This window comes from Triturus cristatus, chromosome 9, assembly GCF_964204655.1.
Source record: "Triturus cristatus chromosome 9, aTriCri1.1, whole genome shotgun sequence".
NCBI classification, from domain to species: domain Eukaryota; kingdom Metazoa; phylum Chordata; class Amphibia; order Caudata; family Salamandridae; genus Triturus; species Triturus cristatus.
This window is the reverse complement of record NC_140592.1, coordinates 809890724-810034902: the sequence shown is the minus strand read 5'-3', so window position 1 is coordinate 810034902 and position 144179 is coordinate 809890724. Positions and strand designations below refer to the sequence as shown.

The 144179-nt window shown below is 43.5% G+C and overlaps 1 protein-coding gene across 1 annotated transcript; it reads left to right on the top strand.

Moving 5' to 3' along the window:
* Positions 1 to 44929: 44929 nt before the first annotated feature.
* LOC146798885 (uncharacterized) lies at positions 44930 to 116668 on the top strand. Its single transcript, XM_085627791.1, has 5 exons — positions 44930 to 45039; positions 49422 to 54676; positions 70595 to 71922; positions 114543 to 114576; positions 116496 to 116668. The coding sequence occupies exons 2-5, from the start codon at positions 49465 to 49467 to the stop codon at positions 116666 to 116668; spliced, it is 6747 nt and encodes a 2248-aa protein (XP_085483917.1). The 5' UTR covers positions 44930 to 45039; positions 49422 to 49464.
* The last annotated feature ends 27511 nt before the right edge of the window (positions 116669 to 144179 follow it).

The window sequence follows — 144179 nt, the reverse complement described above, 5'->3', positions numbered from 1 at the left end:
ACGCTCATGGGCACTGGGTTTCGTTTTCAAGGCATATATTTGGTAATTTCTATAAAGTGTAGATTTCCAATAACTATACCTACTAAAAACAGGTTTCTGAATACCAAAAATGCCCTGAATGTACTGCAGAGTGGGCAAAATATTTTTTTATGAATTAAAGATATCCTGTGCTCCCAAGTGCTCAATTAGAGATTTTCGACAAGTCTGCATCTGGAACTGAAGCACAGGTGGGAACTTGCAGGGCAGGCACATGTGCAACATCAGAAACATTTGTGGAGCATTACAAACTGTTAGTGGAGGTCGGCAAACCCTTTTGATTCAAAAGAGGCACTGCAGACTGTTGTTTGAAGGCCTAATTCAGCACATTGTAAATTACATTTCATTGTTCTTTTTATTTGACACATATAGCAAGCAATCACCATTAGTATTCCACAGAAGCGCATTCAGTAATGGCGACCGCGGCTCCTATTGCATACCACAGCCTGAGAGGGCTTATGCAGACGGCTCATCAGCTGAATAAGGAATGTGCCTTTGTTAAGGGAATGCAGAGCTTAATTTGAGCCCCTGGTGTCAAGGGTGGCCCACAGCACTCATTTATGGAGACCAGCTCTTATTTTTAATCCTCACATTTTAATCAAGACGAGGAAAGGGAAAAACACCATGGGGGGAAGGAGGAAAACAAAGCTGGAAAGCAGTGACAAAGAGAGAAAGCAGGAACCTGCAAAAGGAAGATAAAGTGCCAGGGAGTGTGTGGTGGGGGATTACAGAGGCATGAGGTGGAATAAAGACTACGCAGCCTTGGAAATGGGCATGCTGACATTCAGCAGCACAAGCCATCATTTTCTTAGTAAACGTTTGGGCTCTGACACATATGCTTTTACAAATGGAGCACTGAGTGAATGTATCAAATGTACTGTGCTGTTTTGGAGGGTGATACCAAAGGGATGTACCAAAGTACTTTGTATATCTTCTAATTATTTGCATGTGAACATTGCCCAACAGATAAATGTTTGTCCCTCTTGCCAGATAGTTGCATATTCATGCTCTGTTGGTTGTGTGATCAGAGTTCTCACTAAATGTGTTCTGTTTAAGAAAGGTGTGTGGCATGTATTGGTGCATATTGTGATGTTGATGGTAGTGCTCGATTATGTGATGTGTTTCTGCTTTGCTGGGTGTATATTGTGTTTAAGGAGTACTAGTAGACTTTGGGTCCCTAATGGATGCTGTTGTGCGTGTGTTGATGCCTACCAAAGAGGCATCGCTGTGCTGTGTTGGATATAGATGTAATATTTTTTCTAGTGTGTGCATATTGTGCATGTGACAGCTGTATTGCTATTAGAGGTGTGTTGTATTATTATCTTATTGATCTTCAACTTCAAGGCATATCTATCTGGGGCCCTATTACAAATAGGGGCACACTTTTCCTCTTTGTACCATGATGTGCCTCAAAACAGGGCACTATCAGGGAAAGTGTGCCCTTTTACATTAAATGTGTTGCCTCCAGGCCAGCCGCAAAGTCGTGCTGCCCTGGGGGCAGCACATTCAAATGAAAAGCTTAGGGGCTCTGAAGCAGCTGCTCCATATTTCACAGTTCAGGCAACAACCTGCCTGCACTTTCCCTCCACCAGAGGGCTGCCATAAGGGGCCACACTGATAGTGCGCCTCCTGACAGCTTCTTTGCCTTTACCCTCGCGTCTATAATATGGCGCAGGGGCAAAGGGATTCCTTCATTTGCTTGAAGCCACGCCCACATGCAAATAATGGAACACCCTCTGCTGATAGCACTGGCGCTATATGCGAGCCAGCGTTATCTGTATTACAGAAAGGGCTGTACAAGCGTCTGCATTCCTTTCTGTAATACCAAAGTGCCCGGGGGCACACAAGGCGGGCACACGTCTGTTGCGCCCCAGAGGCATTTTCCGTAATATGACCCCTGGTGTTTGCTACTGCAGCCTTTTTGTTGTGGCTTCCTGCTATTTGTTGTTAGAATCTCTTACCGCTTTGATACAGTTCTTGAATACAAACTTAGACAAAAAAGAGGAGTGTGGGGGTAATGTTTGGACTACTTACTGTTAGTCTTCATTAATCCTAGCCCTGCTCTTCCCCATCACAATTATTGGGCCCTCCCTTTATGAGTGGTCTGGTATTTATGTTTGGAGCCTGAGTAATGGGAAGGTGAGACAGCTGGATAAAGGGGGATGCCACCTTCTGAGGGATGAGGGAGCTTGCCAGGGGTGGAAGCGGACAAGGGTGAAATTTAAATGGTATTGATGTATCTTGAGTGTTCCTGTGAGTGAGTATGAATAAGTAAGGAGAGTGATGAAAAGAGAAGGACTAGGAGTCATGAAGATTATTGGTAAGTAACCAAACGATTTCAAATCTACATACTTTCCAAAAGCATCTGAAGAACTGGCTCTTTCACTTAACAATACCATTCGATTCATTAATAAATATTGATTGTCTTTTCCTACACCTCCGCTTTCTAGAGCTCTCTTTTCCCTCACCCATCTTTACCCTGCATCTTGAGTCTTTTACAACGTATTTCTTCCCACAAATGTCTAAAATAAATAAGAGACAGACACACGGAAGTGCTAAGTTGTCTTGGGCGAAGCTGTGGACCACACTTAACAAGAAAAAAAAAGTTATAATAAGTGCAAGGGACCAAAGTTTCTCTTTGGCTGTGGTAGCGCCGCCAAATATTGGGATTACCGAATACCTGATTGGTCTTTATTACATGTAATGCCTCTTTCTTTCACCACCCTACTCTTCCTGCCACCTCATATCATTCTTGCAGATGAAGAGACTTTTTCATCCATGATTTCTTCTCTTGGCACTTTTTTGCTATCGTTCTCTTCTGCCTGCCTTCCTTCCCCCTGCCTTTCTCTGTCTTGGTGTAGGGCAAAATCTAATGATGAAACAAAAGCCCCAGGCCCTATTAAATGAGTACCTGTACGCACTGGAACAAAGTAAGCACTGCACTTGGGTCTTTTTCTGGCATTGTTGTGGAGCCAGGCAGATGGGATAGGATTGTGGGCAGGGCCAGACTGGCTGTAGCGGGCACCGGGCAATCCCCCAGTGGGCCGCACGGGTGGGGGCTGGTTTTGGGCCCCTGGGAGCCATTTTTGTTTCAGGGCGTTTTTTGCAGCATAGCTGCAAAATCGGCCCTGTAACAAAATCGGCCAAAAACCGACCCTGGCAAAGAGCTCGGCGGCACCCCCAAGCCCCGGGGGGGGGGGGGCCCGGCCGAGCACTTTGCCAGGGCCGGTTTTGGTTCAAAGTCCGGCCCTGACTGTGGGTTGGTGTCTGCTATCAAATTCTGTTTCCCTAAGTTACCAGATAAAACGGTAACGGTCGCTGCCAGTGGGGGACTGCCTGTCCCTGTAAACAACATGGCAAAGAGGAGCCTGGCTATGGACCTCGCCTGCTCCATATGGAGTGCTCTTGACATCACCAGCTCGGGGATCCCGCCAGGCCCAGGATCACCGCCTGTGAGTGTAACAACACTCTGAAGGCCTGGCTGAAAGCAAGAACCCAAACAATGGTGAGAAGATCATGCTGTGTAAATATGTATTTTATATTTGTCCAACCCTAACCGCTTCAACTTTCATTAAAATGTAATCTTGAGTGAATTTGCAACTTGTATATATGTAACTCTAACTACTTGTATCTGTAGTAGTCATTCTTATGTGAATTTAGAGTTTATCTGTTTGTATCTTTTCCTTGAGTTAATTTGCAATTTTGTATATGTACTTCTAACCACTAGTATCTGTAGTAGACTTTTCTGCTTACTATCATTCTTATGTGAATTTAGAGTTTTTCTGTTTGTATCTTTTATGCAACTCATGTACTCTGAAGTCCTTATGTAACGTAACTGGTACTTTTGTAAAGCGCTCTGACACCTTCGGGTAAAGTTCGCGCTATATAAAAACGCATTAAATACATAAAAAATAAATACATTTTTCGCTTGTACAAACAACACAGCGAGATATTTCCTATAAAGGACATTAACGCGGCTTTTAAAATGTCATTGACAAAGAATGTAATTACTATGACGCACAACTTCATTTAATGACCCATTTTGCAGAGGTCTTACTTTTCTATACTGTTGTAGCTGAAAATAAAAAAATAAAACAGTTGGGGGCCGGTCAGAGAGTAGGTGCGTTACCTCCATTTCAGCGCGCGGGTTAGTGGCTGACAGAGCTAATCCCCTCACATCAAACGCTGCACGCTGAGCGCCGCCGCCTCCCAGTCAATGCTATCGTGTTGTCTTTGAAGCTCCGTGAAGCGGGTTTGAGTTTCACAGAGGGACGTGGATTAATTACCACTGCGGATTCTCAGTACCACACGCTCCGGAGCTGGAGGCTCAAAACTGCTTGTTCAACCTCTTCAACCAAAAAAAAAAAAAAAAAATACCAGAAAGGAAAAACCCAGAGATTCTCTCAAATATAAATAATATTTTTGTCCTTTTAATTTCGAGTTCATGGAGCAATTAAGACGAATATTCTTTCCAGTGCATTTGAAGTATTTCATATTCTCGTATAACCTGCAGTGTGGTATTAATATCCCGCTCAAATCATCTTTGTGATAGATTAGGCATTATTGCAAACGTGTTAGTAATATCACGTTGACCTTTGAATGCATTTTGCAGATTGTATTACAGATAGGCCCTGACACCATGAGAATGAAGAGAGGTGAAAGAAGAGGGGGCGTGAAGAGGGGAGAGGATGGAGCTGCAGAAAGTGACAGGAAGATAGAAGGGGAGTAGGAAGAGAACGAGGGAGGGAGAATAATATAAAAGAGCAAAGAGATACATAGAGTCAGAAAAAGAGGGAGCGTAGCATGAAAGGGAGGCAGGCTGAGAGGAAGAAAGAAGGAGAGAAAATAAACGGAGGGATGCAGAGAGAGAGAAATGGGAAAGAAGGGGATAGAAATGGATGCAGAGAAAATATGACAGAACGAGTGAAAGATGGTGAAAGTCGGAGAGTCATTACTGAGATAGATAGACAGATGGACAGACAGACAGACAGACAGACAGACAGACAGACAGACAGACAGACAGACAGACAGACAGACAGACAGACAGACAGATAGATAGATAGATAGATAGATAGATAGATAGATAGATAGATAGATAGATAGATAGATAGATAGATAGATAGATAGATTAAAAGCATTGGCAAAGCCAATAGGCCTGGCTTGAATGTGTCAGCACCTACAAACAGAATTTAGTTGGGCACTGTAACTTATTGTGAATTGACTGGACGGCCCTTTTGAAAGGTGCTGGGTTGCTGTCTGAACCTTTAAAGTGGGTGTTAGTTGGGATCCTTTTGTTACACAATGCTGAAGTGTGGAGGAGGCAAAAGACACACAATTGATGGACGGAATGCAGAACAAATCATAACATTTACCCCCAGTCAAGAGATCTGGGTTAAATCCATCATTCTTTTGCTCACCATGCCAACCCAGTTTAGACCTGGCCATATGCAAATCAGTCTTGATCCTGTGCCTCATGGGAACAGTCCAGCCCGAATTGCTAAGCCAGGTCCTCCTTGGACCGGAAACAAGCATCCTAGGACTGGTTTCGGGGTTTCACCCCTCTTCAGCCAGGATAGCTTGAATCCAGTGGCATAGTGAGCCCGGGACCCACGTCTGGGCATACCCGGCGCACTTAGGGCAAGAAAGCAAAAGACACACAATTGATGAATGGAATGCAGAACAAATCAAAACATTCACCACATTGCCACTGGATTCAAGCTAGCCTGGCTGATGAGGGTTGTTAGCCCAAAACCAGTCCCAGGATGCTTGTTTCTGGTCCAGGGAAGACATGGCTTTGCAGTTCGGGCTGGACTGTTCCCATGAGGCACAGGGTCAAGACTGATTTGCATATAGCTGTGTCTGAACTGGGGTGGCGAAGTTAGCTAAAAAACGATGGTGGATTAAACCCAGAGCTGTGACTGGGTGTGAGTGTCTGAAAAGTTTTAGCGCTCCGTCAAACATCTCCTTTTGTTTGCTTTGTTTGCCCTGAGTTGGCAGGGCATGCCCAGACGTGGGTCCCTTGCTCACTTTGCCACTGGATTCAAGCTAGACTGGCTGATGAGGGCTGTTAGCCCAAAATCGGTCCCAGGATGTTTGATTCTGGTCCAGGGTAGACATGGCTTTGCAGTTCGGGCTGGACTGTTCCCATGAGGCACAGGGTCAAGACTGATTTGCATATAGCTGTGTATGAACTGGGGTGGCGAAGTGAGCTAAAAACAATTGTGGAATAAACCCAGATCTGTGACTGGGTGTGAGTGTCTGAAAAGTTTCAGCGCTCCGTCAATCATCTCCTTTTGTTTGAAGTGTGGAGAAGGGCAGTGGTTGGTGTATCACTGCTAGCAGCATGCTTTACAACAATGAAGAAAACAAATCCAGATTCTATTTAACACATTATTCACTCCTAGCATTGCGCCATATTTATGACCCCAGTTGCATCAAGCTTTCACCACGCAACGTGGTATGTAAGCAACACAACTGAAAAATGAGATTTATGAAGGCGCGCAAGGCCACTTTGCGTGGCCCTGAGTGGCTCCATAAATCTCGAGTAAAACAATGCTGTGCAAACTGCTGCGTTGCATTACTCTACCCCAGGGAGGCGTTCCATGGGTGTTGTGCGGGTGTTGCCACGTACTCCATTGGTTTTTGACACATTCCCAAATTTAACAGAAGTAGTAAACCTGGGAAAGCGCTAAAAACATATAGCTTCTCAGGAGAGTCTTAACGTTTTTATTTCTCCTTGTTACTTCCTTTTGTATGTCTGCTGCATTCTGCAGCACACATAGATAGAGGAATATGCCTTTCAGGATTGTTTTGGTGCAGGAAGATGCCCCTTCCTGCACAAAAGCAATCCTGCTTGAAAAGCAGGCACCCTTGCGCCATGCGTTGGCGCTATGCAGCCAAAACGGCACCAGCGCATGGGAAATGTCAAGAATGTGCTGTATTTTTTTCAAAATACAGTATATTCCTGTCCTTGCCCTGCCGCGTAGTGCACTGCAGCAAGGTGACTTGCTGAGCTCCATTGAGTGATAAATCTCATAAAAATGCCCTTTGTGCATTACTTTGGTGCTGGATGGGGTCTGTTTGGCAGTTTAACATGCTAGGGTCTGTAAGTGCACTCTCTTTTATATGGTTACACATCATTTCAGAAGGCCTGATTCACAAAAGCAAACAAACTTTTGTTTACGCTCCCCATTTTTTGGGTATTCACAAACTACAAGTTTAATTTTACTACTAATAGTTTTATGACTGCAGAGACTATGAGGAGTTTAAATTGGGCATGTTTGTGTATCGGAAGTCAGTGGAGCTCCCTGAGGTGTGGTGTGGTGTGATGTGAGGTCTGTGTGAGAAGTTAAGGATTTGTCGGGCTGCCAAGTTCTGGATGGTTTGTAGTGTTCTAGTGTGTTGCTTGGTGATCCCACTGTGGAGGGTGTGCAAATAGGCCAACTTGCTGATGACTAGGGCATGAGTGACAGTTTTTTTAGTGTCCCTTGGGAGCCATTTGAAGATCTTCCTCAGCATCTTCATGGGGTGGAAGTGGGATGCAGTGACAGCATTGACTTGTGTGGTCATGTCCAGTTTGCTGTTGATGATTATTCTCAGGTTCCTGGCATGGGTTCAAAGTATGTGTGTTTGTGTGGGTCTAAGTTCAGCCGGCCACCAGTGGAGAAGATCACTACATATGTTTTGTCGGTGTTGAGCTTGAGACAGTCGCTGTCTAACACAGAAAAAGAGCTCTGAATCGAATGACACTACACTTGGCATGATGGAGCAAGGTTTCGCATAAAAAGAAACTTGCTCGAATGCAATCCTCTCAAATAACCTGTAACTCTATAATCAACCTGTCCGTGAGTACTAACAGTGCACCATGGCTGCTAAAACGTGGGAATTCTACTGCGCATGCGTCTACTACACCTACGTAGTATGACGTTTCTGTCGCTTTGTGGGAAATCTTTGCAGCTGAGCAATAGCTTCTAATATGGCCGTTTTACAGTAACGCACTAATGCACATGCTGTGCTGAAACTAACCTATGCACGTACTACTAAGCTATTAATGCAAAAGATTTATTAAGTAAATGGGGTTAGAGTAGAAGTAAGTGGTATACAGTGAATTCATTTATTTCTGTATTCTAACATGTTCTTTTCTGACTTTATTAATAGTTCGTATTTGGGCCTTGGAGGGTGACCACGTCTCTGTTCCCTTGTGATTTCTTTACATGCGCAAACCGACTGCTTGCCCTGGAACAAGTGATGCAAATTTGACTGACTGCCAAACCCTAAGCCGGCAAGGACATGAGAACCCAAACTCCTGACCCTACTAAAGGAAAAAGGAGCAACAATGTATAAAGACTTTCCGATCCACATATGAAATGCTTGTGGGAATAAAGCTTGTGGGTATTAAAATTAAGGGGAGGAGAATTAGACAATAGCGTAAAGAAAATATTGCACTTAGGATGGTGTGATCTACTCACCTCACTGCTTGGCCCTATCAAATTGCGGGTGAACATTGAATTGAAACATTTGGGAGTGGATCATACACTCGAATTTGGTATAACAGAGGTAAGTTATAGTTAGTTAGTTAGACACACTTGATGCGGAGATGCTGATGCTATGCTGAGATGCTGCCCGATTTTGCTGCAATCTGACTGAAGAATCCAACACTAGGGAAATTTGCGGAACAACCGTGGAGGCACATCTAGGGAAGGGTCCAGACGCGCCCGAGCTGGAGAGAGTAGCACCAGAGAGGGGTGTAACGCTCGCGTTGCACTAGAAGAGGGCACCTTCCCTGTCCTGAGCTGATCTTGACTCTTTGACATTCTGATGTCAGGGTCCTCACACCATTTCTAGGTAAATATAATTGTAGGGTAAATGCTCCGTACTTGCTCTCTGTCCTTTTCTCTACTCGGGTGCTGTCATTTGCAAAAGAATGTATTAATGCAAATTGATTATGAGCTAACAGTACTATATATATTCATGTGTATCTTGATTTGACTCACAAAATTATTAATTCAGATACACTTTTAAAACATCTGAGTCTGTGTTTCTTTTAAATAAAAGTTAAATTAATTATTGTATTTTCCTCCCTATTCTAAACAACTACTAGATCTTTTTGACAGTGCATTTACTCAGGAGACAGGAATGGTAAGAATACTGGTGTAAAGGTTTCCTAGGGTAAAACAAAATTGATGTCCAGTGGATATTTACTAGCTCATTGATTGTATGAATGTATATGGGCCCAAATGAGTGTTGTGTGTATGTATGTATGTGTAGAGCTGGTAAACTCCGCTGCATCAGTTTTACTTGATAGCAGAGGATGGTTAGTATAGTTAGTTAGGTGAGGATTGTATTTGAAATTTGAATTATTGATTTATGTTTTAACCAAAACCCGTTATGTATTGTTTCATGTTGTCTGGAAATTCCCGGGAATATTGAATAGCGGGTGGCAAGTGGAAGCCACACTGCAGTGAGGTTATTGGTCTGGATCGAGAAAGTGCTGAAAGTTACGCAGGACTGGAAGCACTAAGTTAGGGAAAATTTTCTTGTGTGTTAGTGAGAATAATTGATAGCGAGGAGTTCGCTGGTGAAAGTTTGGTATTATATCACCTTGAAAGGGTAATACTGAAGGAGTAGCAGGTTCTCTGATGCTTGTGTGAAGAGTAAGCGGAAGAGTTTTACTCGCAGTGTGTGAAGAGTAAGTTTACTCGTAGTGAATGAAATCTTACTGTTGTTTGAATTAGTGGGTCAGACACAATAGCGAATGTTTATATGTTGTTAATTAATGAAATTTGTATGAAGAATTGTGAGAAAATAAGTTTTTGCATTACCTTGTAAAGGAGGGGTCAGTTGCGGGTGCTGGACTGACGTCACTGGGAGCCGCGCTGGGATTGGTTGAAACAGCGGGTGTGTAGTGATGCGAAATTTGTAAAGGAGGGGTCAGTAGTAAGGAGTGAACTGACGTCACAGAAAAGCAGCGCAAGCATTGGCTGAGCGAGCGAGCAGAGCAGAAGTTGATTGGTCCGCAGAATAGAAACCGCGCTGGCATTGGAGAATTTTTAGAGTTAAAGCAAAGGTCTGATTGGTCATCAAAACAGAAATCCCGATAATAATAATAGATAGAGGAGATTGCATGTATGATCCAACATTGACAGGGACTAGACCAGATAGAAGATTTGTAGGATCTGCTTACGAACAGTACCTTAATAAGCACAAGCACGCAATGTACGGAGAAAAGTGGAAAATGACATTTATACCGAAAGTTAAGAATTATTTCAAAAAGGACAAACCCATCAAGAGTAGAGAGGGGATTCTCATTCCTCCTCCAAATACGCCTGCATCATATATGATGGTGGAGAGAGGCTATCATACCTGTGTATTGTTAGAAAATTGGATAGAATACACAAAAGATGATGGAATATTAGCATTTCCTGAGTACGGAAGCTTTAATGGACGAATATTGTACAACTTGAGAACTCGAATGAATGAATCAAAACTAGGGGTGGGCGGAATTTGCGTAATCGTGTTACGCGAATCTCCGCGAAACGGTAAAAAATCTCCGCGAACACGCAGAAATTCCGCGAACACGCGGAATTGCTTGTTCGCGATGCTTTTTTCCTGTTCACAATCGCTGTTTGCGTGCTCGGGGAGAAATATCTCGCGAACACGCATTTTGAGAACGCGAACAAGCAAAACATTTCGCGAAGTCGCGCAATCAGAATTTTGGGCAATTTCGCGTTCTCCGCGGAACGCGAAATTACCCAAATTCCGCAAATTCCGCGAGCGGAACGAAATTTACCACCCATGCCTAATCAAAACCCAGACCCAGATTGACTCAATATGAAGCTTTAGAAGAATGGGAAATGGAAGCCTTTGAACGTGACAGACCCTGAAGTAACAGGACCTTAAGCAAATATTACCCAAAATTTCCCCGAGAGACTAGAGATAGTAAAATGAAACAATGCAGACAGGCCATGATGGCAAAAGGTTTATAACCTATGTTATCAGAAGAGCAGGTGGGAGGTAAATGTACAAGCACTTAACCATGTTAGGTAGCGGAGAAGCAGAAGAGGGATACCTAGAAGACGTATTGATGAAAAGTCCTCCACCTTATAATGATGGATTTAACAGAATGGCCCCTAGTGCTCCCATGATAGGAACACCTTTGATTCAACAGATAGTACATGACACCACAGATAGAGTACTGCAAGAAAAGGAAAAGGAGGAAATAAATAAGAATAGAGATGAGTTGATTCAGAAAATAGCCCAGATAAACACGCATCCCGAGGCCTTGACAATACCAGTGACAATAGGTCCGGTAGTTCCATTGTATGGAGAAAAATCTAACTGTCCTAAAGTTCCTGTAATGCCTACCCCAAGTATAGAACCTAGAAAAGAAAAGATAATAATAGATGATCAAGCAAGTGAATGTGAATCAGTAATATCATTAATGGATTTGCCCATAAGAGAGCCAATAATGGAAACCCAGAAAAGGAATTTTCCCAGTTGCTCAAAGTAAGTTAGACTAGAAACATCATCAGGAACTAGAAGTGACACAATAGTAACCGCAGAAGATATAGAGAGATGGTCTCAAGAGAGAGAAAAACCAAAGTCACTGCCAAATTTTTTTGACATTTATATATTGAGAGTAGAATTGGAAGAGATGGTTGCTGGAAATGTGGGTTTAGACAGGTTAAACACATACAGTGAAGAAGAATTATTGTTTATTTGTAGAAGCATTACACGAAATACAAAGGCATTTCTTGAAAAGCTGACAAATCTGGCATCGGAAATGGGAATTGACATAGGGAAATCAAAAGCATTACAGAAACCTTATAGAGCAGAATCTTCTGATAAGGATTTGGAAAACATGAATGTATCTGGAAGAAAGTTTCAGATCAGGGAATTGTTATTTCTGTTGCAAAAGTGGGGAGATCGTGAAAGATGGAAAGTTAGATGGGCAAAGAAAAAGAAAGAAGCACAGGTAAATCGAACGACATCAGAATATGTCATGAGGGAAACAGAAAAAGCTGAAAGGTTGTATCCGATGAGAGAAGTACCCGGAGGGGGTTACGTACATGTGCCATGGAATAGACAGGATATTTTGTCTTTTACGAATAATTTTCCAAAATTGAGAGAGAAACCTGTAGAGTGGTACAGACAAGTTGAGAGGTTTGTAAAAGTTTCAAAGGTTTTATTAAAGGATTTGGATGGTCTGTTTGACATAGTGGTACCTGCAGATTTGCAGACAGAGTGTAAAATTACTGTGGATTGGCCTAGTGAGGAATATCCAAGACACTCAAGAACAGGAGCCCAGTCAGAAGATGTAATGAAAAAGTATCATCAAGTAATCACCTTTCTAAAGAGTAAAATTCCCACGAAAGAAACTGATTGGGTAAAAATAGACTGGACAACCCAAGAGAAAAATGAGTCCGTACATGCCTACTATGAGCGTCTCTTACAGGTGTTCAAACAGTATAGTGGGTTTGAAAGTTTGGAAAACAAGGACATGACTCATTTTGTGTATCGATTCGTGGGTGGGCTGAGATTGGATATATCTCAAATGATTAAGCAGCACATGCTGTGCTGGCAATCGAAGCCCATTGACGAAATTTTAAAATATGCAAAATATTGTGGGGACGAAATTGATAATAAGCGAAAGGCTTTAGAAGAAAAAGTAATGTGGGCACAAGTAAAATTAGCTGAACAGCAAGAGCTCCAATTAAATAAACAGTCAGAAAACCAAGGAAGAGCACAAGGTCAAAGTGAAAATAATGGGGGGAAACCACGGGGAATGTTAAATCGGGAAGAGGCAAAGAAAAAAAAATCCCCTGTCAAGGGTGCGGGAAGTTGGGTCATTGGAAGAACGAATGTAAAGCTATGTAAATTAATAATGCCCCAAATCAAAATTTAAATCCACAGACGCAGAATGAGGTGTTAATGAGTCATCAGCAACAGGGTATAGATCTTCAGAGTCAATTGCCACCTGCCCCTACATCAAATTTTGTGAGTCAAGCCAAGTACAGTGTGGACGCCGGATTTCCAGAAGGAAGTGGTAAGAAAAATGTTGTAACATCTCAGTTTCTTTTGCAGGACCCACTGATTGATTCTGATCAAGTATGACGGTGTCCGAGGGGAGAGGAAGGGGAGTGCGTACTCTGCGCATCCCTACCGGTAGATCAGTCAGGTCCTTATATAGAGGGTAAAGTAAAGGGAAATGATATTACCTTCTTACTGGTGCTACCAGGTCTACTGTGAGAACAGCAGACATTCATAACCTGCCCCTCTGGGTGAGAATATTCAAGGTGTTTCAAATAAACGGATTAGCACTCCAATCACAGAACCCATGGAGGTGCGAATTGGTAATTTTAAAGAAATGCATAAGTTTGTGGTCTGCGACTCAAGCCCTGTAAACTTGCTTGGAAGAGACTTGTTGTGCAAAAAGAATTGCACTATATTTTGCACACCGGATGGTGTTGCAATACAAACCCCAGATGAAGATGGAGTTTACAAGTTCATGTTAGCTAAACAGGGAACAGAAGTAAATGAGTTATATTCAATGATGACACAAAATGAATTACCAGCATAAGTCAAACTGACTGTAAATGCAGAAGTATGTGATTTTACTGGAAAAGAAATAGGATTAATGGCAAACGTAGATCCTGTAAAAGTGACTGTGAAAGAAGGTGCTGTTTACCCGAATACCCGACAATACAAAATGAGTCCAGAAATAAAAGCAGGTGTTGCAGCAGAAATAGAGCGATTGGTTGAAGAAGGAATTCTAAAAGAAATAATGAGTAGCCCTTGTAATTCACCCATAATTGGTATCAAGAAACCTAATGGAAAATATAGGGTAGTCCAAGACCTCAAGAAAATTAACAAGATTGTTGTACCATGCTGCCCAGTTGTGCCTAATCCAGCTGTGATTCTCTATCAGATACCATGGAAAGCAGGATGGTTCACAGTTATTTATTTTATTTAAAATATTTATAGAGCGTGGCTGTCACCTGGCAGGTATCCTGGCGCTGGTAACTAACTCCTGGGTTTTTAGACGGGGGGGTTGAACTATGGCTGGCGGGCTTAGAGGGGTGGAGGAAAGAGCCATGTTTTGATTCGTTTCCTGAAAGGTAGGAGATGGGGGATTTGGCGAATATCGGCAGGCAGACTGTTCCACAGCTTGGCTGCAGCTACTCTGAACGATCTTCCCCCAGTCCTGGCCTTCTTACATCTAGGTACTTTCACAAGGCAGTAATCGATTTATGTCATGCATTCTTTTCTATTCCATTGCACCGAGACAGCAAAGTTTTATTTTCGTTCAAATTTGAAGAGCATGTTTATGTCTGGAATCGTGTGCCTCAAGGGTACACAGAAAGCCCTTCAATCTTTAATTAGATTCTCAAAAGAAGCCTTGAATCTCTTGTATTGCCCAGAGAGTAAGTCCTGGTGCAATATATTGACAACCTATTAGTGGCGTCAAACACACGAGATGACTGTGTCACTGATTCAATTACATTGTTAAATCATTTGGCAAAGGGTGGACATAAAGTGTCCCCTGAAAATCATCAGTTTTGTAAAAATTCAGTTAAATACCTGAGACATCAAATAGAAAGAGGAGTTAGAAGGGTGACCTCTGAAAGAATCAGAATAATAAGACAAATGCAGTTGCCACGAACCCAAAAGGAAATAAGAATGTTCCTTGGAGTTGTAGGGTATTGTAGACAGTGGATTGTAGGGCTTGCTTTACTGGCCAAACCTCTGATACAAATGACCAGAAAAAGAGAAAAAGATCCTATAGAATGGGACGATGAAAGTATAGGAGCTTTCAGAAAATTGCGGGAGTGTCTGTGTGAAGCACCTGCTTTAGGCATGCCCGACTATTCAAAAGACTTTGCTTTATTCTGCTATGAGCGGGGTAATTGTGCACTTTCATACTGTTATGGGGTTGTGCATGATTTTGGCCAGTTGTGGATGCAGAGGGATTTCCTGACTTCCTCAGAGACTCCTATTAAAAATGGAATGTTTGTGAAAGAATTACTAGAGGCAATTCAATTACCAAAAGAGGTGGCCGTGGTTAAGTGTGCTGCTCACCAATCAAGAAATGACTTTGTGACAGCTGGTAACCGATATGCTGACCAGGTTGCCCAACATTGTGCAAGGCATGAGTTTGCCTTAAACAAGAAAATTGGATGTCAAAGAAGGGTAGACGATGGTGTGTGGGTTTGTTATGATGGCAGACCAGTCATGTCAGACAGTATGCTTGCACCAATGGCTAGAATGTACCATGGAGACACACATGTGGAAAGGGATGCAATGATTCGACTTTTCAGACAAGATTGGTTTAACGCAAAGTTCAGGAATCTAGCAGATAGCCTTTGCCAGAGATGTTTAATATGCCAACAAATCAACCCTGGCAGGAAACCTGTGGTCTGCATGGGAAAGATTGGAAAGGCAGAGGGTCCTTTCGTAAGACTCCAATTAGATTTCATTCAACTACCTGCTTGTCGAGGGCTGAAATATGTGCTTGTCATAGTTTGTTAATTTTCAAAGTGGGTGGAGGCATACCCGACCCGAAGAAATGACAGCTTGACAGTGGCCAAACTTTTATTAAGAGAACTCATTCCCAGATTTGGTTTTCCAGTAACGTTAGAATCAGATAGAGGATCTCATTTTAATAATGAAATAATTCGACTAATCTGTGAAGCGTTCAAAGTCGAACAAAAATTGCACTGCGCTTACCGTCCAGAGGCTTCTGGAGTGGTAGAACAATTGAATGGCACAATCAAGTCAAGACTCGGGAAGGTGTGTGCATCCACCCCACTGGAATGGCCTGATGTTCTGATGGGACTCAGAAGTATTCTAGACAGAAACACTGGATTGAGTCCCCATGAAATACTCATGGGAAGAGCAATGAGACAAGCATGTGTACCAGGACACAGGCTGTTGAATATAACTGATGACTTGGTTTTGTAGTATTACAAAGAGTTGGCTGACAGAGTGCGTTCTATCTCTCATCAGGTTTGGGAAGACGCCTTCAACAGACAGCTGAGCCACTCACATGATCTGAATCCCGGTGACTGTGTAGTTGTGAAGAATCACACTCGAGAATCGTGGCTGGCACCAAGGTGGGATAGACCGCATCAAGTTATCTTGACTACCTCAACAGCTGTAAAGTGTGCAGGGTTGCCTAATTGGATTTATGCAAGTCATACCAAAAGGGTACCAGCTCCTGAAGAAGAAGAGTTTCAGTTGAAGTGAGAAGTTGATGTTGCTGAAGGCTGTGCAGCTGAAGAACTTCCTATAGAAGATCCTGAAGTAGCTGCCCAAGATCAACCGAGCACCTATCAGGATGGCTGGGTCCCAGTGGTGGACATACCTGAAGTACTTATAAGAACTAGAAGTCAAATACAGTTAAATAGACAGGCAAAGAGTGAGAACCAGTCAGGTATAGAAGAAATCACTCAGGAAAGTAGGGAAACGACTGTTAGGGAGCCTGAGCAGGAACAGCTAAGGAGAGAACAATGTACTCAGACAGAAGAAACTCAAAGTCACATTCCAGAGTCTGAGGAGGGACAGTTAGGACTTAGAGAAAACGTCCAGGCAGAAGAAGGTAAAAAGACCTGAACAGGACCAGATAGGCATAGAAACGCAAGTTCAGGATACAGAAGAAAAACCAGACATCACTAATCCTGAACAGGGTCAGATTGAGGTAGATGAACCCATCCTGGCAGAACAGGCCGAAATAATAAGCCCTGGACAAGGTAAGATAGAGAGGAAATCAGAAGACTAAGCTGATCAAGTTGTGCCAAAGTCTAAAGAAAATAAGAGGTGTCTTGAAGAACCTGGCAGTGCAGTGAAGTTTAAGAAAAGTTGAAAAGGTGATAATTGGCCAAGAATTATCAAGAGACTGAGATATCGACTTAAGACAATTAATGGAGAACCTGATCAAGTAAATGAAGTAACTAGTCCATCTGGACCTTCCAAGGTAACACCAAAATGAAGGAGTCAGAGGTTAAAGACATTGAATAACAAGTTCAAGGGTCCTGAATGGACATATGTTATTCTTGAAGACTTTGAGAACCTCGATTTAAATGAAGAAAGTGATGAAGAACTGAATGTTGAACAAATTGAGTTAGAAGTGAGACCGACTTGAAAGAGAGAAGATGCTTAAGGTGTTATCTCATACCAGGTTCTGAATTAAAGAAGAGACAAATCTTCTTGGCAAAATGTCTGATGGTAAAGTTACTGGAAACCCAAAACAAAGCTGTATAAACAAGTGTTGTAAAATCTGTATATGTAGTTTAATATTAGTCCTTGTGATGTGGATAGTATTAGCAATAGCTATTCCCTATCTAATGGTTACTGACAAACAAAATAGCACTAGCACACATACAGAAGTTGCATACATTAAAGGAGATAGAGTAGACTTAGAAACACCAGATAAGCTAGATTTACACCACACTGTGAATACAAATGAAACTGATTTAAATGTATTTGCAAATCTCTTAGTACATTATGTAGAAACTATGGAAGTTAGTGATTGTTATGTTTGTATGAAATTGCCAAGCTCAGTAGCTGAAGGGGTAACTTATCATCATTTACCCTTGACATATGGAATTTCATGTAGTGTACTAGCTAGTTTATTCTATAGAACTGGAAAACTGCAGTATTATTATTCAAATGTAGATGTAATATTTTCAGAAGTTCCTATGCGAAAGAGCATGAACCCTGTCCTTAGTACTAGAGACTCACAATTTATGGGTGAATATTTCCTAACCATGAAGACAATAGATATAGCTGATGCACATAAACGCAACGTAACCTGTAAATTGCACGAAGAAGAAAATATATTTTTGAATTTAGTAGAAAACAGGAGACAGGATTTCCAAAGAAGGGCTTCTGAACAGAAAACTTAGATACCTAAATGGGCTGAAAGGGAAGAACTTTTAGTAACTGGCAAGACTCATGCTGCTATGTCCCTGGACTTTGAAAAGAAAGGGAAAATCTGTCTCCATAAACTTAAAACAGAGTATAACAACGTATTTATTGGTTCCAATGAACGTGAACATAACTTCTTAGTAATTGGGGGTTGGGGACTAAAAGGAGGAACTGATCCAGTGTTCCCTGGAATTTATTATATTTGTGGAAACAAAGCCTATTTTAGGTTGCCTGATCACTGGTATGGGAGTTGCTATTTCGGAATAGTATTCGCTAAAGTCTATCATGTTAAAAGAATCACTGGAAGCAATAATGATGGTAGTGGACTAACCAGATATGAAAGAGCTATTTTTTCTGAAATAGTAGGTGATATATTTGGTGCATTGATACCTTCATTGAGGGTTCTGCTGAATTCTCGAAAAATCTGTCAATCGTCAACAGTAGTTAATTGGTTATCTACTGACACTGCTGGAGGATTTTTACTGATCAATAAAGAGTTAGTTGCTATCAGATCTATGGTTTTGCAAAATCGACTTGCCCTTGATATCTTATTGGCAAAAGAGGGTGGAGTCTGTAAAATGCTGAAAGCGCAACATTGTTGCACGCATATACCTGACAAAAGTGTAGAGATTGGAAGATATATTAAAAATATTACTCATTTGGAAGAGGAACTGAAACCACTGGAGGTTGACAGTGTATGGAAGAAAATAACAAATAGTTTTTCCACTATCAATAGTTGGTTTTCTAATATAGGTAAAGGTATTTTAGGTCAAATATTATTGCCAATCATGGGCATAACTTTGCTAGTTTTGATGATAATGTGTTGTCGCAAATGCAGTGGGAAAAGAAAAAGGTACGAAGTGAATGAGAAGTGTAAGAAATGAAAATTAGAAGAAATACGACTTGAAAAATTGAAGGGAAATATTTACAAAAGAATAAAAGGATCCCAATTTCAGAAAGATAAAGGAAGGAATAAAAGATTTGAAGACATTGAAATGGTAGAATGCTCAAGTTGGCATCTGACTTAATAGAATTTAGTGATGGCATAAAATGCCATTAGAGAGGGGATTGATGGAGCAAGGTTTCGCATAAAGAGAAACTTGCTCATATGCAATCCTCTCAAATAACCTGTAACTCTATAATCAACCTGCCATGAGTACTAACAGTGCACCACATTCAACATATTGTATCTAGGGGACGCTTACCTATGTGCTATTTCTAATGACTAACCCGAATGTTCTAAGATGGCCGCTAAAACGCGGGAATTCTACTGCGCATGCGTCTACTACATGTACATAATATGACGTTTCTGTCGCTTGGTGGGAAATCTTTGCAGCGGCGCAATAGCTTCTAATATGGCCGCTTTACAGTAACGCACTAATGCACATGCTGTGCTGAAACTAACCTATGCAAGTACTACTAAGCTATTAATGCAAAAGATTTACTAAGCAAATGGGGTTAGAGTAGAAGTAAGTGGTATACAGTGAATTCATTTATTTTTGTATTCTAACATGTTCTTTTCTGACTTTATTAATAGTTCGTATCGTGGACTTGGAGGGTGACCACGTCTCTGTTCCCTTGTGATTTCTACACATGCACAAACCGACTGCTTGCCCTGGAATAAGTGATGCAAATTTGACTGACTGCCAAACCCTAAGCCGGCAAGGACATGAGAACCCAAACTCCTGACCCTACTAAAGGAAAAAGGAGCAACAATGTATAAAGACTTACCGATCCACATATGAAATGTGGGAATAAAGCTTGTGGGTACTAAAAAAAAGGGGAGAAGAATTAGACAATAGCCTAAATAAAATATTGCACTTAGGACGGTGTGATGTCCTCACCCCACTGCTTGGCCCAATCAAACTGAGGGTGAACATGGAATTGAAACGTTTGGGGTGGATCATACACTCAAATTTGGTATAACAGAGGTAAGTTATAGCTAGTTAGACACACTTGATGCGGAGATGCTGATGCTATGCTGAGATGCTGCCCGATTTTGCTGCAATGTGACTGAAGAATCCAACACTAGGGAAATTCGTGGAACAACCAAGGAGGCACATCTAGGGAAGGGTCCGGACGCGCCCGAGCCGGAGAGAGTAGCACCAGAGAGGGGTGTAATGCTGGCGTTGCACTAGAAGAGGGCACCTTCCCTGTCCTGAGCTGATCTTGCCTCTTTGACATTCTGATGTCAGGGTCCTCACACCATTTCTAGTTAAATATAATTGTAGGGTAAATGCTCCGTACTTGCTCTCTGTCCTTTTCTCCCCTCAGGTGCTGTCATTTGCAAAAGAATGTATTAATGCAAATTGATTATGAGCTAACTGTACTATATTCCTGATGGAGACTTCTGGTATATTCATGTGTATCTTGATTTGACTCACAAAATTATTAATTCAGATGAACTTTTAAAACTTCTGAGTCTGTGGTTCTTTTAAATAAAAGTTAAATGAATTATTGTATTTTCCTCTCTATTCTAAACTACAACTAGATCTTTTCGACAGTGCATTTACTCAGGAGACAGGAATGGTAAGAATAAAGGTTTCCTAGGGTAAAACAAAATTGATGTCCAGTGGATATTTACTAGCTCATTGATTGTATGAATGTATATGGGCCCAAATGAGTGTTGTGTGTATGTATGTGTAGAGCTGGTAAACTCCGCTGCATCAGGCATGAAAGTAAGACTTTACATAGAGCAGTGCCTTTGCTTTGTGCCATGTAAATCATTTCAGTAGTTTTAGAAAAATTACCATTTAACATGTGTGTCAAGATGGGCTTCAAAGGAATACCCACAGTACAGTATGCCAAGCATTTTAAAGTTCCAATGACTAACATAGCTAGATTTGTTAACAACTCTAGGGGCTTCTTGTGAGGTACTTTAAAAGAGTCATTTCAAGTGAAGGCTATCAACGTTATTGGGCAGTGTCTGTGTGTCTGCGCTCCCTTTTACTCTTATTTGCTTTGGTGAAAAGAGAGGGAAATACAATGAAAACAATATTGGACTTGACCCAGAGCAGTCTTTTTTTTCTGAGGCTAAAGGTATGATCAAAGTTGCTACCCAAAGAACATAAAACACTTCAAGCTTATCGCCTATCAATATAAAAGATTATACACTATTCACGTCTTCTTAGCATGTACGGAGTAAAGTCAGCAACCCCCATTATAGCTGTTCAAGATGGGCCTTTTTTGCTTTGTGTCTGTAGATTCTGATGCCTGTTTTATAGGTTGCAGCCTGGTTTGCTAAAGACATCTTAGGGATGTATTCTGCCTGTTGCATGGCATTGGCTTTGTGGTTTGTAACTCACATTTTCTTACTTTCCATTTGCTGGCTTTATTTGATTGAGGCTGTCCAGCTTCAGTTTGTACCTTCTTTTGCCCAAACCTTATTTACAGTATCCTTCTGAGAGCTCCCTTTTGGTACACAGGCCTGTAAATTTTGTTCTTATCTCCTCACATTTGCTGTGAATTCAAAGACTGAGGTCAAATGTCAGCCGTTGTCTCCTGTAGGCGCTAGTTTACTTTTCTTTCTCTGACTTCAAAGTGAGAGGATTTATCTGACAATCTTGCTAGATACTGGGGGTAGGAAAGAGGTTTTTCTAGCACACAACACCATTTAAATGAACTGTGTAAGTGTTTTAAAATATATCAGAATTAGGAATACAAATGAAGCACATTTTTTGTTATTTCCGAAGTGTGTTGGACACAAATACTTGAACCCCATGAGCGATGTGTGAATTTTCCCACTGTGTGGGTGAAATAAAGAGTGGGCGAGGTTCGGACGGCCCCCAGCCTTCCTCCGCACATGCCCACCGTGACGTCGGACGGCCGGGGGCCATCCGCAGCATGGAAGGGGTTAATATGATCAAAACAAATCAATACACTTGGTGATGCAATTTCCACACATTTTTGTCAGTGTACTGTTTAGTTTTATTAGTAAAACCATATGTCTGTGCAAATGTAATGGTCATTTCAATAAAAAAGGTGTTGTCTTTAATGGCAGTGTGCTGCCACACCATGAATACTCCACTCTATGCCACTCCGCTCTACTCTGCACAACTCCACATCACTGCACTCTACTCTAAACCACTTTACTTTACACCACTCCATGCCATTGCACTCTGCACCACTCTACTCTATGCCTCTGTACTCTATGCCTCTCTACTCTACCCTGTACCACTCCACTCTATGTCAATGCACTCTTCACCATTCTACCCTACACCTCTGCACTATTTATCACTGCACTCTACAACACTCCAGTCTATCCCACACAAATCTACTCTGCACAATTTCACTCTACGCCACTATACTCTACGCCACTCTGCAACACTGCACTCTACACCACTGCACTCTACGCCACTCTGCAACACTACACTCTACACCACTGCACTCTATACAAATACAATCTACCCAATGCACTTTACTCTGCACCACTGCACTCTATTCCACTTGCTCCACTCCACTTCACTCTACGCCACTTCACTTTACTCTAAAACAATCTTCTGAACGTCACTGCACTCTAAGCCACTCTACTCTACTCTGCACCACTCCACGTGAAATGTTAATTTCTTGAAAGCATTTGGAACACTTTTGACTCTGAATCCTTCCCACATCCACATCTGTTAGCAGTCTACTTCAGTGACAGTCATATCTCCATAGGTGCAGGAGAAATTGGTGTTAACTCCTTCCTTTTAAATTTCTAGACTTGTAGGAGGCTTTCCCGTCACCTCAAGCCATGGTTCATGGTTGTTCCGCCTCTATGCTTAATAGCAGTCTCCCAAGCAGTGTGTCCTCCTTGTTTTGAGAATGGAATCCTTGGTGTGTTCAGCATTCCGCGATCTCTATGAATACATATGGTTGCATGTATACAGTTTATACAGTTAGTGATGAGCAACCTGGTGCTCATGTAACCTGTGAAGTCATATGCGCTAATATTTCCTTCAGGGTTACGACTATGGCATGTTGTCTATATTCTAAAACCATGGTTGGTATAAATAGTGCTGGTGCAGTAATACCCTTCTCTGACTGCCCCAACATTATCAGGCCACCAGAGGAAGCTTTTTATTGAAGGAGCAAATGAGATCACTGCAAACAGAAATCTAATTCCCAAGGCAAATTAGAAAAATAGAAAACATTTTAATGAGCAAAAATACAACAAAATCCTGTAGACAGGATAAGGGTAACTAGAGATATTAACATTTTAAGGCAAAAAACACATGTTCTAGGGAAAAACAGCAGTTCGAACGTTGGGTCAGGAGCTAAGACTAATACCAGACCGACTGCGATGGAACCAGATGCACCAAGCGAGTTGTACCTGTCATAGGTTTACTTTCAGACTTATGGCCTAATTTCAAGTTTGTCTAATGGGTACTCCACCATAAACATTATGTATACCCCTTCCTCCTTATTACAAGTGCCTTATATCCCAATGCACTTCCAAAAGGGGACAGGATAGCTGTCACAGCTGTAATGGAGCACAGCCAGATCTGCATAAGGGTCTAGTCCTAGTTTGTCAGCTGGGTCCTTGTAGCGTCAAGAGTTCTTCTGCTTTTTGTGTCCCTGAAGCAGAAAAAGTGAAGGCCTACCACTTGAACAGGATGAGGAGTTCCAACCCATGTGTGCTAGCCAAATTCAGGAATCCTTGCATGAGTCCTCTTCTTCCAGCAGGAGTCATAAATAAGATTCATATTCTAACATGGCCTTCTTCCCCAGATGAGGTCTTTCAAGGTCCAGAAATGTTCTGAGGAGGTGGTAGTTGATGTGCGAGATTTATCCTGTGCACTAGCAAGTGGTTGGAAATGCTACCACTCTATCCTAACTATTTTCTCACAGTCTCCCCAACTCTTTTTGCAGAACTTCCTTGTTTCCTTACTGTAAGATTACCTATGATCTACTGTTCAACATAGCTGGTACCAGCTGCTACTAGGGAGGCCTGTCTTCAGATTCAGGACCACTCCCCTACCTGAAAAAATCAAAACCAGTTTTCCCTCTTACTGTGTCTGGGTCCTGATTAACCAGAAGGGTCCTGGGGATGAACAGAAGCCCTCACATGCCCTTTGGCTTTTACTGGGCTCAAAAGCAGGCCATTGTTCTCTGAGCCAGGGTTGTTAACTCTCTCATTCAAGCATGTTACTTCCAGCTCTGGAGGTGTGATCAGTGTGAGGATTCATTTTAAGCCAGATCTGGCTCCGGCAGTGTAAAGAAAAGTTTTACAAAGTTACTTTTCTGCTCAAGTGCCCAAAAAGCTGACAACATTATTTATGCAGGTTTTAAACAATAGGCAAAAAATAATTTTCATTATTCTTGCCCTTTTCTAAGCGAAGGTGCAAAATATAGATTTTAATCCCAACTGGGCCTATAAAGGAAAGTCTAGACAGACCTATCAGCGAAGACATTTTAGGTTTTATTTCACTGTGAGCGTACGCAGTATGTGGTGTGCCCTATTTTTATGTATTAGCATTTTGTCCTGTGGACTTGGAAGGCATACTGTAAGGTTGTCTTACGAATATATAAATGTAGGCTCTTCCTACATGGCATTTACCTTCCATGTGTCACTGCAGTGCATCTAAACTTCAGCTTAGCCAGCGCACAGTGATGGTCCTCGCCGACATAACATTTTGTAACTATGTGGGTGGAATAAATATACACTGCAGACCACATATGACATTAAACTCTCCATGTCATAGGTGAACTTTACTCACCAATTACAATGGGCTTATAGGAACACTAAATAGGCCAAATAGGAAGTTCTAATGTACAGAACCTGCGTTAGTGGGGAAGCACAGACACATTGCTACTGTTTAGCACGGAGTCCTAAAGTCAGCAAAAATAAGGTACAGAAAAAGATGAAAAACCTGTGGTGATGATGCAAATAAACAGGATTTGCTTCACAGATGAAGATCAAAGTTGCTTTCGAAAGAAATACTCCCTGTTTCCTCCTCTGGTTCACCGTATGGAGGACAGTCAATTCCGAATTGCCCTTTTGTCTAGAATACACTGTATCAAGGGATCAGTTATGATCTAGTGCATAATTTTCTTTTTCTCGTTTGAATATGTTTCTTTCTTTCTTGGGTAGTTGTTGCCTGTCTTCTTTGTTTTGTAGTTTCTGAATGCTGAGTAGAATATTTTCCTTCCCCTGCAGTACACAATTGTGCTGGAATCATTTGGTAAAATACTGAGCAACTGTGACATTTATTATGTCCTTTACTGTTGGGAAATTCCACATTTGTTTGATAGATGGAGCTTGGTCAAGTTCCTAGTGTTGCAGGTCAAGGAGTCCAGGACAGTCCAAATTTTGCAAGTCATTTCTTGCTTTTATTAGTGTCTTGACTAGACAAGTCCCTTCTTATGTCTTCATGGTAGTAATGACTTCTCCATGGATGCTTGTTTCCATGAATATTATACCAATTTTGTAGGGTTACATCAGCTTCAAATTTCTTGTAACGATGAATCATAGATCTTCTAGAGCCTTCCTCAATCATACATTTCCTTCTTAGAAAAAGGAGGAATTGGTGTTGTCTTTTTCTTTGCACTCTGAGACTTGTAGTGCTGGCTTTATATTTAGGTAAATAGGACTACAAGTTCCAAAATTCAAATTACTGAGACTGGCCAAACTAGTCATGCATGGACCTTGGAAACGTGGCAGCTGTGCTGCAGGTTTACTCTTGCAATATGGGTAAGAATTGGTAAAGAGCAGAAGGTTCTTTTTACTTTTGCTGTAGAGAATTGCAATCAGCTGACCATCTATTTTGATCAGGAGGTCAAGGAAATTAATTTATTTTGTGCTTGTGTTCATTAGCCATAAACAAAACTTGTTCAGTGTTTTGAGAGTCCCTTCCTAGATGCCTAGCACAGCACAGCATGTATACGTCAGTACTGTCATGACACGTTTTAAAGAATGGCTGTTTATAAATTCTATTTTTATATATATAAACCATTCTGGAGCAACTTGTGTCTGTTCCTTTAACCCCTTGAGTGCCCCGCCCTTTCCACGCCCTGTGCCGGGCGTTCCATTAGCAGGCGGGGCTCATGACGAGATAGTCTCGTCATGGGCACAGCGCAACCACGGCCCATGACGAGACCATCTCGTCATGGGCACTCAAGGGGTTAATTTGTAGACAATGTGTTTTCGAAACCAGTGATGATAACTCCATGATCAATTCTGTTGGGAGTGTATTGAGTCTATTTATCCTGTTAACACACAATTCCATTTCCTCCAGGGCTTCGTCTTTGGCTTTTATTAGTCTTCATATTTGTCAAGACAAGAGCAGCAATATTTACTGTGCTGCCCTTACCATTTTCTGGCCAATTATAAAGCAGAAGGTATCAGCACTTAAGGGGCCTTCAATTATCAACAAAAATCATGATCAGCATAATCGGTGGGCCATACCAATAAGACCTGTTGATGCCATGGCATAAACCAGGGCCAAAAGCACAGTATCTCCATTGGGGCTATAGGGGGGTGGCCCACCGCCAGGGAGGCTTGCCCACCCCGGGGTTTTTTGGACCATGGTGCAGCCCAGAGCCCAATTGGACTCGTTGGGATAGCATTTTGGGCTGGGGGAGCGGGGGTATATAGCCGGACATTTTGAATGCCATATCACCATTTTAGTAAGGTGACACAGCAGCCGGCTGGGGGTTTTGTTGAAAACTTAAATAATTTTCCCACCCACCCTCCCTTTGCCGGGGGGAGAGGGGCTCATTTTGGTTGAGCTTGTTGATTTAAATAGTAATTAGTTACCGGGCTGTTTTGTTGTACACAGGTGCGCTAAGGGGGAAGTGGTAGTTTTGTTGTCGTGTGAAGCAGGTGCGTGGCATTTAGTAACTCGTTTTTACATGTTTACAGTTTAAGTTTATGGTTTGGAACAAGTTACTACAGGAACAGGCAATAAGGGTAAGTTAACACAGGAAATACTTTGGTAGGTAGATGTTTTGAGAAGTAGGTAAGAGGTTTCAGGGTTAAAGTTCAGCAGTTAATGACTGAGTGGGGTTTATAAATAGTTGCAAGGAAAGGGAAAGGGAGAAACCTTAGGGGTGAGGGCTGGAGACAATGTAGGTCAACAAATGTATAGCTAGGTTATGTTTTGTACAGCAAAGACCAAGGAAAATCTTGTAAGGTGCACCTGTCTTCAATAAAGCAGCCTTTTTCACACATTTTGTGGTCTGTGCTGCGCCCCCCTTTGGCCCACACGTTTTGTTTTATAGGAATCATCCAATTAATTATGCCACAATGCGTCTCAAACCCCCAGATGACATTATCAAAAAAGTAGCAGTCTATGATGGGTTTTCTTGGAGGTATTTAGCGATGCACCACTGGTCAAAGTGAACAGTTTTTTCCTCTACACTGAATGGCCTCTTTAATATCAAAGCAGTCACACTGTTCACTGCATGATTCCATTGCTGCAAAGAAGGTATGTGCCACTGGAGCATCAAAATAAGTGATGCTCCAGTGGCCGAGAGGGCTTGTAAATATGCCCGAGTGTGTTAAGATTATAAGGCTTGAGTTTGGGACTGAAGATCTCTGATGGGCCTTTATTCTAAGCTATAGAATGAAGTACAAATTCTGTGTAGTATGTTTTCTAATTAAGACACTATGAGGCATATTTACAAGCCCTCACTGCCATCAGAGCGTTACTTTTTTTGACACTCCGGTCGGGATACACCATTTTCCATATTTACAAGGTGGCGCTAAGCCACTTTGCATGGCTTAACGCCACCTTGTATTAATATGCTCCTTTCTATTGGAATCCTTTAAGACAAAGGGGCATGTAATGGGTGTTGGTGTGGGTGTTACACCGCAACACCCATTGCTTTTTGACGTTGCACCAGATTTACAAGGCTGTGGCAGCGTCATAAACTAACGCCATGGAATACCAGGCATTAGAATGGCACAGAGAGGGGAAATTATTAATTTCTCCTCGTTTTTTGCTCTTTCCATGTGTGCTGCATTCTGTAGGTGCAAATCACCATTATTGATTGTTTATGTGCAGGAAGGTGCACCTTCCTGCACATAAACAATCATCCCTGCAGCGCAGGCACCCTTGCTACATGGTGGCAGGGTGCCTGCGCTGCCGTAAGGCAGCTTTTTTTGCGCCAGCACTAGGGAAAACACAGAGGGGCACCTTATTCTTGTGAATACAGTGCATCCCTGCATTTTGAAAATGTCAGTGTGGAGCTGCCAAATTTGGTGCAGCTTTGACATTTCCTTGTAACTATGCCCCTCCAATTGATATAACGAATAACCAATTTTACGAGGGACTAGCTGGTGTGCAGTTTTATATATATTTATAATTGAGTTAGTACTGTTTTCTGTTTAGTGTAGATCTTGGGTGGCTGAGGTTATTATGAAAAAAATATAAAACCAAAATATTCACCTACAACCGTATTCACTCACTGGCTCAACCATCAACCCACCTACCTATCAACTCACTCACCCATTCAGCATTACAGACACCGAACCATCCACTCATCAGTTAAGTCACTCATGCTTCTCCTCGAGCAGCCTAGGCACTCCTACACCCTCTAACACTCATCCACCCACTCACCTATCACTCACTCACTCACTCACCTATCCATCCCGCTGCTCATCCACACAACCACACAGACTCAGCTACCAATAAACATACAAATACAACACTAATGTAAAAAGCCTATCCTTCTAGCCTTCTCTATGTTTCTTTTACTTCGACTCTGTATCATATATTACAATTAAAACGTTCTTGCTTAAATATTAATGCCACAGAAAAAAAGCCCTAAGCTATTTTAGCAAGCTTGCAGTGCAGACAAGTTAGACAACTAGCATCTTACAAGCTCTGGTAACGCAGACTAGAAACAATAACACGTAATAGAGACGTAAACTGATTCTCAGGCATACACAGCCTAATCGTCCCAAGAAATGAAGGCTGATTAAAGAGAGATTTAATTATCTGATTAACAAATTGGCCACTGATTAAGATTAAACCCAGAAACTTTTCATAGCTCTTGGACCATTTAATTATTTTTGTTCGCAACTACCAGCAAATGTCACACATTCCTTAGAAGAGGAACTTTCAGATTCATTAATGGCATTTCTGATCTCACTGGAAAAAGATGTAATCACTGCTGGTGTACCCAGAATAAAGAAACCGTTAACAAAAAGCAAAGACAACATCTAAAAAAATTAAATCCGAACTGGCGCCTGCATTTTAATAAAAAAGGCAGCCTGTGTGGATGCCAAATGGGGTTTCATCAGGGCGGTCACCGCAACTCTGTTAAATATTATTTGTAACCGGATTCACCTTTTCACACTATATTCCAACGTCATCCATCTTTCTCGTTAAGACGAGGGCGAGTTTCCAGGCTAGAGACAGGCAATTCCTTTTAAACATAAATAAAACGGAATTGTTTTCTAAGAAATCTGACAACACGTGCTTTGCTCGTTTTTTCAAAAACACAGCGTGGTCCCTCTGCCCAGCTTATCTCAGTTGAAGACATTTGTCCATTAATGTCCCAGTTATGCTGGTCATCCCCTCCTTCTTGGTTCTGCTGTGTCGCGCATGCGTGCAGCGGAGGCGAAGTGTTTAACCCCTTCCCTGCTCATGACGGAACCACTCCGTCATGAGCCACGGGTGCCGTGTGCTCATGACGGAGTGGTTCCGTCATGCTGCGGCCGTTAGCGGCCGCTCCGCCCACGCGGCGCTAATTCCCCGCCTGTGCGGGCGATTAGCGCAGTGGGCGGAGACGTGACGGAACCACTCCGTCATGAGCACAGCTCACCCGTGGCTCGTGACGGAGTGGTTCCGTCACGAGCACAGCGCCACCGCACCTGCCCCCAAACCCCCCCAGCGCCGCGGCGGAATTCCTGCCGCGGCGAAGGGGTTAATCAGTATAAAAAACACAAGTTGATCTGAATGCTGCAGTATGCGGTACCTTTTTTTTTAACGATGATAAACATTTCTGGTTTATGCCAAACAGATTCAAACTTTTTTCACTGGCGCGTTTATGTCTGCCGTTTCTCAACTGGGTGTGGGTTTTTCTTGAGGGATTTAGAGAGGAAGTTTGGAAAACCAATACACTTCTCACTGTCCCCAACAGTTGCTTCAAGTAGATCGTTGCCACATCAGTCCGGGCCTTGTCTGCTGGTTGTTTTGCAATTGACTGTGCAGCCATATTTGACACCAGTTTCTTTATTGTAATCTTGGTTTTTATCTTGAAGAACCAAGTGGCGGACTGTTTCATCTATTTCCTCGTTAAAGTTATCATTACCAGCTAATTAATGATGTCAGGTATCCCATTTCATATTGTGCTATTAAGAGATGACTACATTAACATAACCAACGTTGTATCTTAGTTGAAGGTGTAGGGAGACTTGATTATCATAGTAGTCAGAGTATGTTCTTTTGTTTGAATCAGTTTATTGAAGTTTTTCCAATTACACAATACAATAGCATAGCAATAGACGGGTATAGAGTGGAAGACATGATGGCACATAATCCTAACACAATAGTGTGACAATCATGTTGTGTCGATAATACGGTTGAATCACATTGGTGAGTGTAGACCAGTAAGCCCATACAGTATGAGAAACACTAGAGCTTAGTATTAGCAGAAGAGACAGGTTTATGTGGCTTTTCTGAATCTCTTATGGTCCATATTTTACCTCAGATCCAGAGGCAATACCTTACACCATATTAGCCCTCAAGGATGCCCGCTCCCAGTAACCTTTCCGCTCCTGGGACACAGATCGTGTGGGCCATTTATGATCTCAAGCTTGGCAAGGAAGAAGTGGGGGTAATCATGTATCTGTGACTGTCCATCTAGACCACTCTGTGGATTATTGCTAAAAGATTACACTGGGCCCTGTCTGCCACAGTCAGCCAGTGAGACCGGACGTGTAACATGGTCCCTGCCATTCAGTTTACACATGGCTGCTATGCTATGGCATACTCTGGCTAGTCAACGTCCAAAGAATTGCAGATGTCCATCATTGGCAGCAAAGTTGATATAGTCTCTTGTGTTGGCATGCACAGGAAAGCTAGAACGTTTTTTGTCAACTGCAACTAAAAATTACAAGCCCGGACGGTCTCTGTATCCTGCTTACTCATTTGAAGGTAGTTGTCAAACCTCACACCAACGTTTTGCTTGCCAGGGCAGGTCACGGGGTTGACATGAAACAAGAGAGATCACATAAACTGCAAATGTGCAAACTCCATGTTCTCATCCTCCACGTCTTCCATTTTGGCCTTGGCCTTGTTGAAGACCACCATGTTCCTTCTCATGTACCCTTGGATTTTCACAAAGCACAACTCCCCCCCCCCCCCGCAAAGCTAACTATCCATCATCCACATACACTTAAAAGCCCAGGAATATTTTCTAAGTGATTCCAGCCAGGGGTTGCATGTAAATATTAAACAGTGGTGAGGAGAGTGCAGAACCTTCAAGCAAACTATGCTGACCCCTCTAGCGGATAAGCAGAATGGACCAGGGAGGATCATCTGGTTACTGTTCCAACATAGTATAAATAACTATCGAAAACTGGAATATCAATAACCAAAATATTGTTATTCTAACATAAAAAATTAGCATATATATATATATATATATATTACCTACTGGCGGTCGCCAGTAGGTAGTTATAGTTAGGACCACGTTTCCATAGGAAATCCGCAACATTCTATTTTGAATAACTTTTGCGCCGGTCGACGAATCCTCGCAAATTTTTCAAAATAGGTGGGGCGCTACGCTCCGCTCCTACCCTGAAAGTCTCGGGGGGATTTGTCAAGCGGGGGCTGAGATAAAAGGGGGGTCCCAAAACGCGTTTTTCCCATGCATTTTTCCATAGGACATTTAGACACAGCTACAGCCCGAACGGCTGAACAGAATTACTTGAAATTTGGCAGAGAGGTAGTCCTCAGGTCAAGGAAGTGCCTTTTGTAGGTTTGGTGTAAATCTGTTCAGTAGATTCTGAGAAAATAGCCTTTAAATCAATATATATATCTGAGCCAGCTTACGGTGCGCTTACGGTGCGCTTACCGTACGCGTACGGTGACGTGCGCGAGCGCGATTCTGATTGGCTCTTAGATCTTAGTAAACATTCGAATCGGCCGAAACCAGGAAGCGGCGGCCGCCATTTTCTCTCTCGCACTCTGAGTGGGGCAGCATAAATGAAGCCCAAAAATGTGTAAAGGGGCAGTATATTGAGATAATAATCACCCAGCAATGATATACGGGCCCCCAAACAACCCACAAGGCCAAAAAAAAATGTGTTTTTTTTTCGAAAAATCGCCGATTACGCTTACCGTACGCGTACGGTAAAAAAAAATTTTTTTTTAAAAAAGTATCCACACTCTCCCCACCCCATGTGCAAATGGTGCCCGAAGGGCACCATTTGTGCATGGCTTATCAATCAAATGAAAACAATAAACAAAACATTTCACAACGATGCGCATAATATGTCCCCCATGTGCGCACGGTGCGCGAAGCGCATCGTGCGTACATGGCCCATCTCGCATAATGTGGGCACGCGGTGCACGGAACGAACTGCGTTAACTGGGCGCGCACGCCACGAATGGCGTAAAGTAAGTTAGCATTTAAAAAACCGTACAAATTCACTGAAAAAACCATAGGTTTCACACACGTTATAGTTAGGAATTAGCGTTTAAAAAACCTTGCAAATTCACTGAAAAAACCATAGGTTTCACACACGTTATAGTTAGGAATTAGCGTTTAAAAAACCTTGCAAATTCACTGAAAAAACCATAGGTTTCACACATGTTATAGTTAGCTGTAGATTTTACTGATAAAAAACCAATGAAATTCCCCCGTTATAGTTACTGTAGGCAACTATAACTCACGCGACCGTAATCCTCTGCTGATGACATATGTGTCTTTATGAAAAAAAAATATTTGTAATATATGTATAGCTAAAATTTAATGGAAGAAGACATGGGCAAATAAGTGTCTAAATACAGTATTAGCATCAGCAGAGGATTACGGTCGCGTGAGTTATAGTTGCCTACAGTAACTATAACGGGGGAATTTCATTGGTTTTTTATCAGTAAAATCTACAGCTAACTATAACATGTGTGAAACCTATGGTTTTTTCAGTGAATATATATATATATATATATATTACCTACTGGCAGTCGCCAGTAGGTAGTTATAGTTAGGACCCTGTTTCCATAGGAAATCCGCAACATTCTATTTGGAATAACTTTGGCGCCGGTCGACGAATCCTCGCGAAATTTTCAAAACTAATGGGGCGCTACGCTCCGCTCCTACCCTGAAAGTCTCGGGGGGATTCGTCAAGCGGGGGCTGAGAAAAAAGGGGGGTCCCAAAACGCGTTTTCCCCATGCATTTTTCCATAGGACCTTTAGACACAGCTACAGCCCGAACGGCTGAACAGAATTACTTGTAATTTGGAAGAGAGGGAGCCATAAGGTCAAGGAAGTGCCTTTTGCAGGTCTGGTGTAAATCTGTTCAGTATCTCCTGAGAAAATAGCATTTAAAAGCATATATATATGTGGGCGGAGCCTAACCACACATCTCATCCTGAGATCTGATTGGCTGTCAGCACTTCATCCAAGAAGTGTTGGCAGCCATCTTGGGACCAATATACATGATAGCACCTCATTAAAAAGCATTGCAGTTAATAGAAGGTTTTAAGACTTTAGTTACATTATAAATCATTTGTTGATGGTACCATACTCATTTTAGGAATTGTGGTATGTTCTAAGGTGATTTCACCATGTGAAAAAGCCTTCTGCTGGGATATCATGATTGAGAGAAAAATATTTTCTCATGCTTTTACCACAGAGGTTTGGAAGGTGATCTATAAGCTAAACTGAGAGCTTATTTTCTGTAAATTCACATTATCTTTCTCAGTCATGTGAGAATGGAGTCTGACATTTTCAGTAAAACATGTACATCCAACAAGGGCAGAGACTGTCAGTTGATTCCTTTGTGTTCTACTGCAGCTTCCCAGAGTGTTCCAAAGAACTACTAGAGCGCTAACAGTTCTACTTATGATAAACGTATGGCACACCTGAAGCCATCTTGCTTGGATTAAAGTGGTAACTCTTAAAACATTTAATTTAAAAAGGAACAAAATGAGGGGGTTCATTTTTCCATAAAAAGTATGATTAGTGCTGCAGAAAGAAAAATTAGGGCACATTTTGAGTGACTTCTCAAATCCTCTTCTATTTCATTAAAAAATTCTGACATGCAGACTGAAACATGCACTTTCAATACCAGCAGCAGTTTTCCCTGGTGAGCAGTAGCTTTACTACAGTGATCTAATGAGCAAAAAGAGTGCTAACATTCTGAATTTATGGCAAATGTGTGACACATCTGAATGCCTTCTTGATGGAATCAAAGTAAAAAACTGAAAGTATTTTCCTACTGAGGAGACTGCAGTAAATGAGGAAATTAGGAAACTTCATAACAAATAAGTCTCCCAAGATGGCCACCAGAGACAAAAGAGCCCAAATGTAGCCCAAATATCACCCAGATGTAGCCCAAGTATAGCCCAATGAGAGAATGTCCCAGAATGTTCTTAAAAACAACTAGAGCGCTTACTGTCTTCATTATGACAAAAGTATGGCACACCTGAAGCCATCTTGATTGGAATAAACTGGTTACACTTAAAACATTTAATTTAAAAAGGAACACAATGAGGGGGTTCATTTTGCCCTAGAAATTATGATTAATGCTGAAGAAAGAAAATGAGGGCACATTTTGAGTGACTTCTCAAATCCTCTTCTATTTCATTAAAAAATTCTGACATGCAGACTGAAACATGCACTTTTAATACCAGGAGCAGACTTCCATGGTGAACAGTAGTTTTACTACAGTGATCTAATGAGCAACAGAGTGCTAACATTCAGAATTTATGGCAAATGTGTGACATATCTGAATACCTTCATGATGGAATCAAAGTAAAAAACTGAAAGCATTTCCTACTGAGGAGACTGCAGTACATGAGGAAATTAGGAAACTTCATAACAAATAAATCTCCCAAGATGGCCACCGGAGACAAAAGAGCCCAAATGTAGCCCAAAATCACCCAGATGTAGCCCAAATATAGCCCAATGACAGAAGTGTGCAAAACACTTATTATTTTGTGTTTTTGCAGTGTTATATAGTGCAGACTTGTCAGGTATTGGAGTGCTTTACATGAGCATTGGTTACATCACACAAGAACAAATTCATTTTGGTTGTCGACATGGGGAGACTAAGTGATTTGACCAGAATCACAGAATGTCGAGCTGAAGCAGAAACTTCAACCTTGTTCCCCAGTTGCAAAGTCTGCAGTTCTGGAAGTAACACCACATCCTCTCCCCTAAGTGCAACATTTAATCAAGTGGTCAACTGGATAAAAAAACATAAAGATAACAAATAATTTAAAAGTGCTTTGTCGCTATTTGAAAACTCAGAAAATATGTCCTTATTTTAGTCTTTTAGAGCACTAACCATCATTTTGATGCCAATAAGACCCTCTCATATATGTAATTTCTAAAGGAAATGCTCTAGGTATTACAGTTTTGATTACATCAAGATGATGTCAGGCGTTCCACACTTTTGTAATAAATATAGAATGTTAGCAATCTAGTTGTTCATTAGGATACTGTTGAGAGGCAGAGGCCAGGGGCACGGACTCTGAAAATTGAAGGCAGGTAGGAGGGTGCAAAGGCAACAATTTAACCACACTGAGCAGGCAGGAAGGGCCGTGGAAGCACAACAGACTATGGAGGGCAGTGGAAAGGGGGGCAGGGGCATCAAACCAACAATACAGGACTTGCAAGAGAGGCTGTTGGAGGGAAGATCTATTACGGGTCAAGGAAGCTAGGGGCGGTCCCCAGAGCCCTGGGAGCCACCACAGAACTGAGCAGGAGAGTGAGTCAGGGACAAAAGGGGCACCTTAATTTGAGCCGGGGTGCCTAGGAACGCTTGCTCCATAAATGAAGAAAACAGACATATGAGACATGGAATTGGAGGCAGAATACAATGGCAGTTTAATGAGAAGATGCAACTTCAAAGAAACCGCAGAATAGAGACATAAAGTACAAAATACAGAATCCAGATAATCATACAGCTGTCATGATATTCTCTGTATCTCAATTAATGTACTGACAGAGAGAGAGAGAAAACACATCTATAAATGCATCATGAGAAACAAGTTACACCAAGGAAAATGTTACCTAGGAACTCTCACGTTTACTCTTAGAGCAAGCATTCCTGCAATTACAATACAAAATCTTTTAAATGCAAAAGTAAAGAGAACAATGGTTAAACAAAACATGACATTTCATATAGGTAAAATAGAATAAGATACTTCAAGCAGAGCAGAGCAAGACATTTTAAGCAAAGGAAGACAAGAGCTCCCAGCTCTTGGGGAAAACCTGCACAGCCCGTTAACCTACATACAGACGGCGAGGTAGTCCGTCGATATCTGTGGGTGCTCCCTTTTTATATCATTTTGTGGGCTCCTTTGCACGCTACATCTACCTACGTATGCTACCCAAAAGCTTCGTCTGCAGATTTTACCAGACGTTTCGTCATTTACCCACTTAATGCTGACAATGGACTGGGTGAAAAGGTCAGTCTCTCAGGCCAATCGCTTATCGTAAGTTCCATAGAGCAAGCAGAAAATAATGGGTATTGTACGGGAATTCAATATATTCATGTATAAAATCTCCTCAGTTCTCCTAACTTGACGCTCTGCGGTTGCCACTTCCTTAAAAGCGGGAAACCTGCCCAGGAAGCAAGTACCAGTCCAGGATGCAGCCTACTGAATGTCGACAGCTTCAGGGGGATGTTGAACTTTGATACCGAGCACGGAGCACTCGGGTAGGGTGGGGGCTACTAGTTTGGAGCAGAAGGCCTCGCAGACCTGCCTTCAGACTGCTATACACTAAAACTGCAGAGCTATGGTCAATTTAACAAAGAGGCCTACATATTGAACAGAAGGGCCTACACAGGGGTTTTATGCTGGCTGAGTGGTAAGGATGTCTCAGGATAATTATATAGCAACACAGGACCCGCTGGTCAATTTAATACGGCCTACAAATGCGGCTGGCAGGGCAAGGACAAGGGTCTCATACTTCAGGTGTGGACAGAACGGGCCAGGGGCCCCCTGTGATACAAATTCTACCCTCCTTCAAGGCTGTGGCAATGTAATAGACCATTGTGAGCAGAAGGAAGAGGCAATGGTAGTACAACCATACATGCCAACAGACCCGATTCAGCCAGGAAACGTCCAATGTTTTTAAGCTCAAATGGGCTTTATTTGACTGTCTCCTGTCTACAATATCCTCTTTTTCAATGTAACTCAAAGGGGAAAATCAATACCCCAGTTTTTTTTCAAAATCTCCCTCTTACCAAGTTCAAAATGTTCGCAAGTATGGTACATTGGATCATGGAAGGAAATGGGATAGGGACATGGACTTGGATAACAGAGGACAGGAGGGACATGGAGAGGTGCACCAAACTGACCCTGCAGGGCAGGCATCAGGGTTTGCAGCAGCATAATACACCACACAGGGCATGCAGGACGGGAGTGCAGCACAACAATCCATAGAAAGCAAGAGGGAGGGGACAGGACCATGCACATGGACAACAGAAAACAGAGGGGCAAGAGGCAATGGTAGCTAGCTGACCATAATGGACAGACAGGAGAGAAAGCTGCAGCATAACAGACCATAAAGGGCAGGAGGGACGGATCAGGGGCATTACAATGGAACAGACAAGCCAGGAGGGAGGGAGTAGGGGTCTGCACATGTAAACAGAGGGCTGTGGGCAAGGGGGCAGGGCAGGAGCAGCAAGATAGCCATGGAGGTCAGGCAGGATGGGCACTAGAAGCAAGACACACCATGAAGAGCAACAGTGAGACTGTGATGGCATACACACAGACCATGTTGGGAAGGTGGGAGGGGGTCAGGGGCAGCTAACTGACCACACAGGGAAGGTGGGAGGGGCCATGGCAGCACAGAAGACCATGCATGGCAAGTGGGAGGGTTAGTGGCAGCACAATGGCTATGATGGGCAAGAAGGAGGGTGCAGGGGCATGCACAAAGGACGATGGAGGATAGAACGGAGGGTCAGGACCTGTGCACAGACAAGAAAGTTCAGGGGAAGGGACCTCACAACAGACCACACGGGGCAGGCAGGAGGAGCAGTTGCAGCACAACAGACCAGGGAGGGCAGAAGGGTGTGGCAGTACAATGGACCATGTAGGACAGGAGGAAGAGGATAGGGGCATGGCATGTGGACAGGCAGGGTGGAGGTGGCAGGGACAGGTTACAGTCATCTGACAATGCTAGGCAGGTGGGAGGGGAGTGGCAGCTCAACAGAACACTCAGAGTAGGTAGGAGTGGCAGGTCCATGGGACATGGTGGGCAAAAAGGATGGAGCAGGGGCATGCACAAAGACATCGGAGGGCAGGGGGAAGGAGAATAGGGGCAGCAAGCTAAGCACAGAGTTTAAGCAGGAGGTCAATGATGGGGCATAGAATTGGGCAATGGAGGGCAGGAGGAGTGGACTGGTACATCATACTAAATTGAGGGCAGTGGCAGCACATCAGACCATGCATGGCAGGAGGGAGGAGGCTAGTCCATGGATTCACACAACAGAGGATAGGAAGGAGGGGGATGGGGCAGCAAGCTAACTGTTCAGAGAAGGCGGGTATTAGGAACTTTATTGTTTTTAAAACGTGTGTCTGTGCGAACTACTTAAAATATGAACAAGTATGCAGCATAATCTCACTTTTATTCAAGAAGAAGAGGACGTTTGTGACTGTGACTCCGGGCTCACTTGGCAGAAACACCCCCTGACCCTCCACCCCCTATCGCAAAATGTAACGCCCGTGAAAAGGGTAGGTGAACACAGTGTTATATAGAACATAGTCCTGAGAGCACAATTGAAAATGAAAACTAGATATAGTGTATGGTATAAACTATGCACCAAATAGTGTGATATAAGATGAACCGGGCGTGAAATATAATATGCAATACATTGTGTGCAATGACAGATTCATTGGAGAGCGCGAGATAGCACAGGCACTAGCGCGTGCTATGCGATATGCGCCTTGGAGTGTAATAAGCACAGAGCAGTGTTGTGTAACCTAACCAGTCTCTAAAGTTGTAATATAAAATATGTGCTGGGGAGTGTAACGTTGCATATGCACTGTGACAAAGATATGAATCCCAGATTGTAATATATATGGCATAGCACTCTGCGTTATAACATAGGCATCGAGGAAGGCACGTTAGATGGGGCAATATAACCCGTGCGAAGACAAGTGTGGCATGACATTCACGGGGTGGTGTTACAGTGCACATGGGCTAGAGAGTGTCATAGCATATACACTAGCTAGTGGAATACAACACAGAGGTGTGTGGCACTCGGCAGGCAATGGTGGGTGTAACACAGCATTGGGCTCTGTCAGGAGCGCGCTGTGACTCTCAAGTGATGTTCGTCCCCTTTCCAGAGAGTAAAATAAAAAGTATTACACATCCGGCAGCGGATGTGTGTTTTATTAACCGTGAGGGGGGTTTCTTGCATAGTTTTGGTCGAATTTTTGTCGAATCCCCTTTGAATGGCTTGGTGTGCATGTGTATTAAATGTGCCCGTCAATAGCTACCCATGTTTGTATAAATAAACGACAAGGGTGTCTACTTGGAGAGTACCTACCGGCGAGGGCGCCGGGATTAGGCACGGTTGGGCATCAGACACGTCAGAGCTTCACTAGCGGTGTAAATACATTCCACGTGGATTCATTGTATGCATAGTCGCCTTTTAATAAATATCACGCAAATCGTCATGGTGATAGGTACATACAGTTTGTCCAGCATGTCCTAGGTGTTTCTATAAATATATTTTTTTTAAAAACAACAAAAAAACAAAGGCCTACCCCGGGGGATGGGGTCCCCGGGGCCATAAGTGCCTGAGGAGGGGGGCAACGCAGCCCCCCTCCTAAGGAATAAAAAAACAAAAAAAGGCCATGACCCGGGGGTTGGGGTCCCCGGGGCCGATTAAGGCCTTGGGAGGGGGGACACGCGGCCCCCTTCCAAATTAATTTTTTTCAACAAAAAAAATTAGGGTGCCGGCCCTGGGGGATGGGGTCCCCAGGGCCAATAAATTAGAAAAAGAAGGGGGGCCACACAGCCCTCCTTCTTAAAAAAATAAAATAAATAAAAGGCCGGCATCGTGCCCGAGGCCACGCCCCTCCTTGCAGCACTCTGCAAACGCACCCCCTGGCCAGTTGTAAGTTGGGGAATTAATTCCCCTTCAATACTGAGGGTCCCTGAGGGCCAACTAGCCCAACAGGTATCTCCAGTATGCGCCAGGGAGCTGCGTTGCAGACAGGTGTTCTGAGGCCACGCCCCTTTTTCCACCTCTATGCAACGCAGCTCTGTGGCATTTACTGGAGGTACCTAGTGGGCTAGTTTGACCCTAGGGACCCTTAGGATTCAAGGGGACTTAATCTCTCAACTTAGAACGGCCACAGGGCGCGTTTACACAGTGGTGAAGGGAGGGGACGGGGCCTGAGGTGACGTGTGCAAACACGCCCTGTGGCGCGTTTTAAGTTGGGGAAATAATTCCATTTCAATCCTGAGGGACCCTGGGGGCCAACTAGCCCACCAGGTGCTTCCAGTAAGCGCCACTGCTCTGCGTTGCAGAGAGGTGGTGCAGGCCGTGTCCTTTTTTACACCTCTCTGCAATGGCGCTTACTGGACGTACCTAGTGGGCTATTTTGCCCCTAGGGACCCTCAGGATTCAAGGGGACTGAATCTCCCAACTTAAAACGGCCACAGGGCGTGTTTACACAGTGGGGAAGGGAGGGGACGGGGCCTGAGGTGACGTGTGCAAACACGCCCTATGGCGCGTTTTAAGTTGGGAAAATAATTCCCCTTCAATCCTGAGGGCCCCTGGGGGCTAACTAGCCGACCAGGTGTTTCCAGTAAGCGCCACTGAGCTGCGTTGCAGAGAGGTGGTCCAGGCCGTGCCACTTTTTACACCTCTCTGCAATGCAGCTCTGTGGCGCTTACTGGAGGTACCTAGTGGGCTAGTTGGACCCTGGGGACCCTCAGGATTCAAATGAACTTAATCTCCCAACTAAAAACGGCCACAGGGCGTGTTTACACAGTGGTGAAGGGAGGGGACGGGGCATGAGGTGACGTTTTAAGAGGTAGTTTTAATACTCTGCCCTATTATATACTAGGGGCTTACAGAGGAGGTCATGCTAATCACAGAGGGACCCCAACGCATAGTGTTCCCTAGTGTATGTAGGTGTTTTCACTGTATTCTGAGTGTCTTTTAACATAGAACTGGCTCTAGGACTGGTTAGTCATTCTCAGTTACCACCAGTATCCGTCTGAAAAAGTTGAGGGTACAGGATGATTTTGCAACAAGGCTTCTTTCTGCTCTTCTGTTTGTTCTTTCTGCACGTTATCCTTCTTCCTGCACTTTTCTTCGTCTTTGAGGACCTCTGTTGCTTCTTTCTGCATTTCTTTTTTTTCTTTCTGTGCGTTTTTTCTTTACATGTCCTATCTCTGTAGGCATAGTTAGAAATTAGCATATAAAAAACATTTGAAATTCACTGAAAAAACCATAGGTTTCAGGCACATTATAGTTAGGAATTAGCATTTAAAAAACCTTAAAAATTCACTGAAAAAAACCATAGGTTTCAGGGGAGTTATAGTTAGCTGGACTTTTCACTCGTACAAAACCATTGAAATTCCCCTGTTATAGTTAGTTTAGCTAACTATAACTCGCGCGCCCGCAATGCACTGCTGATGACATCACATATTACATCACTCATGACATGGTCAGTGACATCACTCATGACATCACTGATGACATCATCCTTGTGATAGAGTGGCAGACCTCCTCTCCCCCTAATATAACCTTTGATACACACATTCAAAAATAGAAACTAAAATTTTCAAAACAATGGACATACCAATACCAGTTACAACAACCTATTCAGTAATTCTAAGATCCACATACACATCCACTCATTCACCAACAGTTCTATACAGTCACTCATACATGTACTCACTCATCATATGTACTCATACACCTATACATCCTGTTACACAACGCCACTCATCCATAGAGTTACTCACACACATAGTCACTCATGCTAATAAAGAATCAAACATCCATTTACTTGCATATACAGTTATACACACACCACCACACTTACTTCTACAGAAACGTACACATACTTAGTCTTTTAAACAATCACTTATAGAAACACATATGTATTCATACAGGGACTCTTCCAATCTCTCACTCTCACATATACTCACTTATATACACCAATAGTCACATATACTAGTTTAAAACATATGTAGTTACGTATAAAGACACTATTGAGACAGTCATTCACTCACTAACACACCCATGCACACACTCATCCACCCATACAGTCCTGCACACATGCTGTCTTCAACACATACAAACAGTGAGTCACTCATTCATGCACCTATGCACTACGTAATACCCCCCACCGAACCATACAGACACTCATACTGATACTCAAAAACCAACTAATAACCTATATAGACACTCATGTAGCTACTCACCAACCCATGCAGCCACTTATACACAAAGTGAGAGACTGATTCAGACATTTATATATTTAAACATTACTCACTAAGCCATGTATTCACTAAGATACACTTAATCAGTCAGTTATACAATCAATTTTTCAAAAACAAATCATCCATTTAGATACTTATATACCCATTTATTCTTCCATCGACCTTGAGATATACATATATAAAACATATGTAATTTTCAGAAAAACACACATTCACTGGGTGATGTCATCAGTGATGTCATCAGTGATGTCATTTGAGATGTCATCAGGGATGTCATGAGTGATGTCACTGACCATGTCATGAGTGATGTAATATGTGACGTCATCAGCAGCGCATTGCGGGCGCGCAAGTTATAGTTAGCTGAACTAACTATAACGGGGGAATTTCAATGGTTTTGTACGAGTGAAAAGTCCAGCTAACTATAACTCCCCTGAAACCTATGGTTTTTTTCAGTGAATATATATATATATATATATATATATATATATATATATATTACCTACTGGCGGTCGCCAGTAGGTAGTTATAGTTAGGACCACGTTTCCATAGGAAAACCTCAACATTCTATTTTGAATAACTTTGGCGCCGGTCGACGAATCCTCGCGAATTTCTCAAAATAGGTGGGGCGCTACGCTCCGCTCCTACCCTGAAAGTCTCGGGGGGATCCGTCAAGCGGGGGCTGAGATAAAAGGGGGGTCCCAAAACGCGTTTTTCCCATGCATTTTTCCATAGGACCTTTAGAACGACCTACAGCCCGAACGGCTGAACAGAATTACTAGAAATTTGGCAGAGAGGTAGTCCGTAGGTCAAGGAAGTGCCTTTTGTAGGTTTGGTGTAAATCAGTTCAGTAGATTTTGAGAAAATAGCCTTTAAATCAATATATATATCTGAGCCAGCTTACGGTACGCTTACCGTACGCTTACGGTAAGCGTACGGTGGCGTGCGCGAGCGCGATTCTGATTGGCTCTTAGATCTTAGTAAACATTCGAATCGGCCGAAACCAGGAAGCGGCGGCCGCCATTTTGTGTATTTCACTCTGAAAAAAAAGAGTGAAAACAAGGAAAGGGGGCAATGAGGAGAGTTACAGACCCCCTAACAATTGTAAGGGGGTCAAAGAAGGACAGAAAAGTACAAAAAAAACATTTATTGATTTTAAAAAAAATCACGGGGTACGCGTACGGTAAGCTCACGGTAAGCGTACGGTAAAAAAAAAAAAAATAAATAAATGAAAATCAGATTTAAGAGTTTAGAAATTAGGGAGCTCTAAAAAGAGCTGTTGTGTTTATGGAGTCATTTTTTTAGTGGTACCTACAAGTAAGTACCGATGCAGAGTCTAAGGTTCAAGAGGAAGACTCTGTTCCCTTCATCATTGAAGTGCACACCATCTCCTCTATAAATGTCTTGCATGTCGTAACGCAAGTTGTTGTGGTAAATGGCACCCATACCATAGTCACGGAGGAAAGCAGAAACAGATTTGTTGACGTGCTTTCTTGCTTTGTCAATCTGTGGACAGAAATGATTGGACCAGTTCCATTTTTGCCTTTGGCATATGTTGGAAAACACAAAGGCAGTTTTAGGGAAAAGTGTAAACAGTTGTGCAAAGGTGTCCTTCATAAGCATTTCCAGACCTACCCCAGTCAAAGTGCCTAGGTCATTGCCACCACAGTGCACTATTATGAGGTCAGGGTGTTGGATTTGCATGAAGGATTTCACCAATGGCATCAATTGGTGCCACTTTAACCCTCTCTGACCAATCCATTTAATGTCTACATTTGGCAAAGCAAGGTCTCTCACCATATCTGTTTTCTCTGCAAACTTTTCACTCCAGAAGACATAGCTGTGCCCTACAATCCACACTGTGAACATCTTCAAAGGAGAACTGGATGCACTCAGGAGGTGTCTTTCAGTAGAATGGCAATATGAAAAGAAAGACAGTTTGGAAATGGAGGCATACATATTTTTTACAAAACAAAAAGAACTGATTGGCTGTTTCATACCATTCTAGAAAAAAAACTAGGCTGTATGTGAAAATTAATAGAAGCATGTTTTGTATTGGTACAAAAAAATGTGTAACCAAAGAACAGTACTATGGATTTGCAGTTAGGTTTGAAAAGTCAAGCACTCTTGCTCTGTGGAATTGAAACATTGTGTGTCGAACTTCTGACCTAACTGCACACAGCAGTGTTCCATGAGCTGTTGCTATGGTAGCAGGCAGAAGTCAAGTTGGGGGAAGGGTACTAGGCAGAAGTCAAGTTGGGGGCAGGGTACTTTTGGAAAAGGGTTGGTTTTCAACCAATAGAAATGTGTCATTACATTTGAAAAAAAGGGGGAAGCACTGAGATTTGAAACTTACATGTATATGTGTGGAAAAATAGAGGGAAAGTTTGCCATTATCTGGTTCTGCTGAGAGGAGAGAGGTGTACAGAACAGAGATCCTGGCTCTGATAATCTGCTGTTTGAGTGACACATTTCTTTCACAACTAACTAATTCTAAAGGTGAGTTTACAGTTTGAGAGGGGATGTATGTGGTAACTTAAGAAATGAATAATAGAAATGGGAATTGTTTTTGTTGTAGTTACACATGGTGGATTCATAATGTGTCAGTCTGTAAAAGAGATTTTCACTTGGCCCGAAAAAAAAAGAGCAGTAAGTGTGCTTTCAAATTGGCAAAGAAATTTCGTTTTGGCACTAATGTGAAAACATGACTGTGTGTGCATAGAAGAATTATAGGCAGAAATGTATTGCGTCTTGCTCTGGTGATTTCACAGTTGCAGTAGATGGAAAAGAGGAGCGAATTTTTGGGGGAAGAAGCAGAGGTTTAGCACACACCCATGTGCTTGCCATGTATAGTCATGCACAGTAATTAGAAGCGAGTGGGGTTTTCAGGTTTAAGTCTGTAATGCAAATACATTCAGCATCACTAAGGCTGGTTGCCCCTGCTGGAGTGTAGGCAGTCACAGAGAATACACACGGTGGTGGTCTGAAAAAAAAACTGCTTGGACATGTGCATTTAAATAAATTTAAAAAAAAGGTTTCAGAATGTGTCAGTCTGTAAAAGTGATTTCAAATTGAAAAAAGAGATATACACTTGCCCCCGAAAAAAAAAGAGCAGTAAGTGTGCTTTCAAATTGGCAAAGAAATTTCGTTTTGGCACTAATGTGAAAACATGACTCTGTGTGCATAGAAGAATTATAGGCAGAAATGTATTGCGTCTTGCTCTGGGGATTTCACAGTTGCAGTAGATGGAAAAGAGGAGCGAATTTTTGGGGGATGAAGCAGAGGTTTAGCACACACCCATGTGCTTGCCATGTATAGTCATGCACAGTAATTAGAAGCGAGTGGGGTTTTCAGGTTTAAGTCTGTAATGCAAAAACATTCAGCATCACTAAGGCTGGTTGCCCCTGCTGGAGTGTAGGCAGTCACAGAGAATACACACGGTGGTGGTCTGAAAAAAAAACAGCTTGGACATGTGCATTTAAATAAATTTAAAAAAAAAGGTTTCAGAATGTGTCAGTCTGTAAAAGTGATTTCAAAGTGTAAAAAGAGATTTTCACTTGGCCCGAAAAAAAAAGAGCAGTAAGTGTGCTTTCAAATTGGCAAAGAAATTTCGTTTTGGCACTAATGTGAAAACATGACTGTGTGTGCATAGAAGAATTATAGGCAGAAATGTATTGCGTCTTGCTCTGGTGATTTCACAGTTGCAGTAGATGGAAAAGAGGAGCGAATTTTTGGGGGAAGAAGCAGAGGTTTAGCACACACCCATGTGCTTGCCATGTATAGTCATGCACAGTAATTAGAAGCGAGTGGGGTTTTCAGGTTTAAGTCTGTAATGCAAAAACATTCAGCATCACTAAGGCTGGTTGCCCCTGCTGGAGTGTAGGCAGTCACAGAGAATACACACGGTGGTGGTCTGAAAAAAAAACAGCTTGGACATGTGCATTTAAATAAATTTAAAAAAAAAGGTTTCAGAATGTGTCAGTCTGTAAAAGTGATTTCAAAGTGTAAAAAGAGATTTTCACTTGGCCCGAAAAAAAAAGAGCAGTAAGTGTGCTTTCAAATTGGCAAAGAAATTTCGTTTTGGCACTAATGTGAAAACATGACTCTGTGTGCATAGAAGAATTATAGGCAGAAATGTATTGCGTCTTGCTCTGGTGATTTCACAGTTGCAGTAGATGGAAAAGAGGAGCGAATTTTTGGGGGAAGAAGCAGAGGTTTAGCACACACCCATGTGCTTGCCATGTATAGTCATGCACAGTAATTAGAAGCGAGTGGGGTTTTCAGGTTTAAGTCTGTAATGCAAAAACATTCAGCATCACTAAGGCTGGTTGCCCCTGCTGGAGTGTAGGCAGTCACAGAGAATACACACGGTGGTGGTCTGAAAAAAAAACAGCTTGGACATGTGCATTTAAATAAATTTAAAAAAAAAGGTTTCAGAATGTGTCAGTCTGTAAAAGTGATTTCAAAGTGTAAAAAGAGATTTTCACTTGGCCCCGAAAAAAAAAGAGCAGTAAGTGTGCTTTCAAATTGGCAAAGAAATTTCGTTTTGGCACTAATGTGAAAACATGACTCTGTGTGCATAGAAGAATTATAGGCAGAAATGTATTGCGTCTTGCTCTGGTGATTTCACAGTTGCAGTAGATGGAAAAGAGGAGCGAATTTTTGGGGGAAGAAGCAGAGGTTTAGCACACACCCATGTGCTTGCCATGTATAGTCATGCAGAGTAATTAGAAGCGAGTGGGGTTTTCAGGTTTAAGTCTGTAATGCAAATACATTCAGCATCACTAAGGCTGGTTGCCCCTGCTGGAGTGTAGGCAGTCACAGAGAATACACACGGTGGTGGTCTGAAAAAAAAACAGCTTGGACATGTGCATTTAAATAAATTTAAAAAAAAAGGTTTCAGAATGTGTCAGTCTGTAAAAGTGATTTCAAAGTGTAAAAAGAGATTTTCACTTGGCCCGAAAAAAAAAGAGCAGTAAGTGTGCTTTCAAATTGGCAAAGAAATTTCGTTTTGGCACTAATGTGAAAACATGACTCTGTGTGCATAGAAGAATTATAGGCAGAAATGTATTGCGTCTTGCTCTGGTGATTTCACAGTTGCAGTAGATGGAAAAGAGGAGCGAATTTTTGGGGGAAGAAGCAGAGGTTTAGCACACACCCATGTGCTTGCCATGTATAGTCATGCACAGTAATTAGAAGCGAGTGGGGTTTTCAGGTTTAAGTCTGTAATGCAAATACATTCAGCATCACTAAGGCTGGTTGCCCCTGCTGGAGTGTAGGCAGTCACAGAGAATACACACGGTGGTGGTCTGAAAAAAAAACAGCTTGGACATGTGCATTTAAATAAATTTTAAAAAAAAGGTTTCAGAATGTGTCAGTCTGTAAAAGTGATTTCAAAGTGTAAAAAGAGATTTTCACTTGGCCCGAAAAAAAAAGAGCAGTAAGTGTGCTTTCAAATTGGCAAAGAAATTTCGTTTTGGCACTAATGTGAAAACATGACTCTGTGTGCATAGAAGAATTATAGGCAGAAATGTATTGCGTCTTGCTCTGGTGATTTCACAGTTGCAGTAGATGGAAAAGAGGAGCGAATTTTTGGGGGAAGAAGCAGAGGTTTAGCACACACCCATGTGCTTGCCATGTATAGTCATGCACAGTAATTAGAAGCGAGTGGGGTTTTCAGGTTTAAGTCTGTAATGCAAAAACATTCAGCATCACTAAGGCTGGTTGCCCCTGCTGGAGTGTAGGCAGTCACAGAGAATACACACGGTGGTGGTCTGAAAAAAAAACAGCTTGGACATGTGCATTTAAATAAATTTTAAAAAAAAGGTTTCAGAATGTGTCAGTCTGTAAAAGTGATTTCAAAGTGTAAAAAGAGATTTTCACTTGGCCCGAAAAAAAAAGAGCAGTAAGTGTGCTTTCAAATTGGCAAAGAAATTTCGTTTTGGCACTAATGTGAAAACATGACTCTGTGTGCATAGAAGAATTATAGGCAGAAATGTATTGCGTCTTGCTCTGGTGATTTCACAGTTGCAGTAGATGGAAAAGAGGAGCGAATTTTTGGGGGAAGAAGCAGAGGTTTAGCACACACCCATGTGCTTGCCATGTATAGTCATGCACAGTAATTAGAAGCGAGTGGGGTTTTCAGGTTTAAGTCTGTAATGCAAAAACATTCAGCATCACTAAGGCTGGTTGCCCCTGCTGGAGTGTAGGCAGTCACAGAGAATACACACGGTGGTGGTCTGAAAAAAAAACAGCTTGGACATGTGCATTTAAATAAATTTAAAAAAAAAGGTTTCAGAATGTGTCAGTCTGTAAAAGTGATTTCAAATTGAAAAAAGAGATATACACTTGCCCCCGAAAAAAAAAGAGCAGTAAGTGTGCTTTCAAATTGGCAAAGAAATTTCGTTTTGGCACTAATGTGAAAACATGACTCTGTGTGCATAGAAGAATTATAGGCAGAAATGTATTGCGTCTTGCTCTGGTGATTTCACAGTTGCAGTAGATGGAAAAGAGGAGCGAATTTTTGGGGGAAGAAGCAGAGGTTTAGCACACACCCATGTGCTTGCCATGTATAGTCATGCACAGTAATTAGAAGCGAGTGGGGTTTTCAGGTTTAAGTCTGTAATGCAAATACATTCAGCATCACTAAGGCTGGTTGCCCCTGCTGGAGTGTAGGCAGTCACAGAGAATACACACGGTGGTGGTCTGAAAAAAAAACAGCTTGGTTTCATAATGTGACAGTTTGTTATACAGATTTTCACTTGCCCAAAAAAAAAGAGGAGTTTGTGTGCATTCAAATTGGCAAAGAAATTTCGTTTTGTGACTATTGTGAAAAGAAATGTAGTAATATATTTAAATACAATAAAGAATTTTTTTTTTAGTTTTTTTGCAGGTATTGCTGAAGAACAGTGAACAAAATTTAAGATGCCTACAACATCTCGAGTTCAAAAAACGCTAAAAAAAAAACTATATTTGAGGACAACTGGAGGACCAAAGTTAGTAGAAGATGCTGATGTTGGGAAAAAGAAAAAATCTTCTGGTAAGCAAAAAAGACAATTCCTAAACAAAATATTGAAAACAAACAAAAATGTACAAAATGTCTGTTCTCGGAAAAATGTAACAAAACCTACAGAACAGCAAAAAATTGAGGATTTAGTTAATGCAAATATACCTTCTGCAATTGAAAAGTTTAACATAAACAGAAAAACAGCATTTAAAGAGATACGTAGAAAAATGTTTCAGAGAAGAGTTATGTCCAATTTGATAAAGGATATAAAGAAATATAAGCAAAAGGCTAAATATTATAAGAGAAAAAAAGAAATTGAAGCCATTGCAGCAAAGGCATTAGAATTAAAAAGGAAACTATTCATATTAATTTTGAATAGGATGCGTACATTAGATAAAATGGTTAATGTACTGAAATCACAAAGCAAAAGCAAAAGAGTAGTGAACAGAACAAATTTTTGTAAAGTGTTTTTAGGAAAGTGGATGCATAGCTCAAGTAGTGAACCTTTTTTTAATGAAGAGAGCTATTTTCAAAGTAATAGTTTGCTGCATGCAGTTGACACCAGAGGTCGTTCATACGAAGTAAAAAATGGTTGCATAATGGAGAAGGAGATAATGGTTCCAAGAGATGAGGTACAAGTGATGGCAGATGAGGCAATGGGGAGACGTCCTAAAGCCCCAGTGTACACTTGGAATTGTAGTAGTATTTGCACTGTGCGTCAGGAATCTATTGACAGATTTCGAGAGTTTCTAAGAGAATATAGTAAAAAAAGTGTAAAACAAAAGATTAAGGTGCTTCAAAGTCTGGATCCATGCAGAGTGAGAGAGAATACTGGTTTGCAGGGTCATTCTCTTGCTTGTCTATCTAGAAAAGTGTGCAATAGTGTTTTCCATCATTTTAGGATGCTGGCTGTTCATCATACTGAAATGAGAAAGTTTGTGAGACGGTTGTATTTTGCCAAAAGTCCAGCAATAAAGTTAAATGAATTGAATAGGGCTCTGTTCCGAGGAACGGTATCAGATGTAGAGAAGGTTGTTGATGAAATTCAGTTTTGTTACTTTGGTCCTGAACAAAACAGTGCAGAGAAGGACACAGTAAATGAGGCAGAAGTGGAAGAGAATGTAGAACCTTGTGTAAGTAAGACATTTAATGATCACATAACAAAATTTGCAATAGTCTCTAATGAAAGACCAAATGTTACTTGTATTTGTTGCCGCAGAACTCATTATAGAAAACAAACTAGGAATGTTGATCTCTACAGAAAGAGTGAAAATGAAGATAATTATAAGTGGATGGATTTTGCAACATATATATTTCTTGAAAATTGTTTTGAATTGGGTGAAGATCAGCGTATTTGTAAATACTGCTACAACAAGTTAGAGGAAAATAGAATGCCGACCAGAGCTGTACATAATAATTTAGAATTGGATGCTATTCCTGCTGAACTTTCTGAATTAAATACATATGAGTCTATACTCATTCAATGTGTTCATCCGTTCCAGACCATAGTACGTATGGAGCCCAAAACTGGTAAATTACCTCCTTCAGATTTACTGAGAGGTTTAAAAGGTAGAGTGGTGTATTTGCCCTTGGATTTGAAAAAAAATATGGAAACTATTGATGCGGATACTTTGGAAACTGAACCATTAATTATTCTGGTTAATGGTGTACCTACAAAGAATAAGAAGATTTGGCAGGAGCTGGTAGATGTGCGGAAAGTACAAAGAGCAAATTTGTATTTGAAAAAAAATAACAAATGGTATGAATCAATTTATATAGTAGAAGAAGAAGAAGAAGAAGATTTACAAGGAGATACAGAAACACCAAGTGGACAAATTGAAAAAGTGGACAAGTCAAAGGAAGAAGAAATTTATGAACATTTTAGCATACATCCTCTCCATTCGAAAGAAGTTATGGGAGACAATATTGATCTCTTTCAGATGAAGAAAGCAAAAGGAAATCCCGTGAGTGTATGGGAGGAGAGCTTGGAAGCTCGATGTTTTCCTCAGCTGTTTCCTAAAGGAAAAGGAGGACGATACGATGAACGTCCGGAACAGATTCCAGCTTCTGAGTATCGGACTACAAGACTATATGCTGAAGATCCCAGATTTCGACAAAGTATCCCTTATTTGTTCCATCTTTTATTTGAAAGCGACTTGTCTGCACTGTCTTATGCAGTAAATCACATTTTAAAAAGTGGAGTACATTTACAAAATGTGTCTGCTAAGGATTTTATGGAGAAAGTGCAGCACCGAGATGATCATTTGGAAACACAACTGATCAATCTGATGGCTTGTCAGCGTGGGACAAATGAATATTGGTACCGACGCCATGGTGAACTAAAATGCATGTTACGCAATTTAGGAACACCAACATGGTTCCTTACCCTAAGCTGCGCCGAGTACGCTTGGGATGATTTACTGGATTTTCTACGAGAGGCCAATTCAAACATTGAAAACATCGAATACAAGACAGCAGGAGAACTGTGCTCATTGGATCCGGTTAATGTTTGCAGATATTTCAATCATAGATTTGAGGCTATGATGTCCTTCATCTGCAATAAAAAAAATCCACCCCTTGGAGAAGTAGTGGATTTCTTTTGGAGAAAAGAGTACCAGGCAAGAGGTGCTCCTCATATTCATATGCTGCTGTGGATCAAGGATGCCCCAAAGTTTGGAACAGATACTGATGAAGCAGTGTTATCTTACATTGAAGAATATGCAACATGTGCTATACCTAAAAGCACAGAAGAGTACAAGTTAAAGGAGCAAGTTCTACGTTTCCAAAGTCATCGGTGTGGAAAATACTGTCGACGGAAATACAAGAGCAAAGAAAAATACTACACTAAATGTCGATTTGGATTTCCTAGACCTGTTCTTACAAATGGAAGAGTCAACAGTTTTATGTCAGCTGTGAGACATACTATCACAAGAAAATCACCTAAGAATACCTACAACCTTAAAAGAAAAGAAGAATCAAAAAATATAAATGACTACAACCCAGTCATTTTATCCATGTGGAACGCTAACATGGATATACAGTATGTTGCTGACAATTCCATTGCTGTTGCTCGATATGTAACGTCTTACATTACGAAATCAGAAAAAACAGAATTGAAGGAAATGTGGGAAGAGATTTCTCACGAGAAGACTGTCAGTAAGAAGCTGTACAGTTTCAGTTTGAAGATGTTATCGCATCGAGAAATTGGATCCTACGAATGTTCAGATAGATTATCTTCTGCAAGTCTCTACTCGAAGTCAAGAAGAATAATTTGGGCAAGTTTAGGCCTTGCAGCAATGAGAAATCGGGTACTGAAATCTGTTGGAGAAATTGAATATTTGGCACAGTTCGAACCTGAAAGTACAGATATATTGAAAACAAACATGTTGGACACATATTATCCCAAGAGAAGTCATCATCTGGAGAACATGTGTCTCTATGAAGTGCTGCAGAACTACATTTATTCACGGAAAGCTGCAGAAGACATCAATAATGGAAAATATAAAGTCGTTGGTGAAGAAGGATGTTTGGTGAAGCAAACCAAAGGAAGTTTGATAAATCACCGGAAGCTGAGTTGCGACACTACCGACAAGAAAGAATTTTACTACTTGGCTCTTTTACAGTTGTTTAAACCATGGCGTTCAGAGGATGAACTACTGGGAGAATTCCAGAGCTATGAAGATTCTTTTAATGCTTGCAAAGACAGCATACAATGCAGTACATTCTCAACTTATCTGCAAATGTTAAATGAAGAAATTGAACAGGAAACTACAATTGCAGCAGAAATTGCTAGAGACAGTTCTCAGGACAGCCAAAGTTCAGGAACATACAGTCAAGATCCCCTAGGACAACCAATCGTTGAAAATGAAGCATCAATAGCCATGAATGAAGTGGAAACGGCTATGAATCAAGCTCAAGAAGAATTTATAGACTTAGAAAATTTGGAAAGACAACTGAATCAAGAGCAGCAACAAATTTATGAAGAGATCAAAAACAAAATTGATCACGGATTTCTACATGAAAAAAAAGAGTGCTCATGCACATCATTTCATCCAATCAGGATGTATGTAAGCGGACAAGCTGGCACTGGAAAAAGTTTCCTAATTAAAGTCATCAGAAGCTACCTAAAGCAAAAAACAGATTCTACTTTGTCTTGTGTGGTTACTGCTCCAACTGGGTTAGCAGCATATAACATAAAAGGAATCACCTTACATCGTTTGCTAATGTTACCAGTGGAGCATGAGAACAAAATACAATTCAACAAGCTAACTGGAGAAGCATGCTTGGAAGTTTCAAGAGTATTGAAGAAGATGCAAGTTCTCATTATTGATGAGGTGAGCATGGTATCAAACTTAATGCTTGCCTTTGTGCATTTAAGAATGCAGCAAATTTTGAAGACAGACTATGACGTGTTATTTGGTGGAAAACACGTCATAGTTTTTGGGGATCTTTTGCAACTTACTCCGGTTAAAGGACAACCAGTGTTTAATACTGTGACACATGAAGACACGAAGAAGTCATTGGGAAGCATCGGTAATACAAATATTTGGTCCTTCTTTGAGTACAAGGAACTTACAACTAATATGAGGCAAGCAAACGATGAAGAATATGGAAGTATTCTGAAAGATATCAGGATTGGACTACTCACAGAAGCTGGCAAAAAAGCATTACAGACTCGGCTGCTACATAATTTATTTCCAAAGGAAGAAATAGTTGCAGAGAAGATATACAAGAACATTGCAGAAAACAAAAGTGTCATCTGCTTAATGCCAACTCTACGTGAATGCTCAATATTCAATGAGGAGCTTTTGAAATTGGAAAAGGAAGAGATCAGGAAATTGGAAGCAGTGGACAAAATTGAGGATGGAAGAATTACTGTCACAGTAACAGGCAAACTGAAAAATAAATTGGACTCACTAGAGAAGAACATCTCCAAAACAGCAGGATTAGAAAAAAATCTATATGTTTGCATGAACTGTAGAGTGTTTTTAAGGAGAAATTTGGATGTTGAAAAAGGCTTAGTAAATGGAGCGATGGGAAGAGTTGTGGGTTTTATTAATTATCAGAAAAAAGATGGAATTGAATGGTTAAAAATAAAATTTGATCAGATAGAGGAAGTTAAAGACATTTGTCGTTGTTCAGTTCGTTTCATGCTTGTGAAAGACTTATATGTACGTAGGAAGCAGTTTCCGTTTTCTCTAGCATATGCTGTAACTATTCACAAGTCTCAAGGATTGACTGTAGATTGTGCATTTGTGAACATTGGATCTAGTGTGTTCAAAGAAGGTATGGCATATGTTGCTTTGTCACGAGTCAAAACATTATCAGGTTTATTCATGATAGACTTCGATGACTCAAAAGTTAGTGCTGATACAAACTGTGTAAAGGAGTATAATAGATTAAGAAGAAGCTATGCTCCTCATTTAGGTCAGTATCCTGTGTTGGAGAAACGTGTAGTTTCTCGTAAAAGGAGAAATGAGAATATCTGTAATGAAGATGTAGAGAAGAGGAAAAAAAAGAGGAGTGATGTAATTGCAAGCAAAAAGAATAAGGAAAATGAAGAACAGGTTGTAGGATGTCATTTTGAAAATAGCTCTGGTGTCAACTGCTACGCAAATGTAGTGCTGAATGTTGCTTTTTATCTGGAAAGTTTGCAAGAGCAGATAATAATAAATCAGGGAAAAAGATTCTGTTCAGAGCTCAGTCTCCTTTTTCAAAAGCTGAGTAAAGATAAAACTCAAATAGAAAGTGCTACTGATATTAGAAAACTTTTAGATGTATGTTCAGGACGAACACAGTTTTCTCAAAATGAACAGCAAGATGCTCACGAATTTTTGATGTATTTTCTTCAGGTAGTGGAAGAAGAAGGAGTTCCCATTGACATTTTTTTTGGTCTCTCTTATAAATGGGAACATAGTTGTGATAATTGTTATAATATAAGTGGTTCTATTGTTGATAATGAAAGGTTTATTTATTTGACATTGCCAGAGAGTAAAACAGTCACTTTTGCAAACTTAGTTAAAGATGCTAATCATAGCATGAAATGTGGTGAGTGTAATTCTGACATGTTATCAACATTAATTTTAAGGGAATACGGACAGTATGTAATTTTAATGATGCAACAATGTAGAGCTGATGGATCAAAATTGGATACTTTAATAAAGAAGTTTACAGGACAGCAATTATCAATTTCAGGAAAAACTTTTGTAACTGTTGCAATAATTTTCCATGATGGACCTACTGTTACTTCTGGACATTACACAGTTTATCTAAAATGTGAAAAAGGATGGACACTGTGTAATGATTCCCAATTGATTTTCAAACAACGTTTGCCTTTTGATTTAGCAAATTCCTATCTAATCTTCCTGAAACCTAAATTTTAGAGAGACTTGGCAAGATCTGGACAAAATAATTTTACCATTTTACAGGATTACCATTGCAATTTTGTAGAAAAAAGATTTTTAAAATTATCATTTGGCCTAAAGGAAAGATAACCAATTGTAATGTGGACTTTTTAAATTTTTAATGCAATTTTGAAAAACCAATAATTTAGAGATTATCGGTAACTTCTGCACATTTTAAATTTTGGAATGTTATTGGACTGCCACTGGAAATTTTTTCAAAAATGATTTCAAAAATTACTATTTGGCCATGTGGAAAAGTAAGCAATTCTATTGTGGACTAAATAAATTATTCGAAAAATTTTCGTGAACCAAAATGTTACAGAGAATCGGTGAGATCTGGACAGATTAAACTTTAGAATTTTAATGGTTTTCCCTTGGAAATTTATTCCAGGGAAAGAATAAAAAATACTATTTGGCCTAAAGGAAATAAAATCAGATGTATTTTGGAGTTATTTGAGATATATTATTGTGAATGTACTTCTGAAACAAAAATATCAGACGGTATTTTAAAGAAAAAAGTATTGTTTTTAGATGACATTTTTTAAGAATAATATGCATTTCTGTAATGATAAGTTTAAGTGAGAAGAGATTCTGGGCTTTTTTAATACAATCTTTGAGATTGTTATTTTTTTTTGCCCGCTGTAAAATGATGAATGCAATTGCTTTCACAATTTATAGTGAAATGCAATATATTCTGAAAACAGCAAAAATAAGGCAAAAATATTTTTTGGAAAAAAATGTAAATATGTGTACTGTATTATAAAATGTTTTAAAAATATTAATACTTTTTTCTTTTTTTTCAGATCGATATAGAAAATTTTCGTAAACTACAACCATTTTAAAAACTATTTTTTAAAAAAACAAATGAATAAATATTTTTTTCAGTGAGTATGGTAAGTCAATAGTAATAATTGTAGTCTTTCAAGGACCTTGTAATGTGAAAAATGATTTTTAGTGTTTTTTTTAAAAAATAAAAAAAAAGGTACGCTTACCGTACGCGTACGGTAAAAAAAAAAAAAAAAAGTTTTTAAAAAAAAAGAAAAAAAAAGATGAAAGATAAGGTTGGCTCTTAAAAGAACCGTTGTGTTCATGCAGGGACAGAGGAAAGAAAGATTGGGAATATTAGACGGTACGACAAGTGTGCTGATCTATTTTACTGTTCACCAGGGAAACACTGGTCTCCCTATAAGTAATTAGATCGTGACAAGTGGCGCACCGTACTTCAACCCTCGCAAACCGAGGGTTAATTTCCAGAGGGCCAGCAAAAGGAGATTCTCCCCCCACAGATGAAGGGCTCACCTGACCTGCAGAAGAAGGAGTCTGCCCTGCAGATGATGGTCCAGGCTGAGCTGCTGTGGATGTACTGGCTCGTCTTTCTGAAGAGTTACCTCCAAAAAGATGACCATGTGTCCTTCTGTGTACTTCTTTGAGGTGCCTCATCATGGTGTGATTCCCAAAGGAATACTTCCTGTCAGGATTACCTCTAGAAAGTACACGCTTACACAGAATGCAAGTAACTAAGGGTGCATTCACCTTTTGCTGGCCTTCTGGAAAAGTAAAAAAATCCCAAACATAAGAAGGCTTTACTTTCCTCGCTCTCTGCCTCAAGACAGTGCTGCTGGTGCTAGCCTCACTCTCAGAAGGGCTCTGCTGTTCTGCCATCGTATCCCAAAGACAAACCAGCTCCTTCTCCTAAGGGATCACAAGCAGAAATGAGGGGAATGGGTGTGGTGTAGGAGAGTTCTAGAACTGAAAGTAGTTTCAACCAATCAAAAGTTGTGTTTCAAGATCACATGACCTACCGTACGCTTACGGTACGCTTACGGTGCGCTTACGGCAAAAAGTACGCGTGCGCGTAAAAAAGACACGCGCTTGCGCACATGCGCATAACAGTCATTTCCCGGCACTTCCGCGTAACGTGCGCGTGTTGCGTAAGCGCGCACGCGTCCCACGCGCAGTACGCGCGGCTACGCAAAGTGCGTAACTATACGCAAGCAGCGTAGATAGATTACGGACGTTGCGTAAACCGTACGCTTACCGTGAGCTTACGGTACGCGTACTATAAAAAAAAAAAAAAAAAAAAAAAAAATCTGGAAATAAATTTTACATGTTTATTTTAAAAAATATATATAAAAAAAATATTTAAGGATTTTAAAAATTAAAGCATAGTCTTTATAAAAGATAAGAAAATTAAAATAAAAATATGTTTGAAAAAAATGAAGAATATAAAAAAAAAAAAGCATTTAAAAAACCTTGCAAATTCACTGAAAAAACCATGGGTTTCACACACGTTATAGTTAGGAATTAGCATTTAAAAAACCTTGCAAATTCACTGAAAAAACCATGGGTTTCACACACGTTATAGTTAGGAATTAGCATTTAAAAAACCTTAGAAATTCACTGAAAAAACCATAGGTTTCACACACGTTATAGTTAGGAATTAGCATTTAAAAAACCTTAGAAATTTAGTGAAAAAACCATAGGTTTCACACATGTTATAGTTAGCTGGACATTTTACTCGTAAAAAACCAATGAAATTGCCCCGTTATAGTTAGTTCAGCTAACTATAACTCGCGCGCCCGCAATGCACTGCTGATGACGTCACATATTACATCACTCATGACATGGTCAGTGACATCACTCATGACATCACTGATGACATCTCAAATGACATCACTGATGACCTCACTGATGACATCATCCTTGTGATAGAGTGGCAGACCTCCTCTCACCTTAATATAAGCTTTGATACACACATTCAAAAATAGAGACTAAAAATTTCAAAACAATGGACATACCAATACCAGTTACAACAACCTCTTCAGTAATTCTAAGATCCACATACACATCCACTCATTCACCAACAGTCCTATACAGTCACTCATACATGTACTCACTCATCATATGTACTCATACATCTATACATCCTGTTACACAATGCCACTCATCCATAGAGTTACTCACACACATAGTCACTCATGCTAATAAAGAATCAAACATACATTTACTTGCATATACAGTTATACACACACCACCACACTTACTTCTACGGAAACTTACACATACTTAGTCTTTTAAACAATCACTTATAGAAACACATACTTATTCATACAGGAACTCTTTCAATCTCTCACTCTCACATATACTCACATATATACACCAATAGTCACATATACTAGTTTAAAACATATGTAGTCACTCATAAAGACACTATTGAGACAGTCATTCACTCACTAACACACCCATACACACACTCATCCACCCATGCAGTCCTGCACACATGCTCTGTTCAACACATACAAACAGTGAGTCACTCATTCATGCACCGATGCACTACGTAATACCCCCCACCGAACCATGCAGACACTCAGACTGATACTCAAAAAAACAACTAATAACCTATATAGACACCCATGTAGCTACTCACCAACCCATGCAGCCACTTATACACAAAGTGAGAGACTGATACAGATATTTACATATTTAAACATTACTCACTAAGCCATGTATTCACTATGATACACTTAATCAGTCAGTTACACAATCAATTTTTCAAAAACAAATCATCCATTTAGACAGTAATATACCCATTTATTCTTCCATCAACCTTGAGATATACATATATAAAACATATTTAATTTTCAGAAAAACACACATTCACTGGATGATGTCATCAGTGAGGTCATCAGTGATGTCATTTGAGATGTCATCAGTGATGTCATGAGTGATGTCACTGACCATGTCATGAGTGATGTAATATGTGACGTCATCAGCAGTGCATTGCGGGCGCGCGAGTTATAGTTAGCTGAACTAACTATAACGGGGCAATTTCATTGGTTTTTTACGAGTAAAATGTCCAGCTAACTATAACATGTGTGAAACCTATGGTTTTTTCACTAAATTTCTAAGGTTTTTTAAATGCTAATTCCTAACTATAACGTGTGTGAAACCTATGGTTTTTTCAGTGAATATATATATATATATATATATATATATATATATGTATACAGTAAACGTTTTTTAATAAATCCGTGTATAACTTTAAGATAAAACAATAATAGTCTAATAAAGACCACTCCTCACAAAAAAACACATATTTTCAAGTATGTTAAATAATTATACTTAAACTAACTTAAATAAACACAACTACATGTGCTTTTTTAGCTAAATAATTAATATGTATTTCTTTTTTCATGTTTCCTAAACACAGATAAATAAAACACATCCAAACCAAAAATAAACATCAGAAAAAATACAATTGGATACATAATTGAAAAGGCAAGAAAACAATGCCAACTAATTAAAGGATAAAAAATATAATAACCTAAGTAAATAACAACTTCTCTTTAAACAGCAACATCCATAATAGTTAAACAATAAATCTAAATGAATTATTTACCATATAAAAGTAATCATGTATTCCTACAGACTAAAAGAATCACCTATGCCAAACATAACAAAATCAATCAATAAATAAAGTGAGCACAGCAATAAAAATCACCAACCTATGAGCAGCTAAACATTTCATTTAATAATATCAAATGGGGAGGGTGAAAGGTCTCACAAGCCCAATTCCGACCCCAAATGGCCTTAGACAAGGATACCTTCTTGCTCCTTTATAGTTTTCCCTATATATCAGCGACCTTCCTGAATGTTTTAAACAGATCAGCAACTTTCCACCTAAAATTGCTCTCCACAAAATTCACACCATGATGTATGCAGATGATGTAATCATTATAGACCTAACACCATTTGGCCTGCAAAGAAATCTGCAAGCACTCCATAACTACACGGAGGAAAATTATCTAATACCGAGCATTACAAAAACAAAAATAGTTCCATTCTCGGGAAGGGAATGGAGTGCCAAATTCAACTGTACTCTAGGGGAAAAATTGTTGGAAGTGACAAACGAGTACACGTACCTAGGTCGAATCTTTACAAAGTCTCTACAAAATGCACTCCATATACAGAACCTAAATCGTAAACCCGACGTTCATGTGGCGGCACTTTCACATCTATATGCCTCAACTGGTCAAAGACACTTTTCTTCGCTACTCCAGGTATATAGCGCCAAGATTCCGCCTGTGCTTTCGTATGCTCTTGAATACATCCCACTAAGTCAATGGAAACACCTAGATCTCAAAGAAGGGAAGATCCTACGGAAACTCACAAACTTGTCTCAAGTAGTCCCGGTACAAGCTCTCCGCCTCGAATTTTCACTAGTCAGTTCCTATGCCAAAGGAATCAGCAATGTCATCAGATAGGCATATAACCTCCTCCACGCGGAAGAAGGAACGCTCCGATCCCTACTCCAGAGACATTTCACCAAGGAACTCCGATATATATATTCTGTAGGAATGTCTGAACTGCTTTTAAATTATCTAACGTTAATATTAATTTGTTACAATCATGGACTCCTGCCCAGTTGAAGCTTTTCTTAAAAAACTTCACTCCAAGACTAATCTTTGACTTTGACTTTCAGCATTTTGCCAAACTGTCACTATATTTCTCTGATTTGAGATACTTCCACTAAAATCTTTTACTCACAAGTGGCTACCAAAAGAAAAATCTCGTAGTCTGTGTAACTTATTTAACGGTGGGGAGCAAGATCTGGAACATCTGTTGTTTACTTGCCCAAATGCGGTAGTTGTAGAAGCAAGAAAAAGGTTTCTACAACCTATTTATATAAAATGTAGAATTAACTCTGTTCAGGAATCGATTTTGCTTTGCAAGGTTCCGCCAAATGAATTTGTATGTTACAATTTATTTACATTTTTAAAATCTTTTTTAACTTTGTATTAGGATGAAAACTTTTATTATCTAACTGCCTACATTTTTATATCATGTATCAAATATTTGTGGTTCTCAGTCGAGAACTACATCAAATAAACTAACTTGACTTGACTTGAACTTGAATATCATTTAAATATTTTTAATATTCCGTCATAAATGGAAAATAGATTTGTTAAACTATCCAATACAATTGAATAGTAAAAAATACTGTAATAAAAATGAATAAACACATTCACAATAAATAAATCACTAACTAATCTCAAACCCAAAATTAAGTTTAAAATGCCCAGAGCATAAAAACATTATTAACAATATATAACAAATTATAAGACATCACAATACGATATTCCACCCTTTAAATAATAAAATAATACCTTACTTACAGTTTCGTAGATGAAGAGCTGAAATTTCCTGATAATCTACAAGGCAGAAATAATCCATAATTAAAAATCCCCAAAAAAGCCCAAAAAATTAAAGTGAAAAATAAAATTGTAATCTATCAATGACAATCTATTGAAACTATTCAAAATCTGACAAATAAAAAGTTTTAAAATAACACTCCAGGAAAACCACAAAAAATAAGGAAACTAAACATGATATTGGCTACACAAGTAACCCAATTTAATTCCTCAAAAAAAATCCAAAACTACATCTCCAATGACCTAAATGAAAACCTGTAAAAGAAACACAAAATACCCATCCACACAACACATAAACCCTATAAATTTTAAAATACAATAAAAATGTTTAAAAACATAGAATTAATACATAACTTAGAAAAAAACGACAAACCTGTACCCAAACTACAATGGGGCCTACGACACTTGACTACCACAACTACAACACAATTATCACAGTAAGCAAACAAAATAGTAGCAAAAGCATTGGTAAAGCCAATGGTCTTGCCTATGCATGAGCTATTGGCTTTGCCAATGTGTTTCAGTAATGTTGTCTACCAGTGTGGCTGCTGTTCAGCATGGCTAAAAGTTAGTGGCATAGAGGAGAGTAGCATGGAGTGTCCTAGAGTGGAATGCTGTAGAGTGAAATGCTGTAGAGTGGAGTGGCATATAGTGTTGTGTATTGGAGTGGCAGAGAGTGGAGTCACATAGAGTGAAGTACACTGGAAAGGCATAGAGTAGGGTGGCCTGGTGTAGAGTCCATTGGCGTACAGTGTTGCAGAGTAGACAGGCATAGAGTGCAGTGTCGTAAAGTATAGTTGCAAAGCCTACAGCGGGGTACAATGCAGCATCATAGAATACAGTGCCATAGATTAGAGTGTTGCATACTAGTGTGCAGTGGTGTAGAGTGGAGTAGAGTGGCATAGAGTACAGTGGCATAGAGTGCAGAGGTGTAGAGTAGAGTGGCTTAGAGTGCAATGTGTAGAGTGGTGCAGAGTAGAATGGCAGAGTGGTTCAGAGTAGAGTGGCATAGAGTGGGGCAGAGTAGAATATAGTTCTGTAGAGTGCAGTGGCATAGAGTGGAGTGGTGTAGAGTGGAGTAATGCAGAGTAGAGTGGTGTAGAGTGCACTGGCATAGAACGCAGTAGTGCAGAGTAGAGTGGTGTACAGTTCAGTGGTGTGCAGAGTAGTGTTGTAGACTGCAGTGGTGTGGAGTGGCATAGAGTGCATTGGCATTGAGTACAGTGGTACAGTGACATAGAATGCAGTGGCATACAGTGGAGTGGCGTAAGGTAGATTGGGCTGGTGTAGACAGCATTGGCATAGAGTGTTGCAGAGTATAGTGGCATGTAGTGCAGTGGCATAGAATTCAGTAGCCTACAATGCAGTGGCGTAGAATAGAGTGGTGCATAGTAGGATGCAATGCAGTGTGGAGTGGTGCAGGGTAGAGTGGCACAGAGTGCAGTGGTGTAGAATACAGTGGCGTAGAGTACAGCGGCATAGCGTGCAGTGGCATAGAGTGGTGCAGAGTACAGTGGCGTAGAGTGAAGTATCGTAGAGAGGTGCAGAGGAGTAGAGTATAGTGGCGTAGAGTGCAGTGGCATAGAGTGGAGTGCTGCAGAGTGCACTGGCATAGTATGCAGTTGTGCAGAGTGGAGTGTCGTCGAGCTCAGTGGCTGAGAATGCAGTGTTGCAAGGTAGAGTGTGGTACAGTGCAGTGGTGTAGAGTAGCATGGAGCGCATTCGCAAAAAAGTGCAGTGACACAGAGTAGAGTGTCACAGAGAGCAGTGGAATAGACTACAGTGGTGCAGAGTATATTGCAGTGGTGTAGAGTGCAGTGGCATTCGGAGTAGAGGCATAGAGTAGAGTAGAGTGGCCTAGGGTGCAGTGGCATAGAGTGGAGAGGTGCAGAGTGGTGTGCTGCTGAGTGGAGTAGAGTGCAGTGGTGTAGAGTAGATTGTTTTAGAATAGAGTGAAGTGGCATAGAGTGGGGCGGTGCATAGTAGAATGCAGTGGTGTAGAGAAGAGTGGCGTAGAGTAGTGGTGTAAAGTGGTGTTATGAGTGAAGTGGCATAGCACTCAGAAGTGCCAAATGAATTAGAGTGGAGTACAGTGGATTGGCATAGAGTGCAGGGGCGAAGAGTGGAGTGGTAGAGAGTAGAGTGGAGAGTGGAGAGGCCTAGACTGGAGTGGTGGTAGAGTGGTGGTATAGAGTAGAGTGGTATAGTGTGCATTGTAATAGATTAGAGTGGTGCACAGTAGAGTAGAGAGGTGTAGAGTGAAGTGGCATAGAGTGAAGTAGCGTAGAGTAAAGTGGCTTGGTGTAAAGTGGGGAGGTGCAGAGTAGAGTGCAGTGGCGTGAGTATTGCAAAAAAGAGTGGAGTGGCATAGAGAGGAGTATGCATAGTGTGGTAGTAGACTGCCAATACAGACAACACATTTTCAATTGAAATTCCCATTTCATGTGCACAGACATACAGTTTTACTAATAGAACTATACAGTGCACAATCAATGTGTGGAAATGGCATCACCTAGTGTGTTGATTTGTTTTATCCATATTTAAGTATTTGGTTCCAACACAGAATTAACAAAACATGTGCTTCATTTGTGCTTTGCTAATTCTGATATAATCTGAAATACTTGCAGTTCATTTAAATGTTGCTGTATGCTAGAAATAAAATCCTTTCTTCTACCACCAGTATCCAGCCAAACTGTGATATAAATCATCTCACTTTTAAATCAGAGGGAAAAAAGAAAGCACCAATCTCCCTCGGAAGACAAAGCCTGGCATTTGACCTATGTCTTTGAAAGCACCATAAATGTGACAAGATAAGCTCAAGATTTACAGGTCTGTTTACAGAAAGGAGCACTCATGGAAGAATAAAAGAAGAAGTAGTGTGAAGAGGCCTGCTCCTTGGGAAGGACATACTGTACCTGGACAGCCTAAATAGAATGGAGCCAGCAAATAGAAAGCCAGAAAAGGTAAGTTACCAACCACAAAAGCAATGGTAAGCAACAGGCCGGAAGCTTTGTGAATGTCCCCAAGATGCCTTTGGCAAACCAGACAGCTGCACTGCCTGGTAGGGTTCGACCAAAACATCACTAAATTAAACAAACTAAACTAATACTATAACCACTCCCCACAACACTAAAGTCACAATAAATATTAAAAAAGCAACCTTACTCTAACTGGAGACCAGGAATGCGGAACTACAACCAAAGATATCCAGAAACAGCCTAAAATAATGAAGATAGACTACAAAATGAATAATGTGGTAACAATATGAACTCTAAATAAACATTAAAAAACAATTCACACCCCAGTGAAAAAGAAACAATAGAAAACAAAAACATAATTTCTTTTATTTATTTTAACAATACAAAAATATTGTAACAAAGAAATCTAAAAAAGTTAAGAAAATGTAGCTGCATCAATATAAATTAAAAATAACAATGTACTTTTTTAATATAGTTAATACATATCTGAATATACAATACATACAATAAATTGTATGTATGCAAATAAGTTATATATGCCAAAAAGGTGAATAAATATGCACAAAAGCAAAAAATGTATACATTTAATATGTATGTTAAAATATATTAAAGTGCAAAACTAATATATATTTAAAACTATTCATGTTAATAAAAATGTATGTACATAAAATTATCAACACAGATTGGAGTCCCAAACGCGCTCTCGGAGTCAAGAAATCACCAGGGAACGGGAGGTCACTTAGACACAGGTAGGTTTATTAACGTCATAAACAAGCCCGTTCGCGGGTGAAACGCGTTGCAGCAGGTTTATGACGTTAATAAACCTACCTGTGTCTAAGTGACCTCCCGTTCCCTGGTGATTTCTTGACTCCGAGAGTGCGTTTGGGACTCCAATCTGTGTTGATAAAATTGCCGGTTGTCTCCGCCGGTCCGCGCCACCCCTCCCATAGGGGCTTGAACTTCAGAAGGAGTAACTTTGTGGACTACATAAAATTATATAAAGATGTATAGCAATGTATGCTGACATCTAAATAAATACAAAAAATACAGAATAGTATATGTTAATAAAATAAATGAATGTAAGAAATAAAACTTACCTGACAAAGACAGTGTGTAAGCGTCGGTTTTTCCTTCATAAAATAAAATTTAAATCAAACTGTGTTATTAACAATTTACTATTCACGTTTAAAAACGTATATCACTACAAACAAAAAAGTAAAAAATCATAAAAGAATTGTTTCTACCTAACTAAAAATTAAACACACTACCAATTACTCAACTCACAAAGCAGTAAATAAAGCTTTGCAACTCCAACCTAAAGTACATTGTACAAAAATGAATAGATAAGAAGATGTGCATTTACTACTCCCACTCCAGTTTAAGCCACACTGGGAAAGCATTGAACATTGAGAGACGAACATTTCCTATCCCAACTCCAGCCTAAGCCATATCATGAAAAACGTTGGACTATGAGAGGGTTAGATTTATTATTCACAATCCAATGCAAGCCCTATTTGGGGAAGTGTTGAACTTTAAGGTGGGGAAAATTTACTATTCCCATTCCCATCTCAGCCACATTGAGAAAATATTGGACTTTCAGAGATCAAAATGTACTGCTCCCACTCCAATCTAAGCCACACTGCAGAAAGAATTGCAGTTTGAGAGGGGAAAATGTACTATTCTCATTAGGATCCAAGCCACATTGGGGAAGGTTTTGGACTTGAGGGGGATAGATTTACTATTCCCACTCCAATCTGTGTTACACTGGGGAAAGTGTTGGACTTTGAAGGCAAAAACAACAGTTGATGGCCAGAATGCAGAACAATGTCATACATTCACCCCAGTACAGAGATCTGGGCCTAAATCCATTGTTTTTTTGCTCACCATGCCATTCCCGTTTGAACCCAGCCATATGCAAATCAGTCTTGACCCTGTGCCTCATGGGAACAGTCCAGGCCGAACTGCCAAGCCAGGTCCTCCCTGGACTAGAAACAAGCATCCTAGGACTGGTTTCGGGGTTTCACCCCTCTTCAGCCAGGATAGCATGATTCCAGTGGCATGGAGAGCACGGGACCCACGTCTGGGCATACCCGCCCACTCGGGGTAACAAATGCAAAAACAACAGTTGATGAACAGAATGCAGAACAATGTCATACATTCACCCCAGTACAGAGATCTGGGCCTAAGTCCATCGTTTTTTGCTCACCATGCCATTCCAGTTTGAACCACGCCATATGCAAATCAGTCTTGACCCTGTGCCTCATGGGAACAGTCCAGCACGAACTGCCAAGCCAGGTCCTCCTTGGACTGGAAACAAGCATCCTAGGACCGGTTTCGGGGTTTCACCCCTCTTCAGCCAGGATTGCTTGATTCCAGTGGCATGGAGAGCACGGGACCCACGTCTGGGCATACCCGTCCCACTCGGGGTGACAAATGCAAAAAACACAGTTGATGGACAGAATGCAGAACAATGTCATACATTCACCCCAGTACAGAGATCTGGGCCTAAATTCATCGTTGTTTAGCTCACCATGCCATTCCAGTTTGAACCCAGCCATATGCAAATCAGTCTTGACCCTGTGCCTTATGGGAACAGTCCAGCCCGAACTGCCAAGCCAGGTCCTCCCTGGACTGGAAACAAGCATCCTTGGACCGGTTTCACCCCTCTTCAGCCAAGATAGCTTGATTCTAGTGGCATGGAGAGCACGGGACCCACGTCTGGGCATACCCGTCCCACTCGGGTGACAAATGCAAAACCAGTTGATGGCCAGAAACCCACAACCCTCCTGAGGCACAGCCGGGAGCGAGAATTTAGCGAGCATTGTAGAAATTGACTTTTAAAATTTGTGTATACTTGTGTTTTTAAAGCGATTGCACTTTACCTGAATAGACTGCTAGAAGCCTCCCCAACAGCGAGTCTTGCGCTGGGAAGGAGAGTACACAGGAGCTCTGTCAGGCGCCATCGACCACGCCGAGCAGAGGGACACGCCCCCCTCGAGGCCACGCCCCCTTCCTGATAGTACATCTGCAGCGCTGAAACTCGAGCGCGCCAGAAACCCACAACCCTCCTGAGGCACAGCCGGGAGCGAGAATTTAGCGAGCATTGTAGAAATTGACTTTTAAAATTTGTGTATACTTGTGTTTTTAAAGCGATTGCACTTTACCTGAATAGACTGCTAGAAGCCTCCCCAACAGCGAGTCTTGCGCTGGGAAGGAGAGTACACAGGAGCTCTGTCAGGCGCCATCGACCACGCCGAGCAGAGGGACACGCCCCCCTCGAGGCCACGCCCCCTTCCTGATAGTACATCTGCAGCGCTGAAACTCGAGCGCGCCAGAAACCCACAACCCTCCTGAGGCACAGCCGGGAGCGAGAATTTAGCGAGCATTGTAGAAATTGACTTTTAAAATTTGTGTATACTTGTGTTTTAAAGCGATTGCACTTTACCTGAATAGACTGCTAGAAGCCTCCCCAACAGCGAGTCTTGCGCTGGGAAGGAGAGTACACAGGAGCTCTGTCAGGCGCCATCGACCACGCCGAGCAGAGGGACACGCCCCCCTCGAGGCCACGCCTCCTTCCTGATAGTACATCTGCAGCGCTGAAACTCGAGCGCGCCAGAAACCCACAACCCTCCTGAGGCACAGCCGGGAGCGAGAATTTAGCGAGCATTGTAGAAATTGACTTTTAAAATTTGTGTATACTTGTGTTTTTAAAGCGATTGCACTTTACCTGAATAGACTGCTAGAAGCCTCCCCAACAGCGAGTCTTGCGCTGGGAAGGAGAGTACACAGGAGCTCTGTCAGGCGCCATCGACCACGCCGAGCAGAGGGACACGCTACCTTGGAGGCCACGCCCCCTTCCTGATAGTACATCTGCAGCGCTGAAACTCGAGCGCGTCAGAAACCCACAACCCTCCTGAGGCACAGCCGGGAGCGAGAATTTAGCGAGCATTGTAGAAATTGACTTTTAAAATTTGTGTATACTTGTGTTTTTAAAGCGATTGCACTTTACCTGAATAGACTGCTAGAAGCCTCACCAACAGCGAGTCTTGCGCTGGGAAGAAGAGTACACAGGAGCTCTGTCAGGCGCCATCGACCACGCCGAGCAGAGGGACACGCCCCCCTCGAGGCCACGCCCCCTTCCTGATAGTACATCTGCAGCGCTGAAACTCGAGCGCGCCAGAAACCCACAACCCTCCTGAGGCACAGCCGGGAGCGAGAATTTAGCGAGCATTGTAGAAATTGACTTTTAAAATTTGTGTATACTTGTGTTTTAAAGCGATTGCACTTTACCTGAATAGACTGCTAGAAGCCTCCCCAACAGCGAGTCTTGCGCTGGGAAGGAGAGTACACAGGAGCTCTGTCAGGCGCCATCGACCACGCCGAGCAGAGGGACACGCCCCCTCGAGGCCACGCCCCCTTCCTGATAGTACATCTGCAGCGCTGAAACTCGAGCGCGCCAGAAACCCACAACCCTCCTGAGGCACAGCCGGGAGCAAGAATTTAGCGAGCATTGTAGAAATTGACTTTTAAAATTTGTGTATACTTGTGTTTTTAAAGCGATTGCACTTTACCTGAATAGACTGCTAGAAGCCTCCCCAACAGCGAGTCTTGCGCTGGGAAGGAGAGTACACAGGAGCTCTGTCAGGCGCCATCGACCACGCCGAGCAGAGGGACACGCCCCCCTCGAGGCCACGTCCCCTTCTCGCCCTACAATAATGTGTATGCACAGGAAGCGCAGCGGACGAGCGCAGCGGGCGCGACGATTGCGCGCCGAAGGCGCGCATAAGGCAAGCTCGTCTGCGCTCGTCCGCGCCGAGTCCGGGCCAAGGGCCACATCCCCTGGACAAATAAACCACCACATAGGGCCACGGAAATACTCAAGTGAGGAACTAAAATGTTGGAGACCTACCACCTTATGCCCCAAGATAGAACCACATACAGAGGGCAAGAAATGTTCGTCATGTCCACTCACTTTCGATTTTCTTCCCGCCAAAAATATGGCTAACACCGGGATACCAAAGCACAGAAATTATAATCTGAAAGTCGGTCTGATCAATACAAGGTCACTGGTTAAGCACAATATACAAACGTCCGAATTAATAAACGGACAGAAAATAGATATATTATTCGTCACTGAAACATGGGCAGACGAGGCATCAGATGCTGACCTAGCCTTAGCCATTTCAGACGGATACTCCCTCTCCAGAGTTGACAGAAAAATTAAACGAGGAGGAGGGATAGCGATTATAGCTAAGGATTCATTGAAGGTAAAAACCTCAGACAAAGGTAATACCGCAGACTGTGAAACATTGTCATTCCAAATAAAGATCACAGATAATTACACTTTTAATGGAATACTAATATATAGACCACCCAGTGCGAAAACCCCCTTAATCGACTTACTAAGCCCCTTTCTGGAATCAAGTGTGACATGTCCCGACTATACCATCCTAGGTGACTTTAATCTACACTTAGAGAAAAAATCAGACCCTAAGATAGCAGCATTTATTGATGCTATGGCTAACTTTGACCTGGAAAACAAAGTCAACGTCGAAACTCATAATGCTGGACATACACTAGACGGAATTTTCTCGTCGTGTCAGAACCTACACAATGTAGAGACTCTCCCTATCCCATGGACTGATCATAAACTAGTAACCTTTACGCTAGAAATTAAAAAGGAGACGGGAAGACCAGTGGACATTATTAGGCAGATAACATATCAGGATTGGTCTAAAATTGACAACCAGGCGTTCAAGGAGAAACTCCAAATATCCGACCCCACATTGGACGATAACTGTAATACAGCCTGTAAACAATTTAATGAGTGGATAGATAAGGCAGTCAATTCGGCTGTCCCTCAAAAAAAGGTAACTGTGAAAAGAAAAACCCCATCACAACCCTGGTTCTCAGATGCGCTAAGAACACAAAAACAAATTTGCAGTAAAGCAGAGAAAAAATGGAGAACCAAATACGACGCCCACCTCAGACAAGAATATAATGTCACATTAAATAATTATAAAAAATTAATAATTGAAGAAAAAGGTAGATACTTCACTAATAAAATTAATGAGTCAAAAAACTGCAGTAAAACTCTTTTTGACACTGTCAAAAAACTTTCAAAGTTTGAAAACAATAATCAGGAAGCACTGTCATCGGAATTCTGCAATACACTTGGTGACCTCTTTGTTAACAAAGTCTCATCAGTATACAACTCCTTTAAAAATCAGAACAGTGAAACTCTGGAAAAAGATATATCCCACTCAATTAATTCAGAAACTCAACAAGACCTAATACCAGCCTTTAGTTTCACACCCCCTACAGCTGAGCAGATACAGAAAGAAATCCTTACCTGCAACTCAGGTAGCCCAACAGACCCCTGCCCACCCCGAATATTGCAGGCTTGCTCCATTGAACTAAGCCTGGTGTTGGAAAAACTATTCTCCAAAATTATCATTACCAACACCTTCCCTGACGAATGGAAAATGATATCCATTAGGCCACTGCTAAAAAAAAACAATCTGGATGGCGAAAATCCTAACAACTACAGACCAATAGCCAGGATCCCTTTTGCCGCTAAAATTCTGGAGAAACTGCTAAATAAACAATTATCCCAACATCTGATGGACGGAGAATGGCTAGACCATTCACAATTTGGTTTTAGGGCGGAGCATGGAACAGAGACAGCCTTGATCACAGCAGTGGAAGAACTCAGGACAATAATGGATAACGTATCGAAGGCCGCATTGATATTACTTGACCTATCGGCGGCCTTCGATACGGTTAGCCACGAAATCCTCATAACACGGCTAAAAACAGCAAATATTCATGAGTCAACCTGTGCTCTTATAGCCTCATATCTGGAAAATAGAACATTCTCAGTTGAATCAGGAGAAGCAAAGTCTAATCTGTTCAGCTTGCCATGCGGAGTTCCGCAGGGATCATCGATGAGCCCCACGCTTTTTAATTTATATGTAGCCCCACTCGCGCAAATAATAAGAAGTGAGGGATTCACCCCTATATCCTACGCCGACGACACCCAAATTGTGGTGTCTATAAATAAAGAGGTACAAGACACAGCAGCAAAATTCCAATGCTGCATGACAAAAATCAGCCAATGGATGCAAATGAATTGCTTGAAATTAAACGCGATAAGAGTGAAGTATTGATACTAGGTGGTGACACAAACATATGGTCACCTTTATGGTGGCCCACAGATATGGGAAGATGCCCAGATTCGTCGGAAAAGGTAAAAAACCTAGGAATAATGCTAGATACTAACCTCTCATTTGACGCTCAAGCAAGCAAACTAGCATCATCACTCTGGTACATCCTGAAAATGATAAGAAAAATACTACCTTATATACCGCATGACTCTCGGAAAACAGTGGTGACGGCATTGGCCTTGTCCAGATTGGATTATGGAAATGGTCTATATGTCGGAGCAAGGAGGAAAATTCTTCTTAAATTACAACGCCTGCAGAATGCAGCAGCGAGGCTGATATTGGAAATTCCAAAGTTCGAAAGAGTAAGCCACAAACTTAAGAGCTTGCATTGGCTCCCAATTGCAAGTAGGATAGAATTTAAGTCATTATGCTTGGCATACAAAGCAATAAATGGAACGGGATAAACATTTCTAAAAACACACCTACAACTGTATGAGCCAAATAGACTTCTGAGATCCGGACAAAGAAAACTCATAAAAGTACCCAGATACAGAAGAACAAACTGGGGAGGCAGAAGCTTCCTAGTGCAGACGGCAAAAATGTGGAACCAATTACCGCTGGAATTGAAAAACAGTCCATCTCTGAAAACCTTCAGAAAGGGAGTCAAAACATGGCTTTTTGCTAAACAGCCCTAACTACATACTTAGGAGTCAGTGGGAATCTCAGCGCCAAGACGCCTTTTGGCATTCGCGCGCTATACAAATTGAAAAATCAAATCAAATCAAATGCAGAACAATGTCATACATTCACCCCAGTACAGAGATCTGGGCCTAAATCCAAGTTTTTTTTGCTCACCATGCCATTCCAGTTTGAACTCAGCCATATGCAAATCAGTCTTGACCCTGTACCTCATGGGAACAGTCCAGCCCGAACTGCCAAGCCATGACCTCCCTGGACTGGAAACAAGCATCTTAGGACCGGTTTCGGGGTTTCACCCCACTTCAGCCAGGATAGCTTGATTCCAGTGGCATGGAGACCATGGGACCCACGTCTGGGCATACCCGTCCCACTCGGGTGACAAATGCAAAAACAGTTGATGGCCAGAATGCAGAACAATGTCATACATTCACCCCAGTACAGAGATCTGGGCCTAAATCCAAGTTTTTTTTGCTCACCATGCCATTCCAGTTTGAACTCAGCCATATGAAAATCAGTCTTGACCCTGTGCCTCATGGGAACAGTCCAGCCCGAATTGCCAAGCCAGGTCCTCCCTGGACTGGAAACAAGCATACTAGGACCGGTTTCAGGGTTTCACCCCTCTTCAGCCAGGATAGCTTGATTCTAGTGGCATGGAGAGCAGGGGACCCATATCTGGGCTTGGCAGTTCGGGCTGGACTGTTCCAATGAGGCACAGGGTCAGACTAATTTGCATATGGCCATGTCTGAACTGGGGTGGCGGAGTGAGCTAAACAATGATGATGGATTAAACCCAGATCAGTTGACTGGGGGTGAGTGCTTGCAATGTTCAACACGCCGTCCATCATCCCCTTTGGATTTTATAATATACATTAATATGTGTAAACATTTTGGTAGGTTCATGATGTGCTTAGTCATGTTTCAGGCTAAAGCTGCCCAGTAGGAAGAAGAAAAATTGAGAAGGTTCCATCCGCCCTGGGATGACGGAGTGAGCTAAAGAATTATGATGGATTAAACCCAGATCAGTTGACTGGGGGTGAGTGCTTGCAATGTTCAACACTCTATCCATCATCCCCTTTTGTTTGGCTTTGTTTGCCATAAGTTGGCAGGGTATGCCCAGACGTGGGTCCCTTGCTCACCTTGCCACTGGATTCAAGCTAGCCTGGCTGATTAGCCAGAAACCGGTCCCTGGATCCTTGTTTCTGGTCCAGGGAAGACATGACTTGGCAGTTCGGGCTGGACTGTTCCCATGAGGCACAGGGTCAGACTGATTTGCATATGGCCATGTCTGAACTGGGGTAGCGGAGTGACCTAAAGAATTATGATGGATTAAACCCAGATAAGTTGACTGGGGGTGAGTGCTTGCAATGTTCAACACTCCGTCCATCATCCCCTTTGGTTTTGCTTTGTTCGCCCTAAGTTGGCAGGGTATGCCCAGACGTGGGTCCCTTGCTCACTTTGCCACTGGATTCAAGCTAGCCTGGCTGATGACGGCTGATTAGCCAGAAACAGGTCCCAGGATGGTTGTTTCCGGTCCAGGGAAGACATGGCTTGGCAGTTCGGGCTGGACTGTTCCCATGAGGCACAGGGTCAGACTGATTTGCATATGGCCATGTCTGAACTGGGGTGGCGGAGTGAGCTAAACAATGATGATGGATTAAACCCAGATCAGTTGACTGGGGGTGAGTGCTTGCAATGTTCAACACACCGTCCATCATCCCCTTTGGATTTTATAATATACATTAATATGTGTAAACATTTTGGTAGGTTCATGATGTGCTTAGTCATGTTTCAGGCTAAAGCTGCCCAGTAGGAAGAATAGAAATTGAGAAGGTTCCATCCGCCCTGTGTTATTGGGAGTTGCAGTAACCGATATACCTGTCTAGGTCTTTTATGTCCCCAAGTAACACTTATTTGTGCTTCTTCTGGGAAGATAAATAAGTAAGGCCTGAAATAAGTATAATATTTTTTGTAGTATAATCATCTTAATAAGATTTGCCCTTTGCATTAATTATAAAGGAAGGTGTTTATTTATAACAGTCAGGTAATTTCTTTAGTCAAAAATATATAATTTGTGGGCTTTATTTTGTCAAACAGCAATGTAAGCCAGACTACTAGATATTTCATATTATTCACTGTAAATATTGTATCAATCTAAAGTAGAGGGACTAAATGGTTAAATCTTTGTTTTTTCAGTGTTTAAATGGTAACCTAAAACTTTCCCAGACTCTGATGCTACGTATACAATTCTTTCACTAGCTAGATTTGGATCTGATGTGACAAACAATACATTATCTGCAAGAGCTAGTATTTTAATAGTATTTGTGACTACATGGCCGGGAATAATTTAGTCGGCTTAAAGTTGTCATTGCAGGTAGGGCTCAAAATATAATGTATACATTGCTTGGGAAAGCGGGCCCCGTTTTCTTGGCCCACATCTAATAATAGATGAGGTTGACGTTGTCCCATTTATTGATATTATGGCTTGGGTTTCTCTATATACCTGTTGTATCCAGCACAAGAAGGTTGGCAGAAATTTACATTTCTGTTGCACTGCCCACAGAAAAGGCCACTCAAAACAGTTGAAGGCCTTCACTGCATCCAGTGCCTTAAAAAAAGGCTGTTAATGCATTGATTCTTCCAATCCTGTTAATGATAGAGCTGTTTTAGTATGTTCCGTCGTATCTCTGCCAGGAATAAACACATGCTGCCATGGTGTGGCCAGGTGGTTGATAGCTGCTTTAATACCATGGGTAATTAGTTCTGTACAAAGCTAATACCAGTGATATTGGTCAACAAGAAATCAGCTACACTTGGGGCTTCTTCCTCTTCAAGAATATAACAATCCGTGCATTCTTCCATGTTTCGGGTGGAGAGGGTTCAGTTCATATCCCATTAATTAGCTGAAGGAGAAAAAGCAATATTTCATGAAATAATATTTTAGAAATGTTTCTTGGTAGGGCATCAACTCTAGCGGCTTGACTTCTTGGAGCTGAGAATGCCTAGAACGTGGACTACTTCTTCCTGGCTCCCTGCAATGAAAGATTCTAGCTGCCTGAGGAATAAAAGGAGTTGGGATCAACTACAATTTACCAACTACAGGGTAACCCATTAGGTCCCACATTAAAGCTCAGAGTTGATTGATGGGATTAAGTATGGATTTGTCATAAATTCAAAGCCAATCTAATATAAATCGCTAATGGATATCTGAAGCGACGGATAAAATTGATCCTCAAAAACAGAAAGCAAATGTGGAATTCGGTAGCTACTACTCAAAGAATCAGAAAGTCTGGTTAGTAGATTGAAAATTTCAATCCTCTTGCCTACACATGAGTTAGTCGAAGGAGACCTACTATACCTTATTATTCTAGCTGGTATTCAGGGAAACCCTATTAAATCAGGGAAGCAGAAAAATGTATCAGCATAGTAGAACTTCTGTAGATGTTCTCAAAGGGAAAGTATATTCTATAGCATAAAGACACACAACAGAGATGTCTGCATCTCTTAGAGCCTAAAGGGGATCTGAACAAAACTAGTGCAATACCCAATTATACCCACCAAAGAACCTTTGAGAATTCCAGGTCGCATGCCTAATTATTTCTCATCTTCAAACAACAAACTTGGCAACTACACTCAAGATTTCTTCCCTTTGGTCTACACATTTAAACATCCTTGAACTCCTCCCATCTCCATATTCCACTCGGACAGAAGTCCTCCCTTCCTTCATTAAATCTTCTTATCCTTGCCAAGAGATACTCCTTTTGAGCCTCATTATCTCTTTCACACAATGTGCCTTTCTTTAACCATGAGATCATGCAACAGAACCTGCAGAGGAAAAAAACACTTAATCCAAAGTACACATTCACGTTAAAATGAAACATTGAGAAATCCAAAAGCTTAATGCCTTAGGGCAACTTTAGTATCTCAAGCATTTCATTACATGTTTGAAATGCAATACAAACACATATACAGTTACAATATAGGTGCAGAGCACTATTTGAATGAGTACATTTTCAGTTATAAAATAAATGGAGAGCAATACGTGAACATATAAGAAATACAATGTTATACAAACCACACAGATATAAATATATATGGAAACTGCAACTCATTGTTACTGTAAAGAAACCGTTAATATACACTCATAAATGGCAAGATTACACAGTAGATGCACTTACTGTAACTGATCAAGTGCACTACATTACGTTTGTGATCTATACGCCTAGACAAATGCTGATACCTTTTTGGTTGTAAATGTTATGAAAACACATAAATAAAAAAGTGCGCTACATTACGTTAATAAGGTTACATCACAGAGTACACAAGGACATATGGACACATATATACGTGGCAACATGAAAGGGAGGGGCCAAAGTTACGCTGCGCCGAAGCTCTTCTAGACAAAACGGAAGCACTAGAGTTTGAGACTTTATGGACGATAGAGTTGGTAGTTGTACCTGGTCTAAGTATTGAGTGCATTCAGCTACAGCAGTGTCTTCCAGTATCTGCACAGTATAAAGTTTCAAGTAGTAATTTCGAAAGGCATCACATATCTCTGAAGCATTGTGTATACATAGCCTCCCTCATCGTTGGCCTTAATGTCTTTTGACTTGCTGATCTGTCTTGAGCCTGCAGGCTCACTAACTGGCCAGACTCCTCACTCTTTTCATACTGAAAATATCTAGATTATGTAAGGAGTTAACTGGCCTTATTCTCATAAAATGCTGTTATTTGTGAGCTGGCATATGGTCATTTAGCCCATTGTGCACTTTGTATCATAGATTGTTGTTGATCAGAAACTGTTTTTTTATGCTGCAACTTCAAAGTGGCCACTTGCTTACTTATATCAGCTATGTGTTTATTTTTTATTCTCTGCAGCCTTGTTTTATACTCAATGGCAAATCTCAAGATAACTGCCTTAAGTGTATACGATCTGATGCTGTTTGGTTGTTTTCTGTCAAAAAGAAATTGGCACAAGGCTGCGTCTTGAAGTAATGAGGAGTAAAAGGTCCACTGTGATGCGATATGATTTGCCAACATTAACCAGCTATTGTAGTGTGATTAGTGCATGATTAGACTCCAAGATGTTGTCATATTTAACATTTGAGCTATTAATAAGAGTCTGACTGATTAGAAAATAATCAATTCTTAAGTATTACTTATGTGTATTTGACTAAAATTATAATGCTTTGCTTGATGGGAGAAGGCAGCATCAGGGATCAAAAGAATCTGGTCCATGTATGCCATTTGGAGGTTGTAGGATCCAGATGGCTATGGAATACAGTGAATGGCCCCCTGCTAGTCAGAAATATCCTTTTTTGTACCGTAAGGTCTGTGTGAATCTGTATGAAAGGTAGAGGTATGCCTGCATTGGGTCCATATATAGAACATATGTGTATCAGTTGACTGTCTAATCTAATAGTAATAGCAATCAGTCTACCATGGGGATCTGAAATGCCTCTAATCCCATTAATAAATGACTTATGTACTAGAGTGACACCACCCTTCAGTAATACATTCTGGCTAGTTGCATAAAACGTCTTGGCGCCTGCTTAAATATGTTGCGATTTTGTAATGCCGCTATGGCCTCTTGAAAACGAACTATATTTAGCTTATAGTCACCCATTTGTTCTCTAATATTTAACTATTTAGCTCGTGAATTAAGGTATTTTTCATTAAAAGATTAAACCTTTAGCATTTTTATGATTCATCGATCAGTGCACTGACACGCTACCTCATATTGCGAAAGAAAGTAAGCTGGTTCTAACCCACGCATATCCTACATCTTATTTCCTCATTTCCTGTGTCTGCCTCTTCCTTTCCCTTTTTGGCCTACCCCTTGCCCCCCCTATACATTCCACAGTTCCCCTCCTTCCCATACCCCAGCTCCCCACAGCTGTACCTCTTCTTAATCCTCTCCACTTAGCAGGATTGTGCCCGTCTAATGCAAATACTGGACCTGGTCTCCTGCAATTACCCTTCATATGAGGTTAGGATGCTAAATCGCACTTTGAAGATGGTGTGAATGCATTCAGCAACATTCCTGCGCAACTCAAAGCCACACTAGGGGAAGTATTGGACAGTAGGGTAAATGTATTACTCCTGCTCCAGTTTAAGGGCATGATTACGATCTTGGCGGTGGGATACTCCGTCACAAACATGATGGATATCCGGTCCGTTGTATTACAAATCCATTATATCCTATGGAACTTGTGATACAGCAAACTGGATCTACGGCACGATTGTGACGGAGTATCCCATCTGCCATGATCATAATCAGGCCCTAAACCAGATTGGAAAAATAGTTGGACTTTAAACAGGTAAATATCTTTTTCCAACTACAATCCAAGCCACATTGGCAAAATGTTGGACTTCGAGGGGTCTAGATTTACAATTCCCACTCCAATCTAAGCCACATTAGAGAAAGCATTACAATTTGCGGTATCTTTACTATTTTTAATCCTATCTAAGCAACATTGTGGAAAGTGTTGGACTTTGAAGGTGGTAGATATTCTATTCCCACTCTACTCTAGGCCACATTGAGGGAAGTGTTGTACTAAGCAGCGGTAAATTTACTATTTACTATTCCCACTCAAGTCTAAGCAACATTATGAAAATGGTTGGGCTCTGAGGAGAGTAAAATATGCTATTCCCACTCAAATCTATGCCACATTGGGGAAAGTATTGCTCTTAGAGAGTGTTTGATTCACACTTCCTACTATAATGTAAACCAAATCTTTAAAATAATACAGTCTTACAAAAGTGAAATAATAGATGTATGCAAAACATATTGAAAAAAAATTAAAAAATACAATATAAAATACATAAATAAAACGCTAATAAACAAATAATAGTACACTTTTAACACTATTAATGTGTCTGTCGGGCATTGGACAACACTGGGGAGGTAAATAAAGGCCCCTCGAGTGAGCACCATAGGGATTCATTTATTATTCTTTAAACTCGGGCAGCTCAGGAAGAGCTTTCCGAGCAACCTCAGTCTTTATTTTTCTTTAGTGTAATTATGACCTGCGCACATGGCACGCTGACGACATTACACTAAAGTGAAAGTAAAACGAGAAGATGGACTTGTTTTACTATCAGGGCTCGGGGGAATATCCCAGCCCTGAGGTCTGATTTGGGTGGGAGAGGTTTTGTTGGAAAGGGGAGAATCTCCTGTTTCCAATGATATATCCGCCTTGTGGATCCGTGCTTGGGAATCGCCATAGGTGAGCGAACCCCAAGCAGGGATCCACCCACTAGACACCAGGGATGTTGGGGGACTGCCCTTTGGGCAAGGGCTTGCACTTCCTCTGACCCCAGAATAGAACAGCCTATCTGCCCCAGGGGGGAACGGATGGGGGTAATTACCCCTGATCTCCCCCGGACAGAAAGCCCACTAGACACCAGGGTCTATTTTTAAAGTGCAAATTGGGTCTGGGGCTGGGGCTGCCTACTATGGGCAGGGCCATGCCCCACCCCCTCAAGGTCTAAGGTGTCAGTCTTTTTGATCGCCGAAAGGCAGATGGGGTAATTATCTCAATCAGCCCACCTGGGAGGGGCGTAAAATCCACGTTTGTTTTTACAAATATGGGGGTCGGAGTTGCCACCATTGGCATATCCATGCACCCACCGCAACAAGAATAGAGATAGTATTTCTGCTCACTCGGGAGACGGATGGGGTAAGATCTGCCCCCTCGGGGAAAGATTCCCACTAGACACCAGGGTCTGTTTTTAAAAGAAATATAGGGGAGGGGCTACCCACTATGTGCATAACCATGCTCCCACCCCCCAGAAAAACCTCCAAATTGCCCCCTCCCCCCCTGCAGGAGCGATACAAAGCCCCCTAGACATAAGGGATTTTATTTTTAAAATATATGAGAGAGGGCTGCCCACCATGAGTATGGTCATGCCCCTACCCCAACAAGAAGAGAGATAGTATTTCTGCTCCCTTGGGAGATGGATTAGGTAATTATCCCTGATCTGCCCCTCGAGGGCAGGAAGCCCATTGGACACCAGGGTCTATTTTTAAAATAAATATAGGGGTGTGGCTGCCCACCATTGGCATGACCGAGCTCCCTTCCCCCCAAAAAAATAAATGACGGTGACAGTCTTTCAGCCCCAGAGGGCAGAAGGGGCGACTACCCCCAGTCTGCCACCCCATGTGAGGGGTAGAAAACCTACTAGACACCAGGGATTTTTCTTTTTAAATATAGGGGTGGGGGCTGCCCATCATGGGCATGGCCATTCCCCCACCCCAACAAGAAGAGCGACTGTCTTTCTTCCCTTGAGAGGCACAGGCACCTTTCACTATGGGCATGGCCATGCCCCATCCCAAAAAACAACAGTAACCCTCTTTCTGCCCCCCTGGAGGGCAGATGGGGGTGATTACCCCCAATCTGCCCCCAGGGGGCAGAAAGCCCACTAGACACAAGGGAATGTTTGTTTGAAAAAGAGTTTAGGGGTGGGGACTATCCTCCATGCAGATGGCCATGACAGGCACGTCGAGATAATATAAGGGTAGTAGGGGTCCCGTAAGGGGCGGAAGGTCCCAGTGTTGACTTATTTGTGGAAGACCTTATCCTTAATCATCTGCAACCCAAAAGTTTGTCAAACTTCTTCACAATCGCGTGAGCCTACAGGGTGCCCATCCCTAAGCCAAGGCCTGGTGCCGCACCCTATACACTTATCACCAGGATCTTGAACTTTGGAGACAGAGAAGCAGTTCTCCAAGCGGCCCGCTCTCATGGAGACCTAAAATATGAAAATACTACGGTAAGATTCTTCCCTGACTTTACGTTGCAGGTGCAGCATCAACATAGGAGCTTCAAGGCAGTGAAGCAAGAACTGCGAAAAAAAGAACTTAAGTACATGATGCTGTACCCGGCAAGACTTTGAGTAGTAGCAGAAGGGAAAACACGGCACTTCATTAAACCGGAAGAGGCATGGGAGTGGTTAGAGGCCTGGGGGGGTGGGACGACAATCCCCACAAGATACTCGGAAAGGTCAAGCCCAAGATCAGCAGAGAAACAATACTATAGGAGACATTGACAATACGGCTGAAGAGGGGACCCAACAGAAGGAATGATCACAGGTCAAGAACTGACGAGTTGGGCTGTTGAGGGTCAGGAACGCACAAAACGGGGCTAGCACCCTATTGGACACTGGTAATATCCTTGTATTTGTGAAATGTTGCATAGGCTGTGGCTGGAATGGAAAGTGGCGAGGACATTCAGACATGTTGGAAATGAAGAGGCCAATAAACGACCAGGAAGAATTGGGTCTTGGTAGTGTCCAAGGGTGCCTTGTTGGCAGTGCTAGCTCACCCTACAATGTTATGTTAGTTACGGGAAGACAGGTACTCTTCAAGTTGGGGTGGTGGGTGAAATTTAACCCATTGAGCAGGGTAGTAGGGAGGGGGAGTTCTTTTGTTTAGGAAATTGCAATCATGTTTGAGTTGGTTGTGCTGTTTTTCTTTGTTTTAAAATCTAGTTCAATGGACGTAAAGATATAGGAACTGGCTCTGGTAGTGTACCGTGGAAATTGGAAACTCATCTCTCAAATGAGATTGTGTTCCTTGGGGCCCAAGGATGTTGGTTATTTTCTCATCCTCACCTAATACTCTGGGACAAGGCACACCATGCACAATCAAACCCTAAAAAAGCGCTAACTTGAAGGTCATGACACGGAATGTCAATGGCCTTGGAAACAAAATTAAGTGTACAATAGTCCTACAATACCTCAGAAGACACCCCCCGATATAGTTCTCTTACAAGTGAAACATTTAAATGGTAACAGCTATAAAGCATTAGACAGATACGGGTATACTTTTCTAGCACACACAGGCTACACAGCAGGCTCGGGGGGGGATATAATGGTTAAATCTTCCATTCCATTCCTGGTCAGATATGGAATGACCACCTTGGTAGATATGTATCGCTAACTGCCACTTGGGAAGGCCAGACATTAAGCCTGTGCTCAGTTTATATGACACTGAGGCTGCATGCTGATACAATGCCAGCACTTAATGCTCTGTCACTGGAAATGCCAATGGGTACGTTGGTGATGGGGGATGACATGAATGCTGCCATGGACCCTGAGATAGACCTGGAGTCGGGTACTCAAACTAGCAATGGTAAGAAGCCCCTAAGGGCATTTGTAGAATCAATGGGGTTATTGGACTTGTGGAGCACAACCCAAATTCATGACAATACACATATTATTCTGCTGCGCATGGTAGCTACTCCCAATTAGATCACATTCTTACACATTGCTCATTCGCAGTGTTGTTCTGAGTGCTACACATAGAGAGCAAGGTATCGCAGACCGCTCCCCGGTCGAGTTGCTGTTACAGGGCCCACATTGCCTCCCAAAATAGAATCATGGTATTTCAAGGGCAAATCGTTTAGGCATAAGATCAAGCAACTGACAAATCAATATTTCCTTGAGAAACAAGTGACGGTCGATTCAGCACGTTCCTTATGGGAGGCTTATAAGACGGTCATACGAGGACACACCCAGGCTCTGATTAGAGGAAGAAAGAAAGAAAAAATATTAAACCAGTACTAGAAAGGGAGATATGCCAGGTGGAGGCCAGGGTGATATGAGGCGGGACACGTGACCCTTCTTTAGGACATCAACTCCGTTTCAAACAGCAGGACAGCAGAGACTTGACTGAAGATGTGGCCCGAACGCATGCACGGGCGATACGAAGAAAGCTATATGATGTAGGGGATAAGGTGAATAAAATGGTAGCCTGGCTGGAAAGAAGAGAAAGGGAGAGAAACTGGGTACTGGAAATACGCACACCTGATGGGAAAGTACACAATACCAGGTGGGCTACAGCCGAGGCGTTAGCTGATTTTTATAAAACACTCCACACCTCCACCTCAGTTAGGCCTGGAACCGGCTGTACTGCGCTTCTACTGGTTATTACTCCCCAGACGCTATCGGTTGATGAGAGGAATGAACTAGAACAGGAAATAACAGTGGAGGAAATAGAAGGAGGCATCCGAGATTTACAACCAGGGAAAGCTGCAGAACCCAATGGCCTCCCTGTAGAACTGTAGAAAGGAGTGGCTGACTAGGCCGCACAACATGTGCTAAATATGTTTTGAATGGCTAGGAAGGAGGGGATTCTGCCTTACAAACAAAGACTGGCCACTATAGTGGTTATTCCTAAAAGCAGTAAACTCCCAGAGGACTGCAGCTCCTATAGACCTATATCATTGCTAAATCTAGAAGTCAAGGTACTGGCAAAGGTCCTTGCGAATAGGCTCTGTACTGTCATTTCCTCAGTGATCCATCCGGACAAATCTGGCTTTTGCCTCATAGAAGTACTAGATTAAATCTTAGGCGCCTATATGGAGGGCTCCATGTGGATAAGAACAGGCGGGAGGAAGAGGAGGTGATACTTTCACTAGATGAGCAAATGTCCTTTGATAGTATTGAATGGTCGTAAATGTTCTCTGCCCTAAAGAGACTCGGATTTGGCCCGAGTTGTTGTGAATGGGTCAATACCCTATTTAGGGATCCGTTGGCAACGGTACGGGTCAATGGGGTGGTATTGGGATCTTTTGTACTACACAAGGGCATGAATCAGGGCTGTCCATTGTCCTTGATTATGTTTGTACGGTGCTTGAGCCACTAGCTACCTGGGTCCTTCAAGACCCGCTAATATCAGATATCAAGAATGAAGTGGCTGGGAGGAACATATATCTCTTTATGCTGATGAAATTCTTCTATATGCCACAAAGCCATATTCCATGATGGGTAGACTGCTCCATATATTCCATCTGTTTGGTACCTACTCTGGGTACAGGATTAACTGGGGTAAGTATCTCCTCTTCCCTATTTCGGGGGTCGGCCCTCCTGCCCTGGTCGGAAGAACACCCTTGATCGTGAATAACAAATTTAAATAGCTGGGCATCCGGATCTCGGGGAACATTGATGGTTTCATGACTGATAACTTGCTCCCACAGATTGAGAGACTCTGGAGCGAAGTGGTCCATTGGAGGAAGCTACTGGTGTCCTTGATGGGCAGATCGGTCTTATTTAAAATGATGGCCCTGCCCCGTTTGCTATATGTGTTACAAAATACTCCATATAAAATACCACCAGTCTTCTTTTGAAAGATTGATAGTGAAATATGAAAACTACTTTGAAATGGGGGCAGCTCTAAGATTGTGCTATGCAAACTTCAGAGAAGGAGTATTTGAGGGGGGCCTTGCAGTCCCAGATGTAAATAAATACTACTGGGCAGCTCAATTGATTACTATAAACAACTGGATGTTCACAGATAGAGATGACCCAGGCAATCGCGTGGATCACTGCGCGATGGGGGACTGCGGATACCCAGCAGTGTTTTATGGTAGGAGACTGGGAGTGATTGCCGGCTCACATGCATACAGTCATTCAGGTGTGGAGAGAGGCCACCAGATTCCTGGGATGTGAAGGCAAATTAACTGAGCAAACCCCACTATGGGATAGAGATATATTGGCGGAGGTTGGGGACCTGAGGGATTTCGTAAATGGGGACTTCTGGGCATTGAACACCTCGGAGACATCTGGAAGGCTGGGGCAATGATCCCCTTTGATGTTCTGAAAGTGGAGTACCACATGGTAGACATGGAAAGATTTCACTATTAGGGCTAGTTTGCACAGCCACTTGATCGAGGGAGAGCACCTGTTGGAACACACACCCCTGGAGGATCGGCTATTGCTAGATTTTATGTCAGCCAAGGTCACCTCTCTCTCATATATAAGTTATGAATAATTCACCAGACCTTTGGGAGCCTTGAGGGAGGCATGGTAAACTGACATGGGTCTGTGAGTGGAAGATGACTGGATGTAGGTGCTTCAAAGCCCTAGAGAAGTTGCTATCCAGGCATGCTTCAGACTCATACAGCTGAGAATTTTCCACAAATCTTATTCTTCCCGAACACTTATGCACCGTTTGGTAAGATGTGCGCTGGATCAACATGCCAGGGGGTGTGGGAGACAGGGATGTTCTTTCATATTCTATGGTTCTGTCCCGTTATTCAACAGTACTGGATTATGGCTGAGGTTACAAGTTTAGAAGTCCCGCTCGAGGCCAGGTGGCCAGTCCTGTGTGTGACAGGATGGGTGGTATGGGCCAAATATACCCAGATATGGCTTATGGTGGCAGACTTGGTGGCCAAAAGGAACATATCCAGGGCTTGGGGCGCAGATTGCCCGCTGAGACTGAGTGATTGGAAAACCGATCTAGATTGGTATAGCAAGGCAGAAAACGTAATATACCAGAGTCGGGGTTGCTCAAAGAAGTGTGAGAAGATTTGGGAATCATGGGAGGCTTATAGGGGTTACTGAACATGTATCTGGGAGGAGAGCGGGTGTATATACAGTACGTTTAATTAGAATACCCAACAACATATGTAGACAGTAAAGTCTACAATATTCTTGACACAACTATATTATGTCAATGATATTCTTCTCCCACAACATTATTAATGGTAATGTAAAGAGATTGAAAGAGCGCACAGCTACTCAACAGAGTCTCCCAGCACTATACGGTATAGTCAGAGATAAGAGAGGTATAGATCTGCTACTGCATAAAGAGCCAATCTAGAAAAAGAGAAAGATTGAAGACCACTACTCTGTAAAAAGCCAGGTTTTGGGATTTTTCTTGAACAATGCTTCATCATTAATCTGTTGCAAATACAACTGGAGACCCAAAATGAACGTCCGTCAGATTTGGCCAGATGAACTCTAGGGATCCTGGCCAGATGGTTAAGGGAGAATCGTAGCACTCTTACAGGGTTGTAGTAGGAAATTATGGAAGATAGGTAGTCAGGCTCTGATAGATGGAGCTCTCTGTGCATTAACAGAGAGGACTTGAAATAATCAGTTTTTCTATACGGGAAGCCAATGCAAACTATGCAGATGCAACATAATGTGCTCTTGTCTGGGAAGGCCAAGAGCGAGCCTCGCCGCCTCATTTTGAACCGTCTGGAATTTTCTCAATGGAAGCTTGGCAGGCCAGCAAATAATGCATTCGGCACAGTCCGACCATGAAATAACCAAAGTCAATACCACTGTGATTCTAGACGGAACAGAGAGGAAATGTAGACATTTCTTTACCATACCTAAAATGCCAAAGCACAAACCTACCACCGAGATAATTTGGTTGTGAAAAGACATTTTTCAATATTTTGGTGGAACAGCTTGATAGAAGATGGACTTATAAAGGATGACATAATTGATAATTCTCTACTATTGCCAATGTTCCAGAAGACTTTGATCTTTCATCACGCATTTTAAAACGTGCTTGTCACTCCGGGTTCGTAGCCTGTGCGGAATCAGATCTCAGAATCTTTTTTACCTAGCAGAGTTATTCTTGGATTCGTAGCCTGTGCAGAATCAGATCCCAGAATTATTTTTACCTAGCAGACTTATTCTTCCTATTTGTGATGCTTACACTCTACATAGGTTTGACACAAATCTAGATTTGATCAATGAGGTGAATAAATTGATCCAACTACAATATTCAAGTCATGTAATTTAATCCAGGCTTATATTAACCCCCCTTGGCTATCGGCCTGTATTGAGGTGACTTTCACAACAGAATGTGTGAATAATTATTTAGTGGACCTTCACCTAAGTTTGCTCCCACGGATTGGACACCATCCCAGTTTCTCTTTAAATGTTCATCTTCAGATGTGTTTCCCGCAGCGGTGTCTTACAAAAACAAAGAAAACAGCAATTCCATTTTCATTTCAGCTGTCCCTATCTCCTGGCTTCCACTCCACACCACACACCAACATTCTATTACATCATTCACTTTCAACATTGAAAACACAAACTCAGACATATCGGAAACAGAGACATATAGGATACTACACAATGCTATGTGGTATCTCTTAGAACACAAATTCTAGATTTGTTTTTTTCTCCACAGGGTCATTAACTCTTTTAATATTAAGAGGCATTTTCTTCACACACTCATTATTGATTTAGTATTAAACAATATTTTTTCGGATTTACCATCCTACAATATATACATAGCGCTCTTAGAGAGAAACTTACTATGCTTTGCCAAGCAAGAGAAATAAGTGGATCTTTGTTCCTTTCCTGGAGTGAGGTCAGTAACTCTACTCTGGGTGTAAGCCAGTGGCGGTGCATCCATTAAGGGCGCTGGGGCGTTGCCCCACAAGCCGCCCGCACCGGCAGCTCCCTCGGCGTCTCTGAACTTAAGTAAACTGACTCAGTTTACTACTTAAGTTTAGAGACGCTGAGGGAGAACTGTCTGACAATCATGTCAGTCAGCATGACCTCGGACTGCCCACCCCCTTCAGAGTCTGAAGGGGGAGGGCGGTCCGGCATCATGCTGCTGAGTGACTGACATGCAGCAGACCAGGGGTGGCGCAGAGCGCACAGCAGGCAGCAGTGCGCATGCTGGGTGAAGGTTGGTGAATTTTCGCTCCGTGCCCAGTCATGCGCACTACTGTCTGCTGTGGCAGGCGCATACCCATTAGGAGAGCGAGGGTTGAGCAAAGGCTCAAACCTTGGTCTCCTAATGGGCAGGCGGGCGGTGAGTCACCCTGCTCTAAGCCAATGCTGGCGCTGCTGGAGCAGTGTCAGTATTGGCTTAGAGGGGTTGCCAACCAGTGCTGTTCCTTAGAAGAGGCGCCAACGGGACCCGGCCGAGAAGCAGAGGCGCCGCGCGGACCTGGTCTGGTAAGCTTTCTTTTTAAAATTGTAATCCCCACTCCCCCACCCCCGGCGACCTCCTCCCCTCTCCCGCTAGTATTGCGAGTAGTGACTGACTGACACAACTACTGATAGCACCCTGGGGCAATAAAACGTAAGCAGGGGGCAGGCGATATGTAGAGTTCATAAACTCACAGGTACATAACCCAGCAAAAAGACCAGCGCCCGAGGTTAGAGAGGAGAGACTGTCCGTTTGCTACCATACTTTCCTGTAGCCACCACTGTAGGCAGAGTGGGGAAGGGAGGAACCGCTGTCCTATATTATTGTGTATCAGATGTTGCTGGTAATGTATTAAGAAGCGAGATAGACATATATGTAGTAGGTTGTTTTACTGTGTCCGACTTATTGAGGCTGCTTGGTGTCTTAGTTTTGGCCAATCTGATTGTCTTGGTTGGGATAACGGGCATGGGAACTTCTGATGGTACACTGCCTTTTTCAAATTAGGAATACCATTCGATTGTTACATCATGTTATCTAATCTAGTTCAAAGTATAAACACAAAAACAATAGATTCAAATAGTCCCAAATGTTGTATCACATATTTTACTCTGAAATCTTGCTCTCGGATCCAGGGCACTCGATTTTTTATTTTCTTCTCTTAGTGTACCCATCAATTTCACTCTGCACGTTTTACACAGTGAGGAATCAGAGGTTGTTTAAAACGCAGTCGTGCGAGGGGTGACCCCGCACTCGTCGCAGGCCCTCACTGCGAAGATCCAGCAACATGTGCGTCACCCCCTCTCCAACCTCCCCCTCCACTTCCCACACACACACACACCCCACCACAACTGCGGGGCCTCCAACACAAGTGAATAGGGCGCCATGTATTCTTTTTCACTGAAATGTAAGTGGGGGCACGGGGTGCTGTCTCTGTAAATCTTTCGCTAATTTAAACATAAAAAGGTTGTCTAACCCTTAAAAAAAATCTTGAAACTTCGTATTCACATGAGCATTTTTCAAATGTGCTCCGAAGAAAATTACTGCATTCTTAACCGGCAAACCTGAATAGACCGTTAAATACCAGTTTTCTCCAAAGTCACAACCTGCGAGTACGGTCACAAGAAGCGCATTATCTTAAAAGTAGCTCGGCTCGGCTGCTGAATAACTCAGGTGCGACAAAATTATGTCAGTGGCAGTTGGTAATATGGACAGGGAGTTAAAATAAAAGCGTAAGAGGAGAGAGAGGGAAAGGAAGAGTGGGAAGAAGTAGCCATGGATCAAGAAATGGAAAGGGCAGGAGCAAAGGGGAGTGCAAAGAGTGACAATGAAAGGATGGGGACAGGGAGTGCCGAAGAGAGAGAGGTTCACAGAGAGGAGGGATGGACAGAGGGGAGTGCAACGAGTGACAATAAGAGGAGAGTGACAGGGATGGAGATGAGAGAGAAGTTCACAGAGAGGAGAAAGGGACAGAGGGGAGGGGAACGAGTGTCAATGAGAGGGGGTGACAGAGATGCAGATGAGGGAGATTTGCAGGGAGGGACAGGACAAAGGGAAGTGGAAAGAGGTACAGCAAGGAGAGTCACACAGATGGAGATAAAGAGCGTGTGATAAGGTTCATAAGGGCCAAATGAGAGTGGAAACAATGGCAATGAGAGGAGAGTGATAGAGATGGAGGTCAGAGAGAGAGGTTCACAAAAAGGAGGGAAGGGCAAAAGGGAGTGGAAAGAGTGACAGCAAGGTGAGAGTGACACGGATGGAGAGGAAGAGCGTGAGATGAGATTCATAAGGGCCAAATGAGAGTGGAAAGAGTGGCAATGAGAGGAGAGTGACAGAGAGAGAGTTTCACAGAGAGGAGGGGGAGGGCAAAGGGGAGTGGTAAGAGTGACAGCTAGGAGAGAGTGAACGGATGAACATTAAAGAGGGTGCAATTCAGGCAGAGCTGTATGGGGGAAAACAGGAGGTAGAAAGAGTGATGGGGAGACCTAAAGCTGAGGGTGAAGTGCAGAGGGCAGCTGAGGAGAGGGTGGCAGAGATGGTGAAAGGTGTGAGACACAAAGACACCGAAACACAGAAATGAGTGGGAGGCAGAAAAAGGAAGGTGGTAATTTTTTAACACAGAAAGGAACTCGACTTGCTGGGACAAGCACTCAGTATTTCCTCATCCTGCCCAGTACGTCTCCTGGAAGCTCCCAGAAAGGGGAAGGTGTGACCAGGGGTGCTTATGAGGTGGCACCGGGCCCAGTATGTCTGGCTGCGGGTTTTGTGTTTGTCACTTTGTGAGTAAATCGAGTATTTCATGTCTGCTTGCAGCTGCAGCGGTCTCTGTATACTTTTTTGTTTATAGGTCTTTAAGCCTAAACAAATGTTTGTGACTCGTGCTTTATGTGTGTACTTGAAAGAGTTTGAGTGTGTGTTTGTACTTGTGTTGGGGTAAAGTTGATGGATATAAGAATGTTATTACAGATCCTGTCATAATACTTTCGCAAGTGCTTTATCAACCTTCCTGCTTCCTCAAATTTGCTTGAAAATGCTCCATTTATCCACTCTTTTTTCAAAATTTTCTCGGAGGAGTTGTTAGGGCTCGCTCGCTCGCTCGCCTCAGTGCAGTACCATGATAACTTTACGCGCCCCACCACTTTCAAATGTCACCAGCCAACACTGGTGTAAGCACACTTCACTTCAAGATGTCAACTTTTCTTCTATTTCTGTGTTCATGTATTGACTATTTTGCCTCATTGTTGGCATGTTTGTTTTGTTTATTCTTCTTTCCCCCTATTGTGAGACGCTACCAGACAGTCTTGCTGTTCTTCTCCTCCTCTCCTCATGTGGGTCAGCCCTCTCACAGCAACCACTCACTATTTCACATCCTGCACCCTACCACAATCATGCAACTCCGTTGATACGTCTCACAGATTTTCTCTGCTCTGAAAAGTATTTTTTGTCTGGAAGCTTATCCATCAACCTACTGTGAGTGTCGGGACGCCATATTGTCATCACCTCCCTGATGCCTGAGGTATTACAAATTGTATGTACTTACTCTTGTTTCCACAACATGCTCAGTAGCTGATGTGTCAGCGGATCTTCAGGCCTCAGGGAGGTTATAGGAGATGTAACAGCATATCAGGAATGTAGGGCCAGTTTGGTGTTCAAGAATTGGGCAGCCATTGTTCCCTAATATCTCAAAATTGCTGTTATTTGCTTAGTTCAGATTTCCCCTATTACCATAAAGAGGGCTACAGTCACAGCCAGCAACAACCCCCAAATACATTGGCATATATTTACTAAGAATTCATGGAATGCAGTTGCTGCACTGTGTTGCAAGAGAAAGAGAGGCCAGGCAGCACCATATTCACTAAGATATAGCTCTATCCTCCTCTCCCCCTAGCGTTGGCCCACAATCATGAAGCCTAGCACCACTGACACACATCTTTGCACCATAGTGCAAAGATGTCTGCATCATGTCTAGCACAGGGTTTGTACTCAAAGGATACTATGCATAGACAAACCTTAAAAACTTTTCCCAATTTGGATGTGTGCTGTACATCGCAGCACACATGCAAAGTTGGAAACGTCTGGAGAAATAAAAGCATTTATTCTTTTTAACACCTTCCTCAAAGAGGCATTGGTTTTTGGCAGAAAACCATGTCTACTACTGTTAGTATGAATGAATGAATGAATGAATTTTCATTTGTATTGCACAGTTACTTAAAACCATTTGCAATATGAGTTACAAACATTTAAAAGAGAGTTAAAAGAACCATTCATAAAATGCGTTTACATACAACATTATCAAAGTATGATTAAAAAAAATGGATTATATACATTCGTAAAACGACAAGAGATTGCCAGTGCAATCTTTTGGCAAATTTGATACAAATTCTATAGATTAATTGTTAAAAATGACATCTTCACGTTAGTAGATAGGGCTTTGGGTCACAACCTATGGGTGGCTGCATGGGAACGGTCATGTGCCACCCAAGGAACGCCCTCTCGATGCAAAATATCGCACAGCATTGCAATGCGCTGCTTTGCATTACTTTCAGGCAACTTTCCAGCGCAAAATAAGTTTTTCAGCCGAAAGTAACTTTCAAATAAACATTTTGCATCAGTTTGCATCGCTTTTGTGATGAAAACCCAGACAAAGTTAGCAAATCTGCCCCAGCATTTTTAGAGTTTAAACAAACAAAACAGAAACTGAATTTCTAGAGGTGCATAGATTCCCGTGAATCTCCCCACCTCCTATTTGAATTTATAATTTTCAGTGACCACCATGAATGATATTTTTCAGCTGAAGCCTAGCATGAGGGCGTCTGGAGGAACTTTTCTTAATAGCCTCCTTAAATATGATTGCCCTGTCCAGGCCATCGTCATAGAGTAATTATGATGCTTTCAACTATTACTTTCAAATAAAAAACTCAATTGATTTCGTGTACATAAATCGAATATTTAATGTGAAGGTTTTTGCATAATTTACATTTCGTTCTTAAGTGTTGCAAACTTGATTGGTAAGTTTCACTCGTTGTGAAGATTGTGCAGTTTGTCAGCTTTAAAAAACATCACATGAGAGTGAAGAAAAAATGTGCACAAGATTTTTCATTCAAAAAGATTTTTGCTGAGAATTCCCCAGCTAAAAAACAAGCTTTTGCAGGGATTGTGATCCTACAAAATCTACTTGTGTTGGATTTTTTATGTCAAATAAAACTTCACATTCTTCACAAAACTTTACAAAGGTTACTGCGTTTACAAGTTGCATAGGTCGAATGTTTTGAAAACAAATGTGCTTACGGTTGATTGCACTTTTCAGCTGTAGCTGAAACTGTTAATCTCTCAAACCTGCACAACAGAATATGGGCTAATAGGTTTAAATTGAAACTTGCAACAAATACATTTATTTAAAAAAAATATATATATATCACAAAGTTTGCACATGCCTTTCAGCAATATACAACCTTCGTCATGCAGTCAAATTATTCTGATCACACTGAGGGCCTAATTATGACTCTGACAGGCGGAGGACCATCAGACTAATGGTGGCGTGGCTTTAGCGGTCCAGCCACCACTGCACCGGCGGTCCTACCACCCCATTAAGACATTAGCGGTCAGACCGCCATGGGACCACTGCCGCCGCTAGGGAACCGCTGTTTACTGGCGGTGGTGCGGCAGTCCCAAGGCCGCAATATGCTTCGCGGGACCACTGAGGACCCACTTAGCAGATTATGAGGATCCTCTCCAACATGGTTTTCATGGTGGTACTTCCGCCACGAAAACCATGGCGAAGAGGAAGCAAAGGGGTCCCTGGTGCCTTGTGCCATGCGGATGCATACATGAACACAAGTTCCTGCACGGCATGGACTTTACAGTCAATGCCGTGTAGGATCTGTTTTGGCATTCCCATTGCGGTGCCCATTTTTAGAGACACCACCATGGGAACGCCAAAAACCAGCCCGCCAAACAGGAGGAAACTTCTACTCTGGCGGGCGGCCTGACCACGGCTTTGGTACAGCGGGAGCGTGGTGGTGGTGTACAGTCCACTGAGCCAAAAGTCGTAATTGGGTCCTAAGTACATCTGCATATACGCATTGCAGAGCAAAAAATGCCAGCAGAACAGCGTCTTTTGATGGAACAACAGCATGCAGCCAAGGATAGTGTGTTCCAGTCATTCATATTTTAATTCCCATTGAAAGCATACCAAAACTGGCATGTGTACGCTTTATTGATTTTGTTTTAACTACAAATAGTATTCTCATGGCGGGCCGGTCTGCCGTCTTAGGGCCAAATTATGAGTTTAGCAGTCCATCAGACCACCTAACCAGTGGTGGAGGTCCACGGACTCCCAGACTGGCAGTCCACCCCATATTAAAAATTCGGCAGTGGGACAGCCGCAGGACTGCAGCACCCGCCGGGGATCATTGATCCCATGGTGATGGAGCGGCGGTCAGAGGCCTCAAAATGCTGGCGGTGCCGCTGCAGCACCACCGAGCATATTAGGAGTTTCCTCACTACCACAATTTTAACGGTGGTGAGGCCACCATGAAAACTGTGGCGGTGAGGAAACAAAGGTGGCCCTACAGGGCTTCCTCTTGCCTCAAAGCCATGGGGTGCCTACAGGAGGGCACATGTTGTGCCCCCTTGTGTGCAGTCATCCTCTTTTCTGCATGGAATGGACTACACAGTCCATGCCATGCAGGAACAGGCTTTGGCACTCCCATTACCGTGCCTTTTTAATAGGCACTGACGGAAACGCCAAAGTACCACCCGCCAGACCATGAGATTAATTGTAATTAGGCGGGTGGCCAGGTTTGGCAGTCATTTGGCGGTCTGGGAGTGGGGCGCTGTTGTGGCAGCCTGCTCCAAGATCTCCAAACTTCTAATCAGGCACTTAAGTAGAACAGAAGTATATTAACTGATACTCCCGTATTCAGTCAATCAATCAATCATACGTTTATTGAACGTGGCAAATAGCCCATGAGGTTCTTGAGGTGCTGGATTCAGCGCAACCACTCATTCATAATTATAGGAGGGGATTGTGAGGAGCTCGGAGCGCAGGTAGAATGGGGCATATTTACAATGAGCCTGTCATCGTTGCGTCACTTTGTTTGACACAGTAGCAGAATAGAGTGCAAACCTATCTACGAGTCCCTGCAAAGCCAATTTACATGGCTTTTTCATGACCTTGTAGATATGGAGTAAGGCAAAGCAGCGCAAGGTGTTGTGGTGTGTGGTCCCACACAACACCCATGGATTTTTACGCATTTCAAAATTTACAAGGACTTGTAAACCTGGGGATGTGTCAAAAGCCTATGCCTCCCCAGGGGAGGCGTAACAAGGAGAAATATCTTTATTTCTTCTTGTTTTTTCCTCGTTTTTCTGTGTTCTGCAGTCTCCAGCACACATAGGAGGAAAACGCCACAACTGATTCTTTTTGTGCAGGAAGGTGTTCCTTTCTGCACACAAAAAATAATTCCTACAACGCAGACACCCTTGCACAATTGGCTGCCTAGTGCCAATGCAAAGGAAAAGACGGGGATGCGTTTATTGCCGTAAATGCAACCCTTCCCTGCACTTTCCTTACGGCGAAGTGTAGCCCAGCAGCTGGCTTGCAGTGCAGCGTTGCTTCTGTTGCAAATATGCCCCCAGTTGTGAGAGTATAAAATAAAATCTGCCTGTACCGTAAAGACACCCCATTCATCTCTCTGCTGGTGGGCAAGGAACACCGATCACAATGATGGGCAGGTGGGAGTTGACAGGACAAGAAGAAGGAGAAAGATACAGAAAAGGATGAACAAATGTTGGGGAAATTAAAGATTCTCAAGCCACAAATGGAAGGGAAGACCTCCCTAACGCGTGTATTTAGGGAGGAACAGATTCCAAGTTTTACTAGGTTCAGTAATGCTCCGGATAAAATCAAGTGTGTTTCTGTGCATCATTGAGGAAAATATCTGTGGAAAAAGTCCAGGAATTGGGGAAAACATGGAGAACTGTGTACCCGGTAATTTGGAGTCCTTAAAGCTTTCTCTAATCCTAAGGCTGAACAATCGTGATACCCAGTTATGATGAAAGAGGAAATACAAGGACAGAATCATTAACTCCAGCCCCAGTATCGCCCCTTCTACTCATCATGAATTTTGTAAATGTGGAAAAATAGCCATACCCATCCAGTGGTGACAGTGGATAAGAGATGTTAAGTCAGTGGAACCAGAAAAGAGGTCTGATGTCAGGTAACTGCCAGACCTTGTAACTGTGTGGGAGATGGAGAAGCAGGATGAGGGCAAAAAGCCAAAGTTTGATATTGGGCTAATAATTGGGATCAAACTGCAAATGCTGGCACTACATTGGGGAGGTGCGCAATTGAGATATGAAACTCAATGTCATAAAGCGGTTATTTTTTGGCTGATGTGTCCATCCAGCATTGATATCCCATATACACAAATACCAAGCAGGCTCTTGTGATCGTGCCTCTATGCATGTGCACAGCTGCCTCTTATAAAAGTTGGAGAAAGGACTTCAGGTGGATGTGGTGCTGAACTGTATGGGGGAAGTCGTAGATGCAGTAATGTTAGACACTTCTTCCGAAGGTCACCAGGGAACATATGTGGCCAAGTAATAAGGCTATGCTATAACTAGTTTGTGAAGATCATGCATGTATCTTTGTAACCATCTGTCAGGATTAAGAGATTTCTGTCTGGCAAAGGACCCTTGAGATTGATTAGAGCGGTCTTCACCGTCTTGGTCTGCCGGAGGTATGAACGTCCTCTTCGGGTAGCCACAATGGTGGTAGAAGACGCCTAAGCGGATAGTGCCTTACAGAAAAGGCCCATATATGGTGAAAAAACTAACTTGCAAAAAACCTCTAGAAGGTGGTATTGCTGGAGAGAGCAACTGGCGTACGGGTGGTAGCGGAAACAAGAGCAAGACGGATAGCACGACAGCAATCATGACTCAGGAAAACAGTAGGGAGCCTAGAAACCCAAGACAGGACTAACAAAGCTTTGCGATGCAAAGTCAGGGCTGTTTGATTTCATTATATACAGAAATTCCAGCAGCTCACTCCATCACCGCAGCCAGGGAGCCCAGCCAGCCTCAGGCTACATCAGAAGCAGTGTCAGGCACACCCGCGGCACCTCACCATCGGCATCTGAGTCACTATCTAACCTTCATTGTGCATGATGGTCTCTGAGGTGCGGTTGTTGTGAGGGGTAAATCTGACACCTGTGAGATTACAGCATTGTGAAAGGATTATATAGCATGTCTCAATACCAGTGAAGGAAGTGAGCAAAAGGGTTAAGATATTTTGTGTTCAGACTGTATACTGCAACCCCAGTATAAAAGGCAACCCGTGAATGTTGGTTTGATAGCCATGTTTGCACATGGACATTAAATCAAGAGCAGGATTAGGAGGTAGTTAACTCCTCCATAAAACAAATTGGACACACTCTTGTTCTGCAATGTGTAGCAAAACCCATATTTCCATCTTGAAATTTTTATGAACTGAAGCTCATGACCTTGCATATTAATACACAGTGAAGCGGCCATTAATAAGACCTCGGTTTGGATATTTTCAACAACAAAAATGGTCTGCTTATAGAAGATATGTACTTAATTTGTGCCGGTGGCTGCAGGTGATAGGCCCTAGCACTCTCTTGTCCCAGAACAAGACAGAAAAGGGCAGAAGTAACGGTCAATATTGATGACGTTTTGTGTAGTGCTTATGTTTCCATTAGAACATTTTGACATTTTTAAATGTTATCATACTTTTATAGATTTCAAGAAGTTATCTCTTTCCCAGGTATTGGAAACTTGCAACATGAACATTATTTTGCAATTAAAGGATAATGGTCTTCATTGATCAAAAGGCCACACTGTGGTTATTTTCTCTTATCCTGAAAGATTAAGCTTAATAGCCTTTTTAGCAAACCAGCTGGACACACGTATAAATTGGGACATCAAAATTTGAAACATCTCTTGAATGATTTCACGGTGTCCAATATTGATCAATGAGGGATAGATCTGTGATCAGCGTCAAAATACCGGCATGTGCAAAGTGGATAAATGTACAAATAATGCTGTTGTACCAGAATATCATTGTCAGATCTGACATATATGTTGGCCTATTCACAAAGGTACATTTGCACATGAGTAAATGTACACGTGTAAATTTACTCATAAACCTATAAATACATATTAAAACAATTTTGTGTTAAATATCATTTAGATTAATTGTATATATTTATTTTAAATGTAAATCAAAATTTTTAAAACGCAGCCGCACTATTAAGTTAATTCTTCACCATGAAATGTATAGATATTTTCTAAAAGTGGAAATTAATTGATTTATTTGAGCATTATTTCCTTATGTCCTTTTAAAAGTGCTGTTTGTGCTGGTAGGCACATGTACTTCACTAACGCTACCTAACACCCTCCTTACTCCTCCATAAATCCATTCCAGCCCATTTAGTAGTAAGTATTCCCCATTTTTCAGGCACTCCCCGCATCCCTGCCACATGTACTACTTAAAAGCAGGTGTACATATGCAGAGATCTCTGCAGTTGGGTCAGAAAATATAGCAGAGGCTTAGACCCCTGCAGGTAGGTTCCTGGATGGCATTTTCTAGTATGTGACCAGTACTATTGTAGTGCCACTAAAGGTACTACAAAATCCAGTTTGTGAATAGGCCCCATTTTGTCCTAAATATTGTCTACATAATTATTGCCCATTTGGAAATAATTAATTTGTCCTCACTAGTTATAACTCAAATAATAACATTAGCAAACAAAACACCAGGCATAGCAACTGAAGTTGGGGAGAGAGGTTTGATTAGGACTTCTCGTTGAGTGCTGGACAGAACAGTTGCTCCTTATTGCTTTGATCGACTTCCTCAAGGTAAGCCAAACTTCTTTCTGTAGTCAGTATGCCACTTCAAATGAAACAGATGCACTTATAAGTGGACTCAGGAGAAGATTCTGAGAGCTGAGGAAAAAACTAAAATGGTTAAAGAACCAGTATTAGGCAAGAGCCTAACCAATCAACTGGAGAAAAAATATGAAGGGATGGCAATCCTATTGAAAAATACTTTTAACTGTATTGCAGCACACTACAAAAAAAGAGTCAGTCAATATATAAGGAAAATAGGATATGATGTGAGAATAAACTGTAAATTACTTACAGGGAATTTTGCTGCTCTATGGATATAAGAATAGGATATAGAGTCAATCAATCAATCAATCATGGAACTTATGGGAGGAGCCTAGCGCGCAACCAAGATGGCCGCGTAGGTGCGAAGCTCCCGAGGACCTCCGCGACCTCCTGAATTAATCCTGATTATATCCTGTCTTTGACGAGGGGACTGTGTCTGTGTATCCGTTTTCGAATCAGACCCCGGACACTGGTGGGAGCACCGATCGAAGATTGCGGCCCTCTCCGCGCCGGCCCCCCGGATTGGAGTTGTGGGGCGATCCGGGGACAAAGCGAACAACAACGGCGGGCAGGGCTGGGCGACTCGCGTACCCCGCGCTTTCACTTTCGCTTTTGCGCCCTCCTTGCCCTCAAGCGAGGTAGGGTTGCGGAGCGGGGTGCAGTGGTGTGGCCTTGCCCCTGTGCCCGGCTGACCCGCCGGCTGTGAGTTGTCCTGCGGTGCAGTGGTCAACCCCCCCCCCGGAACCCGTGAACTGGTTTATCGGCCCTTTCGAGGAGATTGGCACGACTTTGGGAGTGCGACATGTCCACAAAGCAAGATGGCGACCGGGCCAAGGTGAAATCGACCCGCCGCGGCCCGGCACATCAGTCAAACAGTATGGACCGCTACACCCTCCAGAAGGGATCCCCAGAGGCACAGCGTACATCCCCCGCGGGCCCGGCTGAGGCGTCTGCTCAGCCCGCGGATCTGACCCTCCGGGACGTCATGGGCGCCATTGCCGAAATGAAGGCCTCGGTGGACCAGCGCTTTGATACTCTGGCGCAGAAGATAGACTCGGCCCTGGTGGAGGTGGGCCTAGTGAGAGCCGACTTGTCTAAAACAAATGACCGGGTCGATTCCCTGGCCCACACCACCTTAAGTCTCACTACAGACGTGGCGGCCCTTCAAAAGGAGGTGCACCGGCTTGGCCAGGCGAGCGCCATGATGGACCGTCGATTGGAGGACGCCGAGGGTCGGGCCCGGAGGAACAACGTTCGTATTGTCGGGGTGCCGGAGGGACGGGAGGAGGAGGCGGCAGATTTGTTTGTGGAAGACCTGATCCTCACCCATCTCCAGCCCCGGGGGCTGAGTAAACTTTTTGCGGTGGAACGTGCTCACAGGGTCCCCGGAGGAAGACCTAAGGTCGGAGCTCCGCCGCGGCCTCTCATTGCCCGGATTTTTAACTTTCGGGACAGAGACGCTATCTTGCAGACTTCCAGGCTACAGGGACCGGTCAAGCTTGATAATATGGACGTGAATTTCTACCCTGACTTTACTCCGACGGTCCAAAAGCAGAGACTGAGTTTTCTCGGAGTTAAACGTCGCCTACGGGACATGAACCTTAAGTACTCAATGCTTTTTCCAGCTAAGCTGAGGGTGGAGGTGGATGGTCGCACGCATTTTTTTGACCGTCCCGAGGCGGCTGGGGACTGGTTGGATACTCTGCCTGGGGATCGGGGCCGGGGGGGTGGGGGGGGTGCGGTTGGCGGGGAGGGCGCACCGGATCAGAACTGAGGGGTGAATAGTAGGCCTTGCTCTGGACAACATTTTGGTTACCATTCACTGATCGTGTATGTTCCCCTCCTATGGAGGTCGTATGGGGTCCGTTGGGGGCTTTCCCTCCTCCTCTGGGGGACTAGTTAGTTTTTCATCTATGAGGCGACAGGCACACTGCACTTTGGGGGGGCTATCTGGGCTCATGCAGGGGTGCAGGGAGGGGGGAGTTCTGTTGGGATGGGTGGGTGGGGGTGGAGTGTTGTTTGTTTGCACCGCAAGGCGAACCCTTTACTGTATTGTCGTTTTTGAGATGCTCTTTGGGGGACGATTGATGGCTTTCATGTATGATGGGGGGTAGGGACCTGACTGTGTTATCATGGAACGTTAATGGACTGGGGGATAGGATTAAGCGTGGTGTGGTCCTGCAGTATCTGAAACGAATTTCACCAGATGTGATCTTCCTGCAGGAGACACACCTTATAGGTAATTCCTTTCATGCCATGAATCGGAGAGGCTATCGCTTGGTGGCCCACTCGGGCTTCACCTCGGGCTCGCGGGGGGTGGGCATCATGATTAAGAACTCGCTCCCATTGGAGATTGATGAGGTGCGCCATGACGAGAGGGGACGTTACACTGGCTTGGTGGGTAGAATGGAGGGCAGAGTGGTCGTTTTTGTATCAGTGTACGTTCCGCCGGGGTTGCAATCTACCACGTTTGCGGACCTGGGGCGCCTCCTCCTTGACCTCCCGGATGGGCTTCTGGTAGTTGGGGGGGACTTTAATGCGGTGGCTTCAGGGTCTATGGATCGTCATCCCCCCAGGGACCTCCCCCGGGCACAGGCGTGGCTGTCCGGCCTCTTAGATACACTAGGATTGGTAGATTGCTGGCGACTAAAGCATCCCGCTCAGCTGCAATACACCTTCCACTCGGGTGCCCATGGTAGCCTCTCGCGGCTTGATTATATCCTTGTTCCTGCGGCCTATGCTGGGAGGGTGGGAGAGGTGCGCCATTTGGCGCGGGGTATTTCAGATCACTCCCCACTACTGCTGCATCTGGATGTCTTCCCGAGGGGGGAGGGCAGGGTGGCCCCAATTAATGCCTGGTACCTGCGCGACCCCACTATTCGAGCCGAATTGATCAAATCCTTGCAGCGGTACTTTGAGGAGAATGTGGGGTCTGTCCCTTCTGCCATCTCCCTTTGGGAGGCTTTTAAGGTAGTTCTTAGGGGGGAGGCCCTCTCCTTTATCTCCCATGCCCGGAGGCGCGAGCGGGAGGAGGTAACCCGGGTGGAGGCCGAAATTACTGAACTAGAGGGTGCCCTGGGGAGCGGGGTGACGGATGCCACATTGCATGTTTTACACCTCAAGCAGGCGGCCTATAGGGCCCTCGTCACGGAGGCGGCCAGGGGCCTCAGTAGGGAGCAACAGGGGCGACTGTATGATGTGGGTGATAAGGCTGGTAAATTGATAGCGTGGTTGGATAAAAAGGAGAGAGCGAGTCGTGTGGTTCCGTTGATCGAGAGGATGGATGGTGTATGTGTCACCGAGCCGGACGCCATTGTCTCCTGCTTCGCGGATTATTTCCGCGAGGTATATTCCCCGGTTTCTCCCTGCTCGGAGGAGGATTCCCATGCCCTGCTTCGGGACATCGCGCTGCCCTCCCTTTCGGTGGAGGACAGGGATTCGCTGGACGCTCCTCCCACCTCGGACGAAATTGCCCTTGCTATCCGCTCGGTCGCATCTGGCAAGGCCATGGGCCCCAATGGCATTCCTATCGAGCTGTACAAGCTGCGACCGGATGTGCTGGCGCCCCACCTGCGCGCGATGTTCCTGGCGGCCTGCTCGCGGGGCTCCCTTCCGCCGGACCAGCGTCTGGCCACGATCGTGGTGATCCACAAGGAGGGGAGACCCCGTGAGCGGGTCACATCCTATAGGCCTATCTCGCTCTTGAATGCGGAGCCCAAAATCCTCGCCAAGGTGCTGGCCAACCGGCTGGTCAGCGTGGTGGGCGACTTGGTCCACCAAGACCAGTCCGGCTTCATACCCCATCGTAACACGGCCCTTAATCTGCGACGCTTGCACGGGGTGCTCGCGCGTGTCCCGTTCGTGCGGGAACCGGCCATCTTGGCGTCCTTGGATGCCACCATGGCGTTTGATACGCTTGAGTGGCCATACATTTGGGCGATGCTGGCGAAGTTTGGCTTCGGACCGGGCTTCATCAGCTGGGTCAAATTGTTGTATTCCGGCACATTGGCGCAGGTGGTGGTGAATGGACGAGTTTCGGCCCCATTTGCACTGGGACGGGGTACGCGACAGGGCTGCCCCCTGTCGCCTCTCCTGTTTGCACTGGCCCTGGAGCCCCTGGCGGAGTGGCTGCGGTGGCACCCTTCCATCCGTGGTCTCCGTTGGACCCCCGAGCATGAGGACCGTGTGTCCCTCTACGCTGATGATATCCTTCTATATCTCGCCTCCCCGCGTAAATCACTGATCGTCCTAGTTGATGTTTTGCGCTCATTCGGTCGCAACTCAGGCCTCGTCATCAACTGGGCGAAATCCTGTGTATATGTGCTTGCCGGGGAGGCTCCGGTCCTACCACGGGACTGTCCGATCCAGATCGCCTCCCAGGGGTTTCGGTACCTGGGTATATATATTACTCTGGACCCGGAGGCCCGCTACGAGCGGAATTTGCTGCCCCCCCTCCAGCGCTTGAAAGAGGACGTGGTGCGTTGGCGGCGTCTGCCGCTTTCGCCGCTTGGCCGAGCGGCCTTGTTTAAAATGATGTCGTTGCCGCGCTTTCTGTACGCTCTCCAGAACACTATGGATTTGGTTCCGGCGCGCTACTTCCGAGAGGTGGAGAGTTTGCAGCGTCGCCTGTTCTGGGACGGGAGGCCATGTATCGCCTTGGCTAAATTGACGCTCCCGTGGTACGATGGGGGGGTTGCCCTCCCGGATATTAAACGGTATTACTGGGCCTCCCAGCTAGCTGCGATTAATCATGGCCTTTACGGGCCCGCCCTGAACCCGGCATTTGAAATGGACAAGATGCTCCTGCCCGGTGGCGACTACAACCGGGCGCTTTACTCTGGCGCGCCGGACCCTCGCCTGACGGGACCGACGCATGTCATGGTGCGTGTATGGCACGCGGCTAACGCAGCTATGGGGTGGAAGGACCGTTTGACCCGGGCGTCACCGCTATATGCATCGGCGAGGTTGGGCTCCTTGTGGACCTCGAAGGGCTTTGAGAAATGGGACACGATCGGCATCAGCACAGTGGGAGATCTCTGGACGAGGGGGGATTCAAAACTTTCGAGATGCTGCAGACGGAGTTTCAGTTGCAAGGCAGTGAGTACTTCCGGTACTTACAAGTCCGCCACGCGCTGGGCTCCGTCTTCCCGGATGTCGCGTCCATTCCGGAGTCTTCCCCCCTGGAGGACAGAGTGCTGGATGGCCATGTCCCAGACAGCACGATCTCCCTTATATACAAAAAACTGATTAACGACCGATCGGGCCTGCTGACTGGCCTCCGCGAGGCCTGGGTTGCCGATGGGCTGGAGTTGGACGACGAGGACTGGATGTCCGCGGTGGCTTCTCCGAAGGAGGTGGCCATCCCGGCTCGCCTTCGCTTCGTCCAGCTTAAGATCCTCCACCGGGTCTATGTGACGGGGCCAAGGCTTCTACGTATGGGCCTAGCTGAGGATGGACTGTGTAAGCGTGGCTGTGGTGCTTTGGCAACTATCTTGCATATTCTGTGGGAATGCCCAAAGGTGGAGCGATTCTGGCGTGGTGTGCATGAGGTCCTGCGAGTGGTTACGCGTGTCGTGCTGTTGCCTGAAGCGAGGAGATGCTTGCTGAATGTGTGGGAGCCAACTGACAACTCGGTTCCGCAGACGCGGTGGGTGACTCTGGGATACATGATCGCTAAGCGTGACATTGCTCAATTGTGGGGATCCCAGAGGCCTCCGGCGGTGTCGGCCTGGAAAGAACACATGGATTGGTGTATGTTTCGTGAAAAGGTGGTGTATGTTGCGAGGGGTAAGCCTGGGGCGTGGGTGAAAATCTGGGGCCCCTGGAACGCCTATCGCGGGGGTATTTGCGAGCCGCCGCTGCTGCCGGCTGCTTCACCAGCTCCGTCCCCCTAGCCGACCCCCTCCCCCAGCCATGGGCACGTGGTTCCCCAGTCCCTGATCTGTTCTCATTCCCCTCTTCAGAGTTTGGCGATTGGTTGGGGTTCCCCACTTAAGGAGCGCGTGCTGTCACTTGGGATTGCGGGTTGCCTTGCGGGTGTGGTTGTTTTTGTGTTGTTGTGTTTTGACAAAAGGAAACCGTATTGTTGGTTTGGAGTTATGTGGCCTGCACTACTGATATCTCCTGATTTACCCTTTTTGCACCGCCAAGAGATTTTTCTGTATGTATGTCATGTGCTACTGCTACTCTAGCGGCCGGCCAGACGGTTGTAGGCCCATACTTGTAACTATTTGAGATTGTAATAAACGGTTTCAAAAAAAAAAAAAAAAAAAAAATCATGGAACTTATATCGCGCGCTACTCACCCGTAAGGGTCTCAAGGCGCTTGGGGAAGGGGGTCTGCTACTGCTCGAACAGCCAGGTCTTGAGCTGTTTCCTGAAGGCCAGGTGGTCCTGGGTCATCCGCAGGTGGACGGGTAGGGAGTTCCAAGTCTTAGCTGCCAGGTAGGAGAATGACCTTCCTCCAGCGGTGGCTCTCTGGATGCGAGGGACGACGGCGAGGGCGAGGTTAGCAGAACGTAGCCGGCGGGTGGGCGTGTAGAAGGTGAGGCGGCTGTTGAGGTACCCTGGGCCTAGGTCGTGGAGGGACTTGTGTGCGTGGGTGAGGAGTCTGAACGTGATCCTCTTGTTGACAGGGAGCCAGTGCAGGTCTCTCAGGTGGCACGAGATGTGGCTGCGTCGGGGGACGTCCAGGATGAGTCGGGCGGAGGCGTTCTGGATACGCTGAAGTCTTTTCTGAAGCTTGGCTGTAGTACCGGCGTAGAGGGTGTTTCCGTAGTCTAGTCTGCTGGTGACGAGAGCCTGGGTGACCGTCTTCCTGGTCTCGGTCGGGATCCATCGGAAGATCTTTCGGAGCATGCGGAGGTTGTGGAAGCAAGCTGAGGAGACGGCGTTGACTTGTCTGGTCATCGATAGGGAGGAGTCCAGTATGACGCCCAAGTTGCGTGCGTGGTCCGTCGGTTCAGGTGCGGTGCCTAGTGCCGGGGGCCACCAGGAGATGTCCCATGCGGAGGGTGATGGTCCCAGGATGAGGACTTCTGTCTTGTCCGTGTTCAGTTTCAGGCGGCTGATGTTCATCCATTCAGCGACGTCTGTCATCCCTTCGTGCAGGCTGGCTTTGGCGGTGTCGGGGTCTCTGGAGAGGGAGAGAATTAGCTGGGTGTCATCGGCGTAGGAAATGATGTTGAGGTTGTGTTGGCGTGCGATGGCAGCGAGGGGTTTCATGTAGATGTTGAAGAGAGTGGGGCTGAGCGACGATCCTTGCGGGACGCCGCAGATGACTTCGGTGGCCTTGGAGCGGAACGGAGGGAGGCGTACTCTGTGTTCTGCCGGAGAGGTATGAGATGATCCATTCCAGAGCCTACCCTTGGATGCCGGTGTCGTTGAGGCGTTGGACTAGTGTGCGGTGGCAGACAGTGTCAAATGCTGCGGAGAGGTCTAGGAGGATGAGTGCCGCTGTTTCGCCGTTGTCGAGCAGGGCTCGGATGTCGTCGGTGGCTGCGATGAGGGCGGTCTCGGTGCTGTGGTTGGCTCTGAATCCGGACTGTGATGGGTCGAGGGATCCGTTCGTCTCGAGGAAGGCTGCCAGTTGCTTGTTGACGACCTTCTCGATGACTTTGGCGGGGAAAGGAACGAGCGAGATGGGGCGGAAGTTCTTGAGGTCGGTCGGGTCCGCTGTTGGTTTCTTCAGCAGAGCGCTGAGTTCGGCGTGCTTCCAGCTCTCCGGGAAGGTTGCTGTGTTGAAGGAGGTGTTGATTATGTCTCGGAGGTGAGGTGCGATGGTAGAGGCTGCCTTGTTGAAGACATGATGAGGGCACGGGTCGGTCGGAGATCCGGAGTGGATGGTGTTCATCATGCGTGACGTGTCCTCGGGGGTCACCTCGGTCCATGTCTGGAGGGTGGCGGCGGGGTGCGAAGGTACGACCGATGGGTGCGGGGGTGAAATGTCGAAGCTGTTGTGGATGTCGGCGATCTTGCGGTGGAAGTACGAGGCGAGGGAGTCGCAGAGGTCCTGTGAGGGAGTGATGTCGTTGTTGCCGGTGCTGGGGTTGGAGAACTCCTTGACGATGTTGAAGAGCTCCTTGCTGTCATGGGCGTTCTTGTCCAGTCGTTCACGCAGAGATTTCTTTTTGGTGGTGCGGATGAGCTGATGATGTCTGCGAGTGGCGAGTTTGAGTGCTGTTCTGTTGTCGGCGGTCTTGTTGAGGAGCCAGGCCTTCTCGAGGGTGCGGCAGGCCTTCTTGGAGTCCTTAAGTTAGTCGGTGAACCAGGGGGCCTTCTTGCTTCTGGGCCTGGTGAGGGGGTTCTTCAGTGGGGCGAGGTCGTCGGCACAGGAGGTCAGCCACTGCGTGAGGTCGAGGGCAGCTGTGTTAGGGTCCGTGGTCCTGACAGGTGGGCTCTGGCTGAGGGAGGTGGCGAGCTGGTCGGCGGTGATTTTGCTCCAGTTTCTGTGGGGAGCCTGCTTCGGGTGATGGTGGACCGTGTTCTTTCTGAAGCTGAAATGGACGCAGCTGTGGTCGGTCCAGTGAAGTCCGGTGGAGTGGCTGAAGGTGACGTGCTTGCTGGACGAGAAGAGTGGGTCGAGCGTGTGGCCGGCGAAGTGGGTGGGGGTGTTGACCAGTTGCTGAAGTCCGAGGTTGGCGAGGTTATCCAGCAGGGCGGTGGTGTTGCGGTCATTGTTGTTCTCCAGGTGGAAGTTGAGGTCCCCGAGGAGGATGTAGTCGGCGGAGGGGAGGGCGTGAGGGCTGATGAAGTCTGTGATGTCTTCGCAGAATTGTGTGCGTGGTCCCGGGGGTCTGTAGACAAGGGTGCCTCTGAGGGTAGTCTTGGGGTCGGTGTGGATCTGGAAGTGCAGGTATTCGGCGGCGTTGAATACGTCGATGGAGTCAGTCGAGATGCGAATGGTGCTCTTGTGTACGATGGCGATGCCTCCTCCGGTCTGGTTGACGCGATCCTTCCTGATGATCTTGTAGCCGTCCGGGATGGCTATGGCGATGTCGGGGGCTGAAGAGTCGTTCATCCAGGTTTCCGTGAGGAAGGCGACGTCTGGGGATGCGGTGTCGAGGAGGTTCCAGAGTTCCACGGCGTGTCTGTGGACGGAGCGGGTGTTGAGCAGGATGCACTTGAAGTGGTTGCTGTTGTCCGTCTTGGTGGGCGTGGAGCTTGTTTGGAGGCAGGAGAAGTTGCAGGATCGGCAGGCGAAGGGTCCATGGGTGCGTCGCGGGGACGCTCGGTAGCATCCGGGGGCTCGGGCGGTTTTGAGTGCGATGAGCGTAGCGAAGTCGTAGATCCTGCGGGGGGGCTGGCGGGCGCGGGGACCAGGGGGTCTGGCGCTGGGCGCGGTCCAGGCGCGGACGGGCGCAGACGGGCTTACCTTTGGCGCACCTTCGGCGCACATAAGGCGCGCCCGCTGCGCGCGTCCGCTGCGCGGTCGCTGAAGGGGCGTCATAAATAAGGAGCCGGGAGGAAGGGTCAGCGGGAGGCGGGAGGCGGGAGCGGGGTGGCCAATGGGCAGGGAGGGGGGGCGGGACTGTAGGTGGAGGCGGGACTGGGAGGGTGCGTCTGGGGCAGCGGCGGCGGGAAAACGGCGGGAAGCGGCGGACACCAGGAGTGACCAGGTGAGCAACGGGGGTCAGCTAGCGAGAGGAGTACAGGCAGCGGCGTGGGGAGCGGCCAGGAGGCAGCAGGCGTTACCTCGGAGCAGGAGGCAGGCAGCGGCGTCAGGTAAGTGAGGAGAAAAAATTAAATAATTTTAAAAAAAATGCGGCGGCGGCAGTCAGGCGTCAGGCAGCGGAGGCAGGTGAGTGAAGGATGCGGCAATCAGGCGTCAGGCAGCGGAGGCAGGTAGGTCAGCAGAGCGGTGGAGGGGAGCGTCCGTCTGTGGGGGGCACAGGGGTCGCACTGACCAGCCCGCAGGGTCCCCTTAAATGAGGAGCCGGGAGGGAGGGTCAGCGGGAGGCGGGAGCGGGGTGGCCAATGGGCAGGGAGGGGGGGCGGGACTGTAGGTGGAGGCGGGACTGGGAGGGTGCATCTGGGGCAGCGGCGGCGGGAAAACGGCGGGAAGCGGCGGACACCAGGAGTGACCAGGTGAGCAGCGGGGGTCAGCTAGCGAGAGGAGTACAGGCAGCGGCGTGGGGAGCGGCCAGGAGGCAGCAGGCGTTACCTGGGAGCAGGAGGCAGGCAGCGGCTTCAGGTAAGTGAGGAGAAAAAATTAAATAATTTTAAAAAAATGCGGCGGCAGCAGTCAGGCGTCGGGCAGCGGAGGCAGGTGAGTGAAGGATGCAGCAATCAGGCGTCAGGCAGCGGAGGCAGGTAGGTCAGCAGAGCGGTGGAGGGGAGCGTCCGTCTGTGGGGGGCACAGGGGTCGCCTGTAACCCACGGAAGTGGCCATCTTGGATTGGGTTAGATGGATTGGCTCCTTAATTTTGTTACTGGAAATGAGGATTGATAAATATCATATGGCTTCTGAAGATGCATCTCATTCCTTCTGTGGCAGGTCCCTCTCACCTCCACTAGCAGCACCAAGCACCAAGACCACAGCCCCAGTGCCCACAATAGCTGAGGCACAACATGCGCGTAGGGAGACAGTGGCACCACTTGTATCCGTGAACCCGAGGGCAGCATGAGAGGAGAAGAGACCATAGCCTCCACACCAATACCACAATGCAGACCTCAGTAGTGCCACGCGGGTCCGGGGAGCTGAGAATTAACTCTCTCCGGCTACCCTGATATAAGGGTGCACCACGAGCTAACTGGCCAGTTAAAGGATGAGTCAATATCGCAGGACCCGTAGTTTGCCACAAGCAAGTCTACCAGTTTCGTTGCTAAGACCTATGTTAATACCTTGATAGAAAAAATCGGAGAAGAATATTGCACTTCTGAGCACAGAAGTTAATAAAGCAGTCTAGAGGACGAGATGCACATCTGGATACTGTTATTTCTATGTTCCTAATGTTATTAGCTGGATAAAAACAAGAGCTGACTTTCATGCATCCATGAAATATAATAAAATTACAAACCACACATGAAAAGTCCCCAGGGGAGAAGCCATGAAGCCACTGGTATCCATGCATTCCCAGCTCGGGTCAGGCAGGTCGATAGGAACAGATCAGAGCAGGATGCTACCCCGGCTGTGGTGTTTAAACCCTTCGATATTAATCATTTCATGCATGCTAATAACATCTAGATGTGTTCAAGTGTGTGTTCATTACCAGAGTGTTTCTGTCAGCGGTTATTAAATATTGCTCATGAAGTCTCTTAATACACGTGCAGAGGGGTTATTAAAGCTGTGACTCACTACTGAGATATACATTATTAAACATCTATACCATTCAAGGCATCAGAGACCCATCAATAAGCTGTCAATGAACATAATAGGTTCCATGCAAACAAAACATTCAATCAAGTTAGCATACAGTTTGACCCTGAAGTGTTAACTCGTCTAGATGTGTGGGGTGACATCATCTTCTGCAGAATGAGGGAAAACTTTACATCTGGAAGAAGGCGAGCAAAATCTAATTTACATTATTATCAGTTAAAAAGGACAGATATTTTTTCTTATGTTTTGAATTTTGCATAAATGCTTCAAAATGTTCGCAGCTGGCTCTTGGGGTATGCTAGACCTGGCACCATTGGCGTGAGTCTCCCTTCCTTTTTTCGCTGTGTCTCCTCTGTTTTTGCTGGTTATAGATGCTCTGGGCGCTGTGCCGCTGCCATTCAGTGCCACAGCGCGAATGCTCCCTTTGTAAAGATGACATATGAATTGGTACATCCATGATTGGCTTATTCAGTTTACCTGTTAGTCCCTAGTAGCGTGGCCGATGTGTGCCCAGGGCTGGTAAACCGAATGCTGCTGGTGGGCCTGCAGCACTGGTTTGTGCCACCCACAGAAGCAGCTTGTAAAGTGTGTCTCAGACCTGCCACTGCAGTGTCTGCGTGCAGTCCAGAACTGCCATCTTGGCTGTGAAGTGCACCCGCTTCCCAGCCCCTAAACCTTCCCTTGGCATCATGTAAGCCCCCCTTATGATAGGGCGCATTGTATGTGTAAGGTAGGACATGCCCTGTTGTATGTAGCATGTCCTAGTAGTGAATTACACCCAATTTCGTTTTTCACTACTGTAAGGCTACCTGTTCTCCATAGGCCAGAATGGGAGGTCTGGGCTATTACATCCTATAGTCCTAACTGACCCACAGAACATGGTAGAAAAACGAATCTAGTATGCCTGAGCTCAGAATATTAAAATACATCTTTTAGTGAAGGTTATTTTTATATCCTGGGTTTGAAACTACCACTTTTAGAGTATAGGTACTTTCTTGCCTAAGCCTTCCAGTTGCTCTGCTATTATGTGTATTGGCTGTCTGGTTTTGGAGGGACAGGGCAGGCTGAGTCAGACCTGGGTTGAATAGAGCGACCTGCCTAGGTGTGAGGGGAGGGGTAGCTCCTGCACTTGAATAGGGCTGTGCCTGGCAAGGTGAAAGCTGGCTCCACCTCCCACTGTGCGTCTGAGGCAGACCCCCTCTTTCTGAAAGGAAGGATGCAGCCTGATCAACAAAGTGCTCCAGGGCTGGGCAAAACTGGTTCTGGCTGGGTTCAGAAGCTTGGGACCCCTAAGAACAAAGACTTTGGGGGTATAAATATTTGTGCACAAACCCCTACAATTGGTATTGCTCCTGGATAACAAGAAGAACCTCTGTCCGTGTGGCTACAAGAATCTGCAGGAGAAGGACTGTCCTTGTGCTTGTGTGCTGTTTCTGGGACTGGCCTGCAGCTGTTACTACCGGACTTCAAGAAGAGGAAAGGAACTTTGATTGGACTTTTATTTCTTTTGCTACAGCAACTACCCAAGGGCTAGGAGAGAGCTAGCCTCCTGCTGGAGTCTCAGGCACATCAGACTCCACCATCAGCCTCCTGTTTCCTCCCAGCGAGGATTACTATCTGCAGGTGAGGCTCCTGTGTGTTCCAGGACCTCTATTTCTACTGTTGAGAAGAGAGCGCTGAAAATCGTCGCTAACCTCCGTTAGCGAGCCGCTGCAGCTGGTGAGCGTGAGAAAAATCGCCGCTCCGCTGTCGCCGAGCGCTCGCTAACCCCGAAGATTGTCGCAGCACCTGTCTGCGGGCCTGAAAACGCCCGCTATCCGAAGATCGTCGCAGCACCTGTCTGCGGGCCTGAAAACGCCCGCTATCTGAAATCATCGCAACAGGATCATCGCAGCGCGGATGCCGAGCGTTCGCCATCTTCCCCGCATCGAATCCGGATCGTCGCTTCCTCGCGGAGCGCCATCTTTGTCAACGCAGCAAGATCGCACACGCAACAGGCTCGGTGCATCATCCTCCCTTCGCGGCAAGGATTTCATCGCATCACCGGCTTAGCGTGAGGAAGTTTGTCGCTTTGTCCTGCCCGCAACCCAGCGCATCATCCTCCCTTGCGGTAAGGATTCAACGCATCGCTGGTTAGCGTGAGGAAGTTTAACGCTACAACGCCTTAGCGACATTTTTGTTGCTTTGCCCCAGGAACCAGATACTTTGTGAGTAAAAGGGTCGCAGAGACCACTGCCTTGAACTAAATCACATTTTGTGCATCCTGAACTATTTTTCCTTGCAGCATTTCTAAAGTAATTATATTTTTATAGTATTGTGGATTTTTACTGTTATTGGTCTGGTGATTAAGTCTATATAAAAAATACCTATTTTTCATAACTACTTGAGTGGTGTCCATTTGTAGTGTTCCTCATTATATTACTGTGTATGGTCATAAATGCTTCACACACTGCCTCTGAGATAAGCCTAGCTGCTCGTGCTACGTTACCACAGGGTTGAGCAGGGGTTGTCAAAGGGTGTAGGCTGCTTACTCTGACTTAGGAAGAAGGATCCCTACTTGGACAGTGGCCAGCCATTGCCAACTAGAGACCCCCATTTCTAACAGGGTACATAGAGAAATATGGGAAACGGAATATCAAGACAAAAAGTCATGTCCTGCAAACGCTGTAAACAGCATTGCCTCCATTCCCTGCTGCCTTGACATGTACAATAAGGAATCCTCTACTCTAATAAAATCTTCACATCTTTAAAGCAGCTCTGGATAATTAGTCCGCCATGATCTTTTATTATTCTAATTTTTAATTAGCAATTTTATCTCACTGATAAACGCGATATTAGTTCCTGCTCGATGCATTTCGCACAACACGTGCTTCATCAGCGCACATTTATTCTTTCTGCAAAAAAAGTTCATATAATAGTCTTATATACTGTGTTGTAAAGTTTGTTTAGCTCTTTCCTAACTTGTTTAAAGGCCCGCCTTTTAAATGTCGACTTATCCCCTCTTCTCCCACTTGTAAACTCCTTCAAGCCCAAGCAGATATCACATAAAGGACAGTGGCGGCTCGTCTGCGAAGTCAGAGGAACGTCGCCCACTGCTTTGAAAGCAGCAAAAGAAAGAAAAAAATATAGTCATAATAACTGTTATTATCATTTTATTTTGTTCTGCTGCTGCGGCAGCTTGAGTGAGGGGGCGGGTGGGGCTTAAGAGCAGGGGAGGAGTGGTAGGACTCTACTAAGTGCACAATGACTGTCTGGCTGGCTCAACCGGGCCGCCCAAAACAGTCTTGCCCACTTTCCCTGTTCTCCATGCAGGCTACATAACAGCCTGCATGGAGAACAAGCCCAACCCAACAGCCCCTGGCTGAGTGCTGTGTCACAGCGTTCAGACCAATCGCAATGCTGCATTGCAGCGTTGTGATTGGCTGCAGGGAGCATGGAGTCCTGGTGCTTCCTGCTTCCTGTTTCACACAAGAAGCCAGGAAGAGGACGCAGGAGAGGCAGCGGGAGGTAAAAAAATGTTTTTTAAATGATTCCACCCCCGCCCTTCCCCCACCCATCCCACCGCTGCTTCCAGGCAGTAGCAGCAACTGATAAAGGAGCATTCTGGAAGGACTAGATAAAGAGAACTGTTTTTACTCTACTCTGAATGGCCGGAAGATAAAACAGCATATATATTTAATCAAGCCTTACAATGTGAGTTGAAGGATGCCTTGGGACATGCAGTAAATCAAGAACATGTATAGATCAGTATTTCTTACCCTTTTGAATACTGTTGACCCTCCACTTAATAATTACTGTCTAGGGATCCAGGCCTAAGCAATTTCCACGGTTTGAACCGCAAAACAAAACACAAAATTACAGAAATAAGCATTCATTAAACAAATATGAAATAATGAAATATTGTATTTAATTTACAAACAAAAATATATTTTAAAAACTTTTAATTTTAATGGAAAGTTTGAAGCTTTTTTAAATTCAGTTGAGGTAACCCATTATAATTTCCATATTCTGTTTGATGCACTTGCATTGCTCACACTAATCAATCTGAGGAAACCAACTTAATTTTTAGCTACTGGTGTGATGTAATTATGTTATGTTATTCTGTTTTGTCCTCTTATAGGACACCCTACATTATCAGACGGTTGTAGAACGAGGTGAGTGTGGAGTTCTGAAATGTGGGGGAGAGCGAGATACGACGAGAGGTGGAGAACCGTTACCTTCCGTTGTGTGTCAGGGTTTGTTTGCTTGAACTAAACTAAGGATTAAAAGTAACTACTGGAGAAGGAAGAAATTCCAGATTTGGCAGCGAGCTGTACATCGCCCTGGCACAAAGAAACCTATGCTTCAGACACAATACAGCTACAAGGTGGATACCAGAAATGGAAGAGAGTTTTGGTAGAGCAATGCCTTTGAACTTGCGAGCAGCGTTACGAACAAAAATATATTTAGAAGAAATTAAGAACCTGCAAAAAGTAAACCGATGCGTTGTTAAAGAAAATTTGAATCTCCAAATTAACCGTCTCTTGCGTGTTTTCACATTGACAAGCGTTTTACGTAGTGATACTGCAAGAGCTACGTTAATGCGTGGTAGCCATTTTGAAATGGGAAAACCACAAATATCACTTTGACAAACATGCTTAGACCTCATTACATCATCTGCTTACGCAGCCATCTTGTACTGGGAAGTCAGTGCTGCAACAAAACTTATGCACATTTTACAATCGGCAGGGTTTCATGCACAGATTGATATATTGAACTGGATTGGAAAGTACTTAAAGGGTAATTTCCACACAATATTGCTGTACCACATAATATTGTGACTTGAATATTGCAGTATACTGTATTTAAATATGAAGTAGCTGCATATTTGTATTGGGTAAGTCAAGCTCATTTACTCAAATACGGTGAGTTGGTTAACAACTCTTATGTGCTGGCAACATGGCTTCCTGTAATATTTGAAATGTATCGCTACCACAACCTTTTTTATCAGTATCAGGAGAATCTACATTAAAATGTGACAATGGTGTGGATATTTCATCAACTACATTTCTACCTTTGAAGATGATGATGATCTAACTCCTGAAAATAAAAAAAAATGCTACATTGTTTAGGACCAGATGGCTTAATCATCTATAATTGTATTGAAAAACAACCAAGACCTGCTGGTCAAGGTGATGTGTTTATTAATGCATTGGAAGATTTATATACATATTTAAAACCCACTGCATGTGTGGCGATAGACATCATAGATTTTTTTCCCAGGAAGCGCGGTAAAGAAGATTTTGTTGCTGCGTTAAAGAACTTAGCCCTCAATTGTCAATTTGGTCAACTACATGATGAGTTTATTCGTGATCAAATAGTTATGCATGCTGCAACCTCGTATATCCAAGACAATTTGTGTGCGAAGGGACAATCGCCGTTGCAAGATGTAATATATATAGTGAAAAGAGCAAAATTATCTGGAAGGTGTGCAAAGGCTGTACTTTCTGAAGAGAATAATAAGGACAATTACAACTATTGCTAGAGTAAAATGTTTCTAAATCTACTTCTCAATGGACAGCAGAAAAAAAGAACGTAAACCGGATTTTTAGGAGAAACCTAACACGAATGTGACAGTAAGGAAGTGCAGCAGGTGTGGGAGTAGCACCCATTTGGCCAAGGATAAAAAGTGTCTGGCTCGCAAACAGAAGTGTTCAAATTTTGGTGTGCTATTTCATAACCATTTTGGCAGATTCTGGGTCCCCTTACACAATCGTAAATAAGAGTATTTGCTGTGATCAGTTTGTTCAAATTGTGGGATATGAATTACAACACCCTGATATCACCCCGCAGACATTCACGGGGGAACCCATAGACATTGTGAGATATAGGATGTTAGTTTTCAAATTCTAGAACATGGAAGCTCTAGACAAACTATATGTCCCAGTCACTGGTCCGCCTGTCATTGGTTGGATGGATCCAGGTGAATTGGGGATTACTCTGAATCTAAATAGCCCAGAACCGATTTTATTACTGCAACCGGATGAAGAGAATGGACAAAATATGCTGAAAACATTCAATAATGTTTTTTCAGGGAAAATAGGGAAACTCAAAGAGTTCCAACGTAAGATAATGTTAAACCCAGGTGTGGAACCTCATATACACAAGGCTAGGAATATGCCTCTTGTTTTGAAAGAGGAAGTTGAAAAAGAACTTGAGAAGTTACAGTACTCTGGTGTGATTGAGCAAGTTGAGTTGGCTGAGTAGATAGCACCTTAAGTAGTAGTAAGGCTTGCTAATGGCAAACTGAGGCTGTGTGTTAACCTCAAGGACCGCAACAAAAACATAATGATTGATCAATTTCTATTACCAAAGACTGGTAAAATTAAACGGTTCACTACAATTGATTAAACAGCAGCTTGTCATCAGGTACCATTACACCCTGGTAGTAGGAGCCTAACCACATTTGTAACTCCTTTTGGTTGTTTACGATTCATAAGGGTTCCGTTCAAATTGACTTCTGTGGCAGTCATGTTTCAGAGGCTGATGTACGATTTATGTTAAATATGTAATGTCTTTCCAGGATGACATATTAGTCATGGGTGGGACCAGGAAAGAACATGACTCAAAACTTACACAGGTATTGGAAATACTTGAACAAAGTGGCCTGACAGCCGAATGCAGCAAGTGCAAGTTTACTAAGATTCAAGTCACGTACTTGGGTCATGAAGTCACAGGAGAAGGTATTATACCAAAAAAAGAGCTTCTGCAAGCAATCAGAGAGGTACCCATTCCAAAAAATCAAGATGAGGTATGAGCATTCTTAGGGCTGGCCAAATTCTTATTCGAAATTTGACCAAACATTTTCTTCCAAAACATATTACATACATCAGTTACTAAAACTAAAAAATACATTTGAATGGTAAGAGAATCGTCAGGAAACATATGTGGCATTAAAATCAGATGTATGCAATGCACCTCTGTTGCAGGGTTATGGTCCCACTTTGCATAGTGTGGTTACCACTGATGCTAGTGGGAAAGGCACTGGAGCGGTTTCGGCCCAGAGTGGAGAAAATGGTAAGGAATGCACATTAGCATTTGCTTCTCGTTCATTGATACCTACAGAAGAGAAATATTCTGCTATTGAGAGAAAAGCACTGGCTTGTGTATGGGGACTAGAACATTTCAGACAGTACATTGGGGTGCAAAAGTCACCTTGCGCAGTGATCACAAACCTCTCACTAATGTTTTGACCACTCAAGGCTTATATGGTGCGTCACCACGACTGTCTTGTATGTCTATCAAGTTAATAGATTATGATTATGATGTGCAGTATACACTGGCTGTAAGAAATGTTGTTGCTGATTTTTTAAGTCACATGCCCTTACCTTTTGCGAAATGCTACGGAAACGATTGTGATTAATTATGTGTTGTAAATTTCATTAGTGATACTCCTGGAGTTACATGTGCAGGTTCGGGAAATAGCTCAGAGAGGTGACCGAACATTTATAGAAGTGAGTAAAATGGCAATGGAATGATGGACAGTGAAAAGACATTTGGAGAAGTATTTGTTGACACATTGAGAGTTACATCAGGAATTATCCTTTGAAGGTGGTTTGATTTTGAGGAAATGTAAGGTGATCCCACCAAAAAGTATAAGGCCAACATTTTTGGAAATTTGTCATGAGGAACACCTTGTTATTGGTAAAACTAAATAAAGGATGAAGAGCACTTAAAGGTGGTTTAGGTTGTATAGGGAGATAGAGAGGAAAATAAGAAATTATGTTTAGTGTGAGAACTCAGACAAAACTCATTCTACTCTCAAATCACCTTTGCACCCTATTTGTAGTCCAAATATGCCATGGGAAAGAATAGGGATTGATGTCACAGGTCTCATTTGGGAAAACTGCCAACAGTGGTATTTGGTTGTGATTGTTGATCATTTTTTAAAGTGGCTTGAAGTTGAAAGTGTGCATAACACTGATTCTAGTTAAATCATAAGTATACTCGGCAAAGTTTTCTGGAAGGAAGGATTACTAAAAGAGGTCCGTTGTGACAATGGACCACAATTTACTTCAGAACTTTTCACACCTTTCCTAAGCAGGAATGGCATCACACACAAAATTACCTTGGTGTATCATCCTGCGGGAAATGGCACCGTGGGAAGGTTCAACCATGTTATTAAAAGGAACACTCAGTTGGATGGTAGCAACAGGTTAAACAGGAGGAAGGAACTGTACCGCACGGTATGGGCCTATAGGATTACACCAAGGGTTGATAAGGAGGGAATGTTGAGGAAGGATCAAAGTAAATTTTCATAACCATTGGTTGTTGAATGGGTATTTTATAATTCGGTACAGTTAGGTGATGGTAAGGTGCGGCATCTGAATTCTATATTACTGTGTAAAAAAACATGATGGTTGTAAATCAACATGAGGTACAGGAACACATGAACAAAATAATTGATTGGTTGAATGATAAAGATTTGTATGATCAATCCAATGTGGAGGATCATAAAGATATAATGGTAGGAGAAGAAGTTACCTAGAACTCAGTCGAAGGTGATGGAGGACAACTTGTACATCAAGAACATAAATACACTACTGGTGGTGCAACCAGTTAAAGGGGTCAAACTGCGGGGAAAAAAAAAGAAATTGAAAGATGATATTTGTGCGTGAAGGGTTAATCCATTGGTTCAATAGTTTATTGTAGAAATTATTTATCATCATTAATAGTTTATAATAGTATTTTACTTTGTGTTTTTTCCACAGGCATGTGATTCGTTCATTGTTAACTATGATATTATTTTTTAGGTATATAGCTTTTCTTGTTTAAAGGAGGGAGGGGTGTTGTCATGTAATTATGTTATTATGTTTTTCCCCTTCTAGGACACCGTACATTATTAGATAGTTGTTGAATGTAGGTGAGTGGGGGTTCTGGAATGCAGGGGAGACCCAGATATGATAAGAGGTGGAGAGCTGTTTCTTCCTGGTGTGTGTCAAGGTTTATTCATTGGAACTAAATGAAGGGTAAAAAGCTACTACGGGTGAAGGAAGTCATTACAATTACCAATTTCAAATTCCGTCCCATTTACAGATTGTTTTGAAAAATTTTATTTTACATTTTGCTTCATTATTTATCTAAACTTTATTAATCTGTTAATGTTGTTTAATTTTCTAAGCAGTCGCCAACCCCCTGAGTAGGCATCACAAACCCCCACGGGTCCACAGAGTGCAGGTTAAGAACCAGTGATGTAGATTATACAGCCTTCAGTAGAATATCAGTGAAGAATCCTTACTTATTGCCATTAATGTCTCTTTTGTTAGATCAGGCCTGATGGGCAAAACAATTCATGAAAATAGATTTCAAAGGAGCTGGCCACTTAGCTGCAGTCTGAGAAGTGACAAATGAAAAACTGTGATATGGCTGTTTAGTTAACAGGCAATGCCATTTGGACTCAAAAACACTCCTACAGTGTTTCAGTACTTTATGTATTCAGAGTTGAAAAAATTCTAGGATATATTTTTTATAGTTTACTTGGGTGAGATTAGTATTTAGTCTGAATCTTTAGAAGTACATACACAACATGTTGCCATTTAATTAAGGGGGAGGGGTTTATATCTCTGTCATTATTGAACACTTCTAAAAAGTTAGCAAACGTTTTTGTACAACACATTATCCAGCTATATAGTATTCCTCAGATTCTGATCACTAATAGTGTCTTAGTGTGCTTAATCATTGTAGTCTATCTTGTGTAAAGAAGAGTTAAAGGAAGTGCAGAAATCAGTACAGGAAGCCTTGGGGAAAGCTGTAACTAGTTATATAGTTTATGCTAATTCTCAGACAAATCCAGCACCCAATATGCTATAGGCGAGAAAGTCCAGTTACTCACAAGAAATCTGCACTTGAAAAAATACTCTCTTACAACCAAAATGTGTGAATCAATTTCCTATAGAACCGATTTTGAATCCTAACACAGTACTGTTGAAATAGCTTCGGTCCATGAAAATGAATCGAGTGTTACATGCATTCTTGTTAAACCAATGTTCTGCAGCAACATACAATGCTCTAAATCCTGTGCCTGTTCAGGTGAATACCAAAATTGAAAAAGAGGTAAATAAAATTTTAGATGCAATAATTGTTATAAAACAATTGCAATTTTATTGGATTGGAAGGGGTTTAGCACTGTGGATGAACATGAGAACCAGCTCTTAATCTTTATGACTCACATTTGTTACATGAAGTTCATGTGAAAAATCCTGACAAACCAGTAACTGTGCCACTGATATGGTGGCTTTTATGGCGTGCAGAATGTATGGCATACCATTTAGGACTCAGTTGACCTGGGGGCTTAATACTACATTCTTGGAAAGGAAGAAGTGGCTGACAGTGGTCACAGAGTATCAAGATGCATGGCAAAGGATTTTGCATCCATGGAAAATACACAACGCAATGATGCTCAACAATGAATCTACATTTTCCAGATATCTTTGATCTCTCAATCTGTTTGGAGATACTAGCAGCCATCTTGAACCATTCGGCAAAAGCTTCCTTGTGTTTCATGCTGTCCTTGCTAGGCCATTGATCTGCAATGTTGCTGCAGCTAGGACATTGCTATGTGGGTTTGATATTTTATTTGGTGAATAATTGCTTCCATGAGAGCTTAATGGAGGAGAGGGAAGTCCAGAGACATATTCTGAAATCAATTTGCATTGCGGGTAAATGAACTTTGAACTATTTTATAAAATTGACTTCAGCAAAGTTAAAGACTCCAGACAGATAGTTTCATATGAACTCTGGGTTACTCCTTGGGAAGAAACAGAGAAAATTCTTACACCAAAATTATTGGATATTTATGACATGTTGTATATATCACACAACAAAAGCACAGAGAAGGGTCAAGGCACCCAAGTTCTGCACTCGTCGAAGCCGTTTAGTGGCAATAGGAAAGACCTCAAACGTGGTGCAATGAACCAGAGATGTGACCCTACTATGTCTCCAAAAATGGGGAGGAAGATCCCCAAGAAAGAATCAAACACATGTGGTTCTGCACTCAATTACATGAGTGAGTTAATAAGCAATGGGTATTATAGTCCATAGTCCATAACAAGGGAAAGTGAAATGGTATCTCCCAAATAAGCCATTGTATGAGTCGTTCTTTTCTTTGAAAAATTCTCTTTATTCTTTATTCAATGGTCGTTCTTAAAAACACAGCATACAATTGACAGCCGACGCTTTTTGTCCCACCTGGAAGTTCTTCAGGGCTTAGCATGTAAAAGACATTTTCTGCATGGTCTCTATGTAGTGCTTTTAAGTAATGTGATGGTGGTGAGCAGCTCCCTGGGTCCCAAAGCAATGTCGGCTCGTGCAGGAGGCGGGGAGCTGTCAGGGACCCCTGCAGTCCCATTGGTGAGTGGGTGCCTTAGAGACACCCACTTTAAATGGGCTGGACCCGGGGCCCAATTCGACCTGGTAAAGGGGGTCACACAGTCCCCTCCCCATCTGTAAAAGGACACGCCCTGGGGGTTTCGCTTCCCGGGACTGCAATTGGCCCATCGACAGAGCCCACGCAGCCCCCTCTCATATTTTAAAAATAAATTTAAAAGAAGGAAATGGCCAGGCCCTGGGGCATGAGGTCCCTGGGGCCGAAATCGGTCTGGGAGGTAAGCCAAGCGGCCCCCTTACCTCTTTTTTTTATTTTATTAATTTTTTTTAAAAAGAGTCATGCCCCAGCGGATGGGGTCCCTGGGGCAGAAAATGGCCCGGGAGGGGAGGCCGCTCAGCCCCCGCCTTTAAAATAAAAAAATATGAAAAAGAAAAGCCTGGGCCCTGGGGGATGTGGCCCTTGGGGGCCAACTGCCCCTCCTGTTACCTCTAGTAAGTCCCACACAGTGGGATTGCTAAGAGGTCTTCGGAGGACACGCCCCCTTCTCCACAACTCTGCAAACGCGGCTCGTGGTGCTCTACTGGTTGGGGATGAAGTCCACTTTACTCCTGTGGGAACCTTGGGGGCCAAGAAGCCCTCCTTGTCCTAAGTCCTGCATATCGTACACAGTGAAATTCCTGAGAGGTGGTAGGCAGCCCAGTCTTCTTTCTCCACCATTCTGCAAACGCGACTACTAGTTAAAAACCATAGAAATTCAGCTGTTATAGTTAGGGAGCTAACTATAACTCGCACCCCGCAATGCACTGCTTATGACCTCAAATATTACATCACTCATGACATGGTCAGTAACATCACTGATGACATCTCTGAGAGAGAGGGAGAGCGAAAAATAGATAGATAAAGAGGTATATGTATATACTTCTAATAACAGCTACCACAGAGTACTGATGATTGACTCCTTGAGTGCTATGAACTAGATGGCCTCGTCCATAGGACAGCCTCTAAATGGCACTTGATACGTCTGGAGCTTCTGGAAGGGGGCATAACATTACATCTGTGGATGTCAAAATGCTAACGGAGGCCATCTGCAGGCTGAAAGGAGAGAACACAGTACATGTTTGTAAGTAGCTTCTTCATTTGCAAAGTAGAAGCTATGATTTTCAGAATGGGCTTTGCAAAAGCCTTATGAAATGCCACACTCAAGTTGCTGGTCAGTCAGAAGAATGTTACTTGAACTTCACAACCCAAGATGTAGTAGGCCATTTACCTGTGATGTCAGTTTCTGCTTGAGCCATATATAAGGAGACTTATCCAGTAGTAGGATGCATCGCAATGCATTACTTCCCTTGTTTTTTTGTCTCAATCTATGCCTCTTGCTTAAGGGTTTGTTCTGTGTTTGCTCTTATGTTTCACCTGCTATTAGAGGGAGCCTTTGGGCTTCTTCCACACACTTTTCTCCCTGCTGCTGTCAGGGGGAGTTTGGTGCCTAAGCTTTCTTTTCACTGCTGATCTTCATTTTCAATCGAGATTCATAAAATTGCATACAAGATTTTTTCCCCTTCATGGGTTTTTGCTCCTAAGGAAACACTTGTCACCTATCATGGACATAAGTTGCTGCAGAGTGGCACCCTGAGTACTAGCAGGAGTTGCATCATCTTTGAGCAATCCAGATGGGGACTCATCCGACCAAGTGTCCAGTCCCTGACAAAACTGAACATTTACCTTCAATGAAGAGAAGATACACTACCTTGATGGGTTGGAACATCGGATGCCACGCCACCACGCCTGCCGATATACAGCTCAGACAGTTACTAATGAAAAAACGCGGATGACATTCTTGCTATGGGATCTTGCCCACTACCAACAATGGTAACCTGGCAAAATAAGAGAGACTAATATTTCTAATTATACGTCAGATCAATCATGCAAAATACCAGATGCAATCACACATTGTCAGACTACAGAAGGAGAAACTGCACAATGCAACAAATACAGCCAAGGATTATAAACAGTGTGTTTTGTTTTTGCCCTGAAGAAGTCCGCGAGGACGAAACGCGCTGGCTACGGTTTTTACCTTGTCAGAAAAAATAAGTAATCAATAAAGTATTTAAAAGAACAACTCTGCTGAATGGCCATTCTTGTTTTGATACGTGACTCGCAAACAAATGTTTAAGCCATACTAATGATCACTTTCGTAAAACTTTTTGTAAATTTACAAATTCTAATTAAGTGTGCTGGACCACTGTGTTGTTTATGGAATTGAGAGATATTGTGTATCTTGGGAGATTTAGGGGCATTGCGTCTCCGGTCCTTGCACCTTGTGCATTTAGAAACTACTCCACTAAAGATAGGCGCAATCTGTTTTTGCCTCAATCTCCTTTCAATTTGCATTACTACCTTGATGGGTTGATTCAGATCGTACAGCAGAACATTCTTAAAACACTTATTGCGAAAGAATCTGATAGGAACAACCTTTCTATTTCAACAGCTTTTATGGATGGGATTTAAACACATCATTCATCATATGAGCAACTAATGACAGTAAGAATTATTTCTGAAGAAAAGGCTCTGAACATCAGTGTCAAATAATGTGTGGAATATTAGAAAGAAGTGAACTAATGTAAGTAATTGACAAGTGTTGGTTTCCAAAATCTCTGAGCAGTTTATAGATATTAGAGTAGTTTATAGATATTAGAGTAAACTTTAAACAATATTGCATTATTCTTCAAAACAATAGAACAAGCAAACACCTATTTCAAGAAAAAACAATACTTAAGGATATATGCGGTCTGCTAACATTAAAAATGGCACTAAGGCTATGTACAGCACGGTGGAAACTGACATACTATAGAGATCAAACACAATTTGATAACCACACACTGGAAAGCCACATGGATTGAAACAAAACACATAGAGACCGATTACGATGTCGGGCGGAAGCATCTCGTAAATGGGTCTGACTGACCGACCTCCGGTCAGCGGTCCCGAACGCCTGATTACAATGCGACCGAATACTATTCGTTGTATTCCAACATTTCCCTATGGGAGCAAGTGTTACAGCCGGCAGTAGTGCATGCTCCCATAGGGAAATGGGAGGTGGTGTTAATCACCGCACCCCGTGGCAGGCACTTCAAGGTGCCTGCCACGATGTGCAGGGGTTAACAGGAGGGCACCATAGGTGCCCATTCGGCCCTCAACCGGAGGTCACTCACACAAGAAGGCCCTGCTAGGGACCTCCAAACACACTTTCTGACAGGGTTTCCATGTCGGGAAGGCCGGCATGGAAACCCTGCCGGAAACGAAGCATTGTAATCCCCAGGGCGGAAAGGCCATCCTTTGGGATTACGGGCCAGCCTCTGACTGTCTGACAGGCTCATTGAGCTCGTCGCAAGCCAGCCAGAATGACCGGCCGGTTTCAATTCCAACTGGCTGATTCATAATCAGCCGGTCGGTATTGAAGTTGATGATGGCAGTTGGAAAGCCCCCGACCAGCATCATAATAAGCCTCTATATGTGAAATATGAAATATGTGTTTTCAAATAGGCAATAACATTTCTGAGTGGACTATTGTATGTGAAAATAATAGGGCACATTACAACGCATGCTATGACATCGCATGCCGTTGCAACACAAAATTTTACTCCGACTTTCTGTTGGGGCGCTGGAAGTTGGAATAGATTAATTTTCTATTCCAACTCCAGTGTGTGTAACAGTAGGGAAGGAGTTAAATCCAACACCTTCTACCCACTACTGCACACCTTTTGCATTGCAATGACATGCGATGTAAAGGCATGCGTTGTTACAGTTTTGTTGTAAAGGCTGTCTCCCATGTGAAAAAACATATGAAGAATGTTCCCATCAACCAACGTAAAATAAAATCAGATCAACAAACATGCACTCGCCTGTGACTAAACATGTTAAATATGCTGGCCACAACTTACATTTACTAAGATTTTTTATTAATACTGGAAAATGTATCATACAAGAAATTTGGGACAGACAGCAAAAGATTGCTCCATAAGAAGGCATATTGGATCTCAAAGTCAGACACAATATGGCCAACAGGGTTTATTGAAAGGCATAGTTTAACAGAATTGAGATTTGATCTACAATCGAAGTAGTAAAAGTGCTTAAAAGTCACAGGCCACCATTGAAGACAGTGAAGCGGTTCAGGCTAGTAATGGCAAATATGATCCTTCTGCTCTAATGTTTGTCTTTCTGCCAAGATGCTAAATAGTGGTGTGTATTAAATATCTTGTAATCACCTCTGTTTTATTTCACTATTGGTAGGTTTTCACCTAGTTCCACCCAACTTTAACCCTTTCCTAACACAAGTCTAGCTGACCTGTGACTTTTTCTGTGCTTATACACTAGTCCGCTATTCAGTGTTACTCTGTGTTTTTGCTTCCCTCTTTTTCAGAGTGGCTAAGCCTGCTTGGGTTTTGTGTTTTTATTTGACTCTTCTGTAGAAGAAGTTGAAGTAGCCAAAAGTGCCAACTAAACTCAAATTCAAAATCACTATTCTCAAATACAATCAAAATATGTGAAGGTGACAGGTACTGCCATTGTTATCAAAATGTCTCTGCTCTGACTTGCTATGCACAATCCCTATTTATACTTTGTGAAAATATTCAAAGCCTCTTCTCAGTGTCATCCAAATTTGCAGAAACCCCCCTTAAAAGTGATCAACAATCCACTCCAGAACTCCTGAACCTTCCTATCCCCTTCATCAAGTGAAGACCTCCTTCTCATACCACCACCAATGCAGAACCCCTTGAGCTTACTGCACTAACAAAGACTGGTCTCATCTCCAACAAACCCCTCAATTAACCCACTGCTCAATCCTGGGACGTGATGGAAAGAGGAAGATTTAACCTACCCGACCCACAGTACATACGCATGTAAAATTATCACAAAATATGAAGCAACCTCTAATGTGATCAGTGTGAATCCCTCTGCGATTCCCTCTAACCACACCAACCTGTGACTCAAAAAGCAAACTGAATGACAATAGAACATCAATGCTACTAAAGTGCCTTTCACCGAACCAGTTCTATTTTTCTTTTAACTCGATTACCTTCAGCCTTCTCTGCTGCATTTAAGAACCAAATTATTCAAGGACGTTTTAAGGTATGCGCAAGGTGGCCAATTGCCCAGGTTCCCACCTTCCAAGGGACCCCTGGGAAAGTGAACTAACTTTCTAGATCACTTCTGTGTATTTTTGTATCTTTACCTTCAACTTATACAAAAAATGGATAATATAATTCAAAGTTGTTACAAACAGGGCCCCCCAAAACACATCTCACCCCAAACCATCGAAACCTGATGATGACACAGAGGACAATACGTATAAATCATACATAAAACATAGTTAATGTCCTCAAATCAGATGCATCATCAACTTTAAATCACTCCAACAATCAGACATTTTCCACATCTGCAAATATCAGCCGCGGTGCGTCCATTGGGGCGTAGGGGCGTAGCCCCACCAGCCCCAGACCCGCGACTGCCGTATGGAAAAATAAGTAAAATAAATGTTTTTACATTTACAGTATTTACCTACTTAGCACGGTCGATATTTATCCGGCGCCGCCGGGCAGCACCCGACTGAATCGGGAGTGCGCGGGGGGGCGGGCTGCCGGGCTGGTGACGTGATTGACACATGACACTGTGTGAGTCTTCCTCTTCCCGCATGTATGCTTCGGGCAGCAACTTGCCCGAGCATGCGCACATTAAAGCCAGCCAGGGCCCCATTAGCTAGTAGGGGGGGGGGGGGAGGGTGCAGGTTAAGGTTTATGCTGGCGGCGACAGGGCGAGCAGTTAGTGTGCCCTCCAAGCCAATCCTGGCGCTGCATGTAGCGCCAGGATTGGCCGGTCACCGCGCAGCACAGCGATTGGCCATTTGCGGCGCGCGGCGCTGCAGTGTCGTATCCGGTTCGGTAACGGTCGTTCACTCGCGTCGCGGACTCGCCTCGTGGACCTCGCTCGTCGTGGTGTGTGGAGTGGTGCACTGGTGCTGGCTGGCGTGTGGATTCAGGTACGGCAGGTATGGGGACGTGCCAGTCTGATGTTTCCGACTGCTTTTCAGCGTTTCACCCTATGTGCCAGCAAGGACACAGGGTAAGTTTTCTTTAGAACATGGGCAGCCGTCGAAGTGGAGCTGCAGCAGGGTTCGAGTGCTGCACCAACAGCCGTGTTTCTTGCATCAGCGACTGGCAGGAACCCAATGACCTCTCTGTTCAAACAAGGAACTTCATGTGTGAGTGTGCAAGTCACGCACAAGTTGTCCCCAGTGCTTCTGTAAACTGCTCTCTGTCTCCGGTGCTGCCATAAACTGCTCTCTGTCCGCGGTGTTTCTATAAACTGCTCTCTGTCCCCGGTCCTTCGATAAACTGCCCTCTGCCCCCGGACGGTGCTTCTACAAACTGCTCTCTATCCCCGGAGCTTCCATAAACTGCCCTCTGTCCCCGATGCTTATATAAACTCCTCTGATGACCCCGGTGCTGCCATAAACTGCTGTCTCCGGTGCTGCCATAAACTGCTGTCTGTCCCCAGTGTTTCTATAAACTGCTCTCTGTCCCCGGTCCTTCCATAAACTGCCCTCTGCCCCCGGTGCTTCCACAAACTGCGCTCTATCCCCGGTGCTTCTATAAATTGCTCTCTATCCCTGGTGCTTCCATAAACTGCTCTCTGTCACCAGTGGTTCTACAAAGTGCTCTCTGTCGCCGGTGCTTCTATAAACTGCTCTCTGTCCCCAGTGCTTCAACAAACTGCTCTCTATCCAGGGTGCTTCCATTAACTGCTCTCTGTCCCCAGTGCTTCTATAAACTGCCCTCTGTCCCTGGTGCTTCTATAAACTGCTCTCTGTCCTCTGTGGTGATCCAAAGTGCCTTGTTCCACCACTGCCGCCCCTGTTTCTGCAGGATACCTGGAGCAGGCTGCTGTCTAACCCAGGTTCTGCTGCAGGCTACACTATGTGGCCTCAGAATCTCTCCCTCTGCTGTTACAGATTGCTCTCTGCCTTTCTACTCTCTCCCTCTGCAGGCTGCTTTCTGCCTTCCTTTGTGCGGGATATTCATCCCCCCATGTTGCTCTCCCAGTACCAGGGGCCACCTGTTTATCACATACCCTAACTCCATTCCTAGGCGTTAATGTGACAACCCTAATGCATTCTGGGTGTTGTAGTCTTTCATTGCTTCAAGTTCCACTGTACTAATTCATGTAAAACAAATTATAGCAACGATTTGAATGTGAAAAGTCCAGGACTGAATGAGCTGGAGAGATGTGGCCACCCTAGTTGCTTCCCTCTGTCTCAATATCTCTGCTGAATGCTATTAAACCCCTGTGGGCCCTTCTCTGGCTGTTTGACCTCTCTCACATGATGCATGCCACACACGCACTGAGCTCAATGCTGCTCCTGTGTGCTGCTCTCTGCCCTTTTCTACTACAGCACACTGTTATCTGCCTCTGTGCTGCTACAAGAGTGCTATCCTGCAAGCTTCTGCTTGTAGTACCTGTCCTGCACCTGCTGCTCCCAACACTCACCCGAGGCTTCACTTGTGCTGCTGAATCCCTTATCTGCTCGTGTGCTGCCGCCTTGTGTCATCTGCCCTTGTTCTGAGACACTCACTCGGAGCTGCACCTCTGGTACAGGAGGTTGCTCGTCGCCTCTTACTGCAAGTCCCTGTCCTTGAAATGCTCCACCCATGTCATAAGGATTCTTGAGTTCACCAGTTGCTTGCATCAGTAGCGCATCAAGTCCAGTAGTTCTATATCTTTTGCAGTTTGTGGAGTGGATCCCATTATATGAGGACCACAAGTCCCAGAATGGATAAGCTCCTCACGCAGATCACTCTTAATGCCCTGCTGTGGGTGCCACTGTACTGCTGCAGTGCCCGCTTCTCTCTGCCCCCTGGGCTGCAGCAGGTTGCTGTCTGACACAGCACTGATGCACCTCTGCTTAGTATTTTTGTTGAAACCCGCTGTCTGCACGGTGCTGTTGCATGCAGCCTCTCCCCTGTGCAGCCCGTTCTGTTTTGAACTGCTGAACCCTGATATCTACCCTCCACTCATGCAGGCTGTCGGATGGCTACTGCATTGTAATTGCATTTATATAGCTCTTACCCCTGAGGAGGCGTTGAAGCGCGTTACTACCCCTCTCACATATCCCCTACTGCTGTGTGATGCTCTCTGCCGTGCTGTGATCTGGCTCATCTCCCCTGTGGCACCGACCTGGGGGTGGGCTTGTGCAGATGCATGCTGCACCCAGTCCTCTACCCCAGTGCTGTTGTAGGCTCTGCCCTTGTGCGCCCCGCTGTGACACTCACCTGGGGCTGTCTCCGTGCTGTCTGCCCCTTCCCTGCATGCAGGAGGCGGCTCCCTGCCCCAGTGCTGCTGCAAGCTGATCTGTGCCTTGTGCTGCTGCTGCTGCAGGATGCTCTCTGCACTGTGCTCCTGCATGCAGGCTGCTCTCTGCCCTGCCCCTCCCCCGTGCAGACCCTTCCCCTGTGCCCTTCCTGCACATAAACAATCAGTAAAACAATGACGTTTTGCAAGTTCTATGTGTGCTAATGCAGCACACTTAGAAGTTGAAAAACACCATTTCTGATTGTTTACATGCAGGAAGGGTTACTTCCTGCACATAAACAATCTCCCCACGACACAGGCATCCTTGCACCATGGTGCAAATGTGCCTGTGCAGGCGTATGGCAGCAGTTTGTGCGCCAGCACAGGGGGAAGCACAGAGATGCAACATATTGTTGTAAATATGTCGCATCCCTGTGCTTCGAAAGTGACTCAGTGCGGCGCAGCCAAATGGCTTGCGACACACAGTCAATTTTCTTGCAAATCTGCCCCATGGAGACAATGATTCATACGTGTAAATCAGTGTATAGAAAATGTTACATAAGGCAAATGCGACTACAGGGTGTAGGATTCACATGTTATTCATACTGGTAGGCATTTTTAAAGAGTGCTTGGTCTGGAGAAGCACAAACTCAGGATTCAGAACATAACAGTGGTTAGCATTGACTTTAACAATAAAAATGTATTTCCACCCAAATAAACCTTTTTAGCAGGATTAGGATAATGAAAGACTTGAAACAAACATATGTTTCTAACTTGTATCATGCAGCTTGCAAGCAGCTCTTTGATGACAGTTTATAGGTCACTGTGCTAGATTACGGTTGTCACTTATGAACTGCACAGTAACAAAAGAATCTGTGACTAAAGCAGTAACCCACTAACCTAGGCACATAAAAAATGTTTTTCAAAATGCATGGTACACGTTCTTTGCAGTAGGCATATTAACCCTCTGTGCTACATTAGATAAGTCAAAGCTGCCACTTGACACAACTCTCATCTCTCTCCAGCAGGTACATTAATCACCGACGTAATCTTGACACTTTTATTGTTGCTGGAAAACTGCTGATTCTACAAGGAACATTTTTGTACTTTTAAAATTACTGCCTGAGGACCCCCCTGGGAATGTGACCACAGTTTGGGAAACACTGCTTTATACCATTTATATTTGGGGTACTTGCGTGGACCTATGTGAAGTGTGTGTACAAAGTTCAGCTCAACCAGAATCACGGTAACAGCGCATTGCGCTGCCTCTTTTATATTCAGTATATTGTAAGACTGTTTTTCTTCCCCCGCCTTTCCTTGTTTTGTTTCCCTGTTTTCCCCTTGCTTGCCATTCGTTACTCTAGAGTCTTATTCAGTATGTTGTAAGACTGTTTTTCTTCCCCCGCCTTTCCTTGTTTTGTTTCCCTGTTTTCCCCTTGCGTGCCATTCGTTACTCTAGAGTCTAATAGAGTCGGAAGGCCGTAGGGGAAGACTGTGGACTTTTCTTCAAGTTCCTGACGCTCCTGCGGAACGAGCCTGGCAACCATTACACTGCTGTGCAACTTCTTCTACTCTTAGAGCTGAGATTTCCATGAGTCTTATAGTCTGAATTCAGCACCTGAGCATAATAGGACAGAATGTATGAAGCTCTGTGGTAATACTGAATAAGCAGCTACCTATGTTATGCCATCTATTAATGTAATAACTGCACTTTCACAATTGCTTTATTAACCTTCCTGCTTTCTCAAATTTGCTTGAAAATGCACGATTTTTCTTCTTTTTTTTCAAAATTTTCTTGGGGGGGGTTATCCCCCCAAACCCCCCTTTTGGGGTTCGGGCTCGCTCGCTGCGCTCGCTCGCTACGGTGCTGTATGCTAATTCGTTTGCGCCCCACCACTTTAAAATCTCACCCACCGCCCCTGGCAAATATCCTCACTTCATACTTTTCGACCAGCACTCCAGAACTTAAGCTGTCTGCTGCCTGAAATCAAACAGCTGTGACGAAACCATTCTTTACAGATGAGATGTGCAAAAATGACCTGACCTATGAGCACAAATTCCTGCTTGCCCAGATACCTTTACATTAGACAAGTGAACGTTCTGCTCCCATTGTAAAAACTATCCTTTTACTTGAATCGCCCCATAACCTACAGAAAACAGACTCAGTTTACAACCAAATATACTCTACCACAATTCGGCTTAAGCACTTCCTACAGCACAAAGACTACTGAGATCACGACCCTGGCTAACTTACTCACAGCAATCCATAGAGGAGAGACCTGCAAGACTCTATGCAGCCTGTGGCACCTCTGGAAATTGTTGTCTCCTTCAATCATTTTACCTCCAGCATGGGAAGGAAAGGCCAGTTGCTTGAAAGGCCAAACCTGTGTTTTTACAGTCAGATTTCAATGTATTTAATCCCTTCCATTTTAAGCGTTGCTGTTGTGCATTGTAGTAGGGGGCAAGATCATCACTGGTGCACAAGCAGGTTGCCTAGCTCCACATGCACACTTTTACACCATAGTGCAAGTGTGTGTGTGTGTGAAATATAGCACACGTTTTGTGTACACTTCCAATACAAAATGCTTTGTTTTGATTTCCTATAAAAACGTTTCACACATTAGATGTTTGCTCTAAAGTGCAGCACACATGCAACGTGTGTTAAAACATTTCTCCATGCTAACATCTGCCTCAAGGAGGAATGGTTTTTGGTGCAAAGCCCTGTCTACCAATTTTATTAGCTATTGCTTTGCATCATAAACCATGGGTGGTAGCATGTAAACACACTGGTACCCACCACTGGGACGTCCAATTGACGTAAACTAATGCCAGACTGCACAAAGCTCTAACTAAGTGTTATTTACAGGCAACTTTTCTGCACAAAAAGGTTTTGTGTTGGTAATTAAATACTTTTCAAAATGTTGCCCCAGTTTCCTTTACCGTGCATAAATTTGCCCCAGAGCAAGGTCTTGATAAATCTATCGCCACATTTCATTTTTGTTTCATATCTGAAGTCACCAGGAATATCTCGGTGGAAAATAACCGTTGTTGACAGCTGCCCAGCAGTAGTTCTATGTGTTGTATATGGTTTTCTTAGACAGCTATTATACAGTGGGCCTTTCTGGCAGATGGTGCTACTGCTGGGATGTTACTGCTGTGAGGTCACTGCGGTTGACAATCAATGTAGTGGTCTGCTGCAGTTACATCACATACACCTCTTCTGACCCCTTACTTTGCGTGTTTATGGGTTCAGTACGTGAAGGAGGGAGTGCGCATGTTATGTGGGAGGCATCCACCCCATATAACTGCTCCTAAGTAAGTATGTATCAATCAGGGGATGTTTTCCAAGAGAGGATTACGATTGACACAATAGACATCTTGCCCTCATTGTCAGCGACGCCATTCAGAACCCTTACTATGTGCAATTTGCATATGTTCTTTGTTTAATTTTTGTAACCCGCTAAACACTAGTTCTAACTTTCACTCTATACAAAACCGATAAATATATGTATATGAATTCATTCTAACATTCAAAAGCAGCGATTTTGAGAGCTCGGCAAATGACTTGCATTAGATCAAAGACACCCTTTGAAGTGACAAGACGAAAAAGGGTATACTTTTTAAGTATAAAAAGCGTCAGTGTCTTCAGAGAGAGGTCATTAGCCTCCTTAAATGGGAGATTCGGCTTGGGTACTTTGCTTTTACATTTTTTGTGCAGTTATATATGGTGTGAGCATGGCCTGGGGCGTTAGAGCACTTTGAAAAGCAAACCGTAGGGCGCAACATTGTTTAGACACAGGGAGATTAAGGGGCAGATTTACTAACAATTTGTGGTGGGTTTGCCTCACAGAAGTGACACAAGCCATTGCAAACGGTTGATTTGGGATTTACTTTCCAGGGCAAACCTTCATGTGTACTGGAAATAGCTCTGAAGTAATGCAAAGTAGTGCTATCTCCACAAGCGTAACAGAACTGAGAGGGACCCCTGCAAACTACATGGAGGGGAACCCCTCTGGGCTCAGTCGGTGCTCGTAGGCAGGGGTACTGTGCTGAGGGGGCCCCCTATAGTTTTGTTGTCCCCCCCCCCCCCCCCGGCACCGTAGGGGCTGCGGGAGCCTATGCTATGCCACTGGCTGGCGCTGTGTGAGTTAGGAAGGCATCACACTGGTGATACATGGGCATCCCCTTGCACCCAGCTATGGTATTTGGCACAAACCCATAACTACTAAAAGTGTGGGCAGGGCATTCCACCAAAAAATAATACCTCCTCTACATAGGCATTAAAAAGGAGAAATGTTTTAATTCCTCCTAACTTGTCCAACATTGCATGTGTGCTGTACTGTACAACACGCATGCAATGTGGAAGTGCAAAATGTTTTAAACTAAGTCTCAACATAGTATGTTGTACCAGAAGTGTACCCTTCCAGTACAAAACCTATGCTGGACATCACACACACACAACCTTGGACTATGCTGCAAAGATGCGCGTGGCAGAAGGTAGGCTTGAAAAGCGCCAGCGCTGGGGGGGGGGGGGGGGAGAAACAGTGCAATGTCTTTATAAATATGACGCCGAGCTGCTCTCTCCCTTTCACACATTGCAGCATGAGTGGCCCGTGCAGGTAAGAGCGGTGGGGCGGTAGGTCCAGGTTGGGGGGATTCGACAGACGACCACGAAGGGGAAATTAAATAAATAATTAATGCTCCCTCATTGTGGTATGTAGAAATCCTCCCCAGGTAAAAATTCTGTTATATTTAGAGAATGCCATGTCTATGTTAAAACTATCAGGACATAGCTGTCAATTGTGCAGCAGGTGCAGTTGCACTGGGGTCTGGAGCCGTCCATTGAATCCAGATTTGCACTATATTTTAGCACTCAAGCAGCTGTCAGGGGGTCCATTTTCCTAGCTTGCACTGGGTCTCTTGGCCCCCACGCTGTATAATTGTCTGTCCTCGTATAAGCAGTGACCACAATCCTTAGCAAACATGGAACAAATGTGTTTTTCCTAATACATGTTGCTCCTCGCGCAGGGCGGTCGTTTAACACCCCAGGCTGCTGACACTTATATCAGCTTAAATATTGATTGCCGGCATTTTTGGTCTGTAGAGATGCAAACCTAATAATTTCTCTTTGAGACATGAAGGCCGTGAGAAGACGTGCACGGAATAATGTGGTCAAGACGTATTTCTATGGCAAGGTTATTGTCGCGCACGTTCATTTAACACGAGCACTGCTGTGCGACGCAGCCACACTCAGCAGGCTGGGGGCAGTACTGTCGACAGAATAGCCCACACCATTGAAATTCAAGCGGCATAATTACATTATTTTAAAATACCTCGTCAGCGCACTGCGGTTTTGCATACTTCAAAACTAAAAAGCTTTCCTTCCTCTCTTAAAAGAGGACGTGGGTGCCGCTAATGAACCGCGCGCACTCCCATAACTTATTTTAGACATTAGGCACCTTAGCATGTGTTGCCCTTTTAAGAGAATGGATTGGAAGATTGGCGGAATTGGATACCACAGTGTTAAATAAAGGTTGAAGGCAACGCGCGTGCAAACTACCGGCTGCTTTTTTCGGAAAGTCATCTGTATAATGCCGCATATTAGCACTAGAATTTTGCCGGCCACAACTCCTCAAAGATCTTTTGCAAACACCTTGTCAGTGTGGCTTTCGCTTTTTCCTTTCCAATTAATCTCACAATGCCACCTGGAAGAGTAATCTGGCCCTCAAATTGATATTAACATTAGCTGAGCAGGTCAAGGCAAGGTAAAATAAAGCAGTGATTTGTGCTGTTTGTCGGGTCTTAGGAAGCAGGGGTTGGGGGGCTACGCCATTTTATGAAAGCACTAAGCAGAGTGCCCTGAAGCTACAAGAGCGCCATTGTGTAACTTTGCCTCTCAAAGAAGGTGTAATTTACACGTTGGTAATCGGGCAGAAACCACATGGACGCCCTTTCGAGTTCCACAAAAGATTGCTTTAATACAGCAGCGGGACGTGACGCATAAATTGTACCTTCGCACCCGATTAATCATAGAAGCTGTCACGTTCCTCACACTAAACTAAAACAAAGTTTATATTTTAACTCCCCTTTCCCGAATCAAACCCACCCCAGCTGCTGTTTGGTTTAGACCCTACCTCTCGACCTTTTTCCAACCAACTTTTTTCCTGTTCATTGCCTTTCTCTCAATTTTTGGTCCTCCTGTCCAGTCCAGTTAATTCCAGGCATATATAGCACCTAAACCAAGTGGCATCCAGGCCCTTCACGATGCTCTCCTACTGAGGAACTTCGAACCTGCTAGATACTAGGGTTTATCAATTTTGCAGAAAAAATTGAAGATTGCGATCCTTTTGTAATGCCCAGAGGGAGTTGTTCCGGATGTGTGTGCGCCATCACCAGCCTACCCCCAACGTGCTGCTTTTATCTCGAGGCATGGACAGGTGCTCAATATAATTTGACCTCCATTTTCCAGTAGGGGAGTACTTATGATAGTGAGTCTGCCTGTTTTCCAGACCACTGCAAATGCTCTAAATGCAATAGGCAGGGCTTTAAGTGGGATGAAAAATGGGGGGGGGGGGGTCTCTCAAAGGGGCGTGGTCGATATAATTAAGAGCGTGGCTTAAAAACACCTAGGCTAAAAATCTGTGCTTACCATAGTGTGCTGCCGAACTGGTATATTGCTGCATCTGTCATTGCATTTAGACATGTAATACAACAAGTAACATTCACCTACAACAAGCCAGAACTATTGGCTTTGTCAATGGTTGTTAGCTGCATAAGATAAATAAGGAATAACTATAGCTTCGTTGTATATAATATTGAAAATGCTTCCGTTCTGAAAAGATGAGACTGTGAAAGAACTATAACGAGTCTCTTTGAAGTTACATCAAAGGTTTTGAAGGGTGGCACTTCTGCAGAGTTAACATTTATTTTTCACCCTTATAATGAGTGCAAAAACAGAGAGGCCGATAGGAACTGCTGGAGCTGAGCACCGGCAGGACCCAGCCCACTTAAAGCCCTGGCAATAGGCAACTCCACGGGTAGTCCATTGAATAAAAGGAGCACACAATTAGTGTGGGGACTCCACCCATATCTCGTGGGCTTGTTTTTTTTTTTTTTAGTCATGCAAGAAATTGCTCCGAAAAAGCCATTTACAATACTTAGCGTGAACCTATCAGAGCCGCTGCAATAGTTGTTCTGTGATCCTCCTCCGATCCTCCTCCAAAAAAGGAAGCCATATAAGGAGGATACACAAATAGAAGCCACAAGTCTCAGTTAAGTGGTTATGATGGTCTTCAATATTACGTCAAATATATAACCTGAAGTATTAACCTTCTGCAAGATGTTAATAGACGTTTACCAATTAGGCAGTGATCACGCAAAAAAGAGGCATTGATTCCACTAGCTAGCATGGTCGAACTGGTACAAAAATTTGGCCTGGGCACCAAAATAAAAGTGCCCCCCATTAGCAAACAGATAGCTAAAAAAAAAGTGTCCTACATTTGCAAATCAGGGTAGTTTTGAATTTGCAAGACACGCTCTATGGGTATTTTGCAAGATATAGGAGACTGCATGAATTTGTGTTTGCTGCAGGCAATGTTTGTGGTAATATCAAGCAAATCAACAGTAACAATCGGCCCACCAGACCTTAAAACAGGCCCACAAACAGTAAACAATGGCCGACACACTGATCTGTCAGACCAGTTCATCAGACACTGCCTGATTTCCATATAGGCCATCTCGACCCTGCTAGCTAGCTAAGACGCAGCTTAACTTCTGGTGCTGAGTCTCCAAAGTTATCATACTGGAACTCACCTCAGTTAATTGGCTCATCCAACACACAATTTTGAATAAATACCTGTACTGCTAAATCCTTCCCTATTGCCAGAAGAAATCTCTCAAAATGTTGTTCTTCTATCCTCCATTGGTACTGACGTTCTTGTTTGATCAACTTTTCTACCTCTGCCTTCAATATCATGAAGTATGATAGATGCATCCTATCTTGTTGTGAACAGTGAAGAGTGCTTGAAATCTATATCTTCATGTTTCACCAACCTAAATAGTTCAATATGTAAAAGCCCCACAACTATTTATTGACTTCCTCGAAGGCCCTTTTGACGGCCCAAGCTTCCTAGCACTTCTAGACAGCCGGTGCAAAAACAAATGTGACCTTCCACGTCCTCTGTAGTCTCTACCTCCAAGAAGTGACTTTTATTTTTTGTTTGTGAGGAATAATTGTATTAGGCCATTTTCCCCCATGCGGATCAACATGAGTCTCGGACACAGTTGTATCCAGCTTTTCCTCAAAGCATCAGCAGCAGTTGGGCACATCTCATGTCCCCTTGTCCTAGCTAGCGCATCTGCAATTCTTCATGTGATAATCCTAGGTGACTTTGATATTTCTTCTTATTGACATGTAACAGGACCACTTAGAAATTCCATAGTTGCAGAGCCATATCGTGAATGCCCCTCTCTAGCTTTATTCCTGAATAATGACACAAGATTAAATTAACGTCCACATTTCCTTGACTACTCATCATCTCTCGGGTCGAAGGAAGCACATGTACCCCTCCGGTCTCGGTTTCCCAGACAAAAAGATGCTGTATTCCCTCAAAACCTCTCTGATGATTTTTATGTATTTTCCAAGTACTCCCAAAATTTGATATTCTGTAAATGGATGGCAGTCATCATGGCAGAACTTACTCACCCCGTCTCTCACCACTTCCAAAAACATTCCTAATGCTTTTTATGCAGGGGACCATTGTATCTACTGATCAGCCAAGCTCTGCACATGCTCTCTTGAACATCCTGTTTGTCTTGCTTTTGCCCAACATTATCCTAAGCAAGCACCATGTCACTCTTACTTCCCCTCATCCAAGAACAGGACTGAGGTGAAGATGTGTAAAGGAATTGCAGACAGGGCACGCCACGATCCCCCAACATTACTGTGAGTGCCAGTGCACCAGTAGCACCACTGACATGTGGTCTCCATTCAGGTCAGTGAGTCACCCTTCTGAAGCAGGTACCCTCCACCTCAGCCCTTCTCATAATTTGGGCACCTTCTGTGTTTTTCTAACCATGTCTCTAAAAAGCAAATGATTCAAAGGAAATGAGTCTTACTTAATAGGTTTTGACAGCACAGCTGTCACCAGACAATTATGTGAGCATCACTAGAGAAGGGCTATGGCTCTAACTAGGAGTACATGTTTTGATTGAACAGTTGTGTGCTTCAACAAAGAAGTGCTTGCCCTCCACGGAGCTGTGATCATTTTGTTTATTTATCCATGTGCCTAAGTTTGGAATTTCAGGTGCACGCACATGACATTGGAATGATATCAAAGTGTCTTAGATAACTAGATAATTTAATGTTGTTTTTCTCTGCTAGCAGTACAGATGGAAGGAAGGAATTCATTAACCTACATGGATACTTGACAGTGCAACTCTCTCCTGACCTTTTAACCTACACCAATATTATTCTACAGTTCTTTGCTTCCACACAAATACATATCTATTCCATGCTATTTATTGTGATATTTCTCATTACTACACAAACTTGTGACAATTTTTTGCGCATGGGTTAACTCCTTGGATCCTTTTCTTCACTTCACTAGATCTGTATGTCCTACAGAGATACATTTCCTAGACTTGACCATCGTTCTCAGTGATGGAAAACTATCAACACATACCTATACAAAACCCACGGATTGTAATAATTTATTACTATATGGGAGTCACCATCCAAGAGCACTAAGGAACAATCTACTCTTTGGACAGTTTCTGCGCCTTCGTAGAAATTGTGACTCATCCGCGGATTACAAGAAAGAAGCAACTGCATTGAGCACAAACCTAGCGGCCCGGGATTACCCACAGAACATTATCAAACAATCAAGGAAAAGAGCACTGAATAACAATAGAGAGGCACTCCTGGAAGTGCGACAAAGGAATACTGAAGAGGTGGTAACTTGCGTTACGACATTCACTCCAGAATCCAATACCATTCAAAAAATCATCCGAAAACATTGGAAAATCCTTTCCACAGGCACGCTATCATTACCCCCACCAAGGTTTGCCAACAAACGAACGAACAACCTGCGAGACATCCTAATCCATATTCGACCAAAAATCGTACAAAAGATTGCACAAGGGACTCTCTGGAACACCACACCGGTGCGGGGACACTATCCATGTGGACAATGTGGAATGTGCACCCTTACGAGGACAACCAAGGAACTCAATCTGGAAGAAGGAAAAACTTGGGTTCAAAGATCACACACGAACTGTAATACAAAGAATTGCGTATACCTTATCAAGTGTCATTGTAATCTACAATATGTGGGGATGACTACGCGCCCCGTAAAAACCAGGATTATGGAACACCGCAGTAACATACTGTGTGGCAGATCAACAACCAAAATGAGCGCTCACTTCCTGTCCCACCCTCATGGGGCAGACGAGATGTCATGGACAATAATTGAAAGCAATACCAACTGGTCAACACATAAACTATTTGAGACAGAACAAAGATGGATTTTCCGCCTGTCCACCCAGAAGAAGGGTCTGAACGATGCTATTCCTTGGTCCGAAATTCGGACTGGACATTAAACCCCAGTGGGCCAGTCTGTATGGCTCCACTGAAGCAAGGAACCATTTACTAACCATGTCTGTTATATACTAACCTATCTACATTGCATGGCACATAACTACTTGTGCAACCTAACGAGCCCATAACTCAGAACCACCTCCCACCCCTGCATACAATTAATGTGCATTAATTATGCACACTGGTATCTGACTTTCCTTGTAGGATTAGTGACCGAGAGACCATTTATTCCAACAGCTACCTATTGGTGGCCGTCTCTTAATCTGGTTTTTTGAGTATAATTTAACACGTTTTTATCACAGTCAGTCACCTACTATTTCATTTTTCACTAGCACATCGATTTGCACGAATTGTACCTGCCACCTCCCCGGGATAACGTCAATTCTAATCTAGTCAGGCAACTATCCGGGGACAAGAAGGCGACTGTCCACGCCTACGATTACGTCGACGCGCACGCTGACGCTGGGTCGCATCCCGGAAGTCTTCCCACATTAATGGCAGTGTTGGCAGTGCAGCCATGATTCGGAAGCGGGGGAGACTTGGAACGAGAAGATTATGCCTTCCGTCCAGTCGGTGAGTTTACTATACTCTGGCCACCGGGTCTCAGGCTCACAACACGGCAACTCCTTGATTTACTATACCCCGGGCCCATGCATACATCTTTTTAATATGCATACCGGTTGTAACTTTTTTAACTTGCATGCCGGTTGCAGCCCCTTTCTTTCTTAATTGTTATGGTCGTCATTTACATCGCTTTTAACACCATATGGGGCTCCTCACATTTCTTAGAGCCCGAGCCTGTACCAACCTGATAACTCTATCTACGGACATTCGTTCAATATCAGGTGACATTATATGCTCAATAACGGGAATAGGCACTTAGCACACATATTACCTTCACCCGTGGCGCACCACTGTCCAATACTAATGTGTGTTACCCGCCTCTGCCTTTCTCTTCTTGTGATTTTAGTTGGCTACCTTTTAATATATTGGGCTGACTCCCCTTCCTCCATGTTGTATAACTCCCGCCAAATAAAGGTAAGACCAGCAATTTACCATTAGTCTACCAGATGTGTTGTTGCACATTCCGGCACGGGTACACCACCTATGATTGGGCTGATTTATGGTGCTAGTTGATGCGTATGAATCACTTGCAACTAGTGTGTTCTGTTGAACTTTTGTATGTGTATTACTTTATCTTATAGTATATCTCCGTCCAGGATTAATCTAGCCTGTGACGGGGATTAGATCACCTATCTGTTTTATACCATTGATATTTAATCTTAGATATTTAACGCTAACATGCTATTCCTTTTTTGAATTATATCATCTCATGTCGCATTCCCCTGTCCTCCCCTTCCTCCCATTTCCCCTTATGTCTTCTATTCGACTTAGGTGAAAGGTTAGGTGATGTCCCTCATTGGGATTCCCTTGTGATCCAATTACGTCCTCCAATTCTGGAGGTTCATATCGATTGACGTTCTCCACTGGGGTTCGTCATTACCTACCATAGGTCCTGAAGAAGTGTCGCTCGAGTTTGGAGCCTCTATGACACGAAACATGTCGACCTGATACACTCCACTTGCCACCTAGGTACCTTAAGCCCTGTTGTTGGCATCAATGTTTTTACTTAGACCCAGTTCTAGCACTGAATAAAGAATTTCTGTAGACCTGGAGCCTATTTTAAAATCACTCCCTCACGTTATTACACACATAGCACTGACTGTCCATAAACACCCTTCACATACGGCGACTACAGATCAAAAGAACTCTGCCAAAGTAGCCACCAGGCCCGTTGGACATTGCAGCGCCGGTCCGACGAGGAGCGCCCTATGATGAAGCATGACACCCCTAAAAAGGTGTGTGAGGAAATTATGATCTGAATATCAGATCTTCCAGCGACAGATATTTCTAGGCATGCAGTGACACTTTCCACGTATATATGCCATATATGCTATAACAGAGGAACTGTTTACCCTTAATGTCTTGCATATGTACATTGAGGAGCACGGGTACAGGACCTCTATAAATATTAGCTCTTCAGTCCCCCTTATTGATTATGTTTCTCATTACTATACAACCTTCCTTTAAAGCCAGACCTATTGGCATTGCCAAAGCTTGCTTTTTTGGTAGTCATAAGGTGAGGTGGAGCGTGAACGGTAAGCTTTTGCTGGCATAGCAGGTGGAGTGGACGCTGGCTTTTATTTTTGAAGAAGTTTCACAAGAGAGGGAGGGTGCAGTTAAGAATTGGCCATGTGGCATGTGTTGCTTCCATGTTCCATTCACAGCAAAATAATAAAGTGTATTTTTCTTCCTCCTAACTGATGTGCACTGACAGTAGAGTACATGCAGTCTGCCTGGCTGACCTCCAACTAAGCCTGCAAAATAAAGTGATGTCGCAGACGGAGGAAATGCATGGGCAGACTGCCTGCTGGCCATCGGGCAGCATGTTGGACAAGTGTAATCTATAACAATTTCATTTGTTCGTTTCTTTTTCCAACTCCCTTGAGGTTTATATTGCTGGTATGATTTTACACATTCCAGTAGCACTGAATATCTCGGAGAGAAAACGACCAGTCTTAGAAACAGTGTATTCACAAAGGCATTTTGGAGTACATAAAAAAGTACTGCTTTTAGAATCATCCCCACAACCTCTAAAATGAAAATAAAATGAAAACGTTCAGGGAATATTAATGTTCAAATAGTACAAAGGGAAAGGACTCTGCCATCTTTGAATTTTTATTAAGAGAAAGTTGGATGTTTCAGGGTTGATTTACAAACACAAGTAAGAGTACTTCAAACAGCACTACAGGATACATTTTTACCTACTCCAAAATGTATTTGTTAATAGGTTCAACAATATGCGTGTAAACATACATGTAGCTGTGCACTATGCATATGCCAGTGTAAAATTATCTAATTCACAATCAAGGACCAGCAAGTGTGATATTAAACAATCATAAATTTAGTACACAAGAGTGAAGGTTGGAGTTTCTAGGGGTGAGACCTAAAATGGGGACTCACTGAACTAGAGAAATAAAGAAGAGACCCAAGAACGACAATGTAAAGGACAGCCACAATTTCAGAAGTCACCCAGAAGGAAGGTGAAGCATTCCTCAATAAAGATACAGGAAGCAGGAGTGTAGATAAAAGTAGGTTTAATCCATATAGAGATCCCATCCATCCAGCGCCTTATCCAACAGCAACTTCCAGTTTACATTTCAATCACATCTACCTAGAATCCAGTGACATCATAGATGACACTACTAACATTCTTAATCTAACATCCAATAGTAAGATGAGGCATTGTATGTGTATGCCATACTCATGACATACTACACACCTCCCTTCGTTACACAGAGTTTAAATACAATACATTGTATACCTATAAAACAGATGACCTAGATAATTCTCTAAACATAATCTAACAGATAAGAAGGCTTCTTACA

Bases quoted from the DNA above. Each gene is read 5' to 3' on its own strand.
- LOC146798885 (XM_085627791.1), top strand. From the start codon at position 49,465: ATGCCTACAACATCTCGAGTTCAAAAAACGCTAAAAAAAAAACTATAT. The intron at 54,677-70,594 runs GTCGTTGTTCAG...ATACCATCCTAG, and splicing joins AGAGGAAGTTAAAGACATTT to GTGACTTTAATCTACACTTA. The intron at 114,577-116,495 runs GTGAGTGTGGAG...ATGTTTTTTCAG, and splicing joins TCAGACGGTTGTAGAACGAG to GGAAAATAGGGAAACTCAAA.